The following is a 144,179-nucleotide window of genomic DNA, read 5'->3' on the forward strand; positions in this document are numbered from 1 at the left end:
AGCTTATCACTGTCACTTCTGCCAGGAACCAGTAAGGGGAATTCCAAAGGTACTTTCTCCTGATGCTCCCAAAGTGCCCAACCCTCAATTTCCCAAAGCCTCTTCACTGACCTAAGCCATTAGCCCTCCATCATCCCCACCCAGTTATAAATCTCGAATTACTGAAATGACTCAAAGCCATGGCCAAATGGCGGAAACTGAAGCAATCATGAGACTTGTAATTAGCATTCATTCCCACATGTGATGGGAGTGTGCTGGAATGACTGGAGTAATCATGTATGTATGGCTTTAATCCACAAAGGGAACGAGAAGGAGTGAGTTTTGAGACAAATTCTTAAGGAAGATTGGGAGGCAGGAAGAAGTTGGAGCGTTCCAGCCAATGGTAATAGAACAGTGCAAGCCAGCCGCCAGTTAGCTGAGATGTATAAAAGCAGCACATTTGTTTTTCCGAAGTAGAAACTCCATGTCAGGGACACAAGACATGGAGTTATTACACAGTGAAAACTGAAGGCAGCTGTGGAGAAGCCATGGGATATAACTTCCTTAAGACCAAATCTCCCTACCTCAAAAGAAGGGTATTTCACACTTCAGAAGCAAAATTACATCCAGTAATACCTTTCAGCTGAGATTATATATAGAAGCATGTTTATTTTTTTTAAATGTACCCCTTGGAGTATTATAAAACTACTGTCATAATGAAACCACTTGACAACTGTAGCTACATTTGTAATGCTTGAGTAGTGCTTAGCTGAGGTACCATGACACCAGAAAACACAACAAATCCTTTGGATGGACAAGGACTGGCCTCTATACTTAGCAACACTGTGTCTACATATATCACGGCGTTGTGGGGGGGGAAGGCTTCCTGGGACAAGCTTTGAATAACAAGGAATTTGATTCCCCTTAGCTAAAAATTCTGATAAAGAAGCTGAGTTTGACTGTAAGGCTACAGCAGCAAGTTTATTAGGACTAAAGTATTGGAGATGTGTGTTCACATAGAATTTATGATAGAAATACTATTTTTTATAAATATATTTTATATTGTATAAAATACAAATTATATTTATAATATAAATATAGAAATACACACAGACTGCATGTGCAAACATATATGCACATATTTATGGGATGCAAACTTACTTTTGTGCAAGAACATATCTTGGACAGTAGCCATCTCATTGACTCTGGATCAACCAATATTTACTTAAAAATCTGTATATTATCTGTGTTACATGAGGTGGAGGCTTGAAACACTATCTCAGACCCACAGAGAACTATAATCTGTCTTGCCCTAGAGCAGCGAGGGCAGGAGGACGAAGGATGGAGCTTGGACCTGACACATGTCCAGATCACTGTGCAGCCCAACGTTCACAGGGCTTGACAAGAGCGAGCATGCTTCAGGCAACTGTGGGTACTTTATTGCCAAGGGAAGGTCGTAAGTTTCCAGTAAGTATGCACTTTTCCTCCTACAAAATCCAGGGCAGAAACCCTCATGGTTTGCCGTCAGTAATGGAGGTTTATTCCAGGATGTAAAAATACTAAACTACAAGAAAATTACCCCACCAGCCTAATAACCATTCTGAGATTCAGATGTCTAGGACATCCAGCGTCTGCTAGACATGTTCATCCTGAACGTGTTCAGCGTCTGCTAGAGGACATCCTGAATAGTGAGACTCTCTCAGAAGTCCTACATCTCAAAATAAAAGTGTGATTAGGCTGATTTGCCACTATTCCCTCAAGTGCACCCACTGGGCAGAATTTACCCACAAGCCACCTTGGGGGACCCTGAGCTCCCTCATGTGTACCCTTCCGTTTACCTCAGGCTGCCTCTTTAACTCAATGCTCTCTGGCTAGTGCTCTAGAACTAGTTTTGCTTAAAAACCATACTTCAGGGCCCAAGACTATCCTGCAGGATAGAACAGTCTCTGGCTGCTTCTCTTGTCAAAGGTAGTTGCATATAAACAAGTCTTTGAGGCTTCGTAGCCTCCACAGTCTGCAGTACCAGAGCACAGGGTCCGAGGGGCCAGGAAGAGCCCATGCGTGTGTTCAAGCAACAGCAGGTCGTGCAGGCAGATGCCTGTCCACAGGTGACCTCCTCAGGCAAGGAACTGAAGGGAACGGGTATCGCCTATCAGAAACTGAAGCAGAAGCCTGGTCCTGGGAATAAAATGACAAAGCAGAGGTCCTCAGTGGAGCCCAGAGCTGGGCTAGTTTGTGAGCTATGTCTTGGGTAGGGTACAGTTCAGTCTTCAGGGGGAAAGGATGCATGGACTTAGCTGAAGAGCTGAGGTGATATGAGTGAGGGAAAAGATAAAGTTAAAAGAAGGCAAATAGAGAAACAACAAAAACAAGTGAAAGGTTAAATAACACTATAGGCAATAAACCAGGGCTCACGGCACCCAGGCAGCACTCTGGGCGTTGTCAAGGTTGTCATGCTAGGAGTCACCCTCACGGGGAGGAGATGCTTGAGCTCCATCATGAATGAATAGGCACTCGTCAGGCAGTGAGGGGAAAATCAATGTGACTACAGCATAAAGTGGGTGTAGGGAAGTAGCGAAGATCAACCTCGTATAAAAAGATAAAATAAAAGATGAAAGTAAGCACACCACGGGAAAAGACTTCCGTAAAGTTTGCTTCAGCTGCAGGAGGCCCAGATGAGAAACTTTCACTTCTTGCCCACATTTATTTGCATATTCAGAAAGAATATCCAGAAGAAATCTCGCAAACACATTGTATTCTTCACAGTGAACTTAAAACACAAAAAACACAAGACTCTCCAGATGTAGTCAGCGTTAAGCCTGCCTTAATGAGGCAGGACATAGTTTGTCAACTGGTTCTGAAATGGAGGCCCCCCCACCAGCCAAGCATGTCAGGAAAACACTACGTTAGATGTTTCAGTTCATCAATCTAATAAATGAGTTCTCAAATGTCATTTTCCCTCCATATGCAGCAAACATTTTTCTATTATTTAGTTATGCTGTTTTAATTGGATTAACTCTCAGCACTCCAGCACAGTTCCATCTGTGAGAACCGCTTATGTCACTGAATGGAGGGAAGAAAGTTGCCGGAGGAAGGGGACGACCATTCAGAGTGACATGTGGCACAGGCTTGTCAAGACAGAAAATAGCATATGAAATTCATGTGTTTCAGTTAAAGGTCGTACAATCAGCTGATGCCATGCCTTTTAGTTCATTAAGGGAAACGTTAGCCATCTTGAATAGCCTTCAAAAGCAAAATAAGCATTTTGATTAACTCCAACGAACAGGGGATAGTCTCCTGGTCTACAGGTCATATGTAACAACTGTAATGGAGTCAACGACTGCATTTGAGAAAAGAGCACAAACGGTATCAGTAGGTTTTGAACCTGGGTGAAATCACTAGCCTGCCTACGAATCAGCACAAGGTAGCAGAATATGCCACTCCAAAATATGTTACTTTGGCATATTGATTATCTTAAGCTGAAGACAATTGAGAAAAAATTGATATAAGAAAACTCTCTGCCTAAAAGTGGAACACAAATTTGGAAAGGTATTCCTCCCCCCTTCTCTAGCAGGAAGGAGATAAGTTAACCAGTGGAGAGAACTCTCGACCCTTATTGGCCCAGATGAATCTACATAACAAACTTTGCTAAAACCAGCCTTTATTTACCATTAGTTTCCCTATATATTTTCTTCCTCAAATTTGCTGAACCTAAAAGTTCAAAGTCCTTTTCCTTGTCTTCTCACTATTCTACAAAATTATTGTTCTTCATTAAAATGCTATATAAGCCCAAACTGTAACCACACCTTTGAGTTATTCATCACAGAGTGCCTCCACAAGTATGCATCATGCATGTGTTATTAAACTTCTGCTTGCTCTTCTCTTGTTTAATCTGTTTGGTTGTTTTTTTTTTTTTTTCTTTTCCCCATCTAATTTCTGGGCAACAGCCCAAGAAGCTAAGGTGGTAGTGGGAAAATAATTTTACTCCTCCCCCAAAGAAACTTTTCATGGGCAGCAAAAATCCTGGATGAACATTTAAAATAGCAATACATTTAATTATTTAAATATTTTGCTAGTTCAGAAGTGGTTAATAGGAATTAAGTTTTGGTAGTAAACTAAAAAACATATTTATGGAAAGAAATTTTACCAAGCCCTAAAATGTATTAACTTTTTAAACAATATTAAATTAAGTGTTTTAAATCATTTTCCTTTATAAGTATCTGATTCAAGTTTTCCCAGCACTTGGTGACTAACCTATATATAAGCTTAATACATATACAGGCTTCACATATATAAGCATCAAGTGTGGTGATCCTTGTGAAATGTGGGTCAGTCTATTCAGAATCTACAACTTGACTTCAGATTGCTGACTTCTCACATAGGGGCCATGGTTACCTAATCACTCAACTTATGTGATAAACATAAACAGCCAAACTGAATAGAATTCACTTCAGGCACAGCATCATCTAGTTTGGCTATCTGTATTGATTTGATTTACTGTATTATCATAAAATATCAATTTCAATTTGTGTCAGGTCCACATAGCATGTGGTATATTTCCTTGTTCTTGAAGAATTATAAAATCTTTGAGCTAGAGGAACCTTAGAGATTAACCCCTTATTTAACAGACGAAGAGACAGAAGACTCAAAATGTACTCAATTCAATCAGTGTAGCTAAATCAGGAGCAAAACACTTTTTGGAATCTGAATCATCTCAATTCAATTTTCAAAAACCAGCATAGTAAAATAGCATGCCAGGCCACCTGGGTTTTAATCTTGAAACTATTGCTAATTAGCTATTGGTTTGGGGGCTAGATTTTCCCAAACAGGAGGGTATATACAGGTGAAGAAATTGATCCTTTAGACCCTAGATGCCTAGAAGGAGCTGAGGCAGCCTAAACTCTTGAGCGTGTCACCCATCAAACATGGCTATTTATCCAAGTGTGCCACACAAATGCTCTCACCTTCTATTAGTGCAATTATATGAAGGGATCAGAAAGAACTTTATCTTTAGTACTTCAGGCAATTAAATGTAACCTGGCTATACCTCAGACACCTCCTGTGTAGTTATGAGCTTGGACTATATTACTTACACAAATACTTACCAACCAGTTCTTTCATTTACCACATTATGCTAGACCCTCCAACTGGAGGATACAGTTGTAAGGCACAGCACAATTACATTAGTCAGAATAGATAAGGCTATGCTGCGGTAACAAATAAATACTAAAATCTCAGGGCCTAACCCAGCTCAAACCAATGCAAGTCGAGGTGCCCGCCTCCATTTTATTGTTATGCCATCTATAACATGTGGCATCTGGGATTATGACAGCAGAGAAAAGGAAAATGCATGAGACATATCAACTCTAAACTGCTTGACCCAGAAGCAATACACATTAATTCTGCTCTCATTTCATTGGTCAGAATTAATTACAGATTCCTATTTTAATTGCCAGGCTGCTAGAAAAGTAGGAGATCATATAGATATTTGGTGACCACTAAGATCCTCTGCTCTCTTTATGAAGAAAAAGATATACAAAGAAATTTTATTTGATACCAACTTTATTCTAAGATGCCGTGCTTCCATTTTTTTTATCTAGCTCTTAATAGGCGTATTTGTTCACCAAACAAGCCCTGGTTAAGTGGCAAATACATAGCAGTTGGGGGGACTCTTAACATTAAAAACCCAGTCCTTTTACTCAGATGAAAGATGACACTGATAATATTAATGGCTCACATCACTATAGCTCTTTGATTTTTTAAAATGATTTCATACATATGAAAATAACACCCATCTTATATGCTTGATTATGCAAAAATTAAATTTTCAAACACATTTAAGACACTTAGCACAATACCTACATGGAAGAGCTAAATAATATTAAATATTATCGTTGTCACCATGACATCATTATTGTTTCGTCGTTAGGTCTCATTTGATTCTCTGCAAGCCATGGTTAGCCTCACCACGGGAAGTCAGACTCAAAAGGCTAAGTCATTTGCCAAAAATACACAGTTTCAAGTACAAAAGTCTAACTACTCTGACACCAAGTCTAGTGACCTGGGCACTTTTTAACAGGAAGAAGTAAAACAATTGTTCCTTGCAGCCCCAGTTTACCTTTTAGTTGTACAAGACAGTGAGTTAATTAGGACATAGTCTGAGCTCCTTTCCTATTCTAAAATTTTAGAAATACCCAATTATTTTATAACTACATAACTAACAGCACAAAATTTAAATAATCTTAAATGTAGAAGGATAACTGGAAGTGTCACGATTCTTGTGCTATCCCCTGCCTAACCTGATGACTCTAAAAGTCCCTCTCAATCCTAAAATTTGATGATTCGGCATTAGTCAGGGTCACCAGAAAATCTCCTCTTTGCTTGTTGTATTGTGTGTGACTCTCACACTCACTGGGAATAAAAGTGCTTGCTTAAGCTCTGGTAATGAAAGATATCTGTTACTTTTTTAATGGGACAACTATCCAGGATTCAAACACTGCCACGTCTTTACAACTTTCCAGACCTATTAAGCTCATCCTTTAAACTCTAAATAAATTTCTTAAACTTTCTAAGCATTTTATCCCTGCAGTGTTGGTCAGTGCTTCTCATCTAGATCTTTCTAGTTTAATAGTCACTAACAGTCTGCTATCATTTTATATATTGGGAGACAAAGTTAGCCCAATAAAAGGTTAATGTTACCCCTTTACTTTTTTTTTTCTTTAAGAATGGTCTTGGGGCACCTGGGTGGCTCAGTCGTTAAGCGTCCGCCTTCGGCTCAGGTCATGATCCCAGGGTTCTGGGGTCAAGCCCTGCATCGGGCTCCCTGTTCCACGGGAAGCCTGCTTCTCCCTCTCCCACTCCCCCTGCTTGTGTTCCCTCTCTCGCTGTGTCTCTGTCAAATAACTAAATAAAATCTTTAAAAAAAAAAAAAAAAAAAAGAATGGTCTTGCGTGTCTTTGGGATCAAGATACCAGAAGACCAGAGAGTAAAAGTCTCCTCACCATTCTCCATTCTCAAGAAACAGAATTGCCCAAGACAATTAAATGCAAGAACCAAATACATTTTTAATAAATTTCCTTACAAACAACCAATCTTAGCAGCCAGTTCTTGGTAATTTTGTAGTTCAGTCAGTCCAAAACATTGAATTTTCTCTTTATTTCTTCAAGGTGCTTTTAATAATTAGTAGACTTTAGAGAATATGGAGGAGCCAATCTCCTTCCTTTGTAACCTATCATACAAAGAAAAATGCATGTAATGACCTATCCTATTCAATCTTTGCTTCAGTGACTAAGGTGAATATGTAGAAGGTATATCCATTCTATAGGTGATATCAAGAAGGGAAAGTTAGTTTTTTAAAAGATTTATTTATTTATTTATTTGAGAGAGATCACAAGCAGGGGGAGGGGAAGAGGAAGAAGCAGACTCCCTGTTGAGCAGGGGACAACGTGGGGGGAGAGAGGGGCTAGATCCCAGGATCCCAGGATCATGACCTGAGCCAAAGGCAGAGACTTAAGCCACTGAACCACCCCAGCGCCCTGGGAAAGTTAGTTTTTATGATGAAAGACAGAATCAAATTCAGAATTATTTCAATTGGTTGGAATAGCATACAAACACCAACAAGAAGAAAGGTAAGAGATACCCATTATTTGTTTATTCATCTACCAGGTATTTATAGAGTACACCTACATATTATGTTCTCTGGGTCAGGAGTAGGGCAATGCAAAGAGGACATGCTTCCAATCTCAAGAAATTATAGTCATGGGGTATTTGTACCACATCTCCCATTTTATAAAGAATATGAGAACTAGAAAGTTTACATGATTTATCCAACCTAAGACAGCAAGTCAGTGAAAGTGCCTAAACCAGATCTAACATCAAGGGAAATCTCCCACCACTCAACACAACTAGGTAAGAAAAGACAGGTATAAAAGAAGTACTCTAAAAAGAGTAATAAGAAATGGTCTCCTCCATCTCACCTGCTCTTCTCCCCCAGACCTGTGGAATGAGATATGATTAGGTTGACTGGCACACAAGGGAAAATGGCCAAAGCAGCAGTGGCCTAAGATTGCTGGGGCAGTGTTCATTGGGAAAAATTCACAAAGGCAGGAATTGCCCATTTTTTTCTGGGGTAGTAGAGAGAGCCCTTGACTATGCAACATTAAATGCATGATAATGGATGTGTCAGTCTGTCCCTGGTGTGATCAAGAACTACAGTACAATAGCACTGTAATGACAGATGATCCCTGGTCATAGGAAGAGACCAGGAAACAATGCTGCTTGTCACGGTTAACCTGTCCTCAGCTCCCACACTGAAGTACAAATAGTCGTCCTGTTCCAACTAGATAACTCCAGGACTATTAAATTAATAGCCCTTTGCATTCTGCCTTAGATAAACATGAACTGCTCTTGGTAGTAGTTATTCATCCATTCTTAACTGTCCTCCAGTATCAACCACGGTGATGCCATCACTAGCCACACAATTCCTACAGGTCAAAATGGCAGATTATACTGCCTAAAGGCCACTTGTTGATTTGAAGAAAGAGGGAAGAACTGAGTAAAAGGTTAATTTGACTGACCTTCTGAAAGGAAGCTAGTCTCATAAAAAGTGTTGATCTCTTGCAAAGCTCCATGGAAACTGGCTACAACCCAATGATTAAGGCAGTTAATCCTGATCAACTACAATGCCTGGACCCCTGGCCTTAAACAAGCCTGTGGAAGGGCTAAAGTGTATCCAACGTAAAACTCACCGAGGTGGTGGAATAGGCTGTATTGCATGTGCTGCCTTGTTATACAGCTTTGGTATGTCAGCTTCTGATCATACTAGAGGAGCCGGCACTACACTAATCATGCAGCTTAGAAATCTGCAACCCTAGGGACCGTGGTCCCTCTCATGGAGTCTGATGAAGAACTCTGATAGATTTTTGTGCACTGCCCTAAAAACAATGGGTGTGGGAGGGGCACAGCCTACACATCTGCTACTGACCCCGCACCAGTGAATTTTCCAGAACACTAATCTGGTAGGCCTTGTGTGAGTGCTGTTTTGCAATTCATCTTTATTTGTAAAACAGAGACATTACAATTTACCATTGAAACAAGAACATTATAAGAGTTAAAAGACAGCATAATTATTTTTTACACCTGGACAACTGTACTGTCCCTGGAAATCCAGGGCATGTGGTCCCCTTAGATACACTACCTTTTAAAGGAAAAAAAAAATCAGTCTATGCAATTCTGGAAATCATATAAGCACACTGAAGATAGCATGAAAAGAAACCTGATATTTTGAGGCCATGTGTGTGTATTTGTGTGTATTGGAGGCCAGTGGAGGGCAACATAAACTTACTCAAAGGGCCATCATAGAGCAGAGTGAAAGGCTTATTCTCTCCTGCTTCAAAAAGCAGAATTGTAATCAAGAAACAAAGTCAGGTTCAATATAGGAAAGAGCTTCTCGTCAGAGCTGCTCAACAACAGAAGAGGTTGCCTTGCCAGAGTATTCTCCTCATACTCTGGAAGCATTCAAGCTGATGAAGGATACATACAGTGAGATGTTTTCCACAATGAGTGAGAAATTATATATATAGCTCTTAAGAGTCTTGGAAGATTATAATTTACAAATGGCTATTATCATGAAAAAATTATGATTTCTTGTTGGTTTGGTAATACCAAGAATCTCATTCATTAGTGAATAGTCTACACTCAAGCCAAGGCAGAGAGATAACCTAATGCAAGAAAAGAAACTTAAACATTTTCCAGTGTGTGACAGGTCATCCAAGATGGGCCAAAGAAAATAATACAATTCCATGCCTGATTTGCATGCATGAAGGAAAATCATAGCAATATACTGTTACCAAGGATGTAATTAACTGGTATTACCTGAAAAATGTGAAAGTTCAGAATTCCATTCATAATCTCTATTTACTTACATGAAATTAAAAGATTTAAGCACTAATTAAACAATGGTGAAATTTTATTGGCTCTTGAATCTTTGGCCAAATGGCATAAGTTTGTATATCAATTCTTTTGAAATAGGGTTGAACTTTGGCTAAATTACTAAGGTGGTAAAATTTGTCTTCAAATACACTGTACCTCCTTATTCTCCACTGTCTCATCCTTAGGGCAACACTTCTTCATGGTAAAACTTCCTACTGTTTGCTACCTCTCTTCTTTTCTCTTTTATTCTCAGGAAAGGGTCAAATCAAATCAGGTTTCCTACAACTACAATGACTAAGAAAAGGGGCGTCTATCATCTACCAACTATTCTATATGCGTTTGAGATATCTTAATTCAGTGTGATAAAATTCTAATCATGGAATTCCAGAAATCAGTCTTATCAATTAAGAATTGTTTGGAGGAGCATTACTGGCTCCTGAATTTTTGGTATATAGGAAGCCACCAATTCTTCACACTAGTCATATTGTCCTACATTTGTCTGCTCTAGCAATACCCAAGTAAGACTGGTATGGTCTTTATCTATTAATAATAATAGCTGGGGGGTATTTATTCAGGATTCTATGTGCTAAGCACTGCACTGATCACTTTACATATATTATCTCATCTTTTATTTTTATTTATCTTAAGATTTTATTTATCTATTTGACAGAGAGAGCGTGAAAGCAAGCACAAGCAGGGGGAGCAGCAGAGGGAGAGGGAGAAGCAGGCTCCCCACTGAGCAGAGAGCCCAACACGGTGCTCAATCCCAGGACCCTGGGATCATGACCGGACCCGAAGGCAGAAGCTTAACTGACTGAGCCACCCAGATGCCCTTTATCTCATCTTTTCATCTTCACAACAACCGTATAAATTACATGTTATTGTCACAGCACTAGAGATAAAAAAAGTTAGGTACAAAAGGTTAACAAATTTGTTTAAAATTGTATGAGAAAGTGGTGTGCCAAATTCCCAAGCCTGGGCTCTCGACCTGCAGGTGCTATTGCACATTAGCATGCTGAAACTAACTCCACAAGTATTTCTCATGTGCGCACTGAGAAAATGCATAAAAACGAGAACGTACCCTTTCTTTATAACCTGTCCAATGTCTCGTATCCTGTTTTCTTCCACTGATACTTACGCCCGTGGCCAATTTAATCAGAACTTACCAATATTTCAGCACTAATTAGAGACTATTAAGCTCCTCTCAAGCTTCAGTGCCTTCTCCTTCCTACCTTTTTATTTTTTTCCCAGAAATACATGAGTTTAACATCTCATTCTTTTTGATTAAATTCTTTTGGGTAAAAGTGATTTCTTCCTCCTGGAAAATGAAACTTAGGATTTCCTTCCTTCCACTGGTCACTTTAAACAGAAGTTGGGGTGATTTAACAGGAGAACAGAGTCAATTATCTCCATATTAACTCAGAGGGGAAGGTAGTTGAAATGGAAAATTTTTAACTGATCACTATGGAACATCTAACCAAATTGTACAGTCAACTAGGCACTAAATGGTCCTCCATTTTATGTCATGTTAACAAAGATAAATTGGAGAGATGGTTGCAGATAGAAGAAAAGGAAGTAGGTTCAAAGACAGCTCCCACGGTGGAGGAGGGAGAACTCCTGGTCAGGCTCACAGTCAACCTCAGGTCTACCCCCCCTGTAACAACTAGTAGTAAGATTCCTCTTGGTAAGAGTGATATTGTGACCCCCAGGAGACAAGTTTCAGAGAAGCATACCTACACTGAGCAGAAAAGGAGGGAAAATTGCAACCACCATAGAGAGAAGGCAGGCAAATGGTTGGGACCTTGGCTGGTTCAATTGGGAGCTGAGACAGGGAAACACATTATGCTTAAGAAAGGATGGCAACAGCTGGGGTGTGTATGGCTCAGCCCCTCCCAGTCTAGCATGGCAATCTTAGATCTGGATAAATGTTTGCTGTCATCTTTGCTGCCTCGGAAAACAACCCTAGTCTTATGTTGAAATCGCATGAGTATTTAAGAGCTGTTATCTTGGTGATGTGGCAGTGGAGTACTCCAGAATAATGTGTGCTCCATTATAAAAATTACCTTGTAAGAGTAAAGACTGAGTCAGAGAGAGGGCATAAATCCTGAGATTCCAAATAGAAATCATTGTGGCTGTGGTTGTTAAGGAGTCTCCAAAGCTGACTTTGAAGGTGTTGGTTATGATGACCTTGCCACTTGAGATTGGGTTTTGATTGGATCAAAAACATTGGAGGTTCATGTAGTTGAACTATGAGCACCTGCTGCACCACTCAAAATGGAAAATTAAATATGACCTGTTTACTGCAGCTGTGTCACCCTCTCCCTACAAGGCCCCTGATTCTCTCGCTCCTCTAATCCAAGCCCAACTGTTTTAAAGAAAAAGCCAGTTAGGGGCGGAGGCAAAGTCTCCCTGTCTCCAAAGAGCACCAAACGCCATATGCACCTGCCCAAGTATTCTGAGAAACTATGGAGAGGGAAGGACTCAAACTTTTAAGGCTCTGTTGGATACAGGAAGACAAGTCACCATTCTACCCCATCCCAAAAGGGGAGGAAAGGCCCAGATTCAATTCATTGTGTTTGGGCCACATTCACAGTGAGGAAGGGAAGCTAACTTGACCTTGTAGCTGGGACCCTTTGGGACACTTCAATGTACTGCCATTGTGGTTTACACTGATGAATGTTTAATTGTATTGATTTTTGACATGCCTGTATTGTGAGTGCTTATAAGCACCAGAAGGGATTCTCCCATTCAGGAACTACTTACTGCACGTAGAAAAATGCTGGAGAGACAGGTAAGTCACTCTCTAAGCTGCATTCCTTCCCAGACACAGAATACGTTCCCAGGAGGAAAAGAGAAATGACAGTCCTGTAAGGACTTACAAGCAGCAGCCCAGCATACCTAATGGAAAAGAACACCAGGGGCATGGAGGTTTAGAGTGGCTTCATCATCGGTGAATTCAGGAGTTGCTCTTCCAGCCCTGGCCGTCGTGGCCATTTGTGACCGGAACCAAATCCGTTGCATAGACTGATGGCACCTGGAATGCTGCCTTGGACATTACCAGTGCCTTATTGCTGGCTGCTGGTGCCTGATTACCAAGACCAATTCTCATTCATGTGGCAAGGTTTCCAACAGAGATCTGCCAGGGCTGCCTAACCTCCACTGTTATTTCCCACTGATGAGTGGGTCAGGATTTAGCACAAGTATCTCTACCCCATGGTGTCCAAAGCTTCCACTTTATAGTTGGTGTCCTGTGGGTTTAGCAAAACAAAAGCCTCCCAGGCTCAATGTCCCTGACTGCATTGTTATCATACCTCCACCAGTAGGGGTAGCTGATAAATCCCAAGGACACTCAAGGGCTTATTCCCCAAGAAAACTTTCTCAGGACTAAGTGGACAGATTCTCAATGTTCAGTCTTTCTGGCAGTCAAGGAAAACTGTTGTCCTTTTGCTTCTTTCCCCCGACCAAAGAAGGCTCTGTATTTTGTGATACTCTGAACATTGGAGACAGTATGTACCTCACGTGGTCTGTTTTATCTGCCAATCTGCAAACAAATATCCTTTGAATGCGGAACAACCAAGAGGCTGGATTGGAGGCCTGTACATCAAGCTGGAGCCCATTCTTTACTTTGGGGGCCCCCAAATCATAATGACCTCTTTGAGCTACACTTCTCTGTGACTGATGATTCTGCTGATTGGAGCCTCTGGCAAAGGGCATCTTTTGAAACCATGGCCAGCTATCTCATTAGCTTGCAAGTGGAGGAAAATTTTAGGCCCTTCACAGTCTATGACCCCCGATTGATCGTGAATCCTCTGATCAGAAGTTTGTAAAAATATACACTATACTGATTTCTGGTTTTGCAGAAAGCATTGCTCTTTTGGGCAGAACCTTCTAGTACACATTTTTTTTTTCAAAGCAACATTAACACAGTCACTCAGTTACTCAATTTAAATAAAGCTCTCAACTCCAGTCTCCTCTGGTAGAAATAAAAGTTTATGTGTCAGAATAAATTGAGAAGGATGCAGAAATGGCATTGAGAATAGACAAACATTTCATCTTATTCTATTTTTTAAAAAGCTTTACAGAAGATAAATGATTAAATATTTTGTAGAAATTACCATTTTAATTTAGATGCAGATTAGAGAACTTAGTATATGAAGAGGGAACTCTGGGGGCTTACAATCCTTCAAAACATCAGAATTTAAAGCTACTAGGTTTCATATTATCTTTTGAGCCATCTATTAAGTTCCTAGTTGAAAATTAAAATATATTACTAGAAGAACAAGATATCAAATCCCTTCATTTAGTGAATACCAACAGATTATAGAGCTGAGAATACACTAAGTTATTACATGAAACAGTGACAAGGATCCAGATGAATTTTTATTTTATTATTTTATTTTATTATTTTCAAACAGTAAAACTCACTTGTTTTGATGTTCAGTTCTGTGATATTTTAACATGTATAAATTCTTTAACCATGACCACAGAGGGGATGCAGAGCAATGCCAGGAGCCCAGAGAACTCCCTCAGGCTCTCTTGTGTTCTGACCCTCCCTACTACAAAGCCCCAGGAAACACTGATCTGTTTTTTATACTTTTTTTTTTTTTTTGCAAGGGGGAAGAACATTTCCAGAATGTTATATTAATGAAATCATACAGTATGTAACTTTTTGAGTTCTTTGACTCAGCCTAACTCTCAGGGGAGTCATCCAAGTTCTGGTGTGTATCAGCTTATTCCTTTCTATTGGTAAATAGGGTTCCATACTTGGATTACAGTGGTGTGTATATGCATGCACCCACTGAAGAATATTAATGATGCTTCTGGTTCTGCTGCCACAAACATTTATGCACAGGTTTTCATGTGAACATAAACTTTCCTTTTTTGAATATATATACCTAAAGGTGGGATTGCTAGGTCATAGAGTAAGTGTATGCCTAACTCAGAAGCTGCCAAACTGTTTCCCAGAGTGGCAGGACCATTTTGCACTCCTATCAGCAAAGTGTTAGAGTTCCTGCTGCTTGCCATCCTCATCAGTACTGGGTCTCATTTTAGGCAAGATAATTGGTGTAAATGCTATCTCATGGCAGTTTTAATTTTCATTTCCCTAGTGACTAATGATGCAAAACATAGTTTCATGAGCTTATTTGCCATGTGTATATCATTTTTGGTAAAGTGCCCATTTAAACCTTTTGCCCATTTTTAAAATTGGGTTGTTTATTTTCTAATTCTTTAATTTGGAGAGTTCTTGGTATATTCTGATACAATCCTTTGTCTGATAAGTGATTTGCAAATATTTTAGTCCCAGTCTGTGGGTTGTCTTTCTATTCTCTCTCTCGCTCTCTCTCTCTCTCTCTCTCCCCTTGTCCTTCAGTTTTCTTAATAATGTCCTGTGTTGAACAAAAGTTTTTTATAAAGTCCAATTTATCAGTTATTCCTTATGGATTGCACATTTGGTATTGTATCTAAGAACTCTTTTGTAACTGAAGGTCAGGAAGATTTTCCCCTATAATATATGGAAGTGCTGAATCACTATATTGTACACCTGAAACTAATATAACACTGTATATTAACTACACTGGAATTAAAATTTTAAAAAGAATTTAAAAAAGAAATTTTCCCCTGTGTTTTTTTCTAAGTGTTTAAAATTTCACATTTTCATTTACATCTCTGATGCATTTTGAGTTAAGTTCTGTTTATGGAGTAAAGTGTAGAAGAAGGTTCATTGTTTTACATGTGAATTTCCAGGTGTTCTAGACTATTTATTGAAAAGACTGTCCTTTATCCATAGAATTGCCATTGCTCCTTTGTCAAAACTCAACCACTTCTTATTGGTCTATTTCTGGATTATCCCTTCTGTTTCAATGTTCTATAATAGAACATTGAACTATCTATCCCTCCACCATTACCACACTATTCTGACTACTGTAGTTCTATGATATGGCTTAAAATTCAATAGTGTGTTTCTTCAACTCTGCTCTTTTATTTATTTTTTTAAAGATTTTATTTATTTATTTGACAGTGAGAGACACAGCGAGAGAGGGAACACAAGCAGGGGGAGTGGGAGAGGGAGAAGCAGACGTCCCGCTGAGCAGGGAGCCTGATGCGGGGCTCGATCCCAGGACCCTGGGATCATGACCTGAGCCAAAGGCAGACGCTTAACGACTGAGCCACCTAGGCGCCCCCCAACTCTACTCTTTTAAAAAATTGTTTGGTTATTCTAGTTCCTGTGTCTTTCCACATTCGTCTTATGATCATCTTGTTGATATCTACGAAACAAATCCTATTGAGATATTGATTGGGATTGCATTACATCTGCAAATAATAATGGAGACAACTGACATTTTAACTGCTGAGTCTTCCAATCCATGAACATACGATTTTCCATTAATATCGGCAGTATTTTACAGTTTGCAGCATACAGATCTTGCACCTATTTTGCTATATTTATTCCAAGTAGTTCATTTTGGAACAACCATAAATACTACTAATTTTTTTTAAAACCTCAACTTCCAACTGTTCATTGATAGTATATAAAAAACATAATTGAATTTTGTTTATTGCTCTTTTATCCTATGACCTTGCTAAACTCAATTATTTTACAAGTTTTTTTAATAGATTCCCTGAGATCATCTACAGAGACAATCATATCATCTACAAGTAAAAACTGTTATATTTTTTTCCTGTCCAATCATTTGGGAAGAAAAGGAAAATGCATTTTATTTCATTTCTTAGACATCTTGCATTTGCTAGAATTCTAGTACAATATTAAATAAAAGTGGTGAGACAAAACATCCTTGTCTAGTTTCTGATGTTAAGGAGAAAGCAATCAGATTTTCACCATTAAGTACAACATTAGCTGTAGGTTTTTCATAAAGGCCTTTATCCGAATTTTTATGTTCTCTTTTATTCCAAGTGTGCTGAGAGCTTTTATTACATATTGGATGTAGAATTTTGTCAAATGCTTTTTCTGAATCTATTGATATGATCATTTGTTCTTTTTGTCATTAAGTCTGTTAATGTGGTTATATATATATATATGTACATATATATATATATATATATATATATATAAACTGATTTTAGACTGTGAAGCCCAGACTGGTGGAATGATCTCTCATTTCTAATTATTTGGGAGTTTCCCCAAGATAAACCTTCACATGGTTGTGATTTATTATTCTTTTTATACATCGCTGGATTTGACTTGCTAATATTTTTGAGGATTTTTCTGTCTATGTTTAAGAGGAATATTGGTCTGCAGTTTTCATTTCTCATGTTGTCCCTGTCTGGTTTTAGTGTCAGAATAATGCTAGCCCTGTAAAATGAGTTGGGAAATGTTCTCTCTTTTTCTAACCCAATGAGAAATTTGAAAAGTTGATGTCATTTCTTCCTTAGATATTTAGTAAAGTTCATCAGTGAACGATTGGGCTTGGAAATATTTTTTGAAGGTGTTTAACTATGAATCAGATTTTTTTTCAATAGGTAAAGGATGACTCAAGTTTTATCTGTTCTTAATTGAGTTTTGATATTTATGTCTTAAAAAGAATTGATTTACTTCATCTAAATTATAAATTATGTGCATAAAGTTGTTCATAATATTTCCTTATTATCCTCTGAATGTCTTTTGGGTTGTTAGTAATATTCCTTCTTTTATTCCTGATCATTTGTGATCATTTGTGTTGAACATTTATGCCTTATTTTCTTGGTCAATTGCACTAGAGTTTTATCAAGTTAACTGTTTTCTTTTTAAATAACCAGATTTTTGGTTACCTTGATTTTTATGTTTTCAATTTCATTGACTTTGCTTTTCTATTTGTATTGAGTATATTTTGCTCTTTTTTATGTTTCTGTAGGTAAATAAACATAGCCATGTTGGGTTAATAGCCACTGGGTTTATTCTTTTTCTTAAGGCAATCCCCGTGACTGTGGTGATATGTAGAAGTGAAACAGGTAAGTGAAATGAACACTTCTGCTGTGAATGTTTTAGGGAAAGAAATTTTAAAAAATTTGTAACTAAAAGCAAACTAAGATGTTGAATATGGATATTAGCTTTATTCTACACTTTTATTCTTAAGATTAATCAGTCAGCCTCACTTTAATGAGTATTGACCATAGTTATTCTCAAATACTAAATTACTGATTTGAGAACTTTCTTTTCTCATATAAATTTTTAATGCTATAACTTTCCCCCTAAGCACTTCTTTAGCTGTATCACATAAATTGGGGTGGTTATATTTCCATTTTTATTCAGTTCAGAATCATTTCTAATTTCCCCTCCAGATTTCCTCTTTGATCAATTATTTACTAATGTTTTGTTTAATTTTCTAACATCTAGAAAACGAGTGATTTACAGATATGATTCTATTATTGCTTTCTAGTTTAATTTTGTTATGATCAGAGAACATACTTTCAATAATTTAAATTCTTTTAAATTTAATAAGGTTTGCTTTGTGACTCATAAAATGGACTCTTTTGGTGAATGTTCCATCCATGCTTGAAAAGAATGTGTATTCTGCTGTGACCTGGGGTGTTATACAAATGTCAATTAAATAAAGTTGGCTAATGGTGTTATTCAAGGCTATACTTCTGGTTTTCATTTGTTTGCTTTTTCACATACTTTCTTTTCTCCTTCTATAACATGAATATTAGACCCAAAGCTCCCTGATTCAATTTGTCCCAAAGCTCCCTGAGGTTCTGCTTCTCTGTGTGTGTCTCTATCTCTGTCTCTGTCTCTCATTGTTTAAAATGGATAATTTCTATTCCCTGTCTTCAGGTTCACTGACATTACTGACTCCTTCCTTCCCATCTACATTCTGCTAGTAAGCCTCTTCGGTGATTTTTTTAAATTTCCATTATTGTATTCTTCTGTTCTAAAATTTTTATCTGATTTTTTTAATAGTTTCTATTTCTTTGCTTCTATGTATCTATTCTCTTCAAGAGTGTTTTGCCTTACTTCCTGGAACATGATTATAATGACTGCTTCAGAGACTTTTTCTGTTAATTTCAACACTTGAATCATCTTGTGGTTGGTGTCTGTTGTCTGCCTGTTCCCTTAATAGTTGTTCAGATATTCCTACTTCTTTGTATGTTGAGTAGTTTCGGGTTGTATCCTGGACATTTTGAATACTATAAGACTCTGGATCCTATTTAAATCTTCTATAGAACATGGATTTTTGTTTTGTTTTAACAGGCAGTCAGTACATATCCTGGCCCACTTTCTATGCACTGTCTTTGCAGTGTCGACTTGGTTTTCAAAATCTTTGCAGTGACACCTGGTTTGCCCAGCTTGTGAGCCACCCAGAGTTCAGACTAAAACCTGAGCAGTGGTCCTCACCATAGGTCAGTGTTCAAAACCTTTGCTGAGGTGATTCCATTTAGTTTCAAGCATGCACAGCTCAGGAGTTAGTCCAGGACTTTAAACATAGATTTAAATGGTCACTTTCCCCAGCTACTTCCTATTATCCCTTCCCCACTCTGGTTCCCAGGGTTCCATCTTCCTGGTGTTATTATTAGAAAGATAGAAAGTTAGCCTCACCACACTACTGCCAGGGTGCTGATCTTTAATTCCGCCTCTGTCACAGCAGTGAGGAGGGAAAAGGGCTCCATCTCTTCACTGGTATTTTGAGGGGTAACAAGGCTAGGCACTTCTGCAGGGCTTGGCCTCACAGTGTTTCTGCTGTCATGCTAGCCCAGAGGTGAAGGGGTCTCACCTTTTTGTTGCCACTCACTTGATGTAGGCTGGGGAGAATCCACAGGGCTCCTCTCCTTGGACTGTGCCACCATGTGCTGGTAGAGAGAAAGAGCTTTTGGAAAACAAAAATTCAGCAGGAGACTTACTTGCCAGATCATTCCTCCAGTCCCGAGATCCTTATCCAGTCTGCCTGCTTTTGTCCATCTGTCACTCAGTTGCTTAATGTATTTTATTCTGGGCTATTTTAGTTATAATTAGTGGATGAGATAGGGTGGAGTGTGTTTACTCTATTGTGTCCAGAATCAAAAGTCCCTTCTCAAAAAAAAAAAAAAAAATCTAAAATGTGGATAAGAGAAAAAGGAAAAAGGAAACCTACTTCATAGGAATATGTATAACAAAGAGAATAAATGATAGAATATGTCTAGCAAACGATAATGCTAAGGTGAAGCATTTATTTTCCACTCCGGATGTATCCTTCCACTTAACACACCAGGCTCCCCCCCCCCCCCCCCCCCCGCCAACTGCTCCCTAAAGAATCAGGAGTGAGCTAAAGTCTATTGGTGAGTTTGGAGTAACACAGGACATGCACTGCCCAGCCACATCTATTCCCCCCTGCTCTTGCCCAGAGTGAGACTATGTTCTCAATTCCTCTAAGTCATATGATAAAATCAGTGGCAAAGGCCCTATCCTTATGGGGCAGGTATGCAATGGTGCAGTACCTACTATGACTCATTTCATTAACTCTGGAGTTCAGTACTGAGAAACCTGCTTACAGATATAAGCCACATTCTCAATTCAGCAAATTATATTGGATATTTTTGTCTCCATATGATTTATTCATTCATCCTGTTAGTTTACTACTCCAGTGAGAACAAAAGGGGAGTAAAATGCTGGGCCTTTTAAAGACGCCAACATACACTAAATAAACAAAGGTTAATTAATTCAATGAAACACCACCCTTTCAACAACAAGGTATTCAGTTATTATATGACTATAGGGCACCTTAAAACCTTATTGTGAAAGAATCTAATTCACTTTTTTATCCCCAGTGCTTAGCACATTGCCAGGTAAATGAACACGTAGTAAGTACTTAGTATATGTCTACCAAATAAACAAATAAATGATTCAGTGAATAAAAGAATTCCGATATGCATAATGTTAAGTGTACATTTCATAGGAACAATCTTTTATTTAATGAAGGCAATTCCATCTCAGATAGCTCCTACTTCCTCAATCAATATAAGATATCTCAGAATATCTAGCATTTACTCTACCCCAGTTAGAACAGTTGCCAATTTATTTAATCCACATAAAGCTCCTCTGAGGTAGATACTACTCTTATCCACATTTTACAAAGAAAAACAGTGCTGAGCAAAGAGAACAAGGGACTTGTCAGTGGTCAGAAAGCCAGTCAATGACAAACCAGTGAAGTTGGTACCTATTTCAAACACACCAGACCATCTCCCGAGGCTGACCTTCCATTGCCCTCACCAACACCATGTTCATATGTGGGCTAGTCCCAGGCTTACAGTCAACCTCTCCCTTCTGTCCCCCAGCATAGGCACACCTCGAGACCTGGCCTGGCTACATCAACTCCGTTGCCCCTCCCCGTGCCTCTACCACTCAGGTCTACACAACCCCAGCCAGAATCTTCTTCCACATACTATCAGTCCTCACCTCAAAGGATTAGCCTACCCTCCTTCAACCATCACCAGCCCTGCTGCAAGCCTATGAAAAGTCCTTTGTATCTTCAGGTCTTACCAGCTAAGAACAGGGCACAGTGAACTGAGAGCAAATAGTCAGTGGGAGGGGAATGATAACATGTAGGGCGGATAAGCAATAAAGAAGTTATAGCACTTTAAGTGTAATGCCTTTCACTTTTCAATACGATTCCTCTTGACTTAAATACCTGTATACTTGAAAATTTTTTGTCATTACAGAAAGCTATGATTCTTTTCCCCTGCTTCCAAAGTCCAAAAAAAAAAAAAAGTAACAGCTTAAAACGAAGCCATTAATAGGATTCCTAATTCTAATAATTTGCTTATTTCATTATTAAAAATGTGTAATCTAAGTCAATTTGGAATATTGCCTAGAATAATTATGCAAAAAGTAAAATATGAAACAACTAATCCAGAAGCAAAATGGCTTTTAAACTGTTTCATGCAGACCATAGACTCTAGATGAACTCTGACCTTTTTTTTTAAAGATTTTATTTATTTATATGAGAGAGAGAGAACGAGCAGGGGGGAGGAGTAGAGGAAGAGGAAGAAGCAGACTCCTGACCAAGCAGGGAGCCCAATGCAGGGCTCAATCCTAGGACCCCAAGATCATGACCTGAGCCGAAAGCAGATTCTTAACCAACTGAGCCACCCAGGTGCCCTGAACTCTGACATTTTTAAAAAATATTTTACTTATTGAAGAGGGGGAAATCCGGGTGGGAGACGAACCATGAGAGACTATGGACTCTAAGAAACAAACTGAGGGTTTTAGAGGGGAGGGAGGTCAGGGAATGGGTTAGCCCAGTGATGGGTATTAAAGAGGGCACGTATTGCATGGAGCACTGGGTGTTATATGCCAACAGTGAATCATGGAACGCTACATCAAAAACTAATGATGTAATGGATGGTGACTAACATGATAAAATGAAAGAAAAAAAGATTTTATTTATTTATTTGGAAGAGAGAGAGCACACAAGTAGGGGAGGGGCAGAGGGAGAGAGACAAGCAGACACTCCACTGCTCGTGGAGCCCGGACTGGGACTTGAAGCTCGACCCCAGGACCCTGAGATCAGGACCTGAGCCGAAGTCAGACACCTAACTGACTAAGCCACCCAGGCGCCCCGAGCTCTGACATCTTTAAAGGTATAAATGTTTTACCATTCAAGTGCCATGGTCTCCTATCACATTTTATGTATGTTATCTGCCCCAATAATTCTCAGATTTCAGTGTACATAAGAATCACACCTGGGGAGTGAGGCAAAGAATGACGTTAAAAGTACGGGTTCCTGAGGATTAGCCTCAGGAATCTTTGAGGACAGAACCAAAGCAAAAATACTCTGAAGGAGCTTCTCCAATGATTGTGATGCCCACAAAATTTGAGAAACACTGATACATATTTGACTTTCAGGACTGAAAGATACAGGAATAGTCTGTAGACGCTAAAAAAATTTCAGATAATTAGTCTTGATAACATCTCTACTCCAGCATTAAACACTTACTCATGTTGGCCCTTGTGCTGATACCTTTCTTAATTTTCCACTACTTAAATACCTCTTTGAAGAAAAGTCTACTGTGGGTTCCCCAATATAAAAATGTGTTTTTTTCACAAAATAACAAATAAAAGTGCAATTATGACTTAAAGAAGAGTCTGGTCCTATCTGATACAGATAAATGTACTACCCCATTTTATTTATTTATTATTTATTTGTTGTGTGATTTACCACCTTTCTTGTCAATTTATTTTCTGGGTGTTTATATATATGTATTTGAATACACAAGGCATTTAAAAAGATTGGCAGCTAGACAATTAAGTTTTTCTTACTATGTAGCCTTTTGGCTTTTTACATATCATCTGCTAAACCTCAACCAGCAGGCAACAACAACAAAAAACTATGCTGAAATCATTGGAGAAATACTAAAATATGCCATGCACATTTGCTTCAAAAACATCTTTAATAGCTCTGTTAATACTTGTCAATCACCATGTGTTCTTGATCTTCTTGGTTATTTAAACATAATTTCTAGTTCCTTGTTGAAGTCTTTTTCTAGTACCTTTAGTATCTTCTACATAACTGCACATTTTTCATATTAAAATCAAAATTGCTTTCCATTTGATTTGTCTTCCTAGCCCTTCAGTTGCTAAAGTTACTACTACAATTCACAAAATATTCAAATTCCAAACTTTCCTGTCATTTGTTGAATCAAAACACTCACTGAACGCTTTTTGGGTAATTTTATTGTATGTTTATTTCTGCAAGACAAACCATTTCAGAATGCCTAACAATAAATTACCACCTGTCTGAAGAAGTCTTGCTGTTTGAAGGGTTCTTCTCAGCTTAACTCCTTAAAGTAAAATGTAGCAGGTTCATTTAACATCTCTTCAGAAAGAAGAGCGTACACAATGCAAAACTAGACTGTTTATAAGGTACATGTCATATTAGTATCTCAAGATGTGTTACAATGAATTTTCTGAAAGCAATGGTAGTCATTCAAAACCAGAAATGGAACTTAGGATATAAAGAGAATTAAACTTGACGAAGGAATACCGAGCACCGAGCTTCCGAATAATGCCTTTCAAAACATGCTTCCAAACACGGTATTAAGTGGATTCAATCAGTTCCAGCCATAGGTTGAAGAACCTGTGGAACTCACAGAAAATGTCCATTCTCAGTCCCATGTATTATCATCCCTACAAGGAGATGAAATAAAAACAAGTTTGTTTTCAAATTCCGCCTAGCATCAAGGAGGGTAAGCTGCAAAAAGTGGTCATGTGATGCCCTGGCAGCATGAGAAGGATGGAAACTGAGGTGCTGTGATCAGGGCAACACCTTTAATCCTGTACTTGAAGTTGTCTAGTCTCAATAAGGTATCAGATACTAACCAGTAAATGGCAAGAAGGCTTACATGGCATAGACGGTCCTGTCAATGACCACACTCCTGGGGCTCTGCTTCAATTCTCCTAGGTAAAAGGAGCCCACGGCCCCATTCGTGGAAGTGCCCGGGGAAAGAGATAAAAGACCTGCTTTCATTTCAACTAACATGTTCCATTCTAGTCAAACTCCCAAAGAGGCCCTATCCTGACAACAGTGCTCAGACATAAAGGTACACATAGCTGTCACAAATGCATCATCATTTAGCTACCCGAGTCTTCAATAGAAGGTCAAACTATTAAACAAAAAAATTACTGAAGCATATGGGATCAGCTAAAATAATATAATTGTGGGAAATGAATGACGGAATACTTCTCATAGGCTAGTAAAAGACCAACCACGATTATCCTCTCCTTTGCCAGGGCAGATCCTGTTGGCAATCCAGAAGGACAAGAAGTGCCATGTTCAATCCTAACTGGACTTTGACAGTCTCCTTTGGATGGAAGGAAGCAAGCTGATAGTAACAAGTATATTTTGAAAAAGAAAATTTATTGTCTATGATCTCTCTTTCCCACCCAAACCCTAGACCAAGAAAGGCTCTGGCTTTGGGGGAAGCTCTATCTCTTGTATAGTATTGCTTCATCATGCAAATCAATAGCAGTTCAGTTGTGAATAGAATGGATGTGGACAGAGACTAAGAAGTCATCCGGGCCAGCTGGTATAGATTTTAGCAAACGGATTTTTCTGGGTTTCCATGCGAAGTCCTAAAATAGATAATTTTGAGAACCAGTTAAATACCTCTCCTCTGGCAGAGAGGTCAAAGGTGCTGGGGTTTGATTTGTTGAATGCCGGTCTCAGCTGAACTCTAATCTGCCTTGAAGGAAAACAGCAGTCATCATTTTTACTTCACCTGTGAGAGCTAAATAAATATTTACTAACAAAGAATGTTGATACATGGCTTCAAGGTATAGATTTTCCTACGATTTTCCTGTCTACTTTCAATTTCCTGGGTAAGATTTTTTCTGAGCCTCTAGTTATGATGGAAGATTTTGTTCAGTCACAGAGAGAGAAAAATTAGGTTCAGCTATGCACATAGCTGAGGGTCCATGATTGTTCAGAATGTCCCCTTCTACTGGCATCGACAGGACAAGGTGAAGACTCCTTTTATTTTTTAAAATTGCTGACACTCGGCTCTTCCTGTTAAATTACCTCAATCAGCTGATGTCCCACCCATCCCTTTGTCCTACTTATATTGTGTCTAACTTTCTTCAACAACAAAATCGTGACACCTCTTACATGTCATCAGAACCATCTTTTCCAAACTTTCACAAAAATATCTCCTCCCTTTGAATATGCTCCTTCCAGAAAATATCTCTTGCATCCCAGAATAGTCTTGTCACTCTGGAGACCTTCAGAGGTACCTGAATTGGCATTTCTCTAAATAGGGATTATATTTTCCAAGGCAGTTCCAAGATCTCCCATTGCACATACTCCAGTATGAATATGGACACTCCTCCCTGGGGCAGGAAGGGGCCCACATTTCTTCCCCTTGAGTGTAGGTGGTCTGTGATTAAAGCAGAATTGACACTGTGTGCTTTCTGAGACTAGATCATAGAACCTAGCTTCTATCTGGTTCTCCAGGAAACTCACTCTTAGAGCATAGCCACCTTGCTGTGAATGGATTCTAGTCTATGAAGAGGTCCCATGTGGAAAGAAACTGAGTCCCTTGCCCACAGCATGACTGAGCAACCAGATGACAGTCAGGACTATAAACTTGTCAGTCATGTGAATGTGCCATCTTGAATGAAACCTTCAGTCAAAAATAGAACTGTCCCAGCTATGGCACATGGAAAGCAGATGAGCCTTCCCGGCCAAACCCCAACCAAATCGCAGATCCAGGGGCTAAATGAATGATTGCTATTGTTTTAGGCTACTAAGTTTTCAGGTAGATTGTTAGGCCGGCACTGACCCAAAATGAATAAAGCAGTATAGTAACTGATATATTTGTCTATTTGTGTTTGTGTGGGGGGGGGGGGTTGCGTGCATGCATACACACACATTTTAAAGCACAGTACTGAGACTGCTGACAAGAGGAATATGTTACTTCTTAATCACTGAATATAGCAGTTCTGAATCTACCTTTTTACAATCAGCCTAATGCTGATACCACACCCCATCCCACTTAACTGAGGAAAACTTCCTATTCAGTCCCTCTGGGGCCTCTCTTCCTATGTGCCATGGTCTGAGAGTTGTGTTCAGTGCCAAAGCACTGCAAAAGCTATAAGGAAACAAAATGTTGTTTCTGTGAATGGTACTTTTAATTTTACACATACTGGAATTCTGTTCTTTGCTGAATCGTTTATTCATTTACTTGACATTTACTGAGAAGTTGTTATGTGTTTATTGTGCTTGGCACTGTGCTAAGCACTGAAGACAAATTCACAGTTAGACTCCTTCACAAGTAGATACTAAGAACATGCCCCATGGTCATGTAATAACTGGGTTCTCTATACAGAAATAACCTCTGTCTTACCACACAGAATCTCTTTCGGTGTGGTGGTGATTCCACTATCTCTGAGCCATGCTCAGGATACTGAGGCTGAAAGCCCCAACATTTAGGATCAGACTCCCCAGGTACCTCATACAAAGGCCTTTGAGACCTCACAACCTCTTCCCACACAAAGCAGTATTTCAAAAAAGTGTCCTGCCTACCTGAAGATAACAGAAGGGTATTTGTTGTACTTGCTGTGTGCCAAGTTCCAGTCTAAATTCCTTACATGTGGTATTACCTCCTTTAATTCTCACTGAAGCCCTGGGAGGTAGGCAAACCATTCCTATTCTTCAGATGAGCAAATTGGAGCACAAAAAATGTACTTGGTTTGAGGTACAGAGTTATTACGTGGGAAAGCCAAGAATTGAACTCAGACACTGGGTTTGTACTGTTGCCTTAAGAACAGATAAGCATTTAGAAGTTCCCACCAAACTGATTCTGTTCAACTTTCATGTTTAATTTTTGACTAATGTAGAATGTGGAACCGTAAGTCAGATCATGACTTTCTGCATTCTTCATGATACAGTATACTATGTGTTTTCACGTAAGGGTTTCTTTGTAATTGTTCCTTTAATTTATCCACTATTCTTACAAAAATATATTATTCATAAGCAAATGGTAAAACAAAACAAAACAAAACAAATGGCAATCATCTAGTCCAGATATATCGTGGAAGGCAGCTAACCAAACAGCATATTCTTAAAGGTCATTACTGAATCTGTGTCAATGCCCTTGCACATCTCTGTTCCTATACTTTTTTCTTTTGGAGTTTGCTAATTTGGGCAATGTTATCTCCTTAGAGAAGATCAAGAACTTGATCTCCCTCTCAACTATGAATCAAAGCCAAGTATAAAATACAAATATGGAGTTTGACTGGCCCCAGCTTATTTCTCACTACTCCCCACATGTCTAAGCTACTCCATGTCTCCAACATATAACTTAATATTGCCACATCTGTACCTTTCTTCATGATGTTCTCCATCAGAATCATCTGCTTTTGTGTCCTTCAAAGCTGCCCACCATTTTCCTCTGGAGGGGACCTCCCCCTGAAACACTACATGGCCAATACCCCACAGGCCTTTCTGCTGTTCAGATAAAAGTCCTACCCTCTCTCTTTACTCTTTCCCTTGTGATTGTCTCTGCGCCACCTCTGCCTATATTCAGCACCTAACTTTCTAGCTCTGTCTTCAGTTCCTGACCCATCTCTTGAACTGCCTACCCTTGGGCACAATGACTCATCCATAAGGGCTGCAGCATTTCTGCCAACTTTCTATTGGATTTGGTTACACTTGTGCTCTGGCTCCACCCAGCCTCCAGGACTCTATCCAGTAATTTTTTTTTAAAGATTTTATTTATTTATTTGAGAGAGAGAATGAGATAGAGAGAGAGCATGAGAGGGGGGAGGGTCAGAGGGAGAAGCAGACTCCCTGCTGAGCAGGAAGTCCAATGCGGGACTCGATCCTAGGACTCCAGGATCATGACCTGAGCCGAAGGCAGTCGCTTAACCAACTGAGCCACCCAGGCGCCCCTTCCATCCAGTAATTTTAACCTAACTGCAGGACTGGATAAATCTAGACCATATTCTTCCTTCAAGGCCCAGCTCAAAATTTACCTATTCCGAGAAGGCCCCTCCTATATTCCATCTTGCAATAATCTTCCCTTTCAAGGCATTCTATTACTGCTTACTTAACACTGCCATTCTTCGGAGTTCGTTTGAATACTTTTGATACTATTCAGTAGTCACTATGTGAGTGCTTCACTTATTTTCTCTGAACATTCTATAAGTTACTTGACAACACTGAGCAGTTTTTCTATGTTTTATGTATGTTTCCTTTGTTTCACTTTGAGATAAAATAGCTTCAGTTTAGGCACAGATATTCCATCCATGCTTATTGAGTGGAACAAAAATAAAATCCAGATCACAAAACACTGGAACTTAATGACCCTAAGTCTTGGTGCAATATTCACAGGTAGGTAAGGGAAATGGTGAGGAGGGTATCAAGATACAGGGAGGGTGGGGTGCCTGGATGGCTCAGTCGTTAAGCATCTGCCTTCGGCTCAGGTCATGATCCCAGGGTCCTGGGATCGAGGCCCACATAGGGATCCCTGCTCAGCAGGAAGCCTGCTTCTCCCTCTCCCACTCCCCCTGCTTGTGTTTCCTCTCTCACTGTGTCTCTCTCTGTCAAATAAATAAATAAAATCTTTAAAAAAAAAAAAAAGATACAGGGAAGGTGTTTACCCAAAGACAATTTCTCCAAAATTCTAATGCATCTAGGAGGTGCTTCAATCATCATTTCTTGAATATTTCTTTCTACAGTGGTGCATTAGGATATCTCCTATCATTCAGAGGATTTGAGCAGAAAAAGTTAAGAACCACTACTCTATTACAGCCATTGAATAAGCTATCTTTATAATGAAGTTTTCTTAGAAAATGCTAATGACTTATTCAAAAAGATGTTGCATTAAGCCATGGCAATTTAGGACCAGATGACTGTCTCTTCTATAAATCAAGAATAAAGGCCTAATTAATATGGATTTCACAGGTTGCAACAATAAAGGTGCTTTAGCTTGCCAAGTTCTGGGGTAAAAAGTTTCTCTAGAGACACTCAAATTGGGAATAAACAAATATTAAATCTTTTTGCTCCACATGATGCCCCCCAAAATAAATTTAGTTCTCTTCAAAATACTGACATGAGTAGCTTACCCTTATATAGCACTTAGGCAGTTAATGTCTTCTTTTGTTTTCTAAGAGTTCAATAGGCATGGCAAGGTCAAAAGCTCTCTACTACAAAAGAGCCAGTAGGCTTTTTCAGCAAGGTAACCTCAAGAAATCCTCAAAACAACCTATGGGGTGTTAACAATCTCCCTTTTTAGATGAGGAGACCAAAGATTAATGAGTTTCAACAAACAGCTGAAGTTACACAATAGCAAATGGCAAAACTTGGATTCCGTATTTAAGTTTTTTAACTTTTAAGTCCAGGCTCAGACAGATATTTCCCAACTACTTATTATATAATTACATAACACATTGAATTAGACACAGAACTTTGCTTCATAATTTTAACCTTAAAATGAAACCAGATTTTAAATTAGGATGAATGGTAGCTCTTGAAAAGAGGTGATGGGATGACTATTTTCTCTTTTGTCTATTATCTTTTTTATATAAATTTTAGCCAGAGATTTTTATTGAGCATCACAAACCAAGTAAGAGTTTGGGTACAAAATGCTGATTGAAATGTGTTCTTTTTTTTCTGGTTTCACCGTCTTTATAATTTTGCTTTCTTCCATGTGAAGAGACAGATATTCAGGGGATATTTCTCATGGTAGTTATTAAAAAATCCCAGTTACTGTTTCATCACTCTGTGTGAATGGACCTATTGTCCTGCTCACCAGAAGGGCTACCATTGTAATGATCCAGCACTGTGTATTTTCACAGACATCCTCAAATCAAAATGGTAATTACAACTAGAAGAGAAGTCAAGTTCACATCAGAAATCATTTGTGATAGAATTTCAGAATTTTGAATTCGTTTAAAATTACGTAACTTGTGTAAAAATTATTTTAACCTGTGTTGAGGTTTCCTCTTCATGTACACTATTTAAACCTCTGTTAAAATAGCCTTTTTTGGGCCTCTCACCAACTGCAGGACTGACTCTAAATCAGGAGGTGGGAAAGAGGGGAGGGAAACAAGGGTGCTCGTCAAAGACATCCTCTAGCACCGGGAACCAGGAGGGTAATAACCGTGTGTCTGAGACAGTTCATCACAAAGGTTCCATGATGGGAGCAGCGCTGCAATTCTTTACAGCTGACAGAATACAGCTCAGGAAATCTGCCCCAATCCAACCTTCCATGTACAACAGCTGTCCTCGTGTCTTGAGTTTGAAAAAAAATGAACATTCCTTGACCACACAGTCCAGTGGTTTGAATCTACCAGTTTTGTTGTTCTTTTATTTTGTCCTGAAAGAGGCCTTGTCAAATCAAAATGAAAAGAATGTTTTGAAGCGTGAGAAAATTCAAATTTCCTATTTAAAGCCTGGAGTTCATTAGTAGCAGTAGACTCACTTATTTCAAGGGTCACTGGGTTACCTAGAAGAGCCTGTCTCTCTGCTACCCAAATCCCAAACCATTCACCTGAAAACAGTTTAGAAACACTCTTAAGTCTATTAGCTTTCTATGGGACCTAATTCATCTTTGCTGTGCTTTGTCTTGTGATCCTGTCAAGTCGAGGGCCCTGCTTTGATTATGTGCTATTCCTTTTTCTCTTGATCACTTTTCAGTTAAGTAATTGTCTCGGTTTAATTAGTTGTAATGATTAAAACTTTGTTTATATTACACTGAAATTCTATTTTATCAATGACACTTACGTTAACTATTTTACTATTTACTGCCCAATACAGAAGTTTTACCTGGAAGAAATAATCTTTTTAACGGACTTTTTTTTAATTGAACTATATTTATTATACAAGCATTAAGGCTAAAATATAAATTTTGGGAAATAAGAGAAATTGCCTGTTCTTGACATTACAGACTTAGACTGGAAACAAAGAGATTTTATAACATTGTAATACTGGGAGGTAGAATGTAATGAGTATGGGTTTCAGACTCTAACAAACCTGGGTTTCGATTCTGCATCAGGACTTACCAGGACATTTCTGAACTTAAATGGTCTCATTTGTAAAATGAAAATATTAGTATCAACCCCATGCAGATGGCTTGAAGATTATAGAAGAAGGGTATAAGGTACAATAGTGAATCTAATGTTAGTTATTGTTTCCTTTAGCTTTGCCACTAAGCAGCTACGCTATCTTGAGATCGAGCGACTTCATTTCTTTATGTTTCAGGTTCCTCCAATAAATAAGGACTAGATCATTTCTATTTTTTCTGTTAAAACTCGGTTAATAAGTAAACCCTCTCTATTGGTTCTCTGCAATTCCACACTAAGCAGAGTTTTCTCATGTTAAAATTTTCCAGGTGAGTAGAGGTGGCCTTAGTTGGAATTTGGACAGTAGTGTGAGGACAAGGTGACAAAAACAAAATGTCCAGCAAGAAGTGTTCCCATACAGAATGCTGGGACAAGAACCAGAGTAAAATCAATCCCATTTAGAAGATAAAACCACAGGTGAGTGGTTAAATAAAATGTTTAGAGAACTTGTATTATGATTCCCTAGCAGATGTAATGACTACTTTCTATTAGTAGAAATACTTTCTATTTTTTCCATAGAAAAAAAAATCACTGGAAAAGTTTAATCAGCCTGCCTAATCTCAGCTTATTCAACTTGTAGCAATGAGCATCCCTGCCACCTACCTAGTTGTGTGAGTTCCCATGAGAAAAAAAGGCAACGAAATACATTAAATATGATCATCTTTATACTTGTCAAGTATTTCTGTTTACAACACATTGACAGTATCTGTTTATCTGCCTTGTGGGGAAATATTTTTTTTTTAAATGACTCCTAAGCTTTATCTCTCACCAATAGTGGTAGGTTTTATTTTTAATTTGTTTTTACTTTGATACAGATTTACTATTTTTCTAAATATATTTTGCAAAAACAACTTTATTTAAAGACATAAACCATGTTTAATAATTCAAGCTATAAAGACAGCAACACAGAATGTGAAACCTGGGAACACATACTTTCTTCTTTACAAATGCAGCAGGGGAGACATGGACATCTTTTCCCCCTGTTTGTGGTCAAGTGGTCGAGACATATGAGCAAAAGAGTTTCAAAACTAAGTGCTTATCCAGATCTTCCCTTATCTGTGCTTGGAGTAAAATGGGACAGCTTTCTCAAGTCAGTCTGTAGTCTAAATTTGGAATAAATAAACTTTATATGAAAATCAGCATTGTAGATGGGAGTGACATATGGTTAACCAGGCTGGAATGAACAGTTTTTCTATGATAGAACAGCTCATCCTGAAACACCTTATGATAAGAAACAATAACAAAGCATTAATGGCAATGCTAATATCTACCTTCCTTTGAGCTTTTAATAATAGTCTCCATGACAGAGGACTTTTCATACATTATGCCTTGCCTGGCAGTACGTTTCTTATATTACATTGAGAAAATAGGTGCATAAATATACTCTAGATAATTTGAAATTTCATGTAATAGCTTGAGCCCATTTATAATGCTCAATTAGCTCTATTAAAATTCCATACTCTCTAAACAATCAACCATTCTTTAGACAACTAAAGGTATCAAAGCATGACTGACTTGAGAAAGCTGTCCCATTTTACTCCAAGCACAGAGTATAACATTTTACAAAATTCCTCATTCCAACTTGAGATCCTCACCACATCACAAGACTTCTTCCAGGGCAATTTTTACCAATTACCCCCAAGGCAGCCTTAAGAATCTTTACCACTGCTCCTGCATGTCATTCTATTCCCTTCCCAACTTCATTCTTCCAACACTACAAAGCCCTATTCCAGGCAAGAAAGCACAAAACAAACACATTGGTTATATTCTCTAATTCTAGTGTGGTAACCATCAGGGTCAGTCCTAAGGAAGGAAGACAATAAAGTATACAATTTCCTTCTAATGCAGATACTTTATACATTTATTTCTACTTATACTTTTATTTATTATTCTTATATGAATGTGGAAACAGGGACAAGTAGGAAATAAAAATAACAGGTAATTAAAGCTACAGTGAAACTCTCAAACTCTTCTTAAACCTACCCTCTCAAAGTAGGATATACAATTAATTTAAACTCTTAGTGTACATCCTGGGAAGAGGATTAACCTAGTATGCTGAGACAACAATGGGGAAATGAAATAATCTTAAACTTTAAGTACTCATTTTCTTTAGGGTTCTCAGAAGAACTTGGGATTCTAAGAGTCTGGCTAAAGAATAACAAGGAAGGAGCCCATTACCTTATGTGACTAGGTTTTTTAATACGTATGGCTAGAGAACACCAGAGGCACATTCAGAAGAAAGAGCCAGATAGCTTACTAACAAGTGACAAAAAGAAAACCAAACAACAATTAGAGATGGAGGAGGTGGTAGTGTTACCCTGGCCAAGAAATGTAGCAACCATCATTCCCTGAGGCATATCTAAATCAAGCAGAAGGTGGCAGAAGTTCAACAAAGTACTGAGGATGAAGAATTCAAAAGGAATCTCTAGCCAAAGACAATGAGAGGAGCTGGACATGAGATGTCTCCACTTGGTGGCTGATATCTGGAAACATTACTCAGGATGATGGGATGGTATGGCTTCCATCCTCACAGAAGGTAGTGAGACTTGAGCTAACTGAAGACATGAGCGACACCCACATGACTTTTGGGAACCACTGCTCCAGAGTGAATGCTACTTCAGCCTAATAGGAGGAAGTAGGAAGCAATCCCACTACTGGGGTAAAGTGTTAAAAACTTCAAAGTTACTTTGCTTTTGTCGCTTCTTTAGGTTTAAGGATCTCAGCATAAAAGCAGCTCTCTTTTCCATAAACAAGAACACAACGAAAGGGAACAACAATATGGAGAAAGCTATAAAACTCAACACAGGGAGAGCCTGTATTGGTATCAACTTGCTACAGGCCCTCATGAGGCTGCACTCTGTTTTTGCCCAGATCCCTCAGCAGGCCAGGTCTCAAAGACTTAGCATCACCTCCAGCCTCCACCAGCTCAGTGCCCTGTCTTCTGGAGGGCTTCCACTTCCGAGACCTCGAGAAGGTCTGCCAGACACAGCTTAAGAAGCGACCAAAGCAGAGTGGTGGTGATGCCAAGGATGTCACTGCAGGAGAAGAGGACCCAGGCTCCGGGGACACTGGGAGCTCACAGGGCTGGATTGGACACTCCTGATGCATCACACAGGAACCCTCCTCCTGCTGACTCTGTAATTGGGCCTGCAAGCAGAAGAAAGAAGTTAAAGCCCTCAATGCCAACACACATACACAGAGAGGGCATCACCCTCTAAGCCAGTTCATGCTCTATCTGGGCCCAATGATCCCAGTTTGTTCCTCAAGCTCTTTATCCCCACCTCCTCTCACTGCAGGAGAAGAGGTGTCATTATTTTTCCTAGGAAAATGTGGCAAGCCCAGAATTTTGACACCCCACGCCTCATCCTTACCTCACTGGGAAGGTCAGGATCGTCTTCCTGAGCACTGAGGATGGTCGGCTTCGCATCTACCACCTCATCTTCACTTTGTGGTGGTACCAAAGGTGCTGGAAGTATCGGGGGGCAGTGGGTCTCCACTTTCTCCTTCCTCTTGCTCTTCCTCATTCTCCTTGTCCTTATGGCCTTCCTAAGATTTCTATGCTTTTTTGGAAGTGGATCTAACTTTCTCCTCTGGACTGGAGGCATGACAGGATCCTGTGAAATATCACCTATTTGACTCTCAGATGTCCCCTCCAATGGCTCTGATGATGATTCCAAATTTCTCTTCCAAGGGTCATTCTCCCATAGGTGGAAGGTCTCCTCAGTATCTTGAGTATCTGGTGATATGTTCAAGTCATCAGTGACATGTTTTGGGATGGAGATTGGAGATTCCCAACCTCTTTCATTGAGGGTTTTTTTTTGACCCACTAAGCGGACCCCAGCCAGCTTTGCATGAACAAAAAGCTCACAACAAAAGGACCAAGAGTCAAATGCAAAATGAAGTAGTTAGTACCCTGACCCTTTCCAATAATTTATCCTCAGCTATCACAGACACAATATTATACTGATCTCAGATTTCTCTCTGGACTTCTCTAAGGAATTCAATGGCTTTCAGAGATACTCCTCAGTTTGTTCTTGGCCTGGGAGATCACAGATTTCCTAAAAGGAGAGAGAAGATCATTGAAGTAATTGCTCCATTGATAGTGGAGTTCCTCCTACTCACAGAAAATGTAGGATTTAATAAGACTCTGCCAAACATAACATGAATTCCTCAACAGAAACAGTATTTAGCAACTTAACCAATTTCCAAAGCAATATTTTTAAAAGTAAGAAAATTCTCCATGTATATCAGAATCACCAGGGGGTGCTCTTTGAAAAAACAGATTTCTGGGATGTACCCCAGACCTACAGTCAGAACCTCTAAACTAAAGCTGGGTTGCAGGAATTTGTATTTTCTCCCAGGGAACCTACACTCTAAAATATGTACTCTAAAACCTGAAAACTACTGCTTTAGAAGGACACTAGATCCAATATTTTATGGGGCCATGGGGATGACTATTCTTAAAAACATGCCACTTTCCCCTATAGGTTTTCCCTTATCATCTCAGCCCATAATGATCTCTCTCCTCTGAACTCATTTAGTCATCCTCACTCATTTTGATGTTATCCTTTATTATCTTCTATTATAATTTAACTTCAAAACCTTGTAACTCTGTCTTCTAACCAGAGTATAAGCTTCTCAAGGGCAGAGACTCTTAGAGTTGTTAGTTCTCTACAGTGGCTTGCCAGTATTAGTGCTTCATAAATTGAAGAAGTGAATATAAATATGAATAGGTTTATATCCCAGTGTACAATGATTGATATGAGGCTTCTCTGTATGAAGAGTTATAGAGCAACAGAATGTTAAAAAGAACATAGGCCCTGGGGACAACCTAATTGAATTCCCCTAGGTTTACAGATGGGGAAGCTAAGGCTCAAGTATAATGGCCTGACTAAAGTTGGGGTTGACAAATTTTTCTGTAAAGGGCCAGATAGTAAATATTTTAGGCTCTGTGATATAGTCCTGCCACGAATATTCCTCTCTGCACTGCAGCACAAAAGAATTACATAAACAAATACTCATGGCTGTGTTCCAATAAAACTTTATTTACAAAAACAGGTGGTAGGTCAGATTTGGCAGCAGGCTATCCTGTGCCAACCCTGGCCTAAAGCCATACAACTAGTTAGCAGGTTAGCTAGGATTAGAAATCAAGTCACCCGATTCCCAGCAAGTGCTCTTTCCACAAAGGAGTAGACAACTGTAGAATGAGAAAGAGTTTTCTCAATTAAAAGAGGGACTTTAAAGGAGGAAGAGATCAAAATACATCTGGGTATGTTATACTTCTAAGATGGTTTTCTGATGACCATTAGTCATTTACACAAACAACTAGTAGCTGAATTCTGAAACTGGCCAATTTTCAAACAGACTGCGACTGGGTGGGGTAGACTGAATATTTTCTATCACACCTGCTTAGGAAAGCATACTATCTGGTCCCTTTTTTACTGAGCAGAAAACCCTGCAGACAGGTAATGGAAAATACTTTCCTCATTCATTTCTTGAAATCATCATGGCCTAGTGAGTACACAGTGCACAGCCCAGTGACCAAAAGTTTCAAGTAATTACCAGAGGAACATGGGGGCAGAGATAGGATAGGTTATCTAAGAAGCTAAAACCTCACTTCCTAACCCAAGATGCTCTTTAATAATGAAAATGACCCTACTATTAAAGATTAAGTACCCGAAGTCTTGAGGTTATTTTATATTCTGGGCTTTCTGAGAACTCTGAGGTCCATCCAGAACTCTCTGTTCTATTTTCATTTCCACCCCTAATGTGTTCCTCATATCATTACTCTGCCTTCACCAAGTAGATGATTAACAAATATCTGCTGACTGACAGACTAATAGATGGATGAATAAATAAATGAATGAATGAACCAAATGCTATTAGAAAGTTCCTTGATTTTGCAGCTATAAAAATAAACCAGAGTTGGTACATTGTGCAAGAGGAAGTCTAATATTTTTTTAAGTTACCCCTCAGTGAAGCTAATAGGGCCGTCACATAGTGTAATGTCAATAAAAGTTTCATGAATGAATTCAAGCATTTGATGTAAGCTACTTAAATTACATGTCAAGTACAAAGTTATCCTGCTCATCTCTCTCTCTCTCTCTCTCTCTCTCACACACACACACACACACACACACAATGGTATCTAAATACAGAATTTACTTACTAATACGTTAACATGGAATTCTTTGTAATTGGCTTCAGTTCTGCGCCATTAGGAGAGTTTGGTAAAATCTTTGAGAGAAGAACACTCCATGGGATAAACGAGAGAATGCAGGCTCAGGTTAAATCTGCAGCCTCCAGCAGAAACAACTGTGTAGGCAGCAACTACAGAAGCAGCCCTTGATGCCCCCAAAGAGGTGGGCGAGGACTCTAAAAGAGAAGTCTGCTGGACAAATTCAAGCCTCTAAAAGTCAACCTGGCTTCTTCACCGCCTTGGCAATGGACCTGGGCCAGGTCCTCATCATGCCTCACTGTATTTTGACAAGGCTCTATTCCCTCCACCTCACTCTCCACAAAGGAGCTAGAATGATCTTTCGAAAACAAATCTGACCTGTCACCCTCCTATCTAAAGCTCTGCTCCCTAGGCCCCCCAACAAGATACTGGTCCTTTGTGATCTGACTTCATGTCTCCTGTCCTACCTCAAGTCTACCACTCACCTTCAGAGAGCATATGCTGTTGGGGAAGACAGACCACTTGCCATTTCCTGAAGACACCGTGCTTTCTTAAACACTCTTCCTTTTGCCTACAATGCGTTTTTCCTCCTCAGTACCTGACCTAGCTTTAAGTATTACCTCTTCTTAGAAGGCTTAGCTGACTTCCTTAAGCAGAAAACAAACAAAGAAACAAAAACAGATTCAATTTATGTACCATTCTGTACCTACAAAAATTATCCCATTGAATTTAAGCCGTTTAGAGATCTATGGCCTTCACTAGACTTGGTGTTCCCTGAAGGCAGGAACTCTTGCTTCTCACTTGATTCCTAGTGTCTCTGTGGTGCCTGGCACCTGCAAGGTGGTCAGGATTTATGGACTTCAAAATGCAGTTGTTTAGTCTGCCTCCAGGGCCCGAGCTCTAGAGGCCAATTCACCCCTCTCTCTCTGAATGAACAAACACGCTGAAGTCTGGAGGACAAAACTGAGAAGCTATGGCCAGGACTCAAGAGCCATACATCCAGCTACCAATTCAAAGCCTGTGTCGTGAGTAGCAGGTTTCACTTGGGAAAGAACGAGCTGCGCAGGCAGTAGTTAGCACTACCCAGCACAATTCTATTCTAGGAGCCTCCTTCCACCCACTTCCTCATGAGAATTACAAGGAAAGCTAACAAAAGAGGTCCCAATCAGATCCCTGGCTCCCTGCAGGCATACTTTCCTCCAGCCTGGACCACACTTCTCTGTCTTGCTGGTCGATTCTCAGCACCCCTTACCCATCCCTACTTCCCCCACCCTGCTCCATGTGGGAGCCTCCCCAAACTCTCAGGGATGCCTGCATTGCAAGTTTTCACCCACAATCGGCATTTTCATTCCCACAGGACATATACCTAACTCCAGGCCTTGGTTCTTTCTTTGAGCACCCCTACCTGGGAAACCTGTCCCTGGGGCTAGATGTGCTCATATGCAGGGATGTTGTTCAACCCACAGAAGTCATTTGCCTGACCAGAGGTGAAAGAGGTTTATACCACATCAATCTCACTGACTCTGGAGCCCATGATTCCCCTAGATTTCACACATCAGAAAGTATTGGGTATATGATACAAGAGAATTCACATGTTACACTCTGAGTCCATTTGTCTTCAGAAACCTGTTGCACTTCAGCTTTCTTTGTGATAGATTCCCCCTCACCCTTTTCACATATGACTTGAAGCAAAGCTGAGGGTATTAAAGTGTTGGGTGAATCCGCTGCCTAAGCAGACTCGAAGCCAACTGAGAGGCCCTAAGACAACAAACTCTTGGCCACTGAACTTCTGGCTCGTCCTGCAGAAGAGACGAGAGAAAAATTTCACTAATCATCATTGACAGCGAAGTGACTATCCCTCTTTAAAAATGGGGAAGAAATGATTGGCACAAACTCACTTTGCTTTTCAGTGACTCTCTGGAGAATTAAATAACTGAAGCATCAGACAACAATTTTTTTGATGACCTTTCATATTAAATGAAAAGCTGAAGAGCTAGTCTCAAAAGGAAAGAAAATGAATAATCTGTGAGGGCAAGTACTCATTTCTGAGTATACAGTAACAAAAAGACAAAAATATGATCATAAACATTGTCAAATGTTGCGTGACAAATTAAGTATATTTTCATTTTCAGGGTAACATTTATTGAGAGCCTACTATGAATCAGACATTGGGAAAGTTGCTCTTTGATTAAAAAAAAATGCATACACTTGATCAATGTAATTTAAATCCGTTGTTTTCTAATATTAGCAGACATGAGAATTACATGGAGGGCCTTTAAAACACAGATTGCTGGGGCCCAGCCCTTGTGTTTCTGCTTCAGTAGGTCTGGATGAGCACATTAGAATATACATTTCGAACAAGTTCCTGGGCAGTGCTGCTGGTCTGGAGACTGCACTTAGAGAACCACTGAATTAGGTCATCTCAAATTGAAAGAGGAGACACATAGACTCAGAACAGATTAAGGGGGAGGAGCATTCCTAACCATGTATGACCAGATGAAGATGTACAGGCTTTGAAATGATTATCTGCAGGGCTGACTCTTCCAGCCATGCTGCCATCCCACCCATCTCTTGAGCTGTTGGGATGATATGGCCAAAATGCAGTGCGCTTAAAATGTGGAAACTATTGCCCCTGGGCTTGCACATGGGTCTTTTCTCCAGGAGCACCTCTCTCCCCCCACAATTCTCCTTCAGTCTCAACCTCAGGCCAGTTACAAGCTTCAGAACTTGAATGTCATAGACACTCACTAATTATTAAAAGCCTAGGAATGCACATATAAAGTAGCCATGAAATAGTTTCATTTTCTGAAGAAAATATGTGACTATTATCCCTTTATTAAGTTCTTGCTCTTTTCTAAAATTTCATCATCTCCTTTTAAAACTTTACCCCTCTGGGTTGAAAGTCAGTGCAGAAAAGAGCTGCGGCAACCTTTGATTTAGCCTAATAAAATAATAACACCACACTCAGTGGGTGGTTAAATCTGATAATATTTTGTGCTGAATTTTCTGTAGTAATTCAATTAAAAATCCTATGGCTGGCCAACAGAAAGCATACAGATCACCAAAGTTTTACAGTATTACATTTTTTGGTCTTAAAATAGACTATATTAATTTGGTGTCTTTATTTATTAACCTAAATAGTTCAAGTAGAGTTTCTCCTAAATGTAATTTAGGGTAACCATTTATATCTGTACTGTTTAAAAACTTCAGCTGGCTCACATCATTATGGTGCTTAAAATTCCAATTAAAGTGGGAGAAACACTAATCAGAGAACATATTACAAAAGCTGTATTAATATGACCACCACAATATCACCGTTTATTAAAGGTTCTGGGGAATCAATTCATGCTGACTCCTCTATGTCCTCCTTCAATGAGCAAGGCCCCTGGAAGAGGAATATTGTCACTCAAAGCAAGCTGAAGCCATTCAGAATCACTGAATCGTTTGGTCACATCTATTCCTGCCAGGGTTCCTCGCCAAAGAGTCAATGATCCTGGGCTCTCTTCATGCCTTCTTTAATGACAGACTTGGAACATTCCAGAAAACTTTAGCACTTCCTTTCTTAACCATAAATTGCACATAACTCTCCAAATTCTTAGTCTATAATTTCTCATAAAACTCTCTGAGATCCTCTGGTGAAGATAAATGGCAAGAGTTATTGAACTTTAAATTGTTATCCTTCAATGTTATATGCACTGGATCATAACTCTATGGCTTTGGTTCCCTCACAAAACTAAACCACGAAGCCATTTTCATTTCAAGCTTAACAGCACACAGGCCCATGGGCCCATAAACACTCTTGAGTAATTTCTCAAAACCAAATCTCTTCTGCAAAAACAGACTTGCAACTCAGTGGTGTATAATCTCTCCTCAGAATCTGTGAAGACTGTAGTTCTCAGGCCACCCAAATGGAATGGTGAGAATAATGTTCATGTATAGAAGTGGGACAGGACTAAGAACTGTCTGTAACTATAGAACTTAGAGTTAGCTCCAGCTCCACCTCTCTATTGCCCTAGACAAGTCATCAAGCCCGGTTACTATTTTTGGGAGAAAAGGTGAGACTTCAGGTTCACCGAAAATTTTTTTTAATCCCAGGTTCACAGAATTAGTTTAATCAAAATTACCAGTTCATGACACACTGTCATCATTGCTCCATGCATGGCCTTTTTTTATATATATACTGTCTTAAATGTCATTTTTATCATATATACTCTTAGGTATACACCTGAGAAAAAGGCATGCAAAATGTGCATTAGAAATATGTATATGTTTATAGAGACACTATACACTACAAAAGGCCTGGAAAAAATCCAAACATCCACCAACAGGATAATGTGGTAGACTCCCACAATGGAACAGTAAACAAGAGCCAAATGAAGAAACCACAGGTACTTGTGATAATAGAGAATCACTGTTTCAGTCTTTCTTTTGCCTTCTTAAATGGAGACAATACCACTTACCTTATCTTTTTTTGAGGATTAATGTAAAAATCCTTTGAAAATTATAACTAATACATGCTAATTATTTTACTCCTATATTCTCTATTCTCTGGTCCTATAAGAATAATCTGGAAACATCATAGTGAAGAACAGGAAAACAGTATAATCAGTGATACTAATTTGGAGTTACACTGCTGGGGTTGAACTCTCTAATCTAGCAATTATTTCCTGTGTGGACTCAGGTAAGTTAATTAACCTCTCTAAACCTCAGTTTTCTCTCATGTGAAGTGGAAACAAAATTAGTATGTACTTGGCACACCTGGGTGGCTTAGTCAGTTAAGCATCTGACTCTTGATTTCAGTTCAGTTCATGATCTCAGGGTCATTAGATCAAGGACCACGTCAAGCTCCATGCCCACACAAGATTCTCTCTCTCTCCCTCTCCTTCTGCCCCCCACCCATCTCTCTCTCTCTCCTTCTCCCTCTCTCTCTAAAAAAAAAAAAAAAAAATTAGTACCTACTTAAGAGGGTTTCACTGAGGTAATCCAAGTACTTAGCACACTGCCTGATACACCATAGTAAGTGTTCACATCATCAACAACTATTACATTAACAGGGATCCCTTAACATTTGTCAAATGGACATAGCTGCTTTCCCCTGTTGTTACCTACCTTACTTAGCATTCACTCTTCCAATACAACACATGCACACTCATTCACACATAGATTTTCTTTGCTTTTGCCCATTCTTCAGCTCTGCATATTTAGATTAACATTGAGGATAATAAACACAATAATTAGGCCCAGAGTTCCTGCCTTAGACATCAAGACAGAAACAGGAACAATTTTATCAGATTATAGCACCCTAAAATATAAAGTTCTTCTCAAAAGAATTTTGCTCGGAATTCTCATTAAAAGCGAGGTTCATCTGCATTTTATTTAAAAGACCTGCAAATGGGGAAAGGCAACCATTTTCACAATCCACACAGAGTACTAAAAAAGTGTGGGAGTAATTCTTTAAATGTAACATAACCCAATTGGAGTAAAAAGGATTAAACTACAGTGTCTGAAATATAAACATTCTGAAGGACATATTTTACATTTGCGGAATTTGTTACACCAGGTCTGGGCAGGTCATAATGGAAGACTCTGGGACCTGAAACTAGACCTGCCACCAGGGAGGATGGCCCAGCTGCAGGTGCTGGGAGAATGTCCAGTCTGGCAGGCAGAACAAAGTAGCTAAAAAATATGGCAGCACGTAAGAGCTGATAATGCAGCTAGGAAACTGGCATCAGGAGGCAAACATGAAATAGCGGAAGCTCACTCAATATGAAAGCACCGTGTGATGCCAAGGAATTCAGAAGCAAAAAGGGACACCAAGAGTCAGGCAGGCAGCATCAGACAGCCTGATCTGTGACAGCAGAGCCTCAGTCAGCCTATGGTATGGAGGCTGCACCCTGATGGCCGAGAGAGAGGGGGAATGGCAAGTGTGAGGTTCTTTGAGGACCTGGGGAAACTTGGCAAGAATTGCAGCACACAGTCAATCCTGAACCCAAAGAACGAGAGACATACATGATTCTAGAAATATGGCGTAAGGCAAAGGCTAGACTAGAAGCCTAAGGCGATGCTGAGGAACAAAAAGTGTGGAGTTAAGAGTTCCTTCAATGACTTCTATCTCAGGTCTCAGGTCTGGTCACAGAAAGCCTAGAAGGCTCAGTGAACAAGCTGTGGTCATGATGATCATGATGACGGGGGGGAGGGGGTGAGGGGAGTTCAGCAAAAACTGGAGAACAGGAAGGACTTGACAATAACAAGATCAAGAAAACAGAGCCAGCAGTTCCAAAATTACAATCACTATAATCACCTTGAAACTTCGCAAACAAGTAGCAGCACTCTTATTGAAATCAAATCCCAGCACAACAACCACAAAAATAATTAGGAAAGTCCATGTGAATTTGTTTTAATGAACTTGACCTATAGTAAAAAAAAAAAAAAAATAGGCCACTAACCATCGGCAAAATGCAAATCACAGTCGCAATGAAATATCACCTCACACTTGTCAGAATGGCTAGTATCAAAAACACAAGAAATAAGTGTTGGAAAGGATGTGGAGAAAGAACCCTCCTGTGCTGTTGGTGGGAATGCAAATTCGTGCAGCCACTATGGAAAATAGTATGAAACTTTCTCAAAAACTTCAAAATAGAAGTACCAATTGACCCAGCAATTTCACTACTGGATATCTGCCTGAAGAAAATGAAAACTTGAATTTAAAAAGATATGTGCACCCCTATGTTTACTGCAGCATTATTTATGATAGCCAAGATATGGAAACAACCTAAGTGTCCATCAATGGATGAATGGATAAAGAAAATGTCGGGTATACATATATATAATGGAACATCACTCAGCCATAAAAAGGAATAAAATTTCACCATTTGTGACAACATGGATGGACCTTGACAGTATTATGCTAAATAAGTCAGAGAAAGACAAATACAACATGATTTCATTTAACGAGAAATCTAAAAAGTAAAACAATACAAAGCAAAACCCAGACTCATTGATACACAGAACAGATTGGTGCTTGCCAGAGGGATGTGGTTGGGGGTGGCAAAATAGGTGAAGGGGATCAAGAAGTACAAACTTCCAGTTTTAAAATCACTAAGTCATGAGGATATAATGTACAGTCTGGGGAATATAGTCAATCATATTAATTTGGTATGGGTGACACACACAGAAATGTTTGCCACATCTATGGCCCAATGCAATCAGAAGAATCACCACAAAGCCATCCTTGGAAGTCAAGGATCTCCCTTTGGGGTGTGAACATTCATGAGATGGAGAAAGAGTACTTTCATAAGCCAAATATACTCCATTTCTGCTGCAGCAGCCTATCCCTTACGAGTGTAATGACCACTGGTAGCCTGGATCTCTAAACTATGCAGATGCAACCAATCAACAACTTCATAGTCAATGTCCGCATGTCCTAATAAGCAAGGGATTTTTAGCTGAATAGGTATTCATGAGCAACTGCTCCTGGAATGCTCCAAAGCCAGATAATTAACAGCTGTGTGCTGCAATTAATTTTTATTTATGCCTTAGATATTAAGGCAAGATATTATTTCTTGTGTATGACAGATTCATATTTCATGCTGAGTCTCAAAGCAGCAATAAGAAAAACAACATCAGTTTTGGTTGTTTTTATTTTCTTAATTCAACTGCTCTGCCACTGTATCTCGAAACACTGTGCTGCCTTGTATTGGGCGAGCAAATTCCAAAGCCCATACAAGGGGACCATGAGGGAAAAACTGGCAAAGGCAGCCAAGGCTTCCCCCAGGCATTCACAAGCCCTAGAGGATGCCAGAAGGCACAATCTAAATTAAGGCGATGGCACTGGAGTCTCAGCAGTCTCAATTCGCCTCCACAGCCCCTGTGGGCATGTTATTTCATTCAGCGATTGTTAATTGAACGTCCACCATGCATGAGGTACTGTTCAAAGGTTTGCAAAATAGACTGGATAGTGTTTTTCCAGATTCTTCCGGCTTTATAATTTTACAAGTCAGTAAGTCTAGAAAACACAGACCAGGACCTCGAGGAGTGTACATTTCTGAAGGTGAGACCAGATTACACAAATAAAAAAAAAAATTAATACAAGGCAGGATCAGGAAGTGTCAAATCCAAGAGGCCGCTGTCGTAAGACCACAGAGGAGAGAGGGCTTTGAACACCAGGTTGCAGAACTCGGTGGCAGTGATTCTCAGAACTCCAGCATGAATCAGGGTTTGTTGAAAGAGATCAGTGGGCCCAACCACCAGAGTTTCCAATTCAGTAGGTCTGGAGGAGGGCCCCAAATTTACATTTCTCACAACTTTCCAAGTAATGCTAATGTTGCTGGTTCAAGAACCACATCTTCAGACCCAGGGTTCCATGAGAAGCCATCAAAGTTTACTTCACAGTAGAAAACGACGATGGAAGCAGTGTTTTGGAACAATTAATCTAGAGATGGCAGGTAGGACCAACTAAAAGGAAGTCAACAGATTTACAAAAGGGCCAAGGCCAGAGGACTAGGATTTGAAAGAAGAATCAGCTTGACTAGCACAGAATTGACTTGACTAGCAAATCGGCTATTTGGTGACTTTAGCTCCAAGGGATTCCTGATGCACAGAATGGAACCTTGAATGAGTTTATTTAGCTGTGCTGTGTCCAAATCCCTCCAGGGATGGTAAAGAATCCCTTGGAAACCCCATCTAGCTTTAATTTGGAGCTGTCCAGATCGCTCAGGCATGAGAAGTTCAGAAGCCTCTATTCATATTTCTTGCAAGTTCCTCACAGTACTTGAAATCCCACCATTTGAGTCACTACTTTAGATTAAGGTCCTGGCACCCTAAAGCCTATTAAAAGTAGTGTGCATTATTCTGCACCTCAGTTAGGAACTCTTGCTCCCTTGTCACTCCCAGGGGACAAAAGTGGTTTTTCTCTTAAAACTCCAGCTTTATGAACTCAGCTCTTTCATAGTGAGTCATTTGGATCCTCACACGTTCCAGCCAGTAATTGAAGACGTAAGAATCTCGGCAGCTTTACTACATGGAGAGGAATTTTGGAACAGGAATTCTATGCATGTCAGCAAATTGCAGGTACGTGGTGGTTACCAAGCTGCCCTTCTTGCTTCCCTTCAAAGGATGTTTGCTTTACTGTTTGAGGTTAGCCAGCCAAGGCCACTTAGCACCCACCCTACACCAACCACCTCTTCTCCCAGCCTCCCCCAGCCAAATGGCTCAAGAGTTTCACTACTTGACTCCCATCTGCCCTTCCCCACACCTCAACCCCACAGGCCATGCCTAACCTCTGTCCGACGGTTACAGAGTTTAAGCTCAGTAATTGCGGGTTTATCTGAAGTCACACTGAGCTTCTTGTCGCCAAGACCTGGCCCCTCTTTGCTTTGCTCAACTGTTCTGGTAAGTCACAGTATATGCCAAAGTCTCTGTCTCTATTTCTTCTGGATGTGGGACCTACCAACTCGAACTTGTCCCTTGGTCAGCCCCGGCCCTGACCCAACCCTTTCTCAAACTTTTCTGAGTGACTTTACAGCTATCCGTAATTCACCCCATCCCTTTCCAAAACACAGCAACAAGCCAAAGAGCTTGAACAACGGTCTTTGCTATTCACTATCCGAAGTACGGAGCTTTCACAGTTCCACGTGGAGGAGATTCCAGGCGATTCCCTAGCCCTCCTCTACCCGCTCCTCCCCAATTTGCTCCTATGATGGCAGAATCTACTCAGTCCTTTCTACCCATGTTTCTCTGGGTTTCTCCGTCCTTGATCCAAGCACTGTCCCCCCTGCCCCCCCCCAGGGGAAGGGAAGAGAGCTCCATTCTGTATCCTGGTCAGCTGGTGTGAGGGCATGCTCCTACCTTGCTGGGCTGGCACGACGAAGTGTCGGGCCTTAGGCCAGATGCTGAGGACACGGAGATGAATTAAAAATAAACAAACAAACATCATTCCTACTCTGATGGAGCTTTCATTCTAATGATCAGGTGCTGCTGACCTGACTTCCTAAATTTAGATAAAAGACCAGAAAATTAATGTGAAGTGAGAATCCTAATATTATTCAGAAATAGGCCAGAGGTTTTTGGTTTTTTGGTTTTTTATTTTTTTTTATAATCAGTGTGTATCTCAATGTGTAATAAGTCTGCTTAAAAATGACTTTAAAAAAGAAAAAGGACTTAACACCTGTTGCAGTCTGTTTGCGGGCCCAGATAGAAAAGCGTTTCTAAAGATTTTGTCACAGTGTAATGCAATCTCCCTTGATTGTTGCCCCAGGTGCCGTTCCCTCATTGAAATCGATCATTAAAAGAGGATCCTACATGTCAGATTAAATGGGGAGAAGAATAAAAGAAGGTCCTTTTCCCACCTTCCGGAGTTGGCACCAGTAAAAAAAAAAAAAAAAAATGTATCCATGAAATTTTGTTTCTAATACAAACATCAACTTTTTACCTAGCAGCAAAGTTCTTTCACTTTCTTGCTAACTTGTTTCTGATTATAAAAGCAATATGTGCTTATAATAGGAAATTTGGAAAATACAGGCAAGTACAAAAAAAGAAAACACCTGCATTCTCACTGACTAGCGATCATCGCTTTTGATATTTTGGTTTAGTTCCTTCCAGTGTTCTTTATTTTTCTATGCACATAGGTATACACACACACATTTTGCATACCTCTGATCACACCGTATGTATATAATTTTGTATCCTACTTTTCATTCTCACCATTAGACAAAAAAAAAATGTGTTTCTATAATTATTTGAAAACATCAGCAAGGCTCTCTTCATGCTTATAATTAGCTTATTTTTCCCATTAATCTAAGCCCCGATCTTCTGTGAGAGACCTACTTCTCATTTACTCTAAACCTGACGTTGAAATCACACTGAAGAAAAAAGAAAAAAAGAGAAGTACTGATAATGAAATCTCTTAAATGAATTGAGGAATAAGACACTATGCAAACCACGCCTTCCTCTCTGAAGAAAATTCCAGCAAACTCAAAAGAAGTGAAGGTGATGTCCAATTCTCTCTTCAGACCTAACAGGTAGTTCTTTAAGATTTCACACTAAAGTCTAGTCTCCTGGCTATTGACCCTCACCCTGAAAGCACAAAAGGCATTTTTGTTTTTTGGAGTTTTTTTTAAAGTAAAGTTCAGAATTCCAGTTTGCAAGATAACCTGGCTTGGCCACATCTATGTTAAAAAAAATTCAAGGATTTTTATTAAATTGACATGAACTTGATATGAACCAATGTTATGATATACTTTCTATAAGAGCAAGAGAAAAAAACTTTAAAAATTGAATGCATTTTATTTTATATGGAGTTTACAGGTGACAAATCATTTCCTTTTGTTTAAATTTTTTTTAAAGATTTTATTTATTTATTTAATTGACACACACACAGAGAGAGACCACATGAGAGGGAACACAAGCAGGGGAAGTGGGAGAGGGAAAAGCAGGCTCCCAGCCGAGCAGGGAGCCCGATGCGGGGCTCGATCCCAGGATCCTGGGATCATGACCCAAGCCGAAGGCAGTCGCTTAACCAACTGAGCCACCCAGGCGCCCTATCTTTTGTTTAATTTTAAAATATATCTTACTTTTTAACTATGTTGATTTGGTCATAAAAGTAGTCCATAATCATTTAAACCACTTCCTTTTGTATTTTATCCTCAAAAAACCCTATGAGGTGAGTGAGTAGGCAGAGGAATATTGCTATGCTGGCTTCAGAGATCAGGTCATTCAGAACCTGGAAATGTTAAATGACTCATCCAAGGTCACACAGGAAGTCAAACAAGTGGAGGTCAAAATTTCCTTTTAACTTAAGTGCACCATTCTTTTCAGATCATCTATTTTGAGCATCTTTTATAGAAATATGGTTTGTCTAGATTCTGTTCTGTTCAGAAATTGATAGCATTCTATCCAACGCTATCACACAACACATTTTAAGAGGAAAACTGGTAGTCTCAAGTTGGCTCTAGAGGAAGGTGAAAACTACAGATGTGAAAACTATAGAAACCATGTTCTATGACCAACAATGGATGAAGGAACTTGGTATATTTAGCTCGGAAAAAAGAAAATCAAAAGGAGATAAGAGAGCTCTTTCAATGTTTAAAAAGACTGTCAAATGCTCAGGTGAGCAGACCTGTTCCATGTTGCTCCAAATACCAGACAAGAACAATGGACAGAACTTCAAAAGAAACAGATTTCTACGCAATAAGAGATTTGTCTTTTGAACCAATGGAACTGTTCAACTGTGGAGCAAACTACTCTCCCTCTAAGATGGCGAACCACGCTCCACTGGGAGGTATAAAAAAAAAGCTGTCAAGGATGCTCTCATAACCTTTTGGTTTCTGTATCTTCAGTTTACATTTCCTTTGTTTTTCTTGGCTCACTAATGCAATACATAGTGCACCGCAGGTGAGCGAGGAGAAGCTACTACAAACCAGGTGCTTCCCCACGATGTTTCCCAGCTGATAAGAATCTCTGGGGGTGGCTGGTGGCTCCCCTTGAATCAGGAGCTGCAGAGACCTCAGAGGAGAGGCCTGGGAATTGTTGGTTTTACAAGCGCCCCCGAGTGATTTTCGTCATCATGGAGGTTTGAGAAAACTTTTCAAAACATCATTTTATCCATTTAATCCTCACCATGATCCTGGAGGGCAGATGAGAATCTTAAGGCTCAGAACTCTGTACACTGTGCCCAAAGTCACACAGCAATGATGTGGCAGAAAAGGGATTCCCACTCTGGGAGTTTTCATCTGGAGCCTGAGATCTTACCTGTCCTCCACAGGATTCTGAAAGAATGACACAAAGCAAGGAAATGAGTAACCAGAGATGGGTTTCGTTAGATGCGCATTTGGGGTTTTTTAAAAAATGGGCCATGAGTCGTTGGTATGCACGGTAAAATGTAGAAGCATGTAATTTAGGCAGGGACTCTGTTGAAGTTTGCATTTTTGTCTTCCATGAATAATTGTGAAAAGGGTGTACTAACCAAACAAATAATTTCAACATGATTACAAAGAGAACAACATTTTAATGCACTTAGCCGAAGCAATTTACATGCATACAATTAATGTGCTAATTTCAGTGATCTTTAGCTATTCATTAAAACAGGCCTGGCAGGTCCTGTACTTGGCAACACTTTGTTAGTCATTTCCTGCTATTACTTTATGTACTCAAAAGTAATCAGCCATCTATAATTTAAGACTTTTTGCTAATTAAATAGCCCTTTCTCTAATTATGTCCAAATTAGAGAGGTTAGTATGTGGATAAATGCGTTTGTATTTGGCATAAGTATTCAAAGAAGGTGATTTCTCAGTATGTGACAACAAAGACCAGTATGTGATCGACAGTCTCCAACACAGAGTAGAGGGGAATGTTCGAGTGTTCAAGAAAGGTCTTTTGACTTAAAATCTGAGCAGCAGAGGAAGAGTATTCTCTTTAAGACAGGCTTTATGCTCAGCATTGTAAACCTAGCAAAGTCTGGATTTGTTGACCTTCAGGGAATAATACAAGGATCATCTGTTTTTTCAGGCCTTTGCCCAAGAGATGAAATGGAATGAGGGTTCAGGGAGAAAAGAGTTAAAGGTTGTGTTTGCAGGAATGTGTTTGCTGACATTGATCAATGGGTAATTTTGTGATCATAGGTTTATTCACATAGAGGTTTCAAAAAACAGATCAATAATAAAGAATGGTGAAGATGCCAAAGGAAAGGTGATTAATGAAAAATATGGTGGAGGTGCAATCTGCCACAAGGTATGAATGCTCCTTCACTCAGCGCCCTATAAATAAATATGCATCCGATGGAAATGGAACATTCCCTTGGAATGTCGTTACAGCCAGGCAGAATCTCATCAGAGCCCATGCTTCAAAGAGTAGTTCCTCATGTCCACAGAAGCAAGTTTAAATTCTCTTGTGTAAAGTCTCTGTAAGCAGTTCCACTCTTGCATTATGCATGATTCTGACATCTTGTAACATGAGCAGTGTTCTAATAGTGATTTCCAATTTTATTTCCTGTGTTACATTTTAACGATCCTATTTAGGTTAGCATTTTACTTTGTCCACATATCTTGTTACATTTCCTCATATAGCATTTAATTACAGTAGCAGTACTGTAACCTAGTATTGGATAGATGCACATGGATTTAGTGTAGCCTTTAAAGAATTTGTTGCTTTTAAGCCTGTGCTTTTCCCAGTCATTCTTCACTGTGCCAATTTAATATGTAATGGTGAGTGTGAGGCAGGAGCCTAGCTCCTTACACCAGGGACCTGATAATCAGTAGTAACAAACTATGCTAAAAGTGACTACCAAAATCTCAGACAACCAAATATGACAGTGGGTTGTAGGTCTTTCCTAGGGTGATGACACTCAAGTTCTTAAATGGAAAACTCCGGGAAGGGTTGACCCTAAGTGAACTTGTAAAGAAGCCAAACACTTCACTCTTCCTCTTCTTGTGTCTCCCTCCCTCTTCATCCCCTTTTTGCAGGAGTCCAGGCTTTCCTCCCTGTTGACCTTTGCCCTTAAAAAGGACTTGAAACTGCCTGGGTGGCTCAGTTGGTTAAGCGACTGCCTTCAGCTCAGGTCATGATCCTGGAGTCCCGGGATCGAGTCCCACATCGGGCTCCCTGCTCAGCAGGGAGTCTGCTTCTCCCTCTGACCCTCTTCCCTCTCGTGCTCTCTGTCTCTCATTTTCTCTCTCTCAAATAAATAAAATCTTTAAAAAAAAATTTAAAAAAAAAAGGACTTGAAACCAATCTTCAGCACCTAAATGATATCACACAGGAAATATCTTCTCCACATTTCATGTATATCTAAGTGTTATTTCTCACTCTGGAATGTCAGTCCCCTATTTAAATTATTTCAGCAGTCCATAGGAAAGTCATGGATGGCTTCTGAGTAAGCAAATGTGAAACCAGTTTTCTTTCCAGATCTCCTTTTTTTAATGGTCCAGAGAAGATACGTCTACCCTGCATTATGGATAATATGAAATGCTTTCAAATACCTCTCAACGCATCACAGCATTGAGAAGTATGATTCTTTTTAAACTTTTACTAGGCAGTTTAAGCATCTTTACTGATAACCCAATGATGACCAAGTACGCTCCTCTCCACGAATGGTGACAGATATGTCAGAGAAAAGTATGTTTATGTGTAATATGTGTCAGGTATGTAATCTACTGTATAAAAAGCGACTGTTATATGCCGGCTGTTTTGCATACATTGTCTCATTCATGAATTCTGCATATACTTGCACCTGGTGTCCAGATGAGGAGGCAGAAGGCAGGGCAGAAATCCAGCCCGGGCTCTCCTGGCCAAATCTAGGACAAGATACACTGTTAGCCCTGACAAATGATAATTTCCAATAATTGGTCCCCCCAAGAGGAGCGCCTGTTTCTAATTCCCATAAAGGCGCTGTATGTGCTAGTGTGAGTCGGGTCTCATTTCATACTCAATACAATTCCATCAAGAGTGTGTGCTTATAGATGAAGACCACAGAGGTAAGAGGAGTTAAATTACTTGCTTCAAGCCCAAAGACTACTAACAGACTTCAGAACTTGAAATGAGCCCTTTAAATACGCAAGAAAGGAAGAGTAGGGGGGAAACTCACCCATTTCCTTTATGTATGTCTGCTTAGCTCAATTTTTTGGAGCTCTGTGCTTATGAAACTACAAAGCCAGTAGGTTGAGTTAAAGGCACTGAACTATACTTTGTGCTGGGTCATGACTGTAGTTTCTGAATAGTGGGCTTGGGATTGCAAAGCAAGGAGAGGAGCGAATTCGATAGCGTGGTTCAGTGGTTCTCAAACCTTAGTGGGCTTCAGAATCACCTTGGAGGGCTTGTTAAAGAGAGATTACTAAACCCCCACTGCAGACTTTCTGATCTACTGGGCCTGGGATTGACCCAGAATGTGCATTTCTCACAAGTTTCCAGATGAGGTCGATGTTGCTTACTGGGGAACTTACTGGTAGAGTGTACAGATCTACCCATCACAGAACCAAAAACTAGAACCAAACAAAAGTCACTTGTTGTAAGTGAGTCAGGAGTGTTATCTCAGAACTTAAAAACAGCACAGGTCTTGGGGCTCGTTTTTCCCCATATTCAAATGAAACTGCTTGCAGCATTATATGGCATCTTTAGCTTTCTATTTACACCCACCTTGTATTAAAGGTTAAAATAACAATGAAAGATAACAGGACACCAAACTGACTGGGTCTGGTGTTACCTGTCCAGCCTAATATAAACTATCTTTGGGAGAAATGGTACTGCTGGAAATGGCATAAAATTAATAAAGGATTGGAAGCCTGCCCTCCTAATTGTATATTTATTCTTATCCCTTTACTCATTTTTCATAAATGGACAATCACAGTTAATCACAAAGCATTTCTCTTAGGATCCTAAGTGTGGAATATATTCTCCAATAAAATGTTTAGTAGAGTGTATCCAGTTTCCAATTAAAGAAACATGCCTGTATGGTGTCATGAATTCCTTCCACAAAACATTTCTTTTGTGTAGGAACACTTTATGGTAAATCTTAAAATAACTCTATTTTGTCAGGACGACTTAAAGCAGAGTGTCTGGTGAGCCCCCCAGCCCGCCTCCCCTGCACACACCCCCTAAGGAATAGTCTATACAAAATAACTTGTTCTTGTCTGTATACACAGTCAGCCACTGTGGTGTGAAAGGCACGGGTAGTCGTCTTAATCTATACGTATCACTCCATAATCAATACGGCTAGCGTACCACCTGAGTGATCCCATCAACAGATTCTGTCAACACATACTGACGGATGTGTAGGGCCACCATCTATTATCTAGGGCCACCATCCATTTATCCATGGGGGATCCAGAATAGCCTTGTCATTTTTTTCTTTTTTTTTAACTCCTTTTTTTAAGGTCCCTTCCGTGCTTTTAATCTTCTTTTAAAGAATCTCCAGTCTCCCACTCTGTTAGTAACATGAAAAAAAAAAAAAAATACACAAAACAATGAGGCAATCCATTTTCTGAATGGTGGAACAGCAGATTCACAGCATTTAATTAGAGCTAATTTAAAAGAGTTTTCTTAGTCTTCAGGACCAAATCCCTCAAGGGAAACGGTGATGCAATTGTTTGATGTCTTTCACTCGGGGCTCATCTTTAGAGTTCTTAGTTATGTCTGGGAAAAATTCAGACAGGTGGACTCGGCTTGATCCCCATGGAAGCAGCACTGCCCTGACAGTCTGATCACAGTTCTGGAAATCTAGTTTTTCTGGCTGTGAGTTACTGACAAGTCTTGTCTCTGGCTTTAAGGACAGCCTTGCTTGGAGAGCTGTTTTCTTTGATGGGGATGTCAAACTAACAGTGATCACACTGTAACAATGGGGTTTTTTTCTCCCTTTTTATTAAAGCCACAGGTACAAGAGATGGTTATCTGGTTTTCATGCAAACTATGAGACGAGAATTTCCTAAGACTTTTTTAAAGGCACAAATTACTAAGAAAATTGTAATTGAAAAACAAAAAAAGAGAGAATTGTGGCCATCTGAAATGGACCTAAAGTTCAATAAATCATCCGAGAAAACCTCATTAGAAAGCTAAGGTATCTTCTTGTATATTCAGACCAAAGCTACCATGGTAATTGACTTGAGTGCAGGATTTTAAAAGAATCAGATTTGCCTCTTTCTCTCAGGTTGTCTTCTCAAGGGACTTTTTTAGCTCCTCAATTCTGAAATGATAATAATAAGAAGAAAAATAATAGTGGAGAGGGATGACTGGTGAGGCAGAAATTTAAGTCTTCTAATGAGAGAATATGCATTTCAAAAACTGCCAATCCCTTCAGCTTCTACAAGGGGAGACGTCAATTAGCTGTGGAACGAACCATTTTTAATTACGTGGCATAAGACAAATAGGCATCCATTGTTATGGGGCAAAGGTATTACAGGTTTCCTTTTTATTTTTCCCCCACCACTGAAGATGCTCTACCCAAATTCTTTAGAATAGGGAACTAGAAGGATGTTGGAATGGGAATGGGCAAATTTCTACAGTGTTTCTAGAAAGAAAGGGATGGGCAACTGCATCCCTGTTCCCTTTGAGGCTGCAGATTACCCAAACACCTCTAACTGACATGGCTGAGGTTAGCTGGTGTTTTAGGAGCTTAGGAACTGCAGAGAGAAATCTTACCATGAGAGACAGAATCTAGACTAAAGAGCCAGACTCCAGACTAGGTCTGGGTTGTCACAGACATGGATTACTTCTGTGGAAAACTTGCCCGAACCAGCCATCGTGGTACAGTGGGTTTGTCACAGGAAAAAAAGCTGTGCCAACACGCGTCTGTTCGAGTGTGTGTATACAAACCTAAGAGTTCGGTGATATTTGAGGTCCAGCTGTCTTCCAGCACTGGGTGACTGTGGCTGGGGTGACCCTGGCTAAGAAGGTTTTTCTCCCTCTGTGGATCTGTACCCTGAGGATGCAGTGGGAAGACGAGACCATTTTCAACAGCCAACACCTGCTCAGTGAGGCCAGAGGCTGCAGACAACTGACCAAATAACTGATTTCCTCTTTTTCTTTTTTCAATTTTATTTTATTTTATTATGTTAGGTTAGTCACCATATATTACATCATTAGTTTTTATGTAGTGATCCACGATTCATTGTTTTCATATAACACCCAGTGCTCCATGCAGTACATGCCCTCTTTAATACCCATCACCAGGCTAACCCATCCCCCCACCCCCCTCCCCTCTAAAACCCTCAGTTTGTTTCTCAGAGTCCTTCGTCTCTCATGGTTCATCTCCCCCTCTGATTGCCCCCCTTCATTTTTCCCTTCCTTCTCCTAATGACCACATCTTCTTTATCCATTCGTCTGTTGAAGGGCATCTCAGCTCCTTCCACAGTTTGGCTATTGTGGACATTGCTGCTATAAACATTGGGGGGCGTGTGCCCCTTCCTTTTCACTACATCTGTATCTTTGGGGTAAATACTCAGTAGTGCAATTCCTGGGTCATAGGGTAGCTCTATTTTTATTTTATTATGTTATGTTAGTCACCATACATCATTAGTTTTTGATGTGGTGATCCACGATCCATTGTTTTCATATAACACCCAGTGCTCCATGCAGTACGTGCCCCTCCTTAATACCCATCACTGGGCTAACCCATCCCCCCACCCTCTCCCCTCTAGAACCCTCAGTTTGTTTCTCAGAGTCCATAGTCTCTCGTGGTTCATCTCTCCCTCCAATTTCCCCCCCTTCATTTTTCCCTTCCTTCTCCTGATGTCCTCCATGCTATTCCTTATGTCTTCAGAAAATTAAAAATAGAGCCACCCTATGACCCAGCAATTGCACTACTGGGTATTTACCCCAAGAACACAGATGTAAGTGAAAAGAAGGGCCACATGCACCCCAATGTTCATAGCAGCAATGTCCGCAATAGCCAAACTGTGGAAAGAGCTGAGATGCCCTTCAACAGATGAATGGATAAAGAAGATGTGGTCCATATATACAATGGAATATTACTCAGCCATCAGAAAGGATGAATACCCAACTTTTACATCCACATGGATGGGACTGGAGGACATGATGCTAAGTGAAATAAGTCAAGCAGAGAAAGTCAATTATCATACGGTTTCAACTGATTTCCTCTTGATGGGATTTGATTATAATCCCAACTGACCCCAGATCTGAGATAGCCTCCAGGTTCCTGGGCTCTGCAAGGACAAGGTTGTTCTTACAATGCCAATCTGGTTGTTCCAGGCCTAGCAAATGGAATAGTTAAAGAAATATGACCCTATTTTGTTCTGGGGTTCATAACTGTTGGTGAGTCTGTTAAAACACACACAGACACATACAAAACCATCACCTAACATTTATTCAAAGGGTACCATATGCCAGATACTGCAGCAAGCACTTTGCACATATTAACTCAATCTTCACCATGCTTTATTCTAGAAAGGAACCCCCTTTGACAAAAGATCACACATTTATGAAGGAGAGAACAAGGATTCAAACTCAGTCTCATCTGACTCAGTAACAGTTTAGCATCTAGAAGAATTCAGCTCGCATTACCAATCTCAAATTCCAAATGCTATTATGAAAATCTCTTAGTAAAGAAAATAATAATTAACTGAAGCCCTATTCATTTAAGGGGTTAGCTACCTAATCTTTTAAAATAAATCCCCTAGAGCTAGTACTGATTTATGAGAGATAAATGAATACAGTTCCACATAAAAGCTACATTTTCAGAGAATAATCTTCAGCAGATTCTGAGGGTAGTCAATGATGTTGTCCATACACTTAACACATCACCCACCTACCTGTATTACACTGCACAACCCTCCCTCTCATACCTAATTTTACTTGTCCTCAACAGACAGCTTTTATAGGCCTGGAGATTTGAATGGTGTTGAAGTTTAATTTACCAACTTGAAGAGGTTTATTTCTAAAAAAGACATTTGGGAAGCCTTAGCAACAGTCCAAGCAAAAACTACTTGCCCCTCTGGATTCCCCACTTCTGATTGTGGCTCCTCCCCCCAACCCCAGTGCTTGCTCCCAGTCAGCTGAGCTAAAAAACCTTCAGGTCTCTGCTCATTCTCCCTCTTCCTTCACCTGTCAAGTCAGTAAGACATCAAAGCCTGTGATTGATCACTCATTCATTCATTCATTCATTCATTCATCCCACATCCGTAAGGAGATTTTTCTTTCTAGATCAACCATCAGTCATTACAAATTCCACCAAAATCACCCCCACACAATACTCCAAGCCTCTTCATTGGCCTGCCTACTTTTAGTCTCACCTCCCGGATCCATCCCATACAATTCCAAGACTGACTCCCCAAAACAGTACTTTGTGCAATCTGGTTCAACAGTGTTCTTTGTGGTGACCCAAGAATATATTAAATCCTTAGCCCAGCACTCAAAAGAAAGCACAACAGAGCCCACCCTGCGTTTCCAGCTTTCCTTCCACTGCTGGTCCCCCAAACTCATCCCTTTGCTCCAGCTTACACGGCCTACTCGAAGTCCTTCCCAAAACAACTTGGATTATCCTGTCATTTCTCTAACAAAAGAGTGATGCCAGCAGATTGGAATGAGGTGGAATTTAGCTTCTATTTTGGTTGTTATTTCACACTGTGCATTTTTTTTTTTCAGAGCCCTAAGGTGAGTTACCTGTCTAGGGGCTAAATCAGTTCTGTTCTTCCTCACGTACGGAGTCTGTAATTGGCGTAAATGTTCAGTTTCTGTAGATGTACCAAGTGTCACCCATCTGACTTTGTGACTCTGATGGATTTTACAGCTTACACAAAGAACAGGCACTCTTTGATGACCAGTGACATCTCTTAAGCTGACAAATCACTTCCTTGTTATCCCTGGCATCTCCCACACCTAGCCCATTAGTAAGTGGAAGCTTTAAGAGATGCTGAAAATTGAGGCAAAAAATGAGAGCCAATGCCAGTCATTTAAATACTGACAGGCCTTAGGCAGACCAGATTTTTAAATTAGCCGTTCTGAGACAGAGAGAGGATTTTGCTGTTCAGATCAAAAAGCTACGTCCCATAGCCTTCCTATGTGGCAGGTTTTAGTGCCTGGGAGAAGTTGTGCCTCAGATGGTAGCTGGTTGCATACACTGTGCCTTACTTTCCTCCTCTTAAATGAGTGAACACCTTCCTTAACTCCACTCAGATGAACATTATTGATACGAATTCTGCCATTTCAGGTTAAATGATCATTGGCAGGGGCCTCACAGCTGAAATTCAAACATCCTTGGGGAGATGTGCAGTGTATTTGTCTAGGGGACTGTGGAACTTCTTGGAAGATAATTCTCCCTAAGAGGGACTCAGACCCCAAGGCTCAGCTGATGAACTAGCTTGGTTTCTGCCATCCTAGCCCTCCAGGCACTCATATTTGGGTTCTAAGAAGCTGTGGGTAGAAACTAAAAGACAATGGAGTGCAAGTGACTACTACTTTGGAAGGACCTCTAATAAAGGACAACCCCCCCAAATGGAAGAGAGGCATTTCCCTCACCCCAATTCACTACAGGATCATCCCCAGTTTCAGTGGCAACAGCAGCCCCCAGAAGAGGCAACGAACAGTGCTGTGTAAATGCACCACCATGTGGGAAATAATCAGCGTTGCTCACGAGTACCTGAGAAACAACCCTGTTGCATTCTCAGAAATACCTGAGCAAGGACAGTAATGCTGTTTAGAGGGCTAGAGTCCAGGAGTGGCTAGTGACAGCCAGTGAAATATGGCAGATCTCTGAGTGATGCCATTTTTACTCGGGGCACCTTGAATTGAAAAAACAGAGACAGTCCCCAATTTATAATGGTTCCACTTACGATTTTTTGACTTTACAATGGAGTGAAAGCTATACGCATCTAAGGAAAGCTGTAATTTGACTTTTGAATGTTGGTATTTTTCCAGGCTAGCCATTTGCGGTAAGACACTCTTGCGATGCTGGGCAGTGGCAGCAAGTCAGAGCCCCCCGTCAGCCAGGAGATCACCAGGGTGAACCGCTGAAACACAACCGTTCTGTACTCATCAACCATTCTGTTTCTCACATTCAGTCCAGCACTCAATGAATTACATGAGCTACTCAACACTTTATCACAAAATAGGCTTTGTGTGACCTCATGTGCCCAACTGTAGATAATGGAAGTGTTCTGAGCACGTTTAAGGTAGGCTAGGCTAACCTATGATGTCTGGTAGGTGAGGTATTTTACATGCATTTTCAACTTACGGTATTTTCAATTGATGATGGATTTATCAGGCCGTAATCCCATGTAAGTTGAGGAAGATCTGTAAAGCTAATGTTTACTGAGTGTTTTGAACATGCCAGTATTTTTCACTTGCTAGTTTATTTGATCCTCAAGTCAATTCTATGAGGTAGGTACTAATATTTTTTTTCATTTTATAGATAAGAAACCTGACCCTTCAAGAGATTAGGTAATTGGTCCCAAGGCTAGGAGCTGATCAGTGACAGCCTGGGCATTCAGACTATCCTAAAGCTGTGAGATTCCTGAGCCTAATGGGGAACCACTCAGGTATACAGGCTACTTGCTTGCACTACAAAGAGAACTACATGGGCTTGTTCTTGTTGTGAAAGCTAAATATAAATTCTTTGTTCCAATGAGGCCAGAATTAGTGCAACTATTTAACATTAGCTGAGAACACTACAGCTAGGTCACGATCAGGACCCCACTCTCTAAAATGAGCCATGGAATCTCCATAACCAAGTAAGGGAACATCCCAGAGCAGGCAGCCTGACATCCCACAGACCAGTTGAGGCAGGTGTGGGATTCTTGACAACTCCTGCAGCTGCTTGCTGCCACACTGTCTTGGAGCTTCATGGTAAGTGCTCACAGAGGTTAGCACATTGGGAGAGTGCTTGTCTCCATGATGTGGACAGAGGGGGGCTAAGACAGTGTCCTACTGTGCATGTTGGGAAGGTTTATTATTTGTACTTTTGGGGCTAAGCCTAGGTGGGGCTGAAATTTTTCCTGACTTTTCCTGGAAAATCACTTCCTCACTCTGAGTATTTGTCACCTGTGTTATAAAATGAGGGAGTTGGAACAGATCACCTCTGAATTTCTCTGCTGGACTAAGAAAGACTCTCTGAATTAGAAAATTGGGAAAGCAGCTTTTACATTTTTATTATAAATCTTTAGAAAGAAAGAAAGAAAAAGAAAGAAAGGAAAGAAAGAAAAAGAAAGAAAATTCAAAAACAAGCCAACGGAGATATTAGAAACTGTGGTCACTGTAAGAAAGATAGAACAGGTAACAAAATGAGAGAGAAAGAAGGCATCCCAGGGTTAGTAGCTCCTAGAGAGAGGTGAAAAGTTTTCTCCAGGTTTTAACAGAAATAGATTAAACCTTTCTTCAATGTGTTGAGACATCCTGCAGGGTATTTTATGGGCCAAAATAAGTCAGAGCTTTCTCCATTCAAGACCCAACGTACAAAAGGAGTGAGGTGGAGAATATGAGGAAGTTCTGAAAGTGACTCTGTCGGCTGACAATCAGACACATTTCTTGACCTTGTAAACAATGGGATTTTTGGATTCATCTCCTTTAGAGGAGAGTGAAATCTTTGTCCCTTAGAATGTTTTAAACTACAATAGACAAAGTATGCACTGTTTTAGAAATGTTCTGTATTGTATTAAAGAGCATACCGCAGAGAATGGTCTGATGGGGATCCCCAGTGTAAAGAACTGGGTGACCTATAACTTCTCTATTTTTGTGGATTTCTGCTATCTTAAACCTTTTGCTGCAAGCAGCCAGGTCCCCGAGGAATGGGGAATTGAAATACAACAGGTGGCTTGGCTGGCTCTTTCCAACAGATGTAGAAGAAGCATGCCAAATGTTCTGTCACCAACATCACCCGATGTGCTCGCACACTCCCCACCACTCTCAGACACATGAGCACACACACACTCATCAACACACCTTTTCTCCTGCCCTGTGCTTCTAGAAGGGCCTACACAGGCCAAGTGAGGAAGAAGGCTTTAGTACTGTGCAGTGTTATAGCTCTCCATAAGGCAGAGACCAGAGAAGAGACCAGTCATGCTTTTTAGCTCATCATTGCCCTGACGATATACCCAATTTTGATTGATCTGTAGGAAGTCATGGACAGAAACCTACACAAGAAACCAAGGCATCCTGAAATGTAATAACAATGTAAGAATACGTTCACTCAGGAATGATTCAATTCTCTGATAATAAATACAAGCAAAAACAAAATAAACCACCAAGTAGACAAACTGAGCTGAAATTATGTTACTCTCTATTACAACTTTAATGTCATGTATATTCTATAACATCAAATCTTAGAAAAGGCCAAAAGATTAAAAAAAAAAAAGAAAAGAAAATGTCAAAAGATGATTCAGGGAAATTCAGGGCCGGGGGTGTGGGGAGTGGATCATGTAATTCCCATTTTCAAATGCCATCACATTTTTACTGAATGTTTTAGGTATGCAACAAAAGAGTGTCCTTTCCCTCACAGGGCTTTCAGCTTATGAGAGAAAATGTACATTCAAACATCCAATTATAATAAGAGAGCATTTTTAGTAATAAGAGTACAAATAATAAGAGAGTACTTTTATTATCAAAGCAACTGAGCACAGTAACACATAGGCCAAAAAGATTCTGACTGTGAGGGACTACTTAGGGTCATCAGAGAAAGCTTTACAAAAGGAGGAGGTTGAGGAAGAAGCAGAGAAAAATATATCTTTTCTTACTTAATAATCTTATATTATCCCCAATTTGCAGATGAGGCAATGAAAACTCAAAGGGATTAAATAAGTTTCTCAGGATAGTTAAGCGGTAAGAAACAGAAATTGTGCCCAGGCCTCTTTACATCTGCCACGTCCTTCCATCAGAACTAGGCTATGATCCTTGAATGGATCCATCAGGAGTGAAGGATTTTAGTAACTGGAGACAGAAAGATCAACCTGAGTAAATCCACATGGGGTGAAAGGGCATTGCAAACTTGGTGAACTTTAAGAAATCGAAGGAGGTTGGAGCATCAAACATTTAAGTATATACAGAAGATGAGGTCAGAAACATTTTAAAGTGAAAAATGGATACAAGAAGTTCAAGTCTTAGAAAAATAGAAATCCCAGGGCACTCTTCCAGTTGCTGATCTATGTCTCCCCTCCCTCAGATCAATCATGGTTTTAGAAAATGCCATGGCATCGGAAGCATGCATGTTAGATACTCGATTCTCACAGTGGGTGACAATCATGCTGTTTTCTTTTAACACTCAGAGGAGGGATGAATGGAATATTTGAAGGCTTGACTTATTATATGACTTGAAGATAAAGAAAGGGGGCAGGAAGATGAGAATGGGACAAGAGAGCCTAGCGAAATCAAATCCACAGATTATCCTAAATCTACCGCGTACTTACAGAGCCCTTAAAGCACTTGAAATTCTATCACTGGCACATGGAAACCTATTGCCAAAGCTTTAGAAAATGGGGCAGGAGGAAGAAAGGCATTCTATGTACATAATTTGTACCAAAAATATCAGAAAAATGAATCTCTCTTTGGCTGCTGCCAGAAATTAAACTTTGTATGGAAACTTCAAATTTCAGTCCAATCCCTAGACTTCTCAAAATACTTTATCTCATGACTCAATTCATTCTCACGCTATGGTAATGCTAAATATGTGGTCTACATAATGTACATTTAGTATAATGTGATGACTGTAGTCAACCAGAGCCACACTATATGATAAAATCCTTCTATGCATGATAAACAAATGAACTTGGCAAATGTCCAACTTTTCCTTTTCCAAGACCACATTTCTTATTCAAAGGACTAAATCCGAATATATTTTTCCTTAGTACTACTTCATTATTTCCAGGATATAGATGTTCTTGTTTGTATGCTTCATTATCTATAAAATATCAAACAAAAGTGCTTTTCATATTTCCCTGCTAAGTGGAGAGTAATCCAGAAATTTACTGGGTTTCTATTGACCCAGTAAATGTAAGACAGAAATCTAAAGGCTCTTCACATTGTTTATGCTGAAAATGTATCAGATTCTATTCTGAAAGTACACTGACCTATAAAAAGTATTTGTCTTGCTCTGGTAAATAGGAGCCCTGTGTAAATGGATATCTCAGTTTGAACTGAAGTTTACTTTATTCTAATCAGAACTGATGTATCAGATCACTTAATGATGTCCTTGTTACACAGGAGAATCATCCATTTCCCCAACTTGTCTACATTGCAGCATATGGTACTCCACTGAACTCAAAATGAATTTAAAAAGTAGAATTTTTTAAATCCTACAAAATTGAATAAATCTCTCTGAAGATAGAGCATAACAAAGGCAAAATCTGGTTGAAGTTGTCATTACCAAAAATACATTCCTCAGAAATAAAAATACCAAACATTCACAATGGATTTTGTACAATCTTGCAGCCCAGAAGATCAAGAATCCAAAGGCACTGAGGGTATTCAGACTCCAAGATTAGCAACTCCATCAAGACCGTGACCTTGTACAAAACTTAAAAGGGTCTTAAGAACCTGAATGTTCATGTAGCATTCTTTCAGAATAACTTTCTTTCACTTCCCCTTGCCCTTTGCTCTGCCAATGCCCCTTTAAAACTCAGCCCAAGCGTCACCTCTCGGGCAAGTCCTCCTTTAACCACCCAGTTCCCATAACCATCTCTCCTCTGTGCTCCCAGAGCCCCTTATGCCCTAAAGCCGCAGCTCCTTACTCTACCTGGTAGTCTGTGATGGATTTGTCCGCTTGTCCTTTGGAACAAGAAGATGACCTATCCAACTTGGTTTTCCCATTGCTTCACTTGGTATCTGGGACAGAGTAGCTGCCCAGTATGCTTCTTTGAATGAATAAATGACAAATGAACAATATCTCTATTCATATAATAGGAAGATCAATTTGTACATATGTCCAAAATTGCATCTTCAGATTTTCCTATTTATTCTCTGTCCTATATTTTAATATACACAGACATTCTAATTTTGGCCTCTGTGTATAATCTGGCACATTTTGACTTTCAGCACTGTGATTTCCATCAGGTAGCATATCGCACCAAAAGCGTGAAAAACTACAAAACATACACATATTTTACCTAAATATTACTTGAAACAATGGCATAGGCTTATGAGCACAGTGATGAATTTATAATCTGAAATTCAGTGATTGTGTTCCACTGTGACTTGGGTATATAATTCTTTCTTCAGGCAAGGGGCTGTCAATAGGCAGCTTCGAAAAATAATGAATGTTTGCAGTAATAATTTCATGGGTTGACTGAAACTTAATAGCTTTTATTTCCAATTTAGACTTGTGATGTGTTCCAATAGAAACAGTCTCAAATGAAATATAGTCTAATACAGTACTGTTTAACCCTCTCTTATTTTGTTAATCCTTTGTTGCTGTTTTATTTGCTTTTGTGTTTACAGTCATACAGACTGAGTTAGCCACCTCACTTTTTACTTTGCTGCCTCTCTCAGCCTTTCTCGGTCTACTCTCCATCACCCAGAAGATGGATGTCTGATGACTGATTATCAGATTGATGAGGTACCTTGCTTCAGCTCACTACTGCCAACCTCCCTCTCGGCCCTTTTACTATTCAGTATTGGGTAAATGAGAAACAAAAAAAGACTAAATCCAGATTAGTTCACCCTGCTTATTGTCAGCAGGTCAAATTGGGGACAAGGTTAAGACTCTCAAATGAATAAAAGTCTTTGGTGTCTGTAGCTATGGAAAAGTCTGACTGCCAGGAATATGGAATTTGATGGGCTTGAGTCTGCAGGCCTACGTGTGTAGAGACAACGGAACAACTTGTCATTATGTACAGAGGACAATTTTAGCATTTTCAGGAAGTCAGGAAGGAGACAAAAACTAGGCTATACTGAAACCCTTGGATTGCTGAGTGTATGATGTACAATGCAACATTCTTTAAAATAATGACACTTATTTAGGATATGCATCAGGTTGACTTGGGATGGTTTTACAAAATTACACACAATGTGTATCCACCCTAGAACAAATGAATCGAAAACTCCAGAGGTAACCTTGACACAAGCATCTTAAAAACAAACAAACTCTTGGTCTGATGCACATTTCTGGGTTTGGTGCACATTTCTGATAATAATAAACCAATTCTTAACTATTTTCCAGGTAGTGCCAAAACCAAATAATTTGATGGGGAAAATATGTAAAATGGTTCAGCGTAGTTAAAGAACAAAAACGCTCTAGATTCTGTGTCATGGTGCTCATGGCAACAATGTTCCTATGCTTTTCCTGATACTGAAGGACAGAAAATTATCGACCAGCACAGACTCATTCTGCCAGAGAACAGGTCAAGTCAGTAAATATAGTAATTACCTTGAATCATCTTTTATCTAAACTAGACCCCCCCAAAAATCACATAATTAGACAAAATTTTACCAAGAGCTTATTTTTAAACCCAATGAATAAACTATGGCGGATAATAAGAGTTCATTCAGGGTTCCCCCGTCTACTCTAGAATTAAAGAGGTGCTGATACAAATCTAGTAACTAGAAACCTACGAAGGGAAGCAATAATGTTACTAAACCACATCATTTGAAAATATTGTAGATATTTCTAGAAAAGATGTGATGAACCAGGGGATGTTTCTTTCCTCCTGGAGTTGATGCCAAAGTAACTGAGAATAAAGGGATGAGAGCAGCAGCACCAGAAGAAAGAAATTTTCAGTAGAAGCATAACATCTGGGGTGGGATCAATAAAAGAAAAAAGTTGGTCTCTTCGGTTCAAGTAAATGACTCCTCTGCAGAGTTATGATGTAAGGGACAAGAACGCCAAAGAGTTGACCTGAATAAATGATTCCCTGGACAAAAATCAAGAATGCTTCCATGTTCTCAACAGTACTCATCATCTTGCTGGCCTTCCATCAAGGTTAATAATTATAACGTGTCTGTCCCTCACTGTGACCTCTGAGAGGACCTGTCTTCCAACTCCTTTCTCTTGAGAAGAGCATCCCGCTCCCTCTGCTCCAGGGCCAGCCCACTTCCTCCAGCAGGGATGGCCCTCATCCAGAGCCAGACCCTTCCTGCTGGCAGCTCTTGTCTGGATCCAATTGGCCTCAGCTGGAGGTCCAGATGGCTTGTTCCTTACTCCCCAGCAGGGTTTCGGCAGCATCCAGCCCTTCCTGGTCTCTCTGCCATTAGTGCCATCAGGACTTGAATGTTTTCCCTCAATCCTAACAGCAGCTTAGGAAAGCATGTAGATTTTATTCCCACTGAATAGACTCAGCAAGAGAAGACAGCTTCAGAAAGGATACAATATCTTTGTAAAGGAGTGAGGTCCAATCGTGAAGTATTCTGAAAGGTAGTTTTTATTCATGGCACTTCCTGCAAATGTAAATGGCCTTTATATATCTGTATCTATCAGTATCTATTGATTCATCTATCAACTGACAGATCAGACTGACAGATGGACAGAAACTGAAAAATACCATATATGGATGGAGATATAGACATAAAAAGAGATACAGATAGAGATCGAATGTATAAATAGCCATAACTACAGCTACAGGTATGTAGCTATAGACATCAGGGTTTTTTTTAAGCGAACAACGGGATAGGCACCCTGTTTAAAATGTTGTAATAGATAAATCCATATCTATATTCATCTACCTATACAAACATTTTTAAAGAGTTTCTGACAATCTGTCAGTTTACCTATGGTTCCCATGCTATGTAAGTTTTCACCAAATTTGAAGAATATGATGGGGATGATCCTATTTTAAAATATAGACTCTATGTCAAATGCAAAATTCAGTCTCAGAGACTTTATAAGGTGGCCAAAACTGAGGATATATTTTACCTCATTTGAAGTACACATTTGGGATGGTCTGATTTAAGACCTGGGTAATAGAGGGATGCTTGGGTAGCTCAGTCTGTTGAGCGTCTGACTCTTGATTTCAGCTCAGGTCTTGGTCTCAAGGTCATGAGTTCAAGCCCCATGTTGGGCTCCACGCTGAGCATGGTGCCTACTTAAAAAAAAAAAAAAAGACTTGGTTCACTTTGTGAACCCCGAATCATCTTCCAGAACAGGTGAAATGAGAAAATGTGCTAGTTTCCTAGGGGCTCCTATGACAAATTACCACAAAATGAGTAGCTTAAAACAACAGAAATGTATTCTCTCACAACTTGGAGACTAGAAGTCTGAAATCAGGGTGTTGGCAGGGCCACGCTCCCTCTGAAGGCCTTAGAGAGGAATCCTTCCTTGTCTCTTCTAGCTTTTGGTGGTTGCTGGCAATGCTTCTCACTCCTCAGCTTGTGGTAGCATAAATCTAACCTCTGCCTCAGTCTTCACATGCCTTGTCCTTGGTGTAACCTCTGTGTCTTCAAATCCCTCTCTCCTTATGGAGACACCAGTCATTGGATTTAGGACCCACTCTAATCCAGTATGATCTCATTTAACTTGATTGTATCTTCGAATACTGAATTCCCAAAAAGGTCATATTTCCAAATAAGGTAACAGAGGTTCGAACCTTAACATATCTTGTAGAGGGACACGATTGAACAAATAACAGGAACCATTTAGCCGACATGGGTGGAGAACCACAATACGCCAGGCACTAAATACCAATCTGGAGAGATAAGCCCCAGGCTATAAAATGCTATGAACACAGAAAACAAAAAGAGCTGCAATTAGGACCCCAAAAAGGATAAAGAAAAAATTATTATTCAAATTAAAATACTTTTTGATAGTGAAAGTGGGTGCAATGCATAATTATGTCAGAACCAGCACTATCCTGAACAAAGTAAAATGCAAGTTTACCTTAGCCCTAAAGGGAAAAGTTGCAATATTAGACTCTTGAATTGAAAGTATTATTTTGCATTTGAATTGCTTCTCAAATGGGCAACTCCACATAAGGTGCTCTAGGGTGAGGCACAGCAAGGATTTATATTTTTAATGATGGATAATAATTTCTTTTGAGAGACACTGATTTATTGAAAGAAATTATTTATAAACATTGAGATGTTTTTGTTTATCAAGTAATCTGCAACTGCTCTGGCTGTGAATTTTTTTAAAAAAGGTACTTATAGAGACTTAGCGACATTTAACTAAATCTCATCTTCAGTATGCTGGTTAGCAGCTCCCAAAGAACAGTCCCTATGTTGTCTTTCCTCAGTATATTTGATCACATCTGGCAGGAATGTTACTGGTTATCTTCCCTGAATCTTGTTTTCTCATGCCACCAACATTAAACCCATCATCTAAATGTCCTTACGAATAGAGTGAGGGACTGTACAATATGTGCTTAGCTATTCAAAGTTCCTGAAATTCAAATGCAATAACAGAGTGAGAAATTTTAGTTTTGTTTTGATTTCTGTAGGAGAAGAATGTGGGGGGGGGGAATAAACCTCAACCAGCTGATAGTTTATCTTAAACAGTAGGTCAGCTCATAGAATGAAGGGATGACTGTTTAATTAGAAGCTTGAAACCCCAAAGTGGGTAAAGCACCGTGTTTGTCTTTTTAGAGCTTAGCCTTATCAACACCTTACGTATCTGCTGGGTCCTAGCTAATAACAATCAATTACATAGTTTGGAGCCCCTTGATTACCTACCCATACTGTTAGGTACTAGGGCAGCTATGTAAAATGAGTATAAAGGGCAGCTATGTAAAAATAAAACATGTCCAACAGACATTTTTGCTGAATATTCAGAATACACCTACCCATATAACTAGAAATGTAATAGCAAACTGGTGACCCCAACTAAGAGTAACTTAAAGCCAGATGCCAATCAATATGGACTGGAATGACGAAGTAACTCTCGGAATGAGTGTTCTAAGTACTGCTCCTTGAAGGTGACAAGATAGAAGGGAATCTGCCAAGAGAGAAAGAGAATGTGCAAGAGCACAGAGGAGAGAGGAAGGAGCTAACATTTATTGAGTAACTACTATGTGCCAGTCAGAGTGCTGGCCACCTTACTTACATGATCTAACGTCACCCTCACCACAAGCCTGGGCAGCAAGTGTAAGTGAGAGATGAACCATCCGAGTGACAGAGCTGGAAGGCAACAGAGAGAATATCTGCGCAAAGATTCTCTGAATCCAGAACCTACTTTTGTGCCGTGCTCCTCCATGGCACCTATTCCACAGAGTGAGGAGACTGGCCCAATAGCAGACCATGCGTAAGAGCTGGACAGGACCAGAATCTCCTGAGCAAGAGCAACTGCAGCTCTCCAAAGTACCTCCTCCAGAAACGGTCACCACACTGAGGTGGCTTCCTAATTTGGAGATGGATATGTCATCTTCATCTTTCCCTCTACAGACATTTGAAAGAATTACTCTAAGATTCTGGTTACAAGAAAATGTGCATGTGGGGAGGGGAAGTGACTTTACACAGCTGTCTGTGGGAGTAATTTTAGCAGCTTGAATTTATATTAAAATAAGCTATAATGTAAGTGTAAATGTGATGAGTCAGTATTCTGCCATTTTGTACATTTCAGGGCCATTATTCTCTACTTGTTTGACATGATTCACCAGATTTTTTTTTCCTTTCACACAGAAAGAACCATACAAGAAGGGATGGGAAAAATAATCACTTGACTCCTTCTAGAAGTTGCTCAGCTTAGCTACACACTCAGGGGTCAACGTTTCAAAAGTTTTCAAATCATTATTGCACAGACAGCCTATGTAAGCATGACTAATTGCCAAAAGGCAGGAAAGTCTGCTGGATTAAGAAACGCCTTGGACTAATACAACTTTGAATGTATACTTTCTCATTAGTGGATAAGAATCTACGAGTTTCTTAGTTCACAATGATAAAAGGAGTTATTGATGCCATCTCTTTACCTCTACACACGGGATCTTGTTTCCACTGGTTAATTAGTTTGGGTAAGGCCATGTGAAATCCTAAGATAAAAAAGCTGTATATATAGTACACATATGAGATGTTGGTGAATGTGTCATCAGAAGAATTATTTGAACTTTCTTGAACTGAAATATGGATTCTGCTTAAGGTGCTTCATACACTTTAAGGTGAGGATTTTAGCAAGGTGAATTTTATACTCATTAAACTCAAGCTTTTAGCCAAGTGAACTCAGTAGCTAAGCATATGTAAAGGTGTTGTTCTCCTCCCTTAGTTCAATCTGTGCAGTGCATTCACTCACGAACAGGTTAAGAGTAAAACAACTTTCCTTCCTCTGTAATTGACTAGAAAAAGAAAAATGGAGAGGTAAAAAAAGTTAAATGTTTTTACGAGGTTGTGGGACAGAGTAAAGTAAGAGCCCCCTCGATCTATATAATACAGGCGCATATGAAGAGTTTCATCGTGTATCAGACTCTGCCCGGCATTCAAGGTGCACCCTGAACACGACAGCCGCAGCTTGCAGTCTAGACGGGGAGGCATACGGGCATGTCGGCAATAAGGACAGAACGTGGTAAGTGATGATGAGACTGCTCTCAGACTTGGAATATCAAAGATTTCCTGGAGACAGCGGTATCTACACTGAGACAAACCATATGAGTAAGTTAGCCAGATGTAGATCTGGGGTGGACTGGCATGGGGGTCAGAGTGGGGAAAGGATTTACTGGGGATGTTTCAGGCAAAGATAAACCTGTGTTCGAGGGACTAAGGTACACTGAAGACCATATTCAGGAAACTAAAAAAACTACAGTATGCTAATGGCACAGATCTCTGTAGATAGGGCCTGCTTCATACAAACAGACTGAATGACATAGTCATGAGCCTTTCCCTCAAAGAAGTTAAATCCGTTTGGGCAGATGAAACCAAATTGCGAATAAAAAAGGGCTAATTATGTAGCAAAGAAGTGTGCAAAGAAGATCAAATCACTGGGGGAAAGGGTACATCACCTCTCTGCCTCCTCTCTTCAGCACCCCCTGTGCACCACAAAAGTTTTGTGAAAATGAAGAGCAGGATATCCATAATGACTCAAGCTCCTTGGAAGAGGTTTAACATTTGCTGAGTACAAGTATGCTCTCTGGATCTCTTGCAAGAGGAAGAGGTCAATCAAGAGTGTACAACAAAATACGAGTGTCAGTGTTTGACTGAGGACAGGAGCATGTGGTAGAGAAGCCACATGGCAAACCCATCAGGTAACTTAGGAGAGGGCAGGAACTGGTCAAGAATCTGGTGAGTTAAACATGTGGCCCTTTGATCTGAGTGGGAGTTCAGTAAGTGGACCAGAGAATTGCAACAGGAGGTATATACAGTAGAGAGAATAATTTTACTATGCTCTAGGGAAATCCCAAGACCTAATTACAAAACTATCGGGGTAAAAGGGGGTCCCAATCCTTTTAAACGTCAAATCTCTCCTAACACTGTATAAGTTGTAGTTGGAAACTCCAGCTGCTTCCATCACCAGGAGATAGCAAAATAGGACTGGGGCAGCCACATTAATTTGAATGCACTATTCGATGCACTGTTCATTCACAAAGCTTATATATCACCCACAAATGGGGCATTTTCCATAAGAGGATTGATTATCAGACACTTGAGTTAATCTAGAGGTCAGAGACTTTGTGATCTTCTGTGTACCCCCCTTTGTTGGTGTGGACTTTACTGTTCTTTTTCTGGTAGTGAGGACCACATCACTGAAAGCTAAATCTGGGAAGGTCCACCAGCAAGAGGATGGCTAGGGTTTGTTGTGCAGTTATGGGCAATGTATGGAATAGATGGGCACATGCGCTGATGAGCATGTGTGAATAAGTATCTCAGAAGTAAGAAACAAGGGGGTGCCTGGGTGGCTCAGATGGTTAAGCATCTGCCTTCGGCTCAGGTCAGGATCCCAGGTCCTGGGATCGAGGCCCACATCAGGCTCCCTGCTCGGCGGGGAGCCTGCTTCTCTTCCTCCCTCTGCTTCTCCCCCTGCTCATGCTCTCTCTCTCTGTATCTCTGTGTCTCGAATGAATAAATTTTTTTTAAAAATTAAAAAAAAGAAGAAACAAGAACAAAGATAAGGAAGGAAAAAAGTGAAGGCGATAGAATGAGCCAGATAAAGACGTAAATGAGGAGAACAAACATGCAAGAAAAAAAATGAAAGACAGGGCAACAAAAGTATAATAAGGCTTGAGAGTAAGGAAATAATTAAATGGAGCAAGGAGATGATCGCTTATCTAAGTTTTTACACATATGCCGTTTTTTCTGCAACAAATTTATAAGTAGTTTTTAAAAAACTGACCGGAAAAATCACTTCAAATTCATGAAACAGTTCCCTGTGTGAGAGGAGCAGGGAGGGGAACGGGACTAGGTGAAGAAAAGGAAGCCAATGTTACCTATGCTTTAAGTCCAGAGCATCATGTGAAAATGGTTCCAGTTTTAAATTCCAGGTGGGTTCATCGGTGTTTGTTATATTATTCTCCACAGTTTTATGATGTCTGTTTAACTCTTCAAAGTAGAAAAAGAAAGAGAGATGAAAAGGGTTTTGATGACAAAGTACAAAGCATCAAGGTACATGGTCTACCAGCTAATTACCAGCCAAAGGAGGCAGGCAAGTATTTAATGTCTCAGCCTTCTGGGAGTGACTGGAGGGCAGTTTCCCACCCAGGATAAAGAGAATTATCTTCCGTGTTCCTTCCTGTCTGGGTATGCTTTTCCTAACACCACCTCCAAGAACCCCGCTGGCTGCTGGGGATCACTCTCAGTAGCTCAGCTTTGTTTACTTTCTGAGGTTACTGATTACCTGATGTGTTTCTGTCAGCTGAAATTTACAGACACATTACCATGTTTGTCAGGCACTGGGAGCTACAAGACAAGAATTTCCTGAGGAGAAAAGTACACTGGGCACTGTTTTTATTCCCTTCTGACCAAGGTGGTGTGTCCTAGCTCTATTAATGCCATTAGTGTGACCTGTTAAAAATCCCTCACGAAAATTCTTGTCCATCGGGTACCTGCATTTCTAAATAGTAAACTGTTTTCTAAGCCAAGATATTATAGTATAATAGATACTTGGGGCGTTTGTGGGGCTTTTTTCTTGTTTTTTTTTTTTTCCAGTATAATAGATACTTGTAACACAAACTCTTACTAACAGGTTTTGTTTACCAAGCAAGAGAAGCTTTTCATATCTCAGGAAAGGGAGTGGAGTTAAAGCTTCCAGCCAACAGGTTACATGGGTTCTGAATAATTGCAGAGCTGGGAAAAGAGAAACTGAGAAGATTTGAAAGACAAATGAATACAAGAAAGTACATAAAAAAGATTGTTTATTTTATTGCGTAGGGGCAATAGTAGCCTGAAGGAGGAGAAAGGTTAATCAGTTCCCTGAGGTCACATATGATGAGCTTAGTAGCATATAGAATCAATGGATAACCTACAACTCAAGGGGAAAACCAATGACACGCAGAGTGGCTTTTAGATATACTTCAGCCACAAAGGGAGCCTTAACTACAAAATCCCACAGTCTAAGAAAGTTTCACTGCAGGTTAGAGGGAAAATGGGAATCTGTGATTTAAGAAGTACCTAATATTTTTTGTCTATTTATCTAATAGAAGTCATGTAAATACCCACTATCAGCCTACTAGCCCCATCTTACCAGAAATGAAACTAGACAAAAAAGTGGCTGAGGGTCACAAAGCAATGCAGATTATAAATTATCACTTCTAGGCCTGTTGCTTAGCTACCAAACCAGCCTGTCTTCTTACCCCTACACTGCCGGCAAGCATCATCTGCTGTTATTTAAATACACTTGAGCAAATGCTGAAGTTAGAGACCAAGAAATTATTATATGGATACAATTAAGTGAAAGAAAACCTCCTGAGTGCTTAAGATAAAATCTACTGCCTGGGCGAAAGGGTGAAAGTACTGAAAGGGTAAATTGTGGCGTTGGAGGATTTCTGGTCCACAGTGGAAATTTCTCTAGTAGAAATGGAAGCAAAGGAACAATTGATCATTCACCTGAAAGCAACTGCCAGACAGCACAGTCTCTTTGGTGGTTTTGTGCTAAAGAAGAGCCTGGTTTGTTTCCTGTCTGATAGGAATTGACAGTTAAGCTGCCAATCTTCGAACCTTGTTATAAATACATGCTCTATACATGACCTTGTGCATACATCCATGTGGAATACACACACACATAAAGATCACTCCCAAAGATATTTACATAGGTGTAAATTTAAGGAAATATTGGTACCTTGTTTGACATGGTCAGCCAAGTATTACATAACCATGTTATAGCTCCCCTCATTACCAAATGAGGCCGAAAAAAAGAAAGAAAAAAGAAAAAAAAAGAAGCACAATGAAATTGCAAGAACTGGAGCTCTGGCAGATGCTTCTCTTGTGTGAGTTCTTTTTTCTAAACAGTATGAAATGCAGATGCAAATGAAAAGTGAATGTTTAAATGTGTTTTGTATAAATGTGAGGAGTAAACATGTCGAGTGGCTGAATTAGTTGCATGTGTTGAGAGAGAAGTGTGATACCATCTGAAGAGCTAAAATTGGAGGTGAGCAATGACAATGACCGAGAAACAAATTGTCTAGGTGTTAGTTTCAATAAAAAAGATGACAAACAGAGCAGAGAAGCTAAAGAGAAGGTAGGGGAGCATTCTGATCAAATTATGTTTGATCAGGGTTTGAGAAGTGTATGGGGAGAGGAAAGTGGGCTCAGTGCATGATTAAAGGAAGGGAAGAGAGGGACGATCATGCCAATATATTTTAATAAGCAACCAAAATATGTCATTTTAAGTAATTTTCAATGGTGCTATTAATACAAGGTTAAAAGGACAGATGTAAGCAATGTATTCGATAAGGAAGAAGCATGTTATTTGGTAACTAAGAGAAGACTCCACGTTTATACCATGACACCTTAGCTATCCAATTGATGTCCCAGGAAGGTCTTCCAAATAAGTGAATATCTAGAATAATGAAAATGTAACCCCTTAAATCCCATTACAAAACAATGTAATCATTTTGCTGAAAGTCTGGCTGAGATGTAGAATTCTCCTCCCTGCTTATAGCAGAGAATAGGATTTACCGTTATCTTGGTAACACAGAGTCCTTATCATAAGCATCATGCTGATGTTCTGAACATCTCAAGACCACTGAGGACTTCAGACTTTAAACTGAACTCACTGAATTCCTCCCACCTACTAGTCTATTCTAATTGCCAGTTTTTAGCATCTCTTCCCTATGTGGTAAATCCAATGGTATGGGAGGCAGCCTCTATACTAAATGAGCTCAGACTACTGCTCCAATTACTGAATCAGTTTCTTCCTTTGTCCCTGGGCTGGTTTCCTAGACATTCTTTGCTCACTCTCTATCTGTAACCTAACATGAAGTAAAGATTGATGGGGGGAGATTAATTTTAGTCATTTTATGGCATATTGACTCACAAAGGTTAAATGTGGTTCTACTCTACTAAGTAGCAAAATGTATGAGATTCATGCATGGGCTGTGTTCTTATTTAAAGATACTTTCTGCTAAATATTAAATAGTGAAAATGATATTCTACCTGATAGATAAAGCAATGGGGTACCTTGGTATTATCACTTTACCTTCTTTCAACTCTGATTTTCCCTTTACACTTGCCCTTGCTCAGACTGACCACTCTCAGCCTTGGTCATTTTCCAGTTTTTTACATTGCTACTTCACTGCTGGAGCAAAAGCCCCAAAGAAGCCCTGCTTGTTATGCAGTCCAAGGTAAGATGTACACAGAAAAATAGCACTTTTATCAAACATGTTACACTTTAGACACAAAATCTCCCACAACTACTTCTTGTCCATTTTTCCTTCTTTCAGAGAGGAGAGACAGGAGAGGTTAGATGAAATGAGGTAAAGCATTTCCTCCCTTGAGAATCTGCTTGCTCGATAACTTAAGCTCTCACTACTACACCTAATACTCCCTTCGGTTTAAATGTCTTAGGTACAAGATACAGCCACACTGAGTGTGGATGTGTCCCCAAGCTTAACACAGATGACCTGGATGCCTCAAGGGGAGTTTTTCACACTTCCCTCTGAAATTAGTTAAGCGTAGATAAATGACCCCTCTTATTTCAGAAGGAGAGAGAATTCTGGGTTTGTCGTTTGGCTTTGTTTCTGTCTCCTTATTTAAAAGGGATGTATCCTGCACTCAGCAATCAGAAAAATTTCTTCCTTGCTTAGGAGTGTCTGGACATAATGACAAAGAACCAGAGACAAAGAGTTAGATGAAAAGTCTTCATGCATTAATAACTAGACATGAGAAAGATCCTCTGACTAAAAGAACAACATGGATCTCAAGAAGGAGGCAGCATGAGTAAGTATAGAGAAGGCTAGATAACCAAAAAGCCAGAATGAGTTACCAACCTAGACTCAAGCTAGAGAGGTACTACTCATTCCTGAAGCAGTAGAAACAAACAGCTGCTGTTCAAAGGACAAACTGTCTTTATACGATGTGTTTGTTTCCCATATGACTGATAAGACGGTGCCTCTAACTCTCTGGGGTTACTCTTCTTGTGGTTTATATTTTAAATAGCTCAAGCCTCCATCCTTCATAATCTTGTTAGGATTTTACACATGTCACAAGAATCATGGGAATTACTAGAGTCAGATGTTCTGTCACCTCTTCTGCTTCATAAAAAAACAACAACCTAAAATTGAATATTACACATCTGTGTTTTTAAAGTCCTTCAACCAATCTCTACTCTTCCTTCCCCACCACCATGGAAATTTCTCACTGGAAAATCTTTCCTCTCTGAGCCCCCATTCCCAACACATTGCTGCATCACCCATCATAATCGTAACTACACACTGGAAACCTGAGAAGCATACAGCATACCAATGTTCAGTCCCCACCCTACACCAAATGGACTGTAATCACTGTGAGTGAGGCCAGAATATCATATTTTAACAGCTCCCAGGTGATTCTAATGCACATCTTGAGTTGAAAACTTTTCTAGCCCAGTGCTTCTTGAGCTTTAATGTGCATAGAAACTACGGGGGGAGCTTGTTAAAATACAGACATTGATTCAGTAGACTTGAGGTGGGGCCCAAGATTCTGCATTTCTAATAAGCACCCAGGACTGCACTTTGAGAAGCAAGATTCTAGAAGCATGTTCTCCAAATTTGCTGTACACTGGAATCACCTGGGAGCTTTAAAAACTGATGCCTGGGTCTTAGTCCCGGACATCAGAATTTCTAAAGTTTCTCAGGTGCTCCCAAATCTCTGGTTTAGACCATGAATACAGGAAGAGTGAATCTGTCATATCTCTCATCTCTTCCATTTCCAAACAAAAGGTCATCTCTCCAATAGGAATCTGGCTGCTCCCCTTATATACAAAAGCTTCTGCAGTTGGCTCTTATTTTAAATAGCATTTTCCATCCTAGTTAAAGGATACTGTATGTGTGTCTAGGACAGCTATTTAGTAAATCAGTATTAATTATTGTCAACTAACATTTCTATTTCCAAAGACCCAATGCAGTAATACCTTTAAGTATTATTTTTAGCAGATATTTCTAAACTCAGGTGGACTTTTTCACCCATCAGTTCTCAATAATAAGATCAATAGAAGATCATTCTAGAATTGGTATCCTGATATGGGTTCTTTCTAAAATTGGTACTTAAACAAGGATGATAAGGTCTTACCTTGGGGGTAGTCAGTGAATTATTCACTGCATAAGGGTCCCATTTGGAAGTCAAGATAATTACTGGCGAATTTATATGGAGAGTCAGTGGTTGACTACACCATTGACTTTATATGCAAATACTCCTGTGTTTAAATTCTCTCTTCAGGGGCACCTGGGCTGAGTCGGTTGGGCATCCAATTCTTGGTTTCAGCTCAGGTATAATCTTGGGGTCATGAGATCCAGCCCTGCATCAGGTTCCATGCTCGGCAAGGAGTCTGCTTGAGGTTCTCTCTCTCCTTCTGCCCCTGCCCCTCCCCGACTCATGCTCACTTGCTTGCTCGCTCTCTCAAAATAAACAAACAAAATCTTTTAAAAAATAAATAAATAAATTCTCTCTTCAAAGTATTACTTGTGTGACCTTGTGCAAATTTATTAATTTCTGGGCTTATTTTCCCCATATATAAAAATTAGAATAATTACACACACATTATATTACACACAAACACACACGATAGATAGATGATAGATAGATAGATAGATAGATAGATAGATAGATAGATAGATGATAGATAGATAGATGATAGATAGAGAGATGATAGCTGACTTTAAGAGAAATATATACATTAAATTGTTGCCTGCCCCTAATCCTGTGCTCAAGAAAAACTGGCATCCTTCCTTTGCATATTATACCCCACCAGTTTGCAGTTATAGTGGGCTAGTAAGATTTTTCAAAATGTCTGTAATTTCAGAGCTTGACTTTATGTCTAATTCGAAGGCACACTACAAAGAGCAGTATACCAGATATTGTAAAGAAGTGTGAGGGGAGTAGATATGTTCTTTGTATTTGAAAAGCATATCACTTAGTGTCAGGCAGGATAAATATAAATATGTAAGTATATAAAAACACATACTAAAACACACAGCTAGTTTCAGCTGTGCAAAGAATCAGACATGAGGGCTATACTGTTGCCGAGAGACCAGACCCTGGGGCCATCCATCTGTGAAAGCTGTATAAAAATGATGAGTTTGTATAGAATTTTTAAGGCATAGAGGGAGAGCCTTGGTGTGACAGAAAAGGGTGAGAGAGCAGGTAGAACAAAGAAGACTACTATTTAAGCAGTGTCATTGGCAGTGTTCCGTGGCAATACAATCCCATCAAGAAAACTTTACAGATCAGGATTTAGGGACCTGCATTTTAAAATGATTGAATATAAAATGAATATGATTTTTAACACTTAAGTTTCAAAGGTACTATGGGATTCTCCTTTCTCTTCTCTGACAATTCTGTAGTATTATATACAAAAGAGACATAGTTTAAGAGATTTAAAGAGTATCCTATTACCTTGAAGATTAGCCTGATTTGCAATTGCCTTGCTGTTATGTGCTCTTTCTGTAGAAACTGGAGACCTTTGAATAGTTTGCACTTCAGAGTACTTTTAAGTCTTTTCCTAAAGTGAAATGTGTTTGTCGTGTGTATTTGGCAGGAAGGACAGGAAAAGAGATAAAGCTTTTATTGTACTTGACACTCTGACGATTTGAATTTCATTCACCTATAATGAAATGGCTAAATTTACAATAAATAACAGCTGTACCATCATCTGATCAACAGGGCTCCATGCTTGTATAACCAGATGACATAAATGTACGTGCCAAAAAGTTAGCAGTCTTACTACATGTTAACAATGTTGAATTGATCAAATATCCTTTAAGATTATAGGCAAATGGATGCTGTGATATGAGATCGCTGGGCTGGCCAGAAGGTTTTCCAGCATTGCTCAGCACTATTCTGAGCTCAGCTGTCTTTTTAGCAGTTTTCTTCTTCCTTTTTAAAAATCATCTATCAAAGGCACTTGAAAACAAGAATTATTGCAAATCCAACTCTTTTACTACATTGTTGCTACTCTAAAAAGGCTCAGAATCATTCTTTCAACTTCTTACATGTAGATGTGTCTCCTATACTGGAAAAGGCGTAAGACTTCTCAGTTTGGGAGCACCTCAAAAGTGAAGTGCTATGAATAGAACAACTGGATAGGTTGGCTCTCCTGCCTGAGTCCTTATGGCTTCACTGTCTGCTTTAATTCTATACTCAAGGTGTGGTGGTTCAATATTTAAGCTCCATGTAATCTCACACTGAGTACATAACAATAAAACACTGGAAAATCTCTAATACTTGAACCCATCATTAGTTGAGGTTGCAGGGGAGGAACAAACTAACCTGAAACCTAAGGAAATGCCCTCCAAAGACAGAAAGCAAGAACTTGCTGACCTGGGGTAGATGCTTCTGGACACATGTAATAAGAATTATACTAAAATATTTAAAGAATAGCTACAGGCTGAATATGGGCTAGCCAGAGAACATAGAACCCCCGCGGGCTGCAAACATAAGGAGACTTGCACCCACTTGCAAGCCCAGTCTCTACAGACCTTCCCAAATGCTAACAAAAACACCGGTGAGAGTACTAAGAAAGCCTTCCTTGAGATGCAGTTCTGGGAAGGGAACAGTCCCCTGGAAAAGCACAAAACCCGATTTGGATCCCTCTCTCCTATCTCTCCTAGAATCAAAGGGCTTAAAACTATTGAAAAAGGAAGGGAGGGAAACCTGTTTCCCTTGTTTTAGGGCACTGCTGAAAATCCATTCTAGCTAAAGGATTGGAATAGGAAAAAGCTCTCTATCCTTAGGGGAGGGGCAGAAACACATGCTGATCCCAGACCAGTAAAGGTCTTCTCCAGCTGGGTGAGAGACATCATGAGATAACCCATCAGGAGATGACCCATGAGACTCCTAGGACCCAGGACACAATGCCTATTTAAATCTTAATCAGAACAACAGAAAATACTCACCACCACCACATGTGCGCGCGCGCACACACACACACACACACACACACACACACACACCCACCCCGTTACCATGATGCAACTAAAGTTGAGTAACGAGAAACAGCAGGATACTTTTGGGAAAGGAACAAGATCATGTAGGGAGGCCCACTCTGAAGGTAAGGTCTAAAACAGAGGGTGGAGAAGCCATCAGGAAATCTTTCTAGAAAACCAGTCCCCACCCTGAACAGAAGATAATGCTAAAGGATTTGAAGTTGGTGTTATACAGAAGGTAACCATAGCAACAATAAAATGCAAACAGAGCTCAACTCCTAACTAACTGACCTAACTTCTTCCTATACTAAAGGCCTGTCAGGAAAAAAAAAAAAAAAGTTGTTACATCATCTTTAGGCACAAAAATTATTTATCTCAGTTTTTTCTATCCATTTTTTTAAAGATTTTATTTATTTATTTGAGAGAGAGAGTGAGCAGGAGCAGGGGGAGAGGCAGAGGGAGAGGGAGAAGCAGACTCCCCACTGAGCAGAGCCAGAAGCAGGGCTTGATCCCAGGACCCTGAGATCATGACCTGAGTCAAAGGCAGACACTTAACCTAACTGACAGAACTACCCAGGCACCCCACAGTTTTTGCTATACTTCACAATTTGTCCATATGCCAAGAAAAACTTAAAAGACATCCAAAAAAGCAAATAAAAAACAATACCTTGTCAAAAGCAAAGCAATAAACATACCCAATCTCAGATATGGTATAGATGTTGGAAATAACACACTAGGAATTAAAAAATAACTATGATTAATACATAAAAAGCTCTAGTAGAAAAGGTAGACAACATGCAAATTCAGATAGTAATTTCAGTGGAGAAATTGAACCCATAGCAAAAAAAAATCAAATGAAAATGCCAGAAGTTAACATAGATGAAGATGGCTTCAGTGGGCTCAACAAAAGACCTGACCCATCAGAAAACAGAACAAGTGAAATTTAAGGTAAGTCAAAAGAAATTAACAAAATAAAACAAAAAGAAAAATGGGTGAAAAAAAATGAACAGTGCATCCAAGAGAAATGGCACGATAACAAACAATCCATATGTGTAATCAAAATTCCAGAAGACAGAGAGAACATGGCAGGGAAAAAAATGTAAAGAAATAATGGTTGAGAATCTTCCCAAATTGATGACAGACATCAAACCAGAGATCCAAGAAGTTCAGAGATCACAAAGGAGAATAAATATAAAAACACAAAAGAAAATAGCTGGACATATGTTAAAATTGCTGAAAACTAAAGACAAAAAGAGAAAATGTTAAACACAGCCAGAGGTGATAAAATATATATATATATGTAAAATTTTCTTGCACTATCATTTACAATATTAAAAATTAGAAGTAATTTAATTATGTATTGATATACTAACTCATACAACAAACAACTATCCATTCAGTGAGCACTGTGTACCCAAACTGCTCTAGACACTGAACAATGGGAAATAAGACAATCAAGTTTCCTATTCCCATAGAAGTAGTAGGGGAGACAAACAATAAAAAAGTAAACAATAATTATACAATATAATTTCCAATAACAATATGAAAATTTATTAATTTGCCAAGTAAGTTTTGGTACCTTTATACAATGGCAGGCTATATAGCCATTAAAATCAAATTGTAGGAAAAAAAATTGATGTGGGAAAATATTTCCAATATATTGCAATCTGTAATACACACTATGAGACATATATATAAAATGAATGGTACCATGTTTATCACAGAAAAAAAACTGCAGTGTCAGAAAAATCATGCAAGACTATACTCTAAAATGTTAATAACTTTTTTCTTTTTTTTTTTTAAAGTTAAATGTAGTCTTTTTTTTTTTAAGATTTTATTTATTTATTCATGAGAGACGGGGAGAGAGAGAGGGAGAGAGAGAGATGCAGAGGGAGAAGCAGGCTCCCAAGGAGCAGGGAGCCCGATGTGGGACTCGATCCCAGGACCCTGGGATCATGACCTGAGCCGAAGGCAGACGCTTAACCATCTGAGCCACCCAGGCGCCCTAAAATGTTAATAACTTTTTTCTATTGTAATTTTTTTCTTTGAACTCTTTGTTTTCCAAGTTTTCTGAACTGTACATATACTATACTTTTGTAATCAGAAATTAACATGTTCTTAAAAATGAGTGTAGTCCATGAAAGAAAGTAAAAAAAAAATGAAACAATGGAAGGGAACATTTTTGAGCTAGTGGTTCTTTGTACTTCTTTGTTTATATTTTAGGAAATTTCATAAAATGTACAGGTCTAGGAGAAAGTAAATGCAAAAGGAGATGGTAAAAATAACAATGCAAGAGAAAGTGGTTGTTAAACACTGTCCAAAAAAAGATGGCAGTATTGGGATCTTAGACACAAGAAGTAGACCAGCCTTGAAGAGGAAGAGGGACACACTTTCTTTTGAAACAGGAAAAATTAGAAGATAAATAAAACTGCAAAGACAGTTTAGATGATGCACAAAAGCACAAAGATAGCTTAAAAGAAAACAAAGTTAGGAAATTTCATAATATATATATATATACCATTTCCTTAATTAAGAGGTAATCAATTATGTCTGCTCACAATTCAACCATCAGGGATGAGTATACAAGCTTGGCAGAGCAAAAAAAAAGATTTCAAGGTCAAATGAGATAAATGTGCAAGGGAGTCAACTTGGATGAATAAGGGACAATTGAATAACTATGAGACACAACTATATTCAGAGACAACCAGTAATAGTGAGACCAACCAACATGGTCATGTTGGTTGGTCTCCAGACTCACTTTGCAGTATGGAAACAGGAGCAAAATTGAAATTAAAAATAAATGGTTCTCCCCATTAGTGCTTGCAAAAGATTTTAAATCCCATAGGTAAGTTATACCATAGGAAAGAAAGTAATGTCTTGAATTGAGTATTTCACATTTTGAGAAAGCACAGAAATGGACTGTTTGCTGGGCAGGAGTCTTTTATTCATTGTTTAATACATCTTGTATTTTAAAAAAGGAAAAAAACAACAACCTTTTCTCACGTTTGTGGATGAGGCTTATTAAAGTGTTAAAATTACGGTGGTCACATATCTGAGACATTTCTGAATTCACATGGGTTGACTAACTCTAGATGATATCAGTAGACCCAGTGTTTTGCATTTCACCATCACATCTTCATCCTTTAAAGTCTAAACTTTTCCTTATCTATGGTTACAAAAAACAAGGTAGAAAAATATGTTCCCTTCGCATTACCTCATAAGACTTGTGATTAGCATAAAAGCAACTATATCGAATGGCAATGTGCTACTTTGATTCTTCTGGCTTCTACAATGCTATATTCAATCATGATCATGATTGACATCACACCCTTTTTCAGACCATGTTATATTTTTCTGTTTGGAATCTTCCACTTCTTCCTTACGTCTTGCAAGTTCAAAATTGTTAGCCTGGTATCATCTTTCTGATCCAAAGTTACTTTGTTCTTTGGCCACTAAAAAAAAAAAAAAAAAAAAAAGCCAAGACTGTGTTTTGCTCACCATGGCATAAAACTTGACACGTGGAAAAAGTTTAATTTTTTTGTAAACAAAAATTTTCAATGTTCAAGAAAAGTGTATGCAAGTTGGTCTTCTCTTGTCTGTGTCTATGGCTTACCTATGTTTAGCTAGCTGTTAAGTCTTTGCTTGGACTTCTTTCCAGCTCTGTGCAAAAGTGGTGGTTAAAAAGAACAGCCAATATACGCAAACAATGAATCATGGAACACTACATCAAAAACTAATGATGTAATGGATGGGGATTAACATAACATAATTAAAAAAAAAAAAAAAAAGAACAGCCAAGAGAAGTACTTCTAGAATGGGAGAGTAAGTGCCTCTGAAAATCTACTACTCCATAAAAGTGCCTCTGAAAAAATGGGAACATGGGAAAAAATTGTAAATATCAACTTTTTTGTAACTATGTAAAGTAACCAAAGGCTTTCAACAATCTGAGGAGTGTTCCTTCAACAAAAGTGGCTAAATCTCAAAAACAGTAAACTCTGTGGCATTTGAATTTGTGTTATTCCTATTTTTCTCTCCCAGCTGCATGATAGGTCTTTACACCAGTGAGTAGCCTTAAAACCTATGAAAACTAGCAGCCTAGCAGCCACTGGAGGGAAGAAAATGGGTTTGGAGCTAGGTACAAAAGTTCAATTATAAAATAAGTCATGGGAATGAAATATACAGCATGGTGATTATAGGGAATCTGATGGGGAATCTGTTTCACAGATTTTAAAGTTGCTAAGAGAGTTAATCTTAAAATTTCTCATCACAAGAAAAAAAATGTGCAACCTTGTATGGAGACAGATGGTTATTGGCTTATTGTGATCATGTCACACTGTATACAAATATCTAATTATTGTGTTGTATACCTGGAACTAATATGACATCTTATGTCAATTATACTTCAATATTAACAAAAAGCTTTAAAAAAGCCCACACCTAGATAAATAACTTCAGTGATAAATTCTACCCAACAATTGAAGAAAAATTAATGCCAATTCTTACAAATCTTTCAAAAAAATATGAGAAGACATTTCCCAACAAAAGAACTTGTTTTATAATGTCAAAACTAGATTAAGATGTCATAGTTAAATAAAGCTACAGACCAGTATTGTTAATGAATACAGATGCAAAAATCTTCAACAAAATACTAGCAAATGAATCCAGCAATATTAAAAAAAAAAAAAATCACACACCATGGCCAAGTAGGATTTACTCCAGGAATGCAAAGTTGGTTTAACATCCAAAAATCAGTACAATGCATGAGATTAATTAATAAAATGAAGGACAAAACCACGTGATTATCTCAATAAAAAGAGAAAAAATAATTGATAAAACCCAACCACTTTCCTAATAAAAAACTCTTAACAAACTAAGAATACATGAAACTTCTTGAACCTTTTGAAGGACATCTATAGAAAACCCATAACTAACATCATACTTAATAGTGAAGAGCTGAATGCTGTCCCCCTAAAATAAGAAACAATACAAAGATATCTGCTCTCACAACTTATATTCAAAATTGAAAGTTTTATCCAGGACAAACAGACAAGTAAAACAAATAAAGGACTCTCAGATTTGGATAGAAGCAGCAAAACCATCTTTGTTTTGCAAATCATATGGTCTTATATATAGAATATCATAAAGAATCCACAAAAAATTATAACTAATGAAGATGAGCAAAATTGGAGAATACAAGATCAATATTAAAAAATCACTTGGAATTCTACACACTAGCAATGAACAATTTAAAAACAAAATTGAGAAAACAATTCCATTGACAATAACATCACACACAAAAATAACAATTAATACATATAACAAGAGAAATTAAATACATGTACTCTGAAAACTATAAAGTACTACTGAAAGAAATTAAAGAAAATCTACATAAATGGAAAAACAGCTCATTTTCATGGATTGAAAGATAATTATTAGTAAGATAGCAATACTTCCTTAGTCGATCTACAGATTCAATGTAATCACTAATCAAATCCCAACTGGCTTTTTTTGTAAAAATTAACAAGTTGATCTTATATTTTATCTAGAAATTCAAGGGACCTGGAACAGCCAAAACAATCCTGGGAGAAAAACAAAGTTGGAGGTCCCATATTCCAGAACTTACTACTAAGCTCTAGTGATCAAGACTTTGTCATATTGGCTTAAAGACAGACATAAAAAGAAGACAAAACCATATATTTATGATCAATTGATTTTAGAAAAGGGTGCTAAGACAATGTAATGGGGGGAAAGAACAGTTTTTTCAACAAATGGTACAAGGACAGCTGGTTATCCACACAAAGGAAATTAATTTGGATCTTTACCTCACACCATATACAAAAATTAACTCAAAATTGAGCATAGATGTAAATATAAGACCTAAAACTGTAAAACTCTTAGAAAATGGGACTAAAATTTTCTGATCTTGGGTAAGGAAGAGTTTCTTAAATACTGACAACAAAAACACAAACAACAAAGGAAAAATAAATAAATTGGGCTTCATCAAAATTAAAAACTCTTACATTTCAATTAACAGCATCAAAAAAGTGATAACATCACCCACAGAATTAAAGAAAATATTTGTAGATCATATATCTAATAAGAAATTTGTATTTAAAATATAAAAAGAAATCTTAACAACTCAATAATGAAAATACAAACAACTCAATTGAAAAATAGGCAAAGGATCTGAATAGATAATGTCTTGAAAATATATATATGTAGCCAATAAACACATGAGAAGATGCCCAATATCATCATTAGCCATCACGGAAAGTAAAATCAAACCTGCAACAATACCACTTCATATATACTCAGATGACTAAAATTAAAAAAAAAAAACAACAGACAATGACAAATGTTATCAAGAATATGGAGAAATTGAAACCCTCATACATTGCTGGTACAATGATAAAATGGTACAGCCACTTTAGAAAACTGTTCCTGAAAAGTTCCTCAGAACTGTTAAGGATATAGTTGCTGTAGGACCCACCAATTCCACTCCAAGGTATATATGCAAGAAAAATCGTAACATATGTTCATGCAATGACTTGTACACAAATATCCACAAACAGCATTATTCAAAATCATCAAAAAGTAGAAACAATTCAAGTGTTTATCAGGTGATAAATGGACAAACAAAATGTGGTACAGTACATCCATACAATGGAATATTATTCAGCCATTAAAAGGACTGATAAGTACTGCCACATGAATAAATCTTGAAAAGATTATGCCATGTTAAGGAAGCCACACAGAAAAGACCACATATTGTATTATTCCATGTATATGAAATGTCCAGATTAGCCAATCCATAGAGACAGAAAGTAGACTAGTAAATATCAGGAACTGGAAAAGGAAGCAGTGTGTAGTGACTGACAACACAGGGTTTCTTTTAGCGCAATAAAGGTATTCTGCAAATAGATATATGGTTGCACAACTCTGTGAGTATACTAAAACTCACCAAACTGCACACTTTTAAAAGGATAAATTTTATAATATGGAAATTATGTATCAATTAAATCGTTTAAAGGAAAAGAAAAAGAACATCCAAGTATCTCAGATAGGTACGAGTCAAGGGAAGAGGTTGGCAGCTTGGGTGATGGGAGCATGACAAATTTGGCTGAATGTTTATCTTTTCAGAACCTCACTATTTAAAACATGGAAATGGTACAAAATGACAGGAGATAAAACTATAAGCGTAGGCTGAGGGTACTTAAAGGATCTGAACATTGTTGTGTATGTGTTATAGAGCCCAGGAAAGAATTCTAACGAGCAGGTGACCTGATTTCACAAATATCATCATGACGATAATCAATAATAAAACAGAGCGCCAAGCACACTTACAGCATCTTGGGAAGCAATATAAAGGAATTAAAATACATGTCCTCTGGTTTTGCAATTCTTCAATAGCAACAGAGAAAAAAGTGCAACCACAGTGAAAATCTAAAAAAAAACGTTTTCTTTTCAATGCAATAAATCATAGAGAGGAGAGATCATTAGGAATTGGAATGAACAAACTATTTTAAAAGCCACACAGAACACATGAACTCAAACTAGGCCTCAAAGGGGGAATGGAATTTAGATAAACTGAGCAGAGGAATTACCAGAGGTCAAAGTATTAGAAGGTCAAGTGCCTATGCCAAACCACAACAAATTTGGATAGAGTCATGCACAAAGTCAATTTCTTACCCCCAACCCTACCCCATTCAAAACTACAAGGTCATCAGAGTAATATTACTAAAACCGCCTTACCTTGGCTTTGATGTCTCCATTATAAAGTTCACTTACCTGATTAGGAATCATGGCATACCCAGGTGTATTCTAATTTTCATCTTTCAGCTCCCCACCCCCAGCAAACCTTGCTCCTAGTCCAGCCCCTACCCCAACCAACCCTGTTTCCAGGAATACTCTGTAACCTCAACACTCCATATTCAACTTTCCTATTTATTTTTTTTCCCCAACACACTCATTGCCTTCTAACATACTACATATTTGACCTATTTATGGTTCATTATCTGCATTGTCCATGAGAAAGTAATTTCCTTTGGCAATTATACCTCAATAAAGCAGAAAAAGGAAAAAAGGAAAAAAGAAATAAGGAAAGAAAGACTCCAAAAGGGTAGGGGTTTTTGCTTGTTTTGTTGATTACTCTATCCCTAGCATTAAAACATTGCTTGGCACATAGAAAATACTCAATAATTTTATGTTACAAAGCACATTTGTTATATAAGTCAATTCCTAATGTGAGTTGAACTCATTCTCCTGGGATACAATAGGAAAGTATACAACATTTTTGTCAACCTTTCACTTTACTGAATCTCATATTCCTCACTTTCATATTTTCTCAGGAGGGAAACAAAATGTTATTCTATATTTTAATTGATAACTTTTATATTTTCAATGTGGGTAACTTGCAAATCAAGGAAATTTAACTTAATCTCTTCATTTTCTCATTATGTAACTGACTTATTACACCAAGAATGCAAAGAATTTGATACAAGGTTATTAAATTTAGAATTAGCATACATGGTATTTATACACTGCCACGAAGCTGACCACACAAAATCCTACAGAACTGAGAACACCGAAGGAATGATAGCCAGATACCTGAGAGAGTTAATGGTGAATTAGATTCAACCTGATAAATAACAGCTAAGGACAAGATGGCTGGCTAATTGAGGTACCAAAACATCACTTTTACTACTACCGAAAGCTTGCGTGAAGGTATGGGGCAACAGTGGGCTTCCTAATTGTGAACTGCAGGATTGGGCAGACTGACGCCGCACAGTGACTGGCAGCACTGGATAACCAGCCAGACTTCCCCATTCAAGAGCCTTCCCAGTGAAAGAAACTCTACCTGGAACAGCACAGAGGAGCGAGCCTCGATCTACACAGCCTCTGAAGAAAGCACTCTCAAGATGAGAGGAAGAAGCAGAACCAGGCATGCCCAGTTCCTCACCTCCCTCAGATCCACCAATAAAATGAAGTCCTTCCTCCTTGCTGGGGGAGGAGCCAATGGGGAGGGCAGGTAGAGAATAACGGAAGTGTTAGGAGAAAAGACTTCCCCTGGGGAATTAGAGGAATGAGATAGAAAGATTCCTCCCAACAGGCAGGGATCCTCAGCCCTGCCTCTGGTAACGTCAGTGCTGCCCTTACAGAGAATATTTGGAGGAAGGTCTCCGGTACCCTAAAGGATGGGTGGGAAAATGAGAGCACCCTCTCTCTCTTCACTCTGAAATGTTGCCTAGAGTGGAAACTGGTGGCTTCCATAAGTACCTGCTACTGTGAGCTCAAAGATCAGTCCAGAGGGCACCATCTTCTTCCAAATATTCTTTAAAAACAAACAAAAAAACAAATTTCATTTCCCCTAAAGTTAACAATTCCTTTTTTTTTTTAGCGATTTTAAGTTTTCTTTATTATCCATTGCTGAATTTTCTTACAGCTTCCAACAGCTCTTGTTTCACTTTTCCACGTACTTGGACCTCTTTTTCAAGATATTTCTCAGTTCTTTGCTTTTCCTGAAGTCACCCTGACCACTCTTAACCTGCTCTCTGGGCTCACAGCACCCCTCTCATCCTGGCACTTGGGTTGGCCATCATCTGGGGAACTGTTTTCAATTCTCTCTAGTGTTAGATCTCCTGTTTCCAGAGTCCATGTTTTCCTCTTTTTCTTGAATTAACTCATCTTAGAGTCACTACCTAAAAATTAGAAAATGGGAAGGAAATGTTTTTTAGACCTTACTTGTTGGAAAGTGAAATTGTATTTTTCTCTCAAGTTCTTTATAATTTGTTTGTGGATAGAGTATGAGGGTTGAAAATCATTTTCATCAGTTTTTAAGGTATTTCTCCTTCAGATGGCTGTTGAAAGATCTGATGTTATTCTTAGTCCTGATAATTTGTATGTTACCTGTTTGTTTTCTTTTGTGGAGAACTGAAGAATTTTCTCATTATTCTCATGGTCTGAATTTCATGAGACAGTACCTTGGTTTGGGTCTATCTTACTTGTTACTTTCTTCCTTTTTCTTTTAATTAATTATACTAGTCTCTTGAATGGCACTTTCTTCCCTCCCCCCTCAGGTTTTTGGGTTTTTCGTTTTTTGTTTTTTTTTTTTGGTTTTGGTTTGTTTTTTAGAGAGAGAGAGAGAGAGAGAGAGAGAGAGAGAGAGCACGAGTGGGGGAGGGGCGGAGAGAGAGAGAGAATCCCAGGCAGGCTCCATGCTCAGCACCGAGACCGATGTGGCACTCAATCTCACAACACTGAGATCATGACCTGAGCTGAAATCAAGAGGCAGATGCTCAACCGACTGAGCCACCCAGGCACCTTTCAAATGTCACTTTCAATCTGGAGATTCATAGTCTTCATTAATGGAAATTGTCTTGCATTATTTTGTTATGAATTTTTCTTCCCATTTTCTCTATACTATCCTTCTAGATCATCTTTTGTTAAACAAAAGATAAACATTAAAACTAGTGGATCGATCCTTCATTTTTCTTGTCTTTTCCTTTCTTTTAGCCTTTTATTATAGTTTCTAAGATTTTTCCTTGATTTTATCTTCCAATCAGTATAGTGATTTTTTTCTTATTTCAGATACCATGTTTTTATTTTCTAAGATTTCATTCTTAATGTCCAATCATTTAATTATTTTAGCATCTAGTTCTTATTTTATGATAATAGCATCATTTTATCTCTCTGAGGGTGTTTTGAGAGTCTTTGTCTGATTTCTGGGTTGCTTCTATTTTTGTCAGGTTCTTTTTCTCTGTTTGTTTTGCTCTCTTTCATGTTGGAAGAATTCCCCAACTGGCAGGTGATCCTTGATGGCTCATTCATATGTGAAGGTGATATACTTTAAGGATTATTGGAAACTCCACGAGAGGACAAAACTTGTTGAGAGCGTGCACTTACTTCACTGTGGGGTTTGGGTGGCTAGCTAGCTTTTTTACTAGGTCATACAAAAATGTCAATATGTATAGTTATTTTCTCTGTGGCTCTTCAATTTCCTCACAGAAAGATCCTAACAATTCTTGCCTCAGGGAGGAGGTGACCACTGGCTTTCTGGGATTTGAGCAGGAGAGGGGGGCAGGGTGTGTTCTCATCATTCATGATACACACTTTCACTTAATCTATTCTGCTTTGAGTTAGCCGGTTTACCCACATCTATCTTTATGCCTGACAACCACAAACCTAGAGTTCTTGTGGTTAAATTTCTTCTGAAACCAAATTTTTCATTTCTTCTGGAGGTGGCAGAAGGGTGGGCACATGCTGCATGGGGTCGGGGTAGGTACCTAGATGACTGTCTAATCCTAATTCGTATCTTAAACCAATCATTCATTTTTAGTCTCTATCTTACCCCTCATCATTCAGGTTATATAACAAAATACCATAGACTGGGTGGCTTATAAACAGCAGAAATGCATTGCTCATAGTTGTGGAAGCCAGGTACCAGCATGAGTTCTGGAGGCAGGGTACCAGCATAGTTGGAATCTGGTGAGAGCCCTCTTCCAGATTGCAGGCTGTAGACTTCTCATATCCTCATATGGCAGAAAAGACATGGGAGCTGTCTAGGGCCTTTTTCATAAGGGCACTAATCCTATTCATTAGGGTTTCACCCTCATGACCTGATGACTTCCCAAAGCCCTATCTCCTAATACCATGACCTTGAGGGTTAGGATTTCAGTAGATGAATATGGGGAGTGGGGACACAGATATTCAGACCATAATACCTCTCCCTGTGATTAAATGTTACTTCTAATGCGTGAGCCTTTCCACAGTTTGACAAATGAATAGGTTTGCACTTTGTTACCTCCCTCTGCTTGCTTTTAAGGTTCATCCTCCCCTACACTATTAAGTGTTTCTTCCATCCACATGCTACATTTCCCCAATTTTTATCTTTCTAATCCACTGCTGTCTTCTCTCCCATCATCCCGTATTGTATAAATCAGTAACTTTTTTATTCCTTCCTATAATTTGGCTGGAAATTTGGGAGAGAGAAGAGAGATGAACACATTTGTTCAATCAGCCATGTTTACCTGACAGGTTTCTGTGAATTTTAAAGTGCACATACAATACTAGTCATATGGGAGTATATCAAGTGGCAAAGGATTTAGTTTCTGCCCTGAAAACTTTAAGAATTCAATTGCATTTTGTGGTAATAATTCAGGAATAGCCACAAGGCAGTAAAAATTAATGGTATAGACAAGAAATAATATGGTCACTTAGATGAAGGATTGAGTTATATGTGACCTTGATCTTGATCAACAGAGTACTCTTCTTCTGGGTATTTAAGAAAAAGGGAGATTATGTCCCAGGCAGAGAGAACTCAAGAACTACATATCTGAAAGATTGTACCACGTCATGATGGAATAAGAACTCCAAGTTCCAGTACAAGTTTCATATTGATGGTTAAAGTCTATTTGCTCTATTGATCTATTCCTAAATTTCCTTCTTCTACTCATCAGCATACATAACTCCTGAAATGCTCTTCTTGATTTGCTGTATAGTGTAGTTTAAATTTTCCATGCAGACAGCATCTGAAATTATAATAATTTTAGCTAGTCCCTGCCTAGTATTCATACTGAAATGTTCTGTTAACACTCACTCAGCTTTACAGTCTCTTATTTTTTTCCTTAATCTTCCGACTACAAAATAATGTAATAGGTATATTTCTGATGGCTTTCTCCCCATTCTCCCAAAGTCCCAATAAAAATCCCATAAACCCATTGAATTGGTATATATGGATAGATATGTTTCCCTGAGCCAAGAAAGGGATGCTCGTAGCTGTATTTGAGGAGGTAGGAAAGCCAGGAGGTGCTATTGTTTGATTTTACACAGTAAAAACATGAACAATCTTTGCCACGGGTTCAATTTTTTAAGTTTTAGGACTTTGCAAAAACTTCCAGGATTTCAATCACAGATTTCTAATATTTTACAGCCCTGCCAAGTTAAACAGCAACAGTTGTGAGATTTATCTGCAGAACACGTGGCTAATGACCTTTAAGGCAACTTGCCTCATATGTCAACTAGAAAAAAACATGAACTGTATCTATTGAGATGAGTTGCTTTTCTTATTTTTGCCCATTTATGCAACTCAATATCTGGTATAATAGATGTAACATAAGTGCATGGAGGTGTTTTTAAGGACAGTTTTTCTCTAAAAAATGTCATTTTTGAAACTAATTATTAAGAAAATCGAGGTTTTGGCATTTTAATCTAAAATATGTCAGTGTTCTCAAAGTAATTGGGTTGAATTTTTCTACAAATGTGTATATTGGCTTATGTTAATCTTGGCTGAACAAACTGTTACTGTGAGATTGCGTTTAAAACAACTGGTGGGATTTGTGGGAAATACATTTCAACCACTAATAATTTGCCTTAATATTACACATTTCTTCAAGCAGCTCAAAGGAGTTTATGAGACATTTGTTTTTATTCTAAATGTCTTATAGTATCTTACAAATGCCAGACATTACTTTTATTACAAAGAATTTTTACTCTTCCCATAAGGAATGATTATCAATAAAATGTTACAGATAGAAAACCTGAAATATATAGGGAGATTTTATTCGCCAGTAAGAAGGCTTTGTTCAAAAACAGCTAGCAACAATACTCACTCTAAGTTCTGTGTGTATGATCCATGGTTATCACCAAAAGTGGGCTAGTGTCTAGGTTAACTACAGTCCACAGGGTGAAAACAGAAAGGGTTCTAGTACTCCAGAGTATTTACTTTCAGGCTTAGGCACACAGGCCCGAGATTAAATACTGGTCTACTACCTCTAAGCTGTTTTACCTGAGGCAAATTGCTTCACTTCTTCATTTGTTGTTATAAGTAAAGGCACAAAACCATGGCAAATAATAAATGGAGACTATTATTAACTTATACAACAGAAGTAGCAGTTAATGGGTCAGGACTTGCTAGTCTCTGGTCAAAAAGTCAGGAACCTACCTTTCTTGAAGGAGATGCATTTAGGTGAAGAGAAATTTTGACAGACCTCTTCAGGAGAAATCTAGACAGTGTTTTGTAATTTTGCCTGATAGGTTATCTTGTCCCCTTTTATTCTCTGTATATTAAAAAAAAAATGGCTGCCTTCACTGTTATTAAAAATATAGAACAAACAATAAATCATAGCCAATCTTCATGACTTATGTTATTCTAAATAACAAGTTTTCTGCATTTCTGAGGATATGTACATCATGTTAAAAATGTTAAGTATTTTGGACAGAAGCATTTTTAAGCCCTTTTATGTACTTTCATGCCTTCTTAATGGATCATATGAACTATAATTTAAAATATTTTTAATGATTCATGATCCTCTCTGTGAACAGCTAATGGATCATGCTCAATTCATTCTTTCAATAGCATTTATTGAGCACCTCCATGAAAGGAAAGTTCCTTTTCTTGATGAACTTATACTATGGTGTGAGAGATAGACAAAAGAATTAAAAATTATAGAACAACTTTATAGTAACTATGCTATAGATAACCACAAGGTATTGTAGGAGCTCAGAAATGGAGTGCCTAATTCAAAGCCAGGATGTGTGCTTTGGGAGAAGGGATGGGAATAAGTTTTTTCTAAACAGGAGATTTCTAAAGATAAAGAGAAGTTAGCCAGCTAGAGTAGAGGGAAGAGCATAGGAAATTTTAGTAACTTAAAGAAATTTGGTTTGGCACTATACTCAGTGCAGGTTACAGAACTGCAAGATATTTAATGATGGAGAGGCAGACATAGACCATTGATAATAAAGAATTTTGAATGTCAAGATTAAGAGTTTGACATTTATTGTGAAGGCTATTAGGAGCCATTGGAGATTTTTAGTTTAAGTGGCTATGGAATTAGCAGACAAAATAGACATCAAGATAAGAAATATTACCACAGGTATAGATGGACATTTCATAGTTTAAAAATAAATCAATTTACTAAAAAGACATAACAGTCATTAATGTGTATGCACCTATGAAGAGAGGTTCAAAATACACAAAGCAAAAACTAAAAGCATGAATAGAGTGTTAGATTCTAAAATTTCTCCCTAAGTCATTGATAGAACAGCTAGATGGAAAGACGATAAGTATAGGGAAGATTTGAATAGTAGTTACCTCCTTAAACTAATTGATTTTATAAAACATTACATCCGACAAAGGGAGAATATACATTCTTTACAAATACACATGGAAAGTTCACCAAGACAGAGCATAAGCTGGATCGGTGGCCTGTCTCACTTTTCAAGGATGCTGGCAGAGCACATAACACTCCAGGATCAGAGATAAAGGACCTTATTACTCACGGCAACAGTTACAGCCAGATTATCAGCATTAGTGCCAATTCACTGAGCAGCAGTTCCCACAGGATGACACAAAAAGCGTCAGATGATAACTGAACACACAGTAGAGCACAATACAGGAGAGGAATCCTGAGTTTAGGGAACCCAAATATTTTTATGTTAGGCAGTGAACCTGCCTGACATTTGCCTAGGAGGGAGACATTATCTTTACTATATTTATTAGAGTAGACAATAAACGAGCCTGCCTTTTATTCTGGAGGGAGACACTATCTCTGATTTTCAAGACTATTTGCTATATAAATATCTTTGAAAAAATAATCCAGAACAAAGGCCATCAGTACCTCTGCTTACAAGACATGCAGAGATTTGCAAAAATCCACAGAGATGTGTTTTTTAACAGTAGTGTTGGCATAAAGAAAGGCAAATAAATTAATACCATAGATAGAGCATCCATAAAGAAATACACACATTTGAGCAATTGCTTTCCATAAAGGTGCCAGAACAATTCAGTGAGGGCAGAAAAGTCTTTCAACAGGTGGTACCAAAAAATCTGGATAAGTATATGAAAAAAATAAATGGACCTTTTCCCCTACTTCTCACAATACACAATTGGAATAATTGGAGATGATTTTTTTAACCACAATATAAACGCCAGACTTCCAGTGAAAATACATGAGAAATTCTTCATGACTATGGAGTAGGCAAAGACTTCTCAGGACATAGAAAGTACTAGCCATACAAGAAATTTTGGTAACTGGACTTCATAATTAAAAACTTATATTCATTGAAAAGACACTATTTAAGAAAATGATTAAGCAAAACATAGATTGAGAGAAAATATTTGCAACAGATATATCTGATAAAGGATTTGTATGAACAGAAAAGTTAGATTGTACACAGAAAAGGAATTTTTAGAGGGGTACTTTAGAAGGACAAGGGCAAGAGAGAAGAGAGTAGTGCATGAATGTTTGAAATCTTGGGTCAACAGATGTAGGCTGGACAGGAGAAAAAAGTAAGAAAGTGGACTTTATATATTGGAAGACAATTAAGCAATTATTTGACTAGAGTTATTGGACTATATTTGTGAAAGGAAATACAGAAAAAGTGGAGGAAAAGAAGACAGTAACCAAAAGAACATACCTCGGAATTTAAGATCTCAGATGTAGAACGGATCTGGGAAATAGTGAGACAGATCCAACACCAAGGTACAAGTCAGCTCCTGACAATGGGCTGCTGAAAACTAGTAAAGTAATAATTGGGTAGCAATACTGAACGGATGATTTTAAGCACTGAGAAAGAACAGAAGCCAGTGAGCCAGGTGCCAAAGATTTCCATGATTCTGGAATAATCAGAAATTTAGCAGTTGAAGATTACCAGAGGAGAGTGAGGGTAACTAGTTTATAATGGCATAATGGATCCTTATTATATACTGTGCATAGTTAGGCATGCATGTTCATATTCAATTTTCACAATACCCCTATGGTAGTAAGACCTCATCCTCATTCACAGATGATTAAACTGAAATGCACAGAAATTAAGCAATTCATCCCAGGTTATAGAATTTGTGAATGGCGGGCTGGATTCAGAACTTTATCTGTTTGACTCAAAAGTTAGTGTCCTTTCTACCATATCATACTAACAGCCAGATAGCCTGGGCTCTAAGTGAGAAGGAATGTGAAGGAGTGGTGGTGCTGGTTAGAAGGAGATTAGAGGGTCAAAAATGTGGACAATCCACTTCTAACCTACAGGAGACTAGAGTAGGACCATAGTACTTACCACTGAGAGAGCTCGGAAGAGACATTTAACCCTCAAAGAAGAGCAAAGAATTGGTTAATTAGGTTGATGAATTGTTCTTTAAAGACTTTGGATGTGTGAAGGAGGTTTTTGTGATTCTTAGGGCACAAAATAGACCACTTAAGGAAAAATTTCAGTTGAGATTCCAAATCTCAACTGAAATTTTTCTATTATTTATGGGTTTGTTTTATTCTTTTCCCTTTGTCTTCAAGCACATAATTCTTCTCACAATAGCCACTGTCCCTGAATGGAGAAACAACTCCCCCCTCTCCTAGTGTGATTCTTCTAACCTTGAAGATGGTCGTAAACCTGATAGCCAAGCTTATCAAAACTATAGGCTATATAAAACTTAATAAAATTATGTGCTACATAAGAGCAATTGGTTTTGAGGGAGGATCTGGGAGTCCTTCTACACATGAGGAACAAGAGCTTTTGTTCATGTGATCTGTTTTGGTTTTTGTTTTGGTTTCAAGCTAAGTTCTTAGGAGATGAGTTTGCTGGTTAACTAAATTCCAGATAGGTAAGGTGTACTGTACATAAGCAGCATAATAAAACTACTAAATTGTCTTCCAATTCTGAAGACTAAATGTTTAACTACTTATTAGTTAAACATTATTTAACTAACCTTTAGTCAATCTTAAACGAATGATATTAAGCCAAACTTTTTCAATTCTGTTGTCTTCTTTTTAGTCTATATTTTTGGTCATCATTTGGAAGGCAAACTAAAGATATTTTTAATGATCCAAAATCTAAATCTAAATTCAAACAAAATGAGTTTCTTCGGGACAACTACTGACAGTATTGTTAGATCTTTGAACTGAACCTGGAGCTATTTTTTTATGTTGCATTGAAAATGGTGATATCATAATTTATAAGGAGAGAATAGACTCAGAACGAGACCTAAGAAGGATCAGAAGAGATACATGAAACTTTAAGTCCACATATCTTGTGGTAATTTCTGAGAAACCTAACTACATTCTAATTTTCTAAAGTATTCTCTTTCTCCGTAACACAGACTATCATTAAACTGTTTTAAGCTACATAATGAAAGGTCTATTGGTCTAAACTAATGTCTTTGGGGAAGCTTATAGGAGATGTATTTCTGTAATATTTGGATTTTAGATAATGAACATATATAACTCGTGCTCAGAATAAAAAAAGCGTGATAAAAATGCAAAAAAAAAAAAAGCCCTAAGAAAAATTGCAAACAGAATTTGCTGGATGTCCAAATTATACTGGAATAAAACTGAAGTTCTACTAATTCAGAGAGTATATAACAAACTAAGTCTTGAAGCAAACCATCTTTGTCACAAGGGCTAGCTCTAAACTACTGTGTGAGCCCTAGCAAACTGATCCAAGTGCCTGCTACATTCTTCTACAAATTAAAATACCTTAAAAAGAAGATCCAGGACTATCTTGAAAAAACAAAAATGACATAAGAAAGACCATTCTCACCCTGAGGAGGATATGAAAAAGAATGTATAATGCCACCAACTTTTGTCTTGTGAAAGCTTATGTCTGAAGATAGGAAGACGGAGAGAAGCAATGGCATGAGCTTTTCTTTATTTCTTTTATCCTTCTGACTGTTCTCTAGAAAACTGATATGTCATCAGCTCCGTACACCAAAGCTCTAATATAGGTAGCAACTGCCTTTATTTTGAGGACCATCATCACCTACAAACAAAAGAAATGTTAGAACTTGCTTTATGTCATCTTTTCTCCAGCTCCTCTGGCATATGAAGGGAATTGAGATGAGATTAAGGCATTTTTTTCTGCTTTTCCTATTACAGGCCTATGTTATAATTTATAAACAAACCAAATTGTCAGTTTCTTTTAACTCATCACTTAAGAAGAAAACAGTTGTTTGAGGTGGTTGTTGCTTTTTTAAGAAAAAGTGCGTCTGTACACTTTCTAGGTAATCTTGAATTCCAAGTTTGATTCATCATCATATTATCAGTTGAAATTCTGAGAACGGTATGATTTAATGTTACTTTTTTTTTCTCTTTTGAATATGTGTTGTATTTAAATATGAAGTTAAAATCTTGGGCAATTCATATATGAAGCGATAGAAATTATATTGTAATCAACATATTTGAGTCTGTGTTTCCTAACTATGCAATTATGTTCACATGCAGAATATAAAGTAGAGGGCCTTCTGAGAAGTAAATTTAACCTTGAAAAGTGAATTCTCTTCCACTTTCTATAGCCTCTTGTGAACGTTTACAGAATTCATGGAAGAATTGCTAGAGAATGTGCTGGAGAATCTAGGGAAATATTGTTTTTAAAAAGTAACCTTAACATTTAACATCATTGATGTTATATTGATTTTTTTAGCAGAAATTTCATAAAGGCAAATTGCCTGTACATGTTTTCCAGTGTGTAATATTTTTTTAAAATTATTCTACTGGAAACAATGACAAATGAATTTCCCTATAATTCATCCTGGCCATGGCCACTTAGTCCGGCTGCACTAGCCTGAATACTGGGGCAGGGACCAAGAGATGGGTACAAAACCAAATCGCGACCACAGCAAGGAATAGGAGTAGGCACGGGACTCCCCAAATCAGATTCTTCCCTTCACATGGGCAGAACAAATAACCGCTCACAAGGTCCGATTTTGAATTATAGAACATCACAGTTTATGGTAAAACTAAGGACCAAAGAAATGCGGGCAGCAGAACGATAACTTAATTGCTCCTGCCCTACACCTCCTAGTTGCCTTGCCACCACTTGGGCCACCCACTGCTCCCTGGCTGCCGAGAGTAGAGCCACCCAAAATCTCAGACATTCATTCTTTCTTTTTTTTTTTTAATAAAGGTTTTATGTAATTTGTCGGAGAGAGAGAGAGTACGCACAAGCAGGGGACAGAGGGAGAAGCAGACTCCCCGCTGAGCCGGGAGCCCGACTCGGGACTCGATCCCAGCACCCTGGGATCACGACCTGAGCCAAAGGCAGACACTTAACCAGCTGAGCCACCCAGGCGCCCCTCAAACACTCATTCCTTTGAGATTTGAAGTTTTGAGCCAGGCGTAAGGCAGGAAAGATTAAAAAGATCTCAACTCTTCTGAAAGCCCCGTTTGAACTTTATTGTTACATTATCTCAGGGCATACAACCTCATCTTCTTCTAGCACTGGGTTTGTGCATCATGTGAGGCCTGCAGGGGTGGCTTTTCTCAGTGTTCCTCTTCCCCGCTCAGTGTTCATCAGTCCCTGCGTGCCTGTGCCTCTGAGGGCATTTCTCTCCAAGCTCTTCCTTGCCTCTCTGTCAGCAGTAGACTACTGTCGCTTATTATGTGATGCTAGGCTCCTGTCTAGGCTCTGGAGGTGGTTTCTGATTCTCCCAGTGCAGGGCCAGGATCAGGCAGAGTCTGTGCCCCTGGGCCTTGGGGCTGGGCCTTTTCCCTATTCCTGCCTCTATCCCCGTGGCAAGCAGACCTCTCCTGATTGCTTAGGCCACAAGAGCAGCTCGCTCTCTGGTCTTCTGCCCCGACCAGTCTTTCTTGTGAGCATCCAGGGTAAGCCCATGGAAAAGAGTTTGGAAATCACTGTGAACTTCCCTTGTGAATTGGGCTCTCAGTTATTCTAAAGTGATATCCTAGCCCACATTTGGCCCACAGGAATTTGTTGACATTTTCGAGATTTCTTCCCACCTGCTTACATAAAAACCACCTCTTCCTCCCAGGCTCTGCTAACCGTGGAAGCCTGTGTGTGTCTTGTCCCTCCTCGGAGGGACTTGTCGCTCTTTGAGGTTCAGTCGCCTTAGCTGCCTTGCAGCTTCAGTTCTCTGAAGTTTAAGTTGAAGAAAAGATAGGCTTTTGAAGACTATCTGGATTATTCGTGTTGTTAGTATGGCTCTAGTCTCAATGGGATAGTATTGAAAAATGGGTCCTTTGGGAAGTAATTAGGGTTAGATGAGGTCATAAAGGTAGGGCTCTCACGATGGGATTAAGCATCCTTATAAAAAGAGATATCAGAGGGCTTGCCCCCCGACTACAAGCACCCAAAGAAGAGGTCCTATCAATGCACAACAAGATGGCAACCACCTACAAACCGAGAGAAGAAGCATCAGAATGAAACCGACCTTGCCAGCACCTTGATCTTAGATTTCCTAGCCCAGAACTGTTAGAAATAAATGTCTGTTGTTTAAACTACATAGTCTGCAGCATTTTATTATAACATCCTGAGCTGACTCACCCAGTACTGAGCATTCAAGAATCAGCTGAGAGAAGTTCCAGTGAAAACTGTTATGGTTTGGCAGTGGAGTGTGGGAATCTCTAATCTAGAGAGCTTTGAGTTATGGAGTGGTTTTCTGCATAACACCACCATAGGCTTACATGGGCAAACCAGACCATCTGAAGGAGTTACAAAGGATGGACCTATGTGGTTTGAAGATCCAAAGTCACTCCTATGGGATGGTCAACAAAGAGAGCAGCAATATCTTCAAAAGGCTCTGATTAAAATTGCACTTATATTTTCCCAGATAGAGTACACTAGTAGGAACTTCTCTTTCCTGCATCTCTCCTTTGCATATCTGAAGACCTTTTTTGTAAAATTCATTCATTCATTTAACACATATTTTTAGAGAGGGAGAGAAAGGGACAGAGGGAGGGAGAGAGAGAGAGAGAGAGAGAGAGAGAATCTTAAGCAGGCTCCATGCCCAGCATGGAGTCCAACGCAGATTTCAGTTTCACAATCCTGAGGTTATGACCTGAGCCAAAAATGACTCGGATGCTCAGCCAGCTGAGCCACGCAGGTGCCCCTCATTTAACAAACTTTCATTGAATGCTTAGAACACGCCAGGCACTGTCCTGGGAAGTTGGAATATATCAGAACACAAAATGGACAAAGACGTCTATCCAAAGAGTGGGGTTTTCGTTCTGGTAATGGTAGTCAGAAGTAAACAACATATGTGATAAGTACATGAAATGGAATAAGGAAAGTTGTAGATGTTACAGGGAGAAAAAAGTAATTGAGGAGTTAGAAAGTGGTGGGGGTGGTAAGTTACAATTGTAAGCAGGTTGTCAACATAGACTCCAGTGTGAAGGTGGCACTTGAGCAAAGACTTGGAGGAGGTAAGGGAGTGAACCATGCAGATTAACCAGGAGAAACACTATTTCTGGCAGAGCATGCCACAGACAGAAAGGCCCGGTGCGGGAACAAGCTCAGTGTGTCCCAAGAACAGTACAAAAGCCAGCAAAATGGGGAGTGGTAGGAGTGATGCTAGTTAGAGAGGCTGGGGGTGGAGGTGTCAGAGCGTACAGGTAGCAGGCTTTTCTAGACATATTTCTAATCCCCATGCTGAATCCCCCTTCTGTTGGTGAATGATCCCTCTCTTTCTGTATCTGGCTCTTTAATCAAAGACCCTCATAATGTTCCCACGGGGAGTCACCAGACGGAGATTGATTGGGGAGAAAGAGGCAATAGTTCTGTCCCAGATTAGTAAGACAGCAGTTAATAGAACAATTGCTACCAGATAAGATAATGGAGGCAGTTCGCAGTCTAGAAACCTTGAAATAAAGGTCAGTCAGCGATCAAGCTGCTATGTAAAAATACGTCAAGATTATAAACAAAAAAGAAATATGATCAATAAGCAAAATGATGAAAAAGAAAATTCAGTCTTATTCATAATCACCAAGATGGAACTTTCTACTATCAACATAGATTATTTCTATATAATCTAGTTTGATATACAGGTTTTATACCACTATCGACTGCTGTCAAAGGCAGGGAAACGGAGATTCTCCTATCATACAATGGGACATTCACGTCGGTTACAGCTTTGCTGGGGAATAATTTGGCTGCACATCAGCTGCTCCCCTTACTGGTCTCTTCTTAACTGGTTTTCTGGATTAACCAGTACTCACCATTCTTTCTACAAAGCACATTGACTAGTTCCCTCTGCATACAGAATGCTTGAGCCTAAGGGTCTTCTCTCAAATTCACCTAAGTACTGCTGCTTTTTCAATGTTCAATATTTGGCTTAAAATCAAAGGGACTCATCACCAAGAGTAAGTTGTGTTTTTCCTAAACTTATGTCAGTTCTATTCATTATTATAATTGTTATTTAATTAAATTATATAATCTGATTAAATGGAAAGTGATTTGGTTTTTCAATGGAAACCAAGTGCTTTGCAAAGACTCGATGAACGTAAATTTTTAAAAGTGAAAAAACTGCTGTCAAATCAGATGTGGGTGAGTCAAATGCAAAAGAAATTTGTAAAACTCATGAAGAGCTACTTTTCAAGTGCTTAAGTTCTCTCTCTCCATTTTAAGGAAAGTGAAAGTAGAATCATGAGTGATTTATTCATTATAGTTGTATTTTTATTCGTGAATTGAATTTAAATTAAAAAAAAAGAACTCCAAGAATGTACTATAAAACAGAAAACAAAACAAGCAAACAAACAAAACTCTGGCCCAACATTAAAATACTGACAAGTGAAGGTACATAAAGTAAAAAAAAAAGGTGCAGGGGCAGGGGGGATACATATGTATCATTTTAAAAGATTTCCTGCTTTAAACAACTTCTTTCAATTAACCTATCACTTATATTGGGCAAAAGGGCTTCTAAAGTATATGTCAAAAATCTTAAAGCCATATATATGGTCACGTTACCAGTCTAACAAAGAGAAAACATCAGACAAATATAAACTGAGGAACATCTATAAAATAATTAACTGGTACTCTTCAAAAGTGTCAAGGTCATGAAAAATAATTTGGAAAAGATGAAGGAGACATGATAAGTAATTGCAACATAATCTTATGGATTAGAATCTGGAATAGAAAAAAACGTTAATGCTGTAGCTTAATTTAATATTTACGGTGTTAGTAAATGTACCATGGTTATATAAGATGGCAACATCAGAGGAAGCTGGTTGAAGGATATACAAGAACTTTTTTTTTAAGATTTTATTTATTTGATAGAGGGAGAGACAGCAAGAGTGGGAACACAAGCAGGAGTGGGAGAGGGAGAAGCAGGCTTCCCGCTGAGCAGGGAGCCTGATGTGGAGCTCTATCCCAGGACGCTGGGATCATGACCTGAGCCTAAGGCAGATGCTTAACGGTTGAGCCACCCAGGCGCCCCTACAAGAACTTTCTGTACTATCTTTGCAAATCTTCTGTAAATCTAAATCTAATGTTATTCAAATAATTGTGTAAATCTTCTTTAAATCTTAAATTATTCAAAATTTTAAAAAAATTTAAGTGTATGGGTAAAATACCCTTTACCCAACTCCAGAAATTTTGCTGGTCATTTATTCTAAGGAAATAATTTAAGATGTATGCATGGGGTGCCCGGGTGGCTCAGCTGGTTAAGCATCTGCCTTTGGCTCAAGTCATCAGCCCAGGGTCCTGGGATCGAGCCCTGCGTCTGCCTCCCTGCTCAGTGGGGAGCCTGCTTCTCCCTCTCCCTCTGCTGCTCCCCCTGCTTATGCTTTCTCTCAGTCTCTCTCCCCTTCTCTGTCAAATAAATAAGTAAAATCTTAAAAAAAAAAAAAGGATGCATGAAAAAATGCTCAACATCACTAGCCATCAGGGAAATACAAATCAAAACCACAATGAGATACCACCTCCACCAGTCAGAATGGCTAAAATTAACAAGTCAGGAAATGACAGATGTTGGGGAGGATGCAGAGAAAAGGGGAACCCTCTTACACTGTTGGTGGGAATGCAAGGTGGTGCAACTACTCTGGAAAACAGTGTGGAGGTTCCTCAAGATGTTAAAAATAGAGCTACCCTATAACCCAGCAATTGCACTACTAGGTATTTACCCCAAAGATACAGATGTAGTAAAAAGAAGGAGCACATGCACCCCAATGTTTATAGCAGCAATGTACACAATAGCCAAACTGTGGAAGGAGCCGAGATGCCCTTCAGCAGACGAATGGATGAAGAAGATGTGGTCCATATATACAATGGCATATTACCCAGCCGTCAGAAAGGATGAATATCCACCATTTGCACTGACATGGATGGGACTGGAGTGAAATAAGTCAAGCAGAGAGAGATAATTATCATCTGGTTTCACTCATATGTGGAACATGAGGAATAGCACAGAGGACCACAGGGGCAGGGAGAGAAATCTGAAGGGGGAGAGATCAGAGAGGGAGACGAGCCATGAGAGATTCTGGACCCCGGGAAACAAACTGAGGGTTTCGGGGGGGGGGGTGGAGGGATGGGGTAACAGGTTGATGGGTACTAAGGAGGGCATGTGTTGTGATGAGCACTGGTGTGATTCAATGAATCATTGAACACTACCTCAAAAACTAATGATGTACTATACAGTGGCTAACTGAACATAATAAAAAAAATTTTTAAAAAAAGATGTATACAAAGATTTAGCCATAAGATATTAATAGGAAATAACTTAAAGGTACATTATAGGTGATTGGTTATGTGTAATGAAGCATTACAATCAGTGGAATGTTCTACAGTTTAAAATATTTTATAGGTATTTTCAGTGATATGGTGTGGGAGTGATGACAAGACTGACTTCATCTTTGGCCCTCTCTCTTGTTCATGTTTGCTCAATAACCTCTTCCGGGGTCCCTTGGAGGTTAACACATACCTTAGAAATGCCCACCAAGGCCATGATGCGGGGGAGGCTTGTTTTGACCTCCCATGAATCTTTTAGAGATAACATAATCTTTTCCTTCCTGATGCACAGGTGTTGCCACAAGATCTAATTAAAGGTTAGCTGTCAGTTAGGTCCATGCAAGCCCTTTGAGGTGCATGGGAACTCTTTGCTCTCACTGCTGTTCTGCGTGTCCCCTCACTCTGCAAAATCTGTGGACTAAGGTCTGGATTTTGCAGAGAATAACTATGCAGCAGCTGTGGAACATCCTCCATCTGACCCTCCCCCTCACCCCCACCAATAAGTTACCCTGAATAAAACTCTGTGTAAACTCTGTGGAGTGGACTGCTTTGTTTTCTGGTCTCAAAGTGACCTCTCGGTTTGAGGAATACCTTACTCTTTCTCCTCCACCTCTAACATATGGAAAAATCCTTATAAAATTCTAGTACGTGAAAGAAAAAAGAGATTTGAAAACAGGCTGTAGAGTATGAACCCATTTGTATGATTGATTATATATACACTCCCCCAGAAACACACATGCACACACGCATGCACGCACACACAGAAAAATCTTTGGAATGCCAAAGATGTTTACAGGGGTTTTCACTAAATTTTGGTATCAGTCCTGCTTCATTTTCCCCTAATTTTAACATATACTGCATTTTATGATCTAACTATATCAAATAAACGTCAATTGTTTTCTGTCTTTCTTTTTTTTTTTTGTCTTTCTTTTTTTTTTTAACGCTAGTAAGGAAGTGGAAATTTCCATGTTTTTTTTCTTTCTCTTCCTCCCTCACTCACTTCCTCTCTTCCTCCCTCCCTCTTTTCCTTTATCCTTTCATCTCCCCCCTCTTGCCCTTTCTTCCTTTCCTTCTTTCCTTTCTTCCTTCTTTTTCAAGAGAAGCTACTGCTATTATAGACAATCTTTGAAATTGCTTGAGGGAACCCTATTTGCATAAGATCAGTGGCTTCCTGAGATGTTAAGAGTACGGGAGCTCAAACCACTTTGCCCCAAGAGTCAAGATTACTGAAATCTGTTAGAATAGGTTAGGATAACGCCCACAGAAGCCCAGTGACCAGAAACGGGAAAAAAAAAAAAAAAAGCCACAGAAATAAAGTCACCACGAGGGCAGAAAAAGCTAGGACCAAGTGGCGTGGAAGACACAATTTGGCTATGGAACACCACTGTCCTGGTAGAGAACTGAAGAAGGTGCTGGGCAGAAAGATGATCCTTCTTCGAAATCTTGAAGAATCACCAGACTGCTCTGCACCGGCTGATGCAGAATCTTCTGGAGCATAAAGTCCACTCTAATCCTCATTCTCTTGGACACCAGGCATTCTAAATGATTACTGGACTTCCGGTTGCCTCCGACTTTGGCGGCAACACGAGCTACAAGGCAGCAGCCCTGTGTTGGAGGAGGTAGTGGCTTTTTAATGAGCAACCAACCTCTGCGGGCCGTTGTGAAGTCAGCCAGCTCAGCGGGTAGAGTTGCCAGATTTAGAGCTAAAATACAGGATGACCAGCTAAATTCGAATTTCAGAGAAACAATGAATACTTTTTTAGTATAGGTTTGTCCCAAATGTTGCATGGGACCTACTTAGGCTAAAAAAAAAAATTATGGTTTCTCTGAAATTCATGTTTAATTGGAAATCCTATATTTATCTGGCAAGTCTATCAAGGTAATGAGTCCAAATCCCCACTCTAACAAGGTAAGCATATGTTACTTCTCATTTTTCTAACTTAAAAATGTTACTAAAGAAAATATTACAGCTGGAGACATTAGTGTGAGACCTCGTAGCAGCTCTGTGCCTTAGCAGGTAATTATTACAAAGAAGAGTAAAGATGGCCAATGGCAGCTGACCTCAGGCACCCCTCTAGTAGGAGTGCTACTATCACCCCTGAGCGAGAAGTCCATAGATTAAAGAACTCTTGGCCATCAGAATTGTTTTAGGCGTTGTTTAATTGCAAGAAATATAAAGGCAATAAAGCTGGCAACAAGAAAGGAACAAACAGAACTGGCCCTTGGAATATGAAAAGGTCCTTTGGGAGGAGATGAGTGTCAGAGAAAGATTGATTTCTTGCTAACTTGCTTATCTACGTGAGTAAAGTCAAACACACTATTTGGAAATGTGGTTCACTACCCGGGGCAGTTATTCACACTTCGCCTGTAAACTGGGACACCCCCAATTACGTCGGCAATAATCATTTGTTACTTAGGCAATAAAAAATAATGACTGTTAAGGAACAAAAGAAATAAGCCAAGCATTTGGAAGCCAGGAATTCAGGTAAGAAAAGTGAGAGAAATCAGACTGGTCACCAACGTCAGGGCAAGAAAATCTGGAATCTAGAATGCCGCATCAAAATCAACACCCCTGCCATGAGAACCACCACTTCCAAGGTGAGAAGGACCTAGCCTCTTAATAGTTCCTGCCGGAGGGGGAACATGGTGAGCAAACTCAGGCTTCCCGGGCCGTTCCTGATTGCAAGGACATTATCATAAGTGACCTTGTGTTCCTAATGTCTAGGCCTTTGTTGGCATATAAATCCATCAGAATTTTATGGAAAGAACTGATACTGCAACTAGAGTCTTAACACAAGGTGTAGGTAACAAAATGATTAAGCTTTCTTCAGTAACAAAGGGTACATACAGCCCTTTTGCACTAATCCATTTTGCAACCATGACTTCATTTGCAATACAATGAATAAGTAAGTGCTTAATAAATGCTTTTCGGTGGGAATAGGAATGGGAATGTTTTGAATGGTAATAACAGGGTCAGAAGGAGAATTGAAGGGAAAGTTGACTGCCACCCATACAGAGACCAATTTGACAGAAAAAGTCAGCTGGGCAAATATTTGACTTACTGTATTTGTCTCCATCTGTCCTTGTCCTGGAAGTTTTAAGAGGGCTTACCTGGGCAAATGTGTTCTTGCTTGGTGGCCTAGCAAGGAACACACATGATGGAAATGTTATCCCTTTCTGGTTGTACCATGTTTTCTTCAGCAAGGGTATAGTTCCTTTTGGAACAGGTAAGTCAAATTAAACAATTACCAAGTCTTCACCTGATATTCCATCTGCAAATAAGTTCTTCGTATTTGTTCCTTGGTACATATTTGCTAGGGAATATTAAGAAGACTTTAAATCAACTATCAGATTATTGAAATTAATTCACTCAAGCATTTCTCAGGGCCTACTATGTTAAGGACCTTTGCTTTGTGTTTAAAAATTTTTTTGATGGAACCAAAAAATCTCCCAGCTAGACAAATATCTAAGGATGCCCGTGGGCATTGTTAATAGTAGCAAAAACTGGAAAGCAACCCCAAAATTCATAGGTTATTATGGATAAATAAACTGTGGGATATTCATACAACAAAGTATTATTCATCAATGAAATGATCGAACTTAATCATACTCACCAACATGAATGAATCTCAAAATCATCTTGCTGAAATCTCAGACAAATTCATGCAATATAATTCAATTTGTATAAAGTTTAACATTTGAGGGAACTAAGCAATATAATAACGTTTTAGGATAAATATCTAGGTGGCAAAACTACAAAGAAAAGCAAGAGGAATAAAAATTTAGGAAAGGAGTTACTTCTGGGAAAGAGTGTGAAGGAATACATTTGGCAAGGTGCCTTCAATGTGCTAGTAATGTCCTGTCTCCGAACACTGGGTGGTGAGTATAGGGATACTTATTTTACTATTATCTTAACTTTACAGACAGATCTTATATAATTTGTGTAGATGCGATATATTTCAAAAATTATTTCAAAAACAGGGGTTTAAAAAAAGGGAAAGCACTGGGTGATATTTTTCCTATCGGCTATCTCAGAAATACCAAATCTATAAAACATATTTTAATTAACTACTTTACTTACGAAGAACTTTCTCAAGTTTGTAAGTATTCCAATGTTGATATACAGGGGATAATTTAGATGATCACCATTGTGGGGGGACTGTGGAGAAATGGGGAGTATATCTCTAAAGAAAATCCATTCTCCATCTTTGGCTTTAAGATGGTCACATTTTGTTAAAAAAAGAAAACCATGTTTCTATTTAGTATAAATTTGAAAAGAGACAATGAATTAACCGAGATGACATCCCACTATGCATGACTATAATATGTATTAGCTGAAAGTAATCAACTGAATGTCAAACAAAATTAAGCCTTAGAAGTGACGAGATAAGTCAATGACCCCATTATACAGATGATGAGACTTTGATTCAGAGATAGCCAGTATTAAAATTATAATATTAAAGATCTGTAAAAATTTTATTAGAGCACTTAATTCAGAGACTGGTTTTTCTTTTATAGTGAGAAAGAGAAAAAATGAGTTTGAAATAGGTTTTACCAAGGAAAAGATAATGGAATTGGAATTGCCTAACCTGGAGAAAGAAAACTAAGAAATAATTGATGGCCAGCCTCAGAGCTATGAAGGGCTCCGTACAGGAGAGTCCTGCATACATGTTTCCTGTCTCTGGAAACAAATAAACAAGAGACATTGTATTTAAATTGAGATAGGACTAAGATAGATAGATAGATAGATGGATAGATAGATAGATAGATAGATAGATAGATAGATAGATAGATTAATGCATTTTTTTATTTGTAAATACATAAATCTAGAAGGCTGTGCAACAAATTAACAGGAATTTGCTTGAGGAATGGTATCAGAAGAAAGTGAAACTTGGGATACATATCATTAACTTTCTTTAATTCAACATTACTTGATTTTTTTAATAATAAGCATGTATTACTTTTTAGTTTTTAAATGTAAATTATTAATAAATAAATGTAGTGGGAAACATTTGGGCTGGACAGCATGGTGGCTCTGATACTGAGGCTGTTATCTGTTATTTTATTATCCCTCCAGTTGGAAATAAAGAACTTTTAACCATAAGCATTGTTTTAGTTGAGCATTGTTTGCTTAGTTGCAAGAAAGAGAAATGCACTTGAGCTAGCCGAGGCGAAGCCATTGCAGAGGACAGGAAGTGCATCTGGGATGGCCCGGAACTAGAAAGCTGGCAGGAGCTCTCCAGCCCAAATGCTCTCCTTGCCCTGCTCTTCTGTGTTAATTTGCTTTACTCTTCTCTTTTTCTACGTGTAGACATTTTCTTCCATTTTTCTGTTCACAAGAGATGGTGTCCTCCATCTCAGAATCTACATTATATTCTAAGACTAGCTTCTATAGCCAGCTACCTAATATTCTAAGTCACATTTTCGGATCCCAGATCGTCTCTCTGAAGTCAATCATCTGTACCAGAGTGTTAGATTTTCGTATCTTTTTTCCAGTTCACAGGGATTGAGGGAGACCTCTGAGAATGGGAAATGGGCAGGTTCTCGAAGATGGAATGTGAGCAGAAAGAGAAGAATAGCATCTTTTCTAAAGGGTCCTAAATCATTGCAACAGCCTGCTAAGGCTTGACTTTGGGGAATATGCCATCCACTGCGTATGTTCCAAAGTTCAATGTAATAAATATTTTAATACTCATATATGATGTTTTTAGTAACATCACATTTGAATTTTCATCAGACTATATTATCCATGGAAATTTCTATCCAGGTTATTCAGAAAAGATGTGCCGAAAAAAATCTGGGTTACTTTATAAATCAGAAGCATCTCTGCAAACTCTAAAGCCTGGGAGAAGCCCAGTGAACACAGTAGCAGTGCCATCAGGAAAAGTGAAAATAACAAAAGTCACCCTAGGACAATAGAGGACGATGGCAGGTCATCAATTCCAGATAACCTTAAGGGTAGTATGTCCATGGAGATGCTCCCAATCTCCTCTACACAAAACAGTCTCAGGCTGTCTCTGGTGTTTTGCCAAATGTCTGAGGTGGAGAGAGACAGGCTGAGAACAGAAGACTTAACATTAGGTATATTTGTGAAGATAATGGCTGCAAAATGAGCGATAGAAGCCATTTTCTAATGTAGAACTGAAAAGTTCTATTGTTATGTATAGAGAGAAAATTGCAATTAGGTCAAATTAAGGAAGAACTCTTTTGAGGAGACAATTTCCTTTTTATTGCCATGACCCTGAAAGTGGATTTTCTACTCTTTTATTCCATTGGAACTTCTCTCAAACTGGATACTTAATTGAACAAAAGATAGTAAAAATGTGAAGAATTTATTTAAATGAGAATCTACCCATAGTGAATCATATCTTAATAGCTTAGCATTGTACATCTGATCATACAATTTTTTTTTTTTTTTGGCAAAGAAGATGAGTAAAAGTTCAGACTAGATAAAGGACTCTTTTGAAGTAAGCTAGGTTCAGTGCATTAACAAAGAGTTCCAGAAATCAGTTCAGTATAAAGTATTAGACAATCAATGAAAATAATTCAAACTAGAAGATTATCATTTAATCTTACCTATACTTCTCTTGAGCTAATTAATTTGATAGGTGTTAGGAGATAGAAGTCATGACCCAGGACCTTTTTTTTTTCCTGATCCATTTTCTTAATCAAAGTGTAGTTGACATACAGTGTTCTATTAATTTCAGCATAGTGGTTCAACATAGTGATTAAACTATTTTATACATTAGGCAGTGCTCACTTTATTTTCTAACTGGAAGTCTGTACTTTTAATCCTCTTCACCTATTTCACCCATTCTCCCACCCACTCCCCTCTGGCAATCACCAGTTGTCTGTGTTTATGAGTCTTTCTTTTTGTTTTGTTTTTCAGATTCCACATATAAGTGAAATCATATAGTATTTTTCTTTTTCTATTTGACTTATTTCACTTAGCATATCACCCCTTAGGTTCATCCATGTTGTTGTGAATGTCAGGATTTCATTCTTTTTTATTCTATATGGAGAGATCTCTCTCTCTCTCTCTCTCTCTCTCTCTCTCTCTCTCTCTCTCTCTCTCTCTCACACACACACACACACACACACACACACACCACATCTTTTTATCCATTCACCTTATCCATGGACACTTATCCATATCTTGGCTCTTGTAAACACTGCTAAAATAAACATAGAGGTGCATGTATCTTTTTGAATTCGTGTTTTCATTTTCTTTGGATAAATACCCAGTAGAGGAATTACTGGGTGGTATGCTATTTCTATTTTAATTTTTTGAGAACTTCCACGCTGTTTTCAACAGTGGCTGTACCAATTTAAATTCCATGGGCCAATAGCTTTTTAAACACTGCATAGGCCTGCAATCTTGAAAACATGCTCTGTTGGTTAGACCCAAGCAAGATTAAGTAAGACACAGCAGAGAGCTCGGTGCATTTTAAAAATCATATCTTAGCAATCTATTTTAAACATTTTGTCTTGGATGATAAATAACATCTTTTCAGTTAAAGACCAGAACATGTGTTCAAACAAAATGCTTTATGGGGTAAGCACTTGCCTTAATTTAAACTAGGGTCTCACTATTCTCAAAGTACAATCCCCAGACCAGTAGCATAAACACCACCTAGAAACTTTTTGAAATATAAAGTTTTAGGACCCACTCCAGACCTACTGAATCAGAAACTCTGGGGGTGGGGCCCAGGAATTTTAACAAGCCTTCCAGGTGACTCACATGCACACTAAACTTTGAGAACCACGGCTTTAAACCATTTTAGTCTGATGACCTTTACTGAAAAAAGAAAAATATCTAGGCCATTGACAGAAACGAATTCAGCATCAAAACACCTACAAATATACTTTTAAGCCTTGATGGATTAATCATTCAGCCTGGGATATAAAGATTAACCAAAATAATTGCAATTCAACAACCTTTAAGCAGTACCTTATTCTAGATAAAAGAAGGCAAGTTTCCATTTTTCAGGTGAAAAGTGTTACTAATAGTATTACAATAATTTTTCTTTTGCTACTGAAGATTCTAATTATGGAATTCTCTATAATCAGCACTGCAAAAATGATACTCTAGTAATGACTGAGAATGCTTGTTTAATGAGGTTGCCTAATTCAAGAACTTGAATTAAAATTTTCAGAGTTAAGATTTTCCCTGGCCTAAAGATTTTTAGACTGGTATTCTATGTTCCCGAAGATCACCTTTTGTTCATATCTCATTTTTCTTACCTTCCTATTTTTTCCCAGAAATGAAACTTCTGAGGACTTCAAAGGTTGTTATAAATGCTAGTTAACATAGGGAATTGATAACTATCTATTTTACAGTCTAATTACTCTGTTTCTTTTTCCTGAATCTCTCTCCATGTTTCTCAGGTCCCCCTCATTGATCTGTAAGAGCCCTTAGAGGCTAGTAATATTGTCCAGGGATTAATGAAGCTAATTTCAGGTTAGAAAACCATTTAGAGTTGGTAAGGATGTTAACAAAACTTTTATAAGACTTTCCAAAAAATCTGTGTTTGGGTAGAGTTTTAGGCCTAACCAAGCCTTCTTGCAACCAAAGGGCCCATTTTAAAAGACTCATTTAATTACATTATCCTGAAGGAGGGTTTTAAATGCACTGCCATTTATACAGAAAATAAAGTTATTACTTTGATGAGAAAGGACAAAGTCACTGAAGACAAAGGCAGAAAAACATATCCACATTTACTATTAAATAGGGTAAGCTACAGAAAACAACAAAGTCTTTTCTACTTACATTTTTCTTTTTTTTTTTTTAAACATTTTATTTATTTCTTTGACAGAGACAAAGCGAGAGAAGGAACACAAGCAGGGGGAGTGGGAGAGGAAGAAGCAGGCTTCCCGCTGAGCAGGGAGCCCGATGCGGGGCTCAATCCCAGGACCCTGGGATCATGACCTGAGCCGAAGGCAGATGCTTAACGACTGAGCCACCCAGGTGCCCCACATTTTTCTTTTCTAAGCTTACAAATAGAGTAAGAAATTTTCTTTTTTTTTATTTCTGCCCCTCTTTAATATAATTCTCAGTTATTTAACTTCAAAAGAAAAGGTATATAAAATTTAAGGTTTTTCGAGAAAATATTTAGATATAATTGAAATAAAAATGAATAGCTAAAACTTCTCTACGTGAATTTTATGGTGAATATAACTTGAATATCACATCTTAAGATATTCTTAGTACAGCTACCTAGACTAGTAGCCAAATTTTCCCTAAAAGGTAGCCATATATTTGAAGCTATTCATTCAGTACCAAATATATTTTTTGGTAGTTTTATTGTTCAATATAATAGTTTAGAGTAATAGTAGAATGCAATGCTATTATTATAATACTTAGTCAAAGATCCAGATATATCAGAATTTTGTCCCAGTAGTCACCCACCACTATAGGAGGGTGACAGATCCATTTAGTCAACATGTATTTATTGAGCACCTACTATTTGCCCAGTTCTGGGGATACAGTAGTGAACAAAACAAATCACATTGCTACTTCCACAGAACCAACGGTCTTCTCCTTGGAGTGACAGATCATAAACAAATATATCAAATAAATATTTAATGTATCCGATGGCAGAAAATATGGATATGAAAAATTCAGTAAAGGGATGAGAAAGAGTGGCATATAAGTGGACAGGGAATGGTCCTCTATTTTTATAAGCTGGCCAAGTTAAGAAGGGCCTCTCTGAGGAGGTAACAGTTGCACAAAGCAGAAAATGAAATGAGGGAAGAAGCTTTATGAACGTAGGGGTTGGGGGCCGAGGGGTGAGTAAGTGAGGGGGAATTGAAATGATCAAGTATTAGTAGCCAGGAGCCAGATCACCAAGGGCTGTGTAAAACACGCAAAGTCCTTTGGATCCATTCTGAGTGAGACAGAGAACATTAATGGGTTTAGAGCAGACATGATATGGGTTTTTTAATGATTACTCCAGCTGCTGTGTTAAGGGCAAAGTTGGAATAAGGACATCAGGTAATAGCCCAGGACTACTATAATAGACTATTATATTATATTAGACTATTACAATAGACTATTATAATAGCCCAGGCAATGTGTGACAGAGACTTGGATTAAGATGGTAGATATGGATGGGGTGAAAACTGGTCAGATTTGGGATATCTTTAAAGGCAGAGTCAAGAGGGCTTACTTAAGGATTAGATATGGGGTGTGAATGTTAAGGAGGAATTCGGATGATTCAGGGGTTTAGACTCGAACACTAGAAGAATGAAAGCTCAGCAGAGAATATACTTAACGGCAGGGGGGAGAAAGGATACTTTATTATTAGTGGGAAATCTTGACTTCTTGGGGGACTCCATCACATCCATTGAAGGAAATAATTGGCCAAAAAGAACAATGTCCTGAAAGAATGAAGGAGAGTAGCCTGCAAGAGGTAAGCAGGACATCTATGGGATGTCCAGATGCTCATGGGCCACCTTCAGGTGGCCTCTAGACAACGGACCCCTCGGCATCAGACATTCTCAGATGCAGGTCCGAGCTGGAGATAAGAAAGCTGGAGATAAATGGAAGGTGCCACGTGATAATAGCTGATAGAGCTTGGGCATGATGATAAAACACCCCAGGGAGACTACAGAAAGAACCATGAGAAGTCTTGCAGGGGCTGGAAGGTTCTGCAATGCCATATGTAAAAAAAAGACATCAAAACACAGGTTAAAGTTGGTGTAATATTTATTTCATTCAAATAGAGTTCAGCTAACCTAGGATTTCTTACACGTTCCTTTGGTTTCAGAGACTTCATAAATGAGAAATGGCACATTGCTTCCCTCACTGCCGTGTTTCACGAGTGAAATGTTTTGCAATTTGTTTCCTGTATTACAATATGGAAAATAAAGGTTCTAAAGTGATGCAAAATGGCATTTTAAACATCTGAAACCTGTCTTTTCATACGATTTTATCAATAACATGTATATATACATATATACAGCTATAAACATTAATCAGATTTCTATGTGATTTTTAACATTTGATATTTCTCATGTAAGCTATTTGTGATTTTCTACAAGCAGATGTATAGTTGACCAACAGCCTCATTTGAAATCGGTATGCGCTAAGATGTAGTACATCTTTATATGTACAGTATGTACAGTGCCTGCTGCAAATGGTATTTTAAATCACTACACATATGCTGAAGGAGAGATAAGAGGCTTTTCATATCATATCTAGGAATATAAACACCTCTTCTCTGAATATACAATATCAACTGTCAGTGAGAGCTGATGATTATTTATATAACAGAAAAGATGCATTTTGGCTTTTGTGATACACACAGCTATTTTTCTCAATTATTCTTGCCATGTCGCCCATCATACCAAGAACTACCTCAGAGATAAGAAACAATGACCATTTTCTTCCAGGAACAAAGTGAGAATTACTTTGTTTCATGATGTGATTTTTCTTTCACAGTTCTGAAAGCCTTGTTGGTGTGGAGGAGTTATTTCTTAAAATCTTCTTCACACCAAAGATAGAGTAAAAAAAGAGAGAGAGAAGCATCAATATAGTGCTATTTTCATATTTTAAAGGAGCACTGAAGCAAAATTACAACCTAAATGTTCAGGGCTAGTTTTAAGATTTTAATGATGGAGGCCTAAATGGAAAGCTAAGTTTGTTTAATTTACTTGTATAAGAAAAAGTGAACCCCATGAATTCAGTGAGTGACCATCAATGATTCAATATAAAGCGTTGCTCTTTAGAGCAAACTTATGACAATTAGAAACCACAGTATATTAAGAACAGCTGCTCATGTGTTTTCCTGGATGATACGCTGGTGAGCTTGTCATTGTGTAAAGTAAAATAGAACTATTTTTACAAAATCTATAATTAACCCAAGGGACTTTGCATTTATAGCTTAGCAAGGATTCTAAATGGATTTAAACAGTAGGAAAATGTCACTGTTGCCTTTTCATGAATAACTCTCGAGGGCTATAATGGACATGAAATAAGGATATCACTTCTCCTTTCCGAATACTAGCACTGCTTCCAAGATGTGGTGAGATTTTCAGTGAGATAAAAGTAGACGCTTCCTTGAATGAAAGACACTTGAAACATGATCTCCATTATAAGTAGAGAGCCTGTTGGTCTTGTTCATCACTATATCCTCAGCACCTATCACAGTGTCTGGCACATAATAGGAGATCCATGAAGATATTCAATACATGATTGAACCTATTTGGGAAAACTGTACATGTTAGCATGGCTGCTAATGCAAGATGTATGACAATGTTAATCCTTAATAGATGGGAGTGAGCCAAAAGGGAAGATTATCTGGAAGTGTTGCAGTAATTCTGTCCAGGGCCAATTAAAGAACTTCCTGGGATCTCATTAGAAAGGTAAAATTAATTACAGGAAAAGGAGTCTACAGTTTAAATCTTTGAACCTGGGGCACACTCTGTTGGCGTCCCACCCCTAATCTCCCCTTGGGCTTTACCACTGTAATTCACTCCAGGCGACCAGCATCTTCATCTCTTTGCCAGAGGGCTCAGCTGGCTCAGATCAGGGCTGGTTTCTTCAGTGTATGAGCACTGCAGTCTTATAGGTTCCTGTCCTCAAGGGAGTGCCATGCTTAGGGTTTCATTCTCCACAGTTGCTATATTGAAATTCTTAGTAAGCATGTCTGAACACTTGGGTTCTGTAAGTGAAGTCCTGTGGGACAATAGAACATCTACAGGAGGCTCAGAGCCTCACTGAGTATGAGTGAGTCCCCTACCCTTACCCAGTGTTGCACCACTCTCTGCCCATGGCAGGGGCCTGGGCACAAGCTGGGGTGAGTTCTCCCCCAGGATTCAGCTCCTGTTTGCCTGAGGTGACTTGCTTGATGATAGGTTTCCTTCTCTGTCTCACTTCCTTACTTCCCCACTGGTGCATCCTAACATCATCTTTCACATCAACCACTTGGATTTGAATTCTTGAGTCTGTTTTTGGAGAAATCCAAAGTCAGATAGATTCATAAGCCAACATTTGAGAGATGTCTAATATCCTTGACTAATTGAAAAATAAGTAGCTCCAATAGAGTAGAGTCCTTTCTTCCACAGGCTTCTCTCAATTCAGAGGCTTTGGGGTTTGTGCTTCTGTTCACCTTTTACTATTTAGGATGCATAACCAAACTTAATCATTTCCCTGTTGTTTATTTCCTCCTTCTCTGATTTGAATGCAAAAGGTTTGAGCTGCCCAGGGGTCCCTCCCCACTCTATAATTCTAGGAATCTCTTAGCCTCTTTCAAAAGAAAAGGAAACCTGTTCTATACCTATTACCGCAAGGTACAATAATTTCCTGTGGATTTCTGAATTCTGCTGTGGAGGTATTTGTTTTTGTTAAATATGACCTTCAAATTACAAAGAAACTACACATGTCTCTCTGATCAGTTAGTCTGGAAAACAGATATTTTCAACCAAATCTGAAAATGTGACCGTAACATTCCTTTCTGAATTTGGGAAAGAAATTGGAAATACTGGAATGGTATATGAAGTATGAGGTTTATTTTAAGAACAAAATATGTTTTGGGGCACCTGAGTGGCTCAGTCAGTTAAGCATCTGCCTTCGGCTCAGGTCATGATCCCAGGGTCCTGGGATCGAGCCCCACGTCGGGCTCCCTGATCTGCAGGGGGTCTGCTTCTCTCTCTGCCCCTCCTCTCACTCATTCTCTCATTCTCTCAATATCTCTCTCCCTCTCTCTCTCTCTCTCTCAAATGATCTTTTTTAAAAAAGAACAAAATATGTTTTATGCTTCACTATTTCTAAGTTTTAAATTTTTATTTTAGAATTTTATTTTTTGTACCATGAAACTTGATATTATTATTATTATTATTATTATCATTCTATGTCCTCAGGCACTACTGCTTTATTCTGACATGAAAGCAAGAGAGTTTGGAGAAGGAGCTCTCAGGGTTTTGGTCAAACCTCCCATTTTGGGAATGCCTTGGAGGAAAAAAAATAATGATGCTAGAAATTAGGAGTTAATTTCCACGTGCTCCCTGTTCCCTCCAGTGATTCTTGGAGTCCTGGACAAAAATAGTTGGATTCATTGACAGAAAAAGTTCCCCTCCCTTGCCATGTCTGAGACCTAGGAGATGCAGCATAGATGAAACTAAATTAGGGCTGCTAAGGGAAATTCCAGATCATTCCCGAGATCATTCCCGGACATAAGTACTTTATGCGGACCTTATCTTCTCTATGTATAACCTTGATTACCAAGCCTCTTGACGTGGAGCTACCTGCTTGACCTGTGTCCCCTGATTCTTCAGTTTTAACTATCTTTTCTATCTGTACTTCTATAAATCCTCTATATCCATCCACTTCTCTGTCCCAACCCCTTGTCCTGGTGAAAAGTTCACTCATTCATTCATTTGTTCATTCTTTGAACAAGTATTAATTAGTAACCTACAGTGCGATTCAGTGAACTACAATTCAAGTACGTCTGTGGTCTGCAGAACAGCAATATCAACATCACCTAAGGATTCTGTTAGAAATGGAAATTCAGGGCGCCTGTGTGGCTCAGTCAGTTAAGCTTCTGACTCTTGATCTCAGCTCAGGTCTTGATCTCAGGGTTGTGAGTTCAAGCCCCATGTTGGGCTCCATGCTGGGTGTGGAGCCTACTTTAAAAAAAAAAATGCAAAATCTTGGTCCCCACCCCAGACCAACTGAATGAGAACGCCTGGTGGGAATCAAGAATCTGTTGTAACTAGCTGCTCAGGTGCATCTAAAGCTAAAGATGCACACTGGTCTTGGTCTAGATTGGAACCCAATAAATTGTATTTCTAATAAGTTTTCAGGTAATATTGATGCTACTAATCCAGGGGCCACACTTTGAGAACCACTGATCTAGAAGTTCAAATTATTATTCCCGCTACCTAACAAAAGCCTGGAGTCTAAATCTCCCCAAATTATTTTTCAGCTTTAACCTCTGCTTTGATCACATCAAACCCAATTTTACTGTGAATGTTCCAGGCCCAACTTGCCAACGCACAGCTTTTCAAATTCGGTGGCAATTTCAGACGCTGCTGCTGTATCCTATTCATATGATCACTTTCATTGTCTTCATTTTTGTTTCATGTGCTTTAACTGAAAATTGCATGACATGTTGGACTGGGCACAAATTAGAATTAGATTCCATGAGTTTAAACTATAAATTTGATCACATTACCTGTGTAATTTTCAACAAGTCACTTACCACTTCTGAAACTCATTTCCCTACCTGCACAATGGAGATGAGTTGGATTGAAAGATATTATATATTTGAAAGAAGTTAGCAAAATGGTCTGGCACATAGCAGGTGCTCAATAAATGTTACTTAAATTGTATATCTTTTTAAAATGCCATCTAAATGCCAGGTAATGACATGAGATATGTTAAAATAATCTTTTAATCTTGTATATGTCTTCAGAGTGCCTTTAGTTTCGTTTAAAAATTGATTTAACCTTATTATCTATGCTTTCTTCCTTCTTCATTTTGGTGACCTCTAAGTAGTACAAAAATTCTATTTTCCTTTGATTTGTAAAAATACCTGGAGTTTTTAAAGCAAAGCACACTAGAATGTTACAGTGGTAGTTCTAATGTTCAGTTTCCTATATTTTTTTGTCATTTGATGTCAAATAAAAGTCATAGCTCAACGTACCCTAAAATTTCTCATTAGAAAAAAAGTTTCAGCATTGACTAAGCCGTTCATCTAAGCACATGAAATCCCTTTATAGGCATTAGCAAATTAAGTTTTAAAACACCTCCATTGGGAAAGTCAGAATTAAAACACATGGACTATGACGACATAGGCTAGCTTAAGAAACAGGAGCTCATCCTAGATCTATCAGAGTGACTGAAAAGATTACCACCCAGCCAGTCTGCTAATTCCTATCATTTTAATGACTGACACGGAACTCCAACTTTGAAATGGGTTTTTGTTTTAAATATCATATTTACATAAAAGTAATGCACGCATATGCTTACAAAAATCAAATAGGACTGAAAGGGTTATAACGAATATTGGTAACATCTTTTTCCAACCCTCCCCAACCCCAGGTTCCCTAGAGACAACCTCTTCTTAACTACTAGCTTGTGTATTTATAAATAGTAAGCTTATATTGCTACCCTTGATTTGCCAATGCTAGGTACATACTTTTTATACCCTTCTGTGATCAATGAGGAGTCAGCTATTAAGACACAACCATCACCGCACTTCCCCCATTCCTTCCTCTGATTATATTGTTATAATTAAATCACGTAGCGGTATTTTGAGTATATATAAAATTTCCCTGCAGAGTCAAGTAGGTGTACTATCAAACAGTTGCACTATGGTTCCATTCCCTTTCGTACACAGCCTTTTGGTTTTGCTCCTGGAATTCCTGATTATTTTACTTTGTTCTTGCAACTTCTTCTTAGAGCCATCTTTTTTTTTTTCTGAAGTCCCATCATATCAGGTTCTTATCAAATGAGTCCCTCCTCTCTCTTCTACCCCAACTACAGAAAGTTTCCACATCAACCTGCTGCTTCATTTGGGGTTGCTGCTCTCCAGCATTGCTATCTTGGGACCACCCTCGACTCCTGTCCTGAGTTTGCAACCACCATTTCCTGAATTTCATGTCTTTCTATTTCTTAGTATTGCTGGAGGCACATTTTCTGAGTCTTGGCCAGTTGAAAATGTTTTTCTTCTACTCTCTACCCCACACTTAAAATATATATATATAATATATATATATATTTTTTATTTATTTATTTGAGAAAAGAGAGATAGCAGGAGCCGGAGGAAGTACAGAGGGAGAGGGAGGAGCAGACTCCCCACTGAGCAGGAGTCCAAATTGGGGGTCCATTTCAGGACCCTATCTCAGGACCCCGGGGACTATGACATGAGCCTAAGGCAGACACTTAACTGACTGAACCACCCAGGCGCCCCTCTACCCCACATTTGATAGGTAATTTACATAGGCATAGAATTCTAGGTAGAAAATCATTTCCCATCAGGATTTTGAAAGGATTTCTTTGTTGTCTTCTAAAGACAGTAAATAAGTGATTATGAATAAACTGAAAGATCATGGATTAAACATGCCATGGTCTAGTTTGGTGTTCCCAGGTACAAATATCTTAAAAATTCTTAGAAAATGAAAGAAGAATATAGATCATATGATAACAAGATTTTGGTTTGAGATTTTGGTTTAGTTCGCTACATAACTTGAGGAACCCAGTACGAAATGAAAATGTGGGGCCTTTTGTTAATTAAGTTATTAAAAATTTCAAAGCAATGCCAGCAGAGCATTAAACCAAGCACAAGGGCCTTTTAAGTTCAGGGTCCTCTGCACCTGCACAGGTGACACACCTGTGAGGCTGGCCCTGGTCTCAGATCTGGCTCTGAAGACCATCTCCTCAATCTTCAGTCTCTCGTGGAACTTCCCTGAGCCATAGAGTCATATTTATAAAATAGGAATAACAATATCTACCCTTCTAACCATCCAGGGTTGTGGTGAGTTATATATAACATGGTAAAAATAATATGTGTGTGAGCACTATGTAAATCATAGAAGTGTGAAGAAGAGTAAGCCTTTATGGAATATTTTCCTTTATAATTCATCAATAAAAAGTATTAGGTTGGTGTGTGCATCATTGTATCCTCCTTTATGGCTGGATAACTGATATATAGACATTTCATGGCTTCAAATATATATTTTAGAGCCACTCCAACTAGAGTTTTTTACAAGAAAAGCTATAACTCATTGTTAACCATCCCATTGTAATCTAAAGCTCTAAGACTTTTTTACTAAAATTTCCTACTAATTTCACCTTACAAATAGCATTTTAGAGTCAGCACTTAAGTTGTGAAACACAGTGGTAACTGTGAGCATGATTTACTGTTATTCTGCCCCAAGTTTTAGCTGGCGGCCCTAGGAGTGGAGGAGGGTGGGAGGCATGGGGTGGCTGGGTGATGGACATCGGGGAAGGTATGTGCTATGGTGAGCGTTGTGAATTGTGTAAGACTGATGAATCACAGACCTGTACCCCTGGAACAAATAATACATCATATGTTAATAAAAAAAATTTAAAAAATAATAATAGACCTTTACCCAATCTTAAACTATATTCATTGGTATGTGTACAGATGGCTCTGTTTTGCTGTTTGAATCTTGAATTAGTTACTAACCAGCTAAATTACGGAATTTTTTGAGCCTCATAGGTTTGTTGTGAGGATTAGCTAAAGTATGAAGATTTCAGACACATAGTAGGTGCTCAGCAAATGGTTACCATTATAGCTATAGCTATATATAGCTAAATCTTATGAAGAAGAATAAGAATTCTACTTTTTAAATGACCAAGCATACCGATTTTTGTATAAGAAAATTATTTTTAAAATAGTCCAATTCAAATATACTAATTTTTCATTTCGTGAACAGAAATGAGTACTCAGCTTCTCACTAGATCAGCACTGAGCCTCTAGACCAGGGGCCCACAAATTACAGCCCACTGCCTGTTTTTTCTACAGCTTATGAACCCAAAATTATTTCTACACTTTTATCTTTCTTTTCTTGAGATATATTTGACACACAACATCGTGTAAGTTTAGGGTTGATTTGGTACACTTATATTGCAATATGACTGTCACTGGAGCATTAGCTAACAGCTCTGGCGTGTCACACTATCATTCCTCTAGAGTTGGGAACAGTTAAGATCTCGTCTCTCAGCAAGTGCAATGTGTATGATACAGACTTGTTGTCTATGATACACTCTCAAATGGTTGAAAAAATAGGATCACATTTTGTGACATCTGAAATCATATAAAATTTAAATGTCAGTGTCCAGAGTTTTATTGTAACGAGCCACATTCATTCATTGACACAGTGTCTGTGGCAGCTTTCATGCTACAACAGCAGTTGAGTAATTGAGCAGTAGCTGCCCCATGGCCTGCATAGCCTAAAGTAGTTCCCATCTAGATCTTAAAAGTTTGCTGACCCCCAGACCATGAGTCTCACTACATAGACACAACGTAGTGAGACCATCCTAGGACCCTTGCATTGTTGTCTCTCCGTCTGGAAATAGTCACCCTGTAGCACCTAGCGTTCCACCAGTCAAACCATCCTGAGTCCCCCGCTCCTCCTCCCTCACCCATGTCCTCATTGCTCTTGCTCTGGTGGCTCTCACCTCAGTTGCTTGTCTTAACCACAATTCATACTGACCTCTGACGTGATAGCCCCTCCTGCTGATCCGAGAGGAGACCAGCAGATCCCATTCAGATGCAGAAGTCCACCCCAGCAGCTAATCCAGTAAAAATCTTCAAGTGTTTTCTGGATGCAGTTTTGGAAAATGTAGTGGATTTTTTTCACAGTGTGTATTTTCACTCTTGGCCACTATGGATATGAAGTATCTGCTATATACCTAGCACTCTACTGTGGAAAAGGTGGGGGGGGGGCTAGAAGATGGAAAGAAAGCTGAGTTAGGGAAGAAGGAAGAGGCCAAAAAAGGTGATAAGATAAAACAATCAAGAAAATGAACCAGTTTGGTGACAGACTATAAGGCACAGAATGAATGAATGAATGAATGAATGAGGGATTAATGGGAGTGATTAAAGAAAGACTTTGCTGAGAGGCTAGGATCTTAATTAGTTGGGCCTTAAAGGATGGGATGGATTTGAAAAATGCCTACTGGAGTAGGAAAAATAAATAGGTCGGTGAAATGAGTTCTGCATCTGAACAGCCGCCGACAGGGGTCAGGGGTTGTAGAGGCACCTCTCTTCTCCAATTTCCCACCCTCCATCACTGCAGTCCCATCACCCAGTCCATATAGCAATAAATTGCAAAAAGGCACCTTCAAGGAATAGACTAGAAAATGGTGACTCTCTCTGGCTGGACCAGTTAAATAGAGGCACTCTCTCCTCCAGGGAGGCAGGCAGGCCTGCACCAGGGCAGAAACAGGTGGACAGGGTGGCTGTCAGTCTCCACTTGCACCCCTAGGGCCAGACACCCTCATTCACAGCACAAACTGACTAATATATTGCAGATCTGAAATGGGTCGATCCCCAGCTGCATCTTACTTAGATATGTTCTGTTGGAATTTTCCAGCATACTAAAATGGTTTAAATTAACATTTGATAATATGCTCTGTTTGGTGAGGCTGTGGCTACACAGGTGCTCTCATTGTTGGCAGGAAAGCAAAAATCAGACAATCCCCACAGGGAGGAATTTGAAAAAATCTAGTGCAATCACATATGCATTTACTCCTTTGACACAGCAGTTCCAATTGTAGGCATCTGTTATAAAGACATACTGGCAAAAATACAAAATGATTTATGTTCAAAGCTGCTCTTTAAGTCATCATTTATAATAGCAGTAAAGGGGCATCTGAGTGGCTCAGTTGGTTAAGCATCTGCCTTCTGCTCAGGTCATGATCCCAGAGTCCTGGGATCAAGCCCCGCATCAAGCTCCCTGCTCTGTGGGGAGACTGCTTCTCCTTCTCCCCCGCTTGTGCTCTCTAGCTCGCTCTCTCTCTGTGCCTCTCTAATAAATAAATAAATAAAATCTTTTTAAAAAATAGAGTAGCAGTAAATTGGACACAACCAAAACTATCTCTTACTAGTAGACTGACTAAACAAACCAGGCAAAAATTTTCCTATAAATGGCCAAATAGTAAATATTTTAGGTTTTGTGGTTATATGGCCTCTATTGTAATACTCAGCTCTATCATCTGACTATAAAAGCAGCCATAAAACATAAATGTGTGTGGCTGTGTTTCAATAAAACTTTATCTGTGAACACTGAAGTTTGAGTTCTATATAACTTCCATGTCACAAAATATTCTTTTGATTTTGTTTTCAACCATTTAAAACCATAAAATTCATTCTTAGCTTGAAGTACATACAAAAACAGATCACAGACCAGATTTGGCTCTTGGGCTGCACTGTTGTTAATTTCTGGAATAAACCATGGTACATCCCGACGATGGAACCCTATATAATTGCATAAAGAAGTGAGGAAGATATCTATTTACTGGTGTGGATCCAGAATTTAGTAAGTGAAAAAAAAAAAAAAAAACAAGGGGCAGAATGATGTTTATAGCATGCTATCGTTTGCATAAGAAATTGAAGTAAATAATATATATGTAAAATATTTATGTTTTCAAAAATGACAGAAGGATAAATCAACAACGACTTAAAGCAGTTACAAGGGAAGAGCTAAAACAGGGTGTAATGGACAGGAGTGGAAACAAGATTTCTGTGACTGTAATTTGTAATATTATTTGGACTTTGGAATATATTTTTGACATAATTAACAAATAAAATGAAACCACAAGGAAAAATATTGATTTAGTTGTCAACACTTAAAACTTGGGATATTTTGTAAAGAAATCTAAATTTCCTTTCTTTTGAAATATTAAAAGATCTGGCTGGCATCACTGAGTCTACTTGCCCATTTGGCAGCTGTCTGAGGAAGGCACATTTTAGCAACTTCCTTTTTAGTAAGACATGTATTCTTGGATTTTGCTATAGGAACCACTCCAGTGGCTTCACCTTCCCTTGCCTGCCGGGCCTGTGTGGGCATTAAGTTTGTAACTTCTGCCCTAGGAGAGACAAATGAATGAATACTGATGCTTCATAGGGCAGTAATAGGAAACTATGCAGTATTTTGAGCACAAGTATGCAATGATAAAAGTAGTATTTCAGGGAGATTAACCTGCCAGTGTAATGAGTAATGATCTAGAGTGGGGAAGAGCCCGATCCCAGAGAGACTAATCCAGATTTGGTTATGCTAACATAGGCATGAGATAAATTGACCTGCCTGGGTGATGGCTGTAGGATGGACAGAAAGTAAAGAACAAGTCATCAGGACTGGGAATCAAAAAGAATGAGGAATTACATCAGAGCTGGAAAGGACCTGAGAGATCATCTAATCTCATACCTCTCTTTTATAGGAAACTGAAGCAGAGGGTGGTAAAAGGCTATATTTGGAATTTCACATCTGGTTAACATCAAGGTTAAGATCACCATCTAGGTTTTTCAAGTCTTAATGTAATGTAATTGCCATGAAATTTTATTATTTTGAGGTTGCCACTGACAGGGAAAGACAAAACTAGTTAAAGAACTTTATAACACTTATAACCATATAAGTACTAATTGCACTGTAGTGTTCCCAGCTTATAAAGCAGCTGCTATTCTGGCTGATGGCAAAGTTGTACCACTGACAGAGTAAAGACATGCAGAGGATTTTCCTTGGGGAGAAGATAGCAAATTTGAGTTTTAAACATGGTGGGTAAAGTGAAACATGTAATTGGTGATTCTAGTAGGCAAATGAAAATCTTTACAAATAGGCAATTTTATATAAGATATTTCTCTGATTATTGCTACTATAAATTAATGTCAATTTATTTAGGGTACTGGATCTGTTAGAAAAAGAGAATTGTCACTATACATTTGTCAAAACACATAGATTATACAATGCAAAGTAAATAATAATGTATCAATATTCACTCATCAACTGTAACAAATGTACCACACTAAAGCAATGTTAACAGTAGAGGAAAATTACCAGGGTTTTGAGGGGACACATGGGAATTCTCCATACTTTCTACTCAACTTTTCTGTAAACTACTCAAAACAATAAAGTCTATTAATTTTTAAAATTACATTGGTGGAAAGATCCACCAATAACCTATTATGAGGCCACAAAATCAAAATTGCGAATTTTTTCCCTCAATAGATCTCCATTGGCAAATACATTCTCAGAAAAGACACAAATGACTAAATGCCAACCCAGATTTAAAGTGAATATTACTTTTTGCTTCTGAAAAAAAAATTGTGAGAATGTTTTAGAGATCAGTTTAAAAATCAGTAAGTGAAATGGAAAAAAAAATACTTTTAAAAAGGGAATTGCTTGAAACCCATACACAGTTTTTCTGGCATTTTTTTTTTCTGCTGAAATTTGACTTGTTGGTCATTGAGATTATCAGTGAGATTGGTCTTTGTACCTGACAGAGGTTTTGTATTATAATGTGGATCGCAATACATACTCACTGATTCTATGGCAAATGGCTGGAAAATATACATACCAAACTGCCAAAATGAACCACAGCATCACTAACCTAAATGTGTCAACCCCCTAGGAAGTAAATACTGATCTCTAAAGCTGTACTGATTATACAGTGGTCCACTTGGGTCATTATCATCAAAGTAATTAAATCAACCCAGGTTGTTCACATAATAATGTAGTCATATTTTAATGACTTTAAAACAGGTAAAGAGTGACTTGTCATTCGTGTTTGCTCTCCAAGGACACAAGGAGATTCTAAAAGTCCACTTTTCTCTTCCTTCTTTTTTTTATTATTATATTTTTGATATAAGTTACTGTGTAACATCAAGGAAATGAATGAGAACATATATAGACACTGGCTTTGTTATGCCACTGATTAGAATATTGTAGTGTTAGAGTTTCAAGGGATTGACTTAATTATTTTATTCACATGGGTCTCAACTGGGAAGCTTACACCCACCTATCCCCCAAGAGCCATTACTGCAATTCAAACTCTTTATTTTAAACTTTCTGCGTTTGTTTGTTTGTTTGTTTTTTCAGATTTATTTACTTGAGAGAGAGAGAGAGTGCACACACACAAGCAAGCAAGTGGGGGGAGGGGCAGAGGGATAGAATCCCCAAGAAGACTCTCCACTGAGCAGGGAGCCCAACATGGGGCTCGATCTCAGGATCCTCAGATCCTGACCTGAGCTGAACCCAAGAGTCGGACACTAAACCGACTGAGCCACCAGGTGCCCCCAAACTCTTCATTTTAAGGAGAAGAAACTAAGGTTCCAAGACATTGGTTGATTTGTCCAAGCTCTCTAGTGGTTGATTTGTCTAAGCTCTTTAGTGATACGTCCTGGACTTGAATCTATTTGTCCTTTCCTGTACAGCATCCTTCCTTTCACATCACGTTACCATAGGTCAGTTGATTCAGTTCTGTGTATTTCTCGTGTATAGCAACAAAAAACAAGTATGTTAAGATGGGATGATCTCTACAGTTCCTTACAGTTCTATGATTCTATCAGTTACCAAACTGTGGGTACATAGGAGTGGGTGTGGGGAGGAGGTAATAGTATTTAGCTTTGATTCCTTTCCCCTCCTTTCCCTTAACTGTAAAGCAAAAAAAGAAGGTAAATATATTTAATCCAGCATACATATGGAAGTTAGACTGTAGCTGGTCTGCAAAGTGACTTCTAGGGTCAACTTGTATATCACCACAGACACCAGGAGGCTCTCACGAGGTCTTACCTTTTGCAGGTAGACTAACCTTCCACTTTTCACATTCCACCCAACTACTCCTCTCGAAGTAGGGTTTTATTTCACAAAATACACACTGGCATAACCACTCAGTCTTAAATTTCTACTTGTTTCCAGAGCATTCAAGCTATAAATAGCTGTTAAGCCATCATTCCTCTTTCACGTGAATTTAGTTATACATAATTACCTTCTTTATGGCTGCCTTACATTTCTCAATTGGAATAAGATCTCATCTTCCTTTCTGCTTAGGAGAAAGGTCTGAGAGAAGCTTTAAAACCTAGTAAATTACTCTTTCTTTTGTCCTTCTTCAATTCTAAGGCTTAAATTCTCCTTCAAGCAAGGAAGACCTCTTTTCAACATACTCTTCAATTCTGAGAAAAACAAACGACCAGGAGCTGAATTGCTGTCCTGTGGCCAAAAGGCAATTCCTGGCTTCTGGCTCTAACTTCTCTGTGTACCTCTCTGAATTGTGAAAATTAGTGACACAGTAGGTCACTGTGGGCTGTCTTGCCTTGTGATAAGACTTTTGGGTACATGTACCTTCTTATATATGCTCTGAGCCAAAGACTACATATAGAAGGAATTCTTAAGAACAAAGATATGCTTCAAATACCAAGCATTATAATCTTTGTATAGTGTAACAGGAAATCCAGTATCCTGGGGAAAGAATAAAATTAGAGGTACAATCCTTGAATCTCTAGAAGCCATTCTTTAGATAGGATCCCATCAACAATTAACACATCTGAGATTGTTTCTTTTACAAACCTAAGGGAGAAGCTCAGAGTGTGGTTCATGCAATTAGAAATCACATTTGCAAAAATATTGCTAATTCTTCTTACTCTACCATGTTCAATATACCCACACACACATGCACATTTTTAAGAGAAAAAAATCCAGAAAATATTGCTTCAGATACACTTATTTTTTTTTATATTTCAAGATAATAATCACAGCTACCAAGACAGGCTGCATGGGAGCTTCAAGAGCATCAGTCAATTTCATAGTTAGCAGCATTGCCTTTCTTTGGGGAACACTTTGTATAAGGTAGAATGTGCCCCTGTTCTTGCCAGGGCAGACAAAGAGAGCTGAATCTAAAGGGTGAGAACAAGCCTGCCTGTTCTCCACGAAGGGCAGGGAAGGGGAGAATTAGTCAGCAGCACTCCCTCTTCCACCTGCTTCCCAGATGCCTCTTACTGTTTTTGCCTTGTCTTTTTCCTTTAAATTTGTATGTTCTCATAGATAGGCAAACCTTTCCACAAATACTGGACAATCAGACTGGGCTTTCAAGAACTGCCTGATACTACTTCCTCTAGCCCGGATTTTTGGGTTTGGGTTTCATCTGAAATGAAAATAAAAGAAAATTTCAGGGCCCCTGGGTGGTTCAGTCAGTTAGGCGTCTGCCTTTGGCTCAGGTCATGATGATCCCAGGGTCCTGGGATAGAGCCCCGCATTGGGCTCCCTGCTCCATGGGAAGCCTGCTTCTCCCTCTCCCACTCGCCCTACTTGTGTTCCCTCTCTCGCTGTGACTATTGCTGTCAAATAAATAAATAAAATCTTTAAAAAAAAAGGAAAATCTCAGTGCACAAATGTCTTTTAAATCACTCTTTCCCCTCACTTTTTGGTCTTTTCTCCCTACCTATTTTCTACTTCCCAATTTATGGAAGGAGTAAATATGTGAATAAATAGGGAATATTTTCATTAAAAAACATCTCTTCTTTTTTTTATTCATTTGTTCATTTAACAAATATTCTTTGAATGCACCTATGTGTTAGCTAAGTGCTGGGTATGTACGTAGTAGTCAGTAAAATAGACAAGGTCTTAATGAAGCTTATACTCTTCTGAGTTAGACATTAAACCAAATAACTATTTGCTAAGTGAAGAAATAACCTGGAGTGGTCCCTAATTTCGACTGGGGGGAGGCAGAGAAGGCTTCTCTGAGGGGCTAACACATATGAACATCTGAAAGATATTTGATTGTTCTCCTAAGTCTTCTGGTATAAAAAACTCTGAGCATATCTACATACCTGCAAAATAAATGTAACAGAAAGGTGTGAACATTTATTTCTAAGTGGAGGTCTCTTAATTTTTCCAGAAGTGAAACCGGTTTCATCCAGCAATCTTGCATCTTCTAGAACTATGAGAGAAGACCCCAGATAAAAATACTTCATTATTTGATGTCAATGGGGCTTACTAAATAAAGTGACAGAGTTAAGACAAAAGCAGTGGACCAGATACACTGTCCTTTAAATGTGTTAGGATTTAAAAGCTCAGTGAGAAGGAGGAAAGGAGTCTGCTTAATACTCTGAACACATTCAAACCCTTTTTTGATTACTCCTTTGTTGTTATTGCAAGAATGCAAAGAGGACAAAGAACACACAAACATGAAGGAGAAAGTTTTCTAGACACGACCTTGTTTAGATTTTAGAACTTTGTTATAAATCCATGAGGTACTGTGTACCCCGATGAAATTACTGACTTAACACGATGATACATTTATGACTTGCTTTCTCATTTATAAAATGCTTAACATCCCACTTGATTCTCTACTATATCACACTGCTAAGCCTTATTGTAAGTCAGATACCCTGAGCCTGTCCCAAGTGGAGTGACAGATTCCACAGAGCAAAATGTCAGCTGGACAATCATGCTTTCTGCTGTGTCACTTCATGGAGAACAAGGGGTCACAGCCTCATCTCATTCTAGTTTCCTTCAGAGACTTATTATAGGATCTCACATCCAAAAGCAGATAAATCTTAACTTTTCATATGGTTTTGAGGCACCTTGTGACTAGCACCTGTGGAAGCAAACATGGCTTAGGTGAGACTCACAGTCTCATAGCCCATTTCTGCCATGAGTGCCTTTCATAAAGAAAAATGAATAAGTAAGAGGTATGGAGGTTCCTGACTTAGGTGAGAATTTGTAAGCATGCTGAGACCATCTCTTCCTAGAACAATATTTAGTGGAGAGGGTTCTTCACAAGCCTGATTTGCTCTTTAAAGGGGACATAAAATCCTTCTGAACAGAGATGTGTGTGTCCCAATAATTCTGATGTTTAAAGAAAAGCAAGTTCCTGGCCTCAAGTAAGATGATAATAATAGTAGTAGTAACAATAATAATGATGATGATGATGATGATGGTAGTGTAGACAATGGGACACATTTACTAATTCTGTCTCCATTATTCTGAATAATTATAATTTAGGCAACTTAGGCATTCTTGAATTATTTTGCATTTTAGAGTATTTTGAATATGGCTGACTTCTAATTATAAGGAAAATCGTTTTCTAAAATCACAATAGCTGTGCATGATTGACATAGTTGGTTGGTCAATTCTGCAATCATTCCTAAAATGATTCTTGCAAAAGGCTAGAAAGGCCCATACTAGGCATAGCCATGTGAACTAGTCCTAGCCAAAAAAGCATGAGGGAGGTCTTTTAGGAGTTTCTAGGGTGGGGGGTTACTATTGTTGAAAAGATGTTATTGACTTCCAATCCTCTCTTCTTTTTGCCTTTAACTAGGCCATAGTGCCTGGAGCCGTTGCAGCCCTTTTGTGACCATGAGCATTGAAGGTAATGAAGGCAAAGAGTCAAAAATCTATAGAGACCACGGCAGAAAGACTGAAGTTACCTAAATGTTATTAATCAGCTGAACTAACACAAGCATTTGGTTACTTCTAGCCTTTCCATCATACAAGAAAGTAAATTTCTCTCTGTTTAAACTACTATTCCTGAGATTATTTGTAATGTACAGCTGAAGGAATTCAGTTGATAACAAACACTGTGTAGTTTTGAGCTAGTTACTTAAAGTGCTTGAACCTAAGTTTCCTTGTGTATGAAATAAAAGAAGGTTGAACTCTTTTAAATCTAGGAATTCTCTGATTCAAAAAGGACATTGGCCCCATTATAATCAGAAACAATTTTTTTAAAAGATACTGTACACATTTCTTTCAATTTTATAAGTAGCCTCACATTTTAGTACCATGGGAATATGAAATAGTACATATTTTCAACATATTTTGTTATTACTTGTTTACTATTGAAATGGTTATATCACTTATAACCCTTCAATGTTCTGTCACCAAATCATTGCTACTCTTCCCTCTTTCTTTCTGGCCCATAAAAATGGAGGAAATCATTATTCAACGCAAAGTATTTTGTGTTTTCATAATTCTTCACAAGCGTGGGTTCTAGTCAATGCAATGGGAATATTCCACTGGATTTATACAGAAAGCCAAAATGTACAATTTATATTTTCCCATACAAATACAGAACTATTGGCCTAACACTGAAGAGTATCTATTTTAAGAGGACTAAGACTTAATCACAAAAGGCCTGTCAATCCAGTCTTTACTCTGAGCCTAGCACAAGGAAAATACTTTTTCCAATGACAACTTCAAAGAAAACATCTTTTTATTGTTGCTATTTAAAGATCACTATGGGAGGTGATGCTTGATCATAAAAAAGGAACTATCTCCATAGGCAAAAGAATGAAAGTAAGGGATTTTTAAAGCACTTCCTAAGTAGATTTGCAACAACAGACTTACAGGGAATGAGTATTACCTTCATTTTCAATAGGATACTATCCTAACAAAAACTGTTGTGTCTTCTCGCATATAATTTTAAGAGTCTTAAATGAGAGAAGGGTCTTAGCTACAGCTGAAGATTAAATTCCTGAGAAAATACATTTATTTTCAATCTGAAAAATTAGGATTTTAAAAAAGCCATTCTAGTGAGCAGAATCTTTCAGAGTATAATATTTGCAGTGAAAAGCCTGAGAAAATAAGAATGTGTTATTACTTTTTTGTGCCTCAATTTTTTAATGGCTAGGTTAATATGTCAGAAATAGGTGATGCACATCAGTTTTCTGCTCTTCACATTTTAATAGTTATAGATCAGCACAATTCAGGATATATTTTTACTTCCAAGTTTGGTTTAAATGGTGGAATATTTTAAAAATTCAGCTTAGTACACTTTTCTAAGTTCCTTTTAAAAACCTCTCAAAACAGATTCTTATACTGGATTTAACATGAGTAATAAATAAGTAAAAAAAAAGTTTACACTAAGCTGACGACTTGTTTATAGTTTTAGAGATGGAACTTAAACTAGTCCAAATCTCACCAAATTTCTGAGAACTTAAGAAATTCAAATTGAATTCATGTTGTTTCTGTGTAAGCAAATCCTTGTAAATTTGTTCTTGTCTCTGTGTGACAGATAATGGCCAAGAGTAAAAATTAGCCATTTTTCCTAATGGGGTAGCATTTCCAGGCAGCTTAATCACCCGTTCTTATGCTGTCCTCCAACTCAGAGACCAACTCTTCCTCAGTTTTCCTATTAGCAAGAACACAAATGTGAAAAATTAAACATCTCACTTTCATTAACCTCTTCCTCCAACCAGCTAAGAGTTGCAGTCAAATTGGACAACTGAGCAGCAAGGAACCAGTTTGGCTCTCTAATAACCAACATGGAGCTGGCCTTCAATACGGCCTTGTGAATTGACCACATTCCCATGGTCAGCTCCTTCTCCTATTTTCCACAACAATTACTTCCAAGCTCTATCTTCTATGATTCCATTCCCTCTGTACTCCTAATAGTCTCAGGACATTGCATTCTTCTTTAAAAAAAAAAAATAATAACTTAAAAAAAAAAAGCCTCAAACAGAAAATGTCTTCAACCCTTCAATCTGCTGTCACCAAATCAATGCTATTCTTCCCTCTCTTCTTTCTGGCCTGTAAAAATGGAGGAAATCATTATTCAAAGCCAATCTCTCCACACATTCTGTGGATTATGTTTCCTTCTGTATTTCCAAGAAATTCATAGGCTTTTTGTGCTCCCAGTGTCATTGTTTTGATTGGGCAATATATATAAATGGTTCAAGGTTCAAAAATGATAAAAGGGAATATGATGAAAAGTCTCCTTTTCATTCCTAGTGCCAGGTACCTGTCTTCTCCCTGGGGCAAGTGTTCTGCCAGAGATGTCCTATGTACACACGAGAAAATGTATGCAAACGTCAAGGAGGAAGAACTTCCTCTGCCCTTCAAGGGCTTTCTGCCTGGATGAGGAATCAAACTGACATGAGACAGATTAACAGGAGAAAATCAAATTTAATTTTGTACATTTAGGGAATCCACATAGATAGGAAATTACAAAGACAGCCAGGCAACATGACGCTCCTAGGAGCTAAGGAGAGCAGTGGGGTCCAGGGGTACAAAGGGGAGGAAGCACACTAGCAGAAAGGTGAGAGATGTTTGGATGAAGATTGCCCTGTTATACGGAAAAGTGTCTTAGGTAGAGGAGTCTCTGTTAGTGGCTCCCTCCCTGATACAGGCAAGCAGTTGAGGGGGAGGTAAAGAGCTTTTCCTGAATCGCCTGCACTCTGATTGCTTTTAACTCAGAATGATGTTCATGCCAAAGTGGCTTATCTTGGGGCAGTTCACCCTTGGCCCTCACACAAGCATATACTGTCTTAGGTCTTTAAAAAAAAAAAAAAGGAATATTCTGTACATTGTTACATGTCTTGCTTTTTTCATTAAAGAAATGCATCTTGGAGACAATGTTAATTCACAAGGTAAAGTCAGTGTCCATCTCGTCAGTTCAGGTAGCAGAAGGAACACTAGAGGTCATGTCACCCCAGGCACGGATGGACCGACAAAGGAGCACGTGGGCCTAGGCTCAAGGGATAGGAATGCTTGTTTATCACTCACAGGAACCTGTAGGACAAGTAGGTAGCCTGCAGTAATCTAGAGATAGAACCACCAGATATGCCTAATGAATTTTCTAACATAAAAAATAAATATATTTGTTCAGATTCCAAGTCTCTTGAGAAGGAAAAGGTCCCCAGGGGACCAGATGAAGCAACAGCAGAACATCTGCTAACATGACCTCATGGGCTTACAATCACCAGCATCCACCTTCTCAGGAGACCCCTGCCACTAATTTTGCCCTTAAAACCCCTCCCTTGCAAGCCATAGGGGAGTTTGGGACTTTTGAGCATGAATTCCTTGTTCTCCTGGGTGGTACCTCACTGATAAATTGCCTTTCTTCACTGCAAAGTTTCAGTATCAGTTTTGGTTGACTTGCTGCACATCAGGTGAAGAAGTGTTGTTTGGTTCAGTTACCAAAGTACTGGTTCATTCTTTTTTAACTACATAATATTAATTATAAATGACCCTTATATTATTGAATCCGACCTCATTTACAAACATTTAGCTTGTCTCCAAACTTTTATTATTATAAACAATGTGGCAACAGATAATTTTGTACATTGAAAATATACCTATAGGTTATATAAATTCCTATTACGGGGATTGCAGGGTGAAAGGGAAAACACAATTGAAATTTTGACAGATGTTGCCAAATTATCTTCCACAGATGTCAAGTCAAACTACAGTTCCACCAAAAATTCATGAGAGTGATAATTTTCACCCAACGAAAGGGCATCACAAAGTCGTTTTTTACTGATCTCATAATATAAATGAGCATTTTGCTTATTATGAGAGAGATTGACAATCTTTTCCAATAATTAGGAGCCATTTTTAATTCCTCTTCTTCTTCTTTTTTTTTAAGATATTATTTATTTATTTGAGAGAGAGAGAGAGAGAGAGCACAAGCAGGGGGAGGGGCAGAGGAAGAGGGAGAAACAGGCTCTCTGATGAGCGGGGAGCCCAATGCGGGGCTCGATTCTAGGATCCCTGGGATTGTGACCTGAGCTGAAGGCAGCCGCTTAACCGATTGAGCCACCCAGGTGCCCCTTAATTCCTTAGAACTGTTTATACTCTTTATTTTTCCATGGCATTGTGTTTTTTAAAAAAAATTGATTTGTAGAAGTTATTTATATGTAAAGACAGCTTTTGTAATATGAGTTGCAATTTTTTTTTTGGCCATGCAAAACATTTTTTATAGTCAGATTTATTAGTTTTGCTTTTATGGCTTCTGGCTTTTGTGATATGCTTAAAGAGCCCTTCCCTACTCTAGGTTTATGGGGAAAAAAATTCTTATAGTTTCCTCTACAACTTTCATGATTTCTGTTTTAAATTTTTCTTCATTCAAATTTTACAGATTTCTTGTTAAAATCATTTCTAGATATTTTACCATTTTACTGACATTGTAAATGGATCCTATCTTTTATTAGATCTCCTAACTCATTTTAATATATGAAGGGTACTAACTTCTGTATGTTAATTTTGTAATCAGTCACTTCATTGAATTCTTAAATTGTAATGGGTTTTCAGTTAATTGTCTTGGGATTTTCAGGTGTACAATTATATTACCTGCAAATAGTGATAATTCAACTTCTCCCTTTCTAATGTTTAAATCTCAAATTTCCCTTTTTCATTTTCTCCATGTAGTACCCTCAGAATAGTGTTAGACCACAGTGTCTAATAAGAAGAATATTCTTATCTCGTTACTTGGGTAATCCTTCGTTGTAGATTATCTTCTAATCCCTAATATCACCAGCTTCTCCCCATCTCTTAGATATCTTCCAGTCTGGAAAAACTCTGTGGATACCACACCGCACTCCTGTTACCGCTCCCTTACTCCTCTTTCCTAGCCATATGACTTGGAAAAGTTACCTATACTTGTTCTTCTCACATCCTCCTCTTGCATTCCTTCCTGTTAGTTTCAGTCTAGCTTCTGCTTCCACAGCTAGGCAGATCGGGTGCATGGCCAATGAAGCATGTGGTGCTCCAGAAACGCTCCTTGGTGGTCGTGATGGTGGCAGGAAGACTGTGTACCTCGGACCGTGGCAGCAGTGTAAGAGATGGTGTCTGACCGGGTTCAGAACACAGCTATCCCAAACCATGGCCCCTTGACATATTGAATATTTTAAGCTAGAGAAGTTTGAGATAATGGCAGAAACAAGAAGGTCACTCTGACCGTCCCCCTGCCCTTCTCCCTGAAAGCCAGTCATAGGACCCTCTTGTGAGAAGGTGCCTTTCCCGTACCTGGAGGAGAGGAGCATCCTTATCTCTGAAGACAAGGAACGCTGAGAAGAATCAGACAGGCTGAGTTGTTGCCCCCGGTTGGCTACACTTACCTCATCTTCTTGGTCCTCACCACGTTTCTCTGTGACAGTCCACTCTTCATGGGGACTAGGACAAGACGTACTCGGGTTAACAGTTTCTTCGGGTTTTTATTTCCGTATGAAGGCTCCCCTGTCACATAAAACTTACGTTAGGCAAATTGGTAGGTTTTTCTCTGTTAATCTGTCTTTGTCGGTTTAATTTTCAGACTCCACCGGGGATGCTAAGAGGATTAAGGAAAACCGTTTCCTCCCCTACATGTCTAACATTCAGTTCAAGCCTTCTTAGTGCCAGAGGTAGCATCTAGTGCCCAAGGCCGGCAGCCACAGGAGCCTCTCCTGACCAGCCCTGCAGTGTGATTTGGGGCATTGTTTCCGGCTGCTAGTCTCCAATCTTGTTTATCAAACCTCCTGGAGACTTAATGAACTACCCAGCATACTTTTAATAAATTCTGTTATTATATTAATACATAAAGGAGCACTGAGTAGGTGGAGATGCTGTTCACTAAGAAAAGACACTTTTAGGGGCCAATATTATAATCTTGAATTGGAGGCGCACGTAAGACATCCACGCAGATATAATTATACTGTTAGATATCCAGATAGAGAACTCATAACGTTGGTCTATTCTGGGGAAGTAAATTTAGAGATAATCAGCAAATTAATTGTATTTCAAGCCATGTAAATATATGAGTTCACTTAGGACATGATATAGAATAAGCACATAAGCCCTAATCCTGAGAAGCGGAAATATTTAAATGACATGTTAAAGAAAAGGCAGCTATAGCAAAAGGGACTGAGGAATTTCCAGACAGGAAAAAGGGAAACTAAAAATGTGGTGTCATCAAAGCTGAGGGACAAGAATGTTTCTAGATAGAGGGAATAATCAATTAGGTTGAACATTATGATTAAAATGAGGACATTGGTAATCTCAGGTAAAGCAAGTAAGAGAAACCAACTATGGCTAACATAAGCAGAATTTATTATATTATTAATAATATTGATATAATTAGGGCCACCTAGGTGGTTTAGTCGGTTAAGCATCTGCTTTTGGCTCAGGTCATGATCCTGAGGTCCTGGGATCGAGCCCCACATCGGGCTCCCTGCTCAGCGGGGAGTCTGCTTCTCCCTTTCCCTCTGTCCCTCCCCCCCCAACTCATGCTCTCTCTGTCTCAAATAAAATCTTTAAAAAATAATATTGACACAATTGATATAACTAATTATATAATTGTTGTCTTTTCTCAGTGAATGGCATCAGTACCTACTCAGTGCTCAGGTCAGAAACTTCAGAATCATCCTTGACTTTGTTCCTCTTCCCATCAAAATCCAACCAATCCTCAAGTGCTACCAATTCCTTTTTAACTCTGTCAACTTCTCTATTTTCATCATTTTGGCTCTATCATCACTTCTTGCTTGGATTCCTCTATATACTTAACTTGAATTTGCTTTTATTCTTACCAATCCATTCTCTCTGTGGTAGTCAGATTGCTTTTTAAAAATGGAAAGTTGATCATGTCATTTCTCTATTGAGAATCTTTCAATGGCTTGCCATTATTATTAGAAGAAGTCCACAATACTTAGCATGACCTATAACAATCTCCTTTACCTGGACCTTTCTACTTCTCTAGTCTCTTATGAGACAGAATACAGCCAGAAAAAATGAATTAAAGGACCATTTCAATGAGTGGGATTTTACCTGAAGATCAGGACGCTGCTTCCCACCCTGGGCTAGAGTCTACTAGCCTTCGCTTCTCTTTCATATGCTGGAGACATAGTACATGTTCTTATTGCTGATGGAACTAGATCGGCACTTGTTCTATAAATGCTGTTAAAGATCATTACTGACTTCTGGAGCCCAGAGTCTTCTACCACTTCTGTGGTTCTACCAGAGGCTCCATCAAAAGCAGAAAAAGATGACTTCTTCATTTCTCTTACTCTAAATATTCCGCCAGTGCTGTGTAGTGGCAGAAATTAATAGGAAATGTGCTGACAAAGGAGTCTGCAAAATGTAGTTTGTGAGCTCCCAGCCCTGTGATTTGGAGAACATGGAAGGTCGGGATGGAGTCAAGTCAAAAGCTACACACATATAACTGGCACATGCTCCCACTGTAACTTTTCAAAACTGACCAGCTGTAGCCTTTATACTGGACCCTTGTAAGACACACAGGCAGACACACATGCACTCATGCAGTTTTCATAGGGTTGATACCAATTTGTGTTCTAGGTCTTAGCTTAAATAACAATTACTCAATGAAGTTACTTATTTTAATTCCAGTGTAGTTAACATAGTGTTATATTAGCTTCAGGTGTACAATATAGTGATTCAAGAATTCCACGTATCACCCAGTGCTCGGTGCTCATCACAAGTGCCCTCCTTAATCCGTATCACCTATTTAACCCACCCTCCCCCTACACCACCTCCCCTCTGATAACCATCAATTTGTTCTCAGGTAAGAGTCTGTTTCTTGGCTTGTTTCTCCCTCTTTCATTGTTTTCCTTTGCTTGTTTGTTTTGTTTCTAAAATTCTACATATAAGTGAAATCATATGGTGTTTGTCTCTCTCCAGTTGACTTATGTCACTTAGCATTATACTCTCTCGCTCCATCCACATTGTGCAAATGGCAAGGTTTCATTCTTTTTAGTGGTTGAATAATATTCCATTATACACACACACACACACACACACCACATATTCTTTATCCATTCATCTATCGATGGACACGTGGACTGCTTCCACAGTTTGACTATTGTTGATACTCCTGCTATAGACATCGGGGTGCATGTATCCCTTTGAATCAGTGTTTTTATATTTTGAGGGTAAATACCCAGTAGCACGATTACTGGATCATGAGGCAATTCTATCTTTAACTTTTTGAGGAACCTCCATATTGTTTTCCAGAGTGGATGCACCAGTTTGCATTCCCACCAACAGTACAGGAGGATTCCCCTTTCTCTGCATCCTTGCCAACATCTGTCATTTCCTGACTTGTTCATTTTAGCCATTCTGACAGGGGTGAGGAGATATCTCATTGTAGTTTTGATTTGCATTTCCCTGATGATCAGTGATGTTAAGCATCTTTTCATGTGTCTGTTGGCCATTTGGATGTCTTCTTTGCAGAAATGTCTGTTCATGTCTTCTGCCCATTTTTTTATTGGATTATTTTTGAGTGTTGAGTTGTATAGTTCTTTATTTTGGATACTTCAGTGGAGTTATTTTTGACAGCATGTATGAATTTAGAACGCTTAATACACACTCTCTGGCACCCTGTGCCTTTCCCCGCACCATTAATAAAATTATGACTAAAAAATGCACAATTATTCATTTAATATCTGCTTCCCCTGCTAAACTGAAAAGTCATCAAAGAGAAGAATCTCTATGTCTTTTTATTGCTATATCTCCACTCCATGGAGCATGGATGATCTGGAATATTTATTGAATAAATGAAATGTATCTTCTATCATAGCAGTCAAAAGCATAGTTCATTTATTGTCAATAATCCCTACAAGGACAAAATATGTAATAATTCTGAAAGGTTATTTTGTCATTAGGCAAAAGGGTTAGTTCCCCAGGAATTTCTCTCATGCTGTTATAAACAACAGAGACTGGCAGAAATGACATATTAGTTTCTCCAGGTGAGTTGTACTGGAAATATGAATGCCTAGATCTTTTTCAATAATTTAGTGTATTTCATAGTAATCTAAGTAACCATAGAGATAGTTATGGAAATATATAGGAAAAGAAATTCAAGGAATTAAACAGATAGAATTCTTATGAAATGTGTAAAGGGCAGAGTAAAAAGGACAAGGAAAATTAGAAAGCGAAGACTCCCTCCAATCCTGAGGCTCTAGCCACCTAGTCATAGAATCACATATGAAAACAATAACAAAACCTGTTTATTTACCCCAATACTCACCAACATTTGTAGCAAAATGATATTTTCAAACAGTGAACGGCAACAGCTAAGCATTAAAATTTTTTATCATGAAAGGGACAGAACTGATTCCCTTGGCAAACT

General features: G+C 38.7%; 1 protein-coding gene across 1 annotated transcript; it reads right to left on the minus strand.

Annotated features, from left to right (window-relative positions):
- Nucleotides 1-34,270: 34,270 nt before the first annotated feature.
- On the minus strand, nucleotides 34,271-90,384 carry LOC148165007 (uncharacterized). The gene is made up of 5 exons (XM_088022890.1): nucleotides 90,124-90,384; nucleotides 84,823-84,891; nucleotides 71,277-71,525; nucleotides 34,810-35,283; nucleotides 34,271-34,585 (listed from the first exon to the last, which is right to left on the minus strand). Exons 1-5 carry the CDS (start codon nucleotides 90,382-90,384, stop codon nucleotides 34,271-34,273), a joined length of 1,368 nt encoding a protein of 455 aa, XP_087879016.1.
- Between the last annotated feature and the right edge of the window lie 53,795 nt (nucleotides 90,385-144,179).

The sequence above is a fragment of the Eumetopias jubatus genome, unplaced genomic scaffold (assembly GCF_037043125.1).
Source record: "Eumetopias jubatus isolate StellerSeaLion01/CBP00866 unplaced genomic scaffold, mEumJub1_p1.0 scaffold_1, whole genome shotgun sequence".
NCBI lineage: Eukaryota > Metazoa > Chordata > Mammalia > Carnivora > Otariidae > Eumetopias > Eumetopias jubatus.

Coding starts and splice junctions, on each gene's coding strand:
- LOC148165007 (XM_088022890.1), bottom strand. CDS start 90,384: ATGCCTGGTTCTGCTTCTTCCTCTCATCTTGAGAGTGCTTTCTTCAGA. Junction 84,892..90,123: donor GTAGTAAAAGTGATGTTTTG/GTACCTCAATTA, acceptor TTTTTTTTTTAG/TGGCCAAAGAACAAAGTAAC. Junction 71,526..84,822: donor CAATTTTGAACTTGCAAGAC/GTAAGGAAGAAG, acceptor GGTTTGTCTCAG/TGTAGATACCGCTGTCTCCA.